The sequence below is a fragment of the Salmo salar genome, chromosome 15 (genome assembly GCF_965601325.2).
Source record: "Salmo salar chromosome 15, fSalSal1, whole genome shotgun sequence".
NCBI lineage: Eukaryota > Metazoa > Chordata > Actinopteri > Salmoniformes > Salmonidae > Salmo > Salmo salar.
The window spans coordinates 79,594,946-79,703,421 of record NC_138305.1 but is presented as its reverse complement, the minus strand read 5'-3'; the positions used below and the strand labels follow the sequence as shown (position 1 = coordinate 79,703,421).

Below are 108,476 nucleotides of genomic sequence, written 5' to 3'. Positions count from 1 at the left end.
AGTGCTCAATTGGGCTGAGATCTGGTGACTGAGACAGCCATGGCATATGGTTTACACTGTTTTCATGCTCATCAAACCATTCAATGACCTCTCGTGCCCTGTGGATGGGAGCATTTTCATCCTATGAGGGCATAGCCATGGTAGCCAAAATAATGGCCTGCCCAGCATTTTTATACATGACCCAAAGCATGATGGGATGTTAATTGCTTAGTTAACTCAGGAACCACGCTTGTGTGGAAGCACCTGTTTTCAATACACTTTGTATCACTTATTTACTCAACTGTTTCCTTTACTTTGGCAGTTACTTTTATTTCGCTGCCATTATAAATTAGACTCATTATACATGAGAGTTAAGTGATACAGAATGCGTGTGGTAATGGTTCGTATACATTTACATTTTACCGTCATTTAGCAGACGCTCTTATCCAGAGCGACTTACAAATTGGTGCATTCACCTATAATATCCAGTGGAACAACCACTTTACAATAGTGCATCTAAATCTTTTAAGGGGGGGGGTTAGAAGGATTACTTTATCCTATCCCAGGTATTCCTTGAAGAGGTGGGGTTTCAGGTGTCTCCGGAAGGTGGTGATTGACTCCGCTGTCCTGGCGTCGTGAGGGAGCTTGTTCCACCATTGGGGTGCCAGAGCAGCGAACAGTTTTGACTGGGCTGAGCGGGAACTGTGCTTCCTCAGAGGTAGGGAGGCGAGCAGGCCAGAGGTGGATGAACGGAGTGCCCTTGTTTGGGTGTAGGGCCTGATCAGAGCCTGAAGGTACGGAGGTGCCGTTCCCCTCACAGCTCCGTAGGCAAGCACCATGGTCTTGTAGCGGATGCGAGCTTCGACTGGAAGCCAGTGGAGAGAGCGGAGGAGCGGGGTGACGTGAGAGAACTTGGGAAGGTTGAACACCAGACGGGCTGCGGCGTTCTGGATGAGTTGTAGGGGTTTAATGGCACAGGCAGGGAGCCCAGCCAACAGCGAGTTGCAGTAATCCAGACGGGAGATGACAAGTGCCTGGATTAGGACCTGCGCCGCTTCCTGTGTGAGGCAGGGTCGTACTCTGCGAATGTTGTAGAGCATGAACCTACAGGATCGGGTCACCGCCTTGATGTTGGTGGAGAACGACAGGGTGTTGTCCAGGGTCACGCCAAGGCTCTTAGCACTCTGGGAGGAGGACACAAGGGAGTTGTCAACCGTGATGGCGAGATCATGGAACGGCCAGTCCTGTAATACTGTAATATTGTCTCCTGGCTGTCAGTCCTTCTGTCCGTCTGTCTGTCTTTGCGACCGCAGATGATGCGCAGCAGTGGAGATTTGAAAACACCGGCGGGTCTGTTACTGAGTTGTTTTGATGGTGCTATCTTGAGTTCCTGAATGAAGTGGGAATTGGGAACATTTTCTACTTGCTATTGCTGGACCATGTTTTAGACTCACTCACGACTAATGCCAGCATGCTGCTGTGGACAGTGCCAATGAAAGTCATCAACGTAACTTGTTGTTCTGATGGTGAAATTTCAACCTCAGGATTATCATGTTAACCAATTTTTTATGTACACAAAACTTGTATAAAATATGTTGAATTTGTACCTTTGAAACAGCGTCAGACCTTCAACGCTATATCCATAATCAGAATAAACAATAGGCTGGACAGCACCTCCTACTGGAGAGTTGATCTATCTATAACTACCACTTTGGTCTCCCTGCCAGGGTTTTAACTAAGCCCTGCTTAGCTTTGATATTTGTCACTGACTATTACCAATGTTCTGATGTGATTATATAGGGATCTCCATTTCACTATTCACTGTTGCTATTTTTTTTAAACAATAGTAACCCTGACTTTACGGGCAGTTAACCATTGGAAATTAATAATTTGATTCAATGCAATTCCCCCCTCCTGCAAATCAAAAATGTGTTTAGCAATCAGCTTTTTAATCTCTGCATATACCGATTATTCTCTACTCTGGAGCAAAAAAAATCTGTGGGATCATGGCACTTGCTTTCTGCTTAAAATTCGATGTTGTAATAGGTCTACCCTGAACCCATTTTATCCATATATAGGCCTATTAAAAAACAGTATAGACATAGCCGAGGGAAGGCCTGAGGAAGATAGTTAAAGTTGGGGGTACTGGGGAGGAGTTGATCAAATATTTTGGTAGCTTAACTACAGACAGTTTAGATCTTCTCTTTTCAGAAGTAGGCCAGTCATCGTTTGCTTTCCAAACTGTTTTCCCCTGTGATTGTATTTTGAAATATTGTAAAAAGTCCAGATTCTGGATCTATCGCCTATGGGGGGACATGTGCGTGGCGATTCCATTGTTTTGGTTGAATTCCACTGATATTCTTACCGCATGTTGTGGTGACAAATATTTTTACATCCTCCAGACTTACCATGATGACCGAAAGTAGGCCCAGGGCATGCAGCGAAGATACATTTTCTGCACTTGAACAACACTACTGTAGGCCTAACTTACATAATTTTCTCATGGAGTAGGTCGATTTTAGATTCTTCAAAGTAGCCACCCTTTGCCTTGATGACAGTTTGCACACTCTTGGCATTCTCTCAACCAGCTTCATGAGGAATGCTTTTCCAACAGTGTTGGAGGAGTTCCCACATATGCTGAGCACTTGTTGGCTGCTTTTCCTTCACTCTGCGGTCCAACTCATCCCAAACCATCTCAAATTGGGTTGAGGTCGAGTGATTGTGGAGGCCAGGTCATCTGATGCAGCACTCCATCACTCTCTTTCTTGGTCAAATAGCCCTTACACAGCCGAGAGGTGTGTTGGGTCATTGTCCTGTTGAAAAACAAATGATAGTACCACTAAGCCAAACCAGATGGGATGGCGTATCGCTACAGAATGCTGTGGTAGCCATGCTGGTTAAGTGTGCCTTGATTTCTAAATAAATCACCAGCATAGCACCCCCAAACCATCACACCTCCTCCTCCTCCATGCTGAGATCATCTGATCACCTACTCTGCATCTCACAAAGACACGGAGGTTGGAACCAAAAATCTCAAATTTGGACTCATCAGACCAAAGGACAGATTTCCACCGGTCTAATGTCCATCGCTTGTGTTTCTTGGCCCAAGCATGTCTCTTGTTCTTATTGGTGTCCTTTAGTAGTGGTTTCTTTGCAGCAATTTGACCATGAAGGCCTGATTCACACAGTCTCCTCGGAACAGTTGATGTTGAGATGTGTCTGTTACTTGAACCTTATTTCTGAGGCTGGTAACTCTAATTAACTTTTTCTCTGCGGCAAAGGTAACTCTGGGTCTTCTTTTCCTGTGGCGGTCCTCATGAGAGACAGTTTCATCATAGCACTTGGTGGTTTTTGGGACTGCACTTGAAGAAACGTTCAAAATTCTTGACTGACCTTCATGTCTTAAAGTAATGATGGAATGTCATTTTTCTTTGCTTATTTGAGCTGCTCAGGACATAGTATGGACTTGGTGTTTTACCAAATAGGGCTATATTCTGTATACCACCCCTACCTTGTCACAACACAACTGATTGGCTCAAACGCATTAAGAAGGAAATAAATTCCACAGGTTAACTTTTAACAAGCCACTTGTTATTTGAAATGCATTGCAGGGGACTACCTCATGAAGCTGGTTGAGAGAATGCCAAGTCTGCAAAGCTGTCATCAAGGCAAAGAGTGGCTACTTTGAAGAATCACAAATGTAATTTGTATTTTGATTTGTTTATCACTCGTTTGATTGCTACATTATTCCATATGTGTTATTTGATAGTTTTCACATCTTCACTATTATTCTACAATGTAGAAAATAGCAAAAATAAAGAAAAACCCTGGAATGAGTAGGTGTGTCCAAACTTTTGACTGGTACTGTATACAATCCTTCATAGATTTGAATGTTGGATATACTGTATCTGGGACATCCTTTCTTCCTGGCTTAAGGCCTTCCCACACTGTACGTCGGATTCGATTATTACATGTCACACTGTGCAATATGACCAATTTCAAATCTTGATATCAACCTGGCCAGGTTGTACGAATTGCTTCAGTTCTGTTGGCACATTCTGCGATTGGCTTGTCTGGCTACGTCAGCTATGTTAACTGCAACGTAGGCTATGTCCACTGGGCATATCAAGCATGGCGTCGAAAGAACCACAACAAGTAGTTGCTTTTATGTTGGCAATGTTTTGTCTCGAGAAACCAGCATGGCGTTATTGCCAGGTGTGTTCCTATTGGTCAGTCACTGAGATTGGCTCACTACACGATAAAGGCTAAACATTTCTGACACTGTCAGAACTTTGTCGGAGCTAACGACCACACGTAGTGTTACTTAAATTGGCAGACCTAGACTCTGTCACATTGAACAAGCCAAGATGTCCGACAATCGTTTACAACCTAAGAATTTGCCGACAAGTACCTCCCGAGTGGCGCAGCGGTCTAAGGCACTGGATCGTAGTGCTTGAGGCGTCACTACAGCCCCAGGTTTGATCTCAGGCTGTGTCACAACCAGCCGTGACTGAGAGACCCATGAGGCAGCGCACAATTGGTCCAGCTGGGATTTCCTTGTTTCATTGTGCTCTAGCGACTCCTTGTGGCGGGCTGGGTGCCTGCAAGCTGACTTCGGTCGGCAGTTGTGCAGTATTTCCTCCGGCACATTGGTGCGGCCGGCTTCCGGGTTAAGCGAGCAGTGTGTCAAGAGGCAGTGCAGCTTGGCAAGGTTGTGTTTTGGAGGACGCATTGCTCTCGACCTTCGCCTCTCCTGAGTCTGTACGGGAGTTGCAGCGATGGGACAAGACTGTATCAATTGGATATTACGAAAAAGGGTAAAAGTACATTTTAAATATATATATATACATATACAGTTGTAGTCGGAAGTTTAGATACACCTTAGCCAAATACATTTAAACTCAGTTTTTCACAATTCCTGACATTTAATCCTAGTAAAATTCCCTGTCTTAGGTCAGTTAGGATCACCACTTTATTTTAAGAATGTGAAAATTCAGAATAATAGTGGAGAGAATGACTTATTTCAGCTTTTATTTCTCTCATTACATTCCCAGTGGGTCAGAAGTTTACATACACTCAATTAGTATTTGCCTTTAAATTGTTTTACTTGGGTCAAACGTTTCGGGTAGCCTTCCCACAATAACTGGGGTGAATTTTGGCCCATTCCTCCTGACAGAGCTGGTGTAACTGAGTCAGGTTTGTCGGTCTCCTTGCTCACACACACTTTTTCAGTTCTGCCCACAAATGTTCTATAGGATTGAGGTCAGAGCTTTGTGATGGCCACTCCAATAATTTGACTTAGTTGTCCTCAAGCCATTTTGCCACAACTTTGGAAGTCTGCTTGGGGTCATTGTCCATTTGGAAGACCCATTTGCGACCAAGCTTTAACTTCCTGACTGATATCTTGAGATGTTGCTTCAATATATCTACATCATTTTCCTGCCTCATGAAGCCATCTATTTTGTGAGGTACACGAGTCCCTCCTGCAGCAAAGCACCCTCACAACATGATGCTGCCACCCCCTTGCTTCACGGTTGGGATGGTGTTCTTCAGCTTGCAAGCCTCCTCCTTTTTCCTCCAAACATAACGGTGGTCATCATGGCCAAACAGTTCTATTTTTGTTTCATCAGACCAGAGGACATTTCTCCAAAAAGTACAATCTTTGTCCCCATGTGCAGTTGCAAACCGTAGTCTGGCTTTTTTTATGGCGGTTTTGGAGCAGTGGCATCTTCCTTGCTGAGCAGCCTTTCAGGTTATGTCGATATAGGACTCGTTTTACTGTGGATATAGATACTTTTGTACCTGTTTCCTCCAGCATCTTCACACGGTACTTAATCGAACCCTCAAGTGCTGATGCTCCAGATACTCAACTAGTCTAAAGAAGGCCAGTTTTATTGCTTCTTTAATCAGGACAGCAGTTTTCAGCTGTGCTAACATAATTGCAAAAGGGTTTTCTAATGATCTATTAGCCTTTTCAAATGATGAACTTGGATTAGCTAACACAACGTGCCATTGGTACACGGGAGTGATGGTTGCTGATAATGGGTCTCTGTACGCCTATGTAAAATGTTTCATAAAAAATCTGTCTATTCCAGCTACAACAGTCATTTACAACATTAACAATGTCTTCGCTGTATTTCTGATCAATTCTATTCTAAATGGACAAAAAATTGCTTTTCTTTCAAAAACAAAGACATTTCTTAGTGACCCCAAACTTTTCAACTGTAGTGTATAATATATATATATATATATAATTATTTGCCGACGACGTGGAAATTTTGTTTGGGACGGCAAAATTGTGGCATAAGACGGCTTAAATCATATTGTCTGTGCAGGTCTTAAGTCAAGGTATGTGTCCTAACTGACACCCTAGTCCATATTAAGTGCACTACTTTTGACCAGGGTCCATAGGACAAAGACCCTAGATTTCTGCTGCCCCAGAACAGTTGGTCATGTCAGTCTCTTTTGATAAGAGTTCTGCCAAGTGGGTTTCAATTATGTTACATTTTGTTTGTTTGCTCTGGTGTTCAACTCATGTTTGTGTTGTTGGTTGGAGGGGGTCAAAGTGACCACACTGGTCAATATTTGTTATACTGTCCCACTCCCACCATGCCTAATGGTTTTGTTGATATGTTCGCATCAACCAATGGCAGCACTACAGCCAAGTGCAGTAGAGAGATAAGAAGTGCAAGAGATAAGAAGTTATTCCGATGTATGAAGTGGGATATAGTCTGACTTCACACTGGCCACAGGGGCAATGATACCTCACCCAATCCCTTTCTGACAAATCACAGGCTTCTAGATTCCAAGGGGAAATCCCAAATATGTGTCAGTGGGTGGTAAGGTCCCATAACCGTTGTAGAGATTGTTGTTATATAAATTGTATAGCCGTGTTCTTGGTTCAATGTCATCTAGCAACAGTCATTGCAGTTTTTCTAATGTATTGTTTTGAAAACGTGATAACCATTCTCATAGATATTGTCTTCCACCTCCTTTGACATTGGTGAGCTCCTTCTAATGTTCTTGAATGTTTGAATGTCATTTGAATGTTCTCACAAGTTTGTCCCTACCAGCTATTCTTACATACCTCATGAGGAGAAACTAGTGTGTACAGCTTTGAGACACAGTAATAGATGCACTGTTCATATTTCACACTATTGAGCCTGGAAAGCAGCATGTTGTGCCTGAGTACTAATCATATAACTCTTTCAACTCCAAATGGCCTATTTAAAATGTTTCAACTGATTTCACAATAAATACATTCCGTTACAACTTCTGTTTTTGTGTTCCCCTGTTGAACTGTGATTGCATATGATACAAGTAGAGTTGAGGAAGTACACACTGTTGTCAATTATTCCCTGTTCACAGGCATTTTTCCAGCTACACTTAAAATGTCCTTAGTGTTTGAGTTTTTGCTTGTAAGCAGGAATCAGGAAGATAGAGTTCTTGTCATACTTGCCAAATGGAGGGTGAGCTTTATATGTGGCTCAGTTGGTAGAGCATGGTATTTTCAACACCAGGGTTGTGGGTTTGATTCCCACAGGGGGCCAGTACAAAAAAATGCATGAAATAAAATGCATGAAATGAAATGTATGCATTCACTACTGTAAGTTGCTCTGGATAAGAGCGTCTGCTAAATGACTGTAATGTAAAGTTGATCTACAGTTTTTTTTATTCGCATCTAGTTGCGCAGGTGACATGATGGTAAAAATGAGGTGAAGACAAATTTCAGTTTCTCTGCACTAAAATCACCAGCCAATAGGAGGACTGGCTCTGGATGTGCATTTTCTTGTTTGCTTATGGCATTTACAGCTTATTGAGTGTGGTCTTAGTGCCAGCATCAGTTTGTGGTGGTACATAGACAGCTACGAAAAATATAGATGAAAGCTTGCTCGGTAAATAGCACGTTTTTTTGGCGCTCCGAGAAGCGCAGTGGTCTAAGATGTTGCATCTGTGACGACCCTCCCACTCTGTCTGCCGAATTCTTTCTCTTTGCTCTTGTTTTCCTTAATAGGATGTCGGTGGGCAGAGCCGGGAGGGTTGCCAGTTGTGTCCCAGGATAAATGCACCTCTTCCCCATTCATTGGGGAGACTCTCTCCATGCAGACACCTTTATAGATTTTTTTGTGGCATTTTGTTTGTTTGCTTTGGCACCTTTCAACACCCCGCATTATCATATTTATGCATGCAAACACTCACTTACACTACTGATTACACACACCATTGTTAATTGTATTTAGTTTACTTTATTTAATAAATATCTTTTTTTATTCCTTGTCTGCACGTTGTCTCCCTTTTGTTACGAACTTTGAGCCAGTTCGTGACACATCTCAGTGTTATTGGCGTCACTACAGACCCTGGTTCGATTCCAGACTGTATCACAATCGGCCATGATTGGGAGTCCCATAGGGTTGTGCACAATTTGCCCAGTGTCGTCCGGGTTAGGAATTGGCCGGGGTAGGCAGTCATTGTAAATAAGAATTTGTTCTTAACTGATTTGCCTAGTTAAATAAATAAAACATGTGTATGGTCTACAGCAACCATGATTCTAACTCAGGTGATAAAAACCTGGAAATCTAATATAGCATAATAAAAGAAATGACCATAAAAATGTCAGTTTAAGCTGGAGATATTGGATGCGTCTCAATCCACCGCATCAGCCTATGTCGCACTTCTGTGGTGAAATGTTACAGCGCAAGAATAGTGTTTGTCTGACCATGAGACATCCTGAAAATTGGTCTTCTCACATAATCGTCTGTACTGTCCGAACGGTTTGGCCTACCCCTCTATAGAAAGATGAGACTCTCACTGGTGTTATCTGTTTTGCTCTACGATCTCCACAAGTGTCAGAAGACTCATCTGAAGACGGTACAGCTGACTATTATCTTCTGTCTGTAGCATCCGAACCGTTTGGGCTACACACTATTATGTTACCCTTAGGGATTAATAAAGTACCTCTATATACAGTGCCTTCGGAAAGTATTCAGACTCCTTCCCTACATTTTGTCAAGTTACAGCCTTATTCTAAAATGGATTAAAACATATATATCCTCAGCAATCTACACACAGTACCCCATACTCACAAAGGAAAAACAGGTTTTTAGAAATGTTTGCAAATGTATTAAAAATTTAAAACAGAAATACCTTATTTACATAAGTATTCAGACCCTTTGCTGTGAGACTCATTGACCTCAGGTGCATCCTGTTTCCATTGATCATCCTACAAATTGATTGGAGTCCACCGGTGGGAAATTCAATTGATTGGACATGATTTGGAAAGGCACACAACTGCCTACATAAGGTCCCACAATGCATGTTAGAACAAAAACCAAACCATGAGGTCGAAGGAATTGTCCATAGAGCTCCGAGACAGGGTTGTGTCAAGGGACAGATCTGGGGAAGGGTACCAAAAAATGTCTGCAGCATTGAAGGTCCCCAAGAACACAGTGGTCTCCATAATTCTTAAATGAAAGAAGTTTGGAACCACCAAGACTCTTCCTAGAGCTGGCCACCCGGCCAAACTGAGCAATCGGGGGAGAAGGGCCTTGGTCAGGGAGGTGACCAAGAACCAGAAGGTCACTCTGACAGAGTTCCTCTGTGGAGATGGGAGAAACTTCCAGAAAGACAACCATCTCTGCAGCACTCCACCAATCAGGCCTTTATGGAAGAGCGGCCAGACGGAAGCCACTCCTCAGTAAGACACTTACCAGCTTGATTGGAGTTTGCCAAAAGGCACCTAAAGACTCTCAGACCATGAGAAGCATGATTCTCTGGTCTGATGAAACCAAGATTGAAATCTTTGAACTGTGTCATGACTGTCCTGTGAGGATCCAAAGAGGTCAGATCAGCTTTGCAATAAATAACTTTAACCAGACCTCCTCTCACCTGCAGATGGGTGAAGGAGGGAACTGGTGGGGTTAACACCTCACACCCTGTTGTAAATCAAGGAGAGAAGATTCAGGTTTCCCTCTCCAAATTCACCAGAGGAATGTGCCTTTGTTTCACAGACTTTTCCCGCCAAAACTCCAACACGTTCCAAAGCGAATACTGGAACAATATTTCTAACATAGGACTTGGGGAATGGTCAGAGGCGATCTAATGAACACTAATGTCATATGGTGTGTAATTTTGTGATGCCATTAAAAATGTTATAAAGGAAATACTGTAACTTGGAAAGTATACCCACTATGTGTGTGAAGTGTCCATCTGATGTTTTTGTTGAGAGGGACATGATTTTAGGAGCCATAAGAGATTTACATAACTTTGTACAAGTGACAAGTGACGCCCGAGTGAGGTCAGAGAGCGTGTCAGCCTGATGGAACCGCCCTCTCGAACAAACTGCATGAATTATGTAAATACATTCATGATTTCTTACTCAAAGAGGGCGGCGGTTCGGGTGCAAAGTATATGATTACTGTATGAGTAATTTATAAAATGTACCAAAGTATTATGTCTCTGTTCCTCTCTGCCCACCCTCTCCATCTCTTTTGTGAGAATCAGCCATGTTGTGTCAGTCCGCTAGGGACTTGTTTTTAATGTATTAAGTGTATGTTTATTCTGTGTTACCATTTAGTTAGCTAGTAAATAAATAATTAAACCAATTTGTGTAGTACTGAATCATAAGTAAGGCCTGGGTTTTTTTCAATTGAAATTGTTGTGTTTCTATTTTTTTCAGTATATATATATATTTTTTACATGTTTTTAGAAATATTGCTAGCAACAAGTTGAAAATAAGAGAATATCTTCTTTCTAATGATGACAACTTTATTGCTCAACTCTTAATATTAAGAAAATTACACTTATTGGAGCCAAATTACACTCACTGGAGTATCTGACATAAGCTTTGAAAAAGCACCCGTGTATAGCCTACAAGCGCGTCAAGTGCCGCTGGTAAGCCTTCTTGACTTGGACATACATTTTTGCCAACACATGGCTAACCTTTCTAGCTAATAGGATATGTTAGAGTTTACACTCCCTCTTCCAATTATGTGGGGAGGTCAAGATAATGACAAACTATCTACCAAAATGATTAATTTTAAAATGTTGATTACTTCTACTTGATAATACATATTATTTCCTAATTTATTATACGGTATCCTGGGTCACCTGTTTGCATGGGAGGGGGTCCATGGGCAAGAAAACTTGAAGACCCCTCATATAGTCCTAGGGTTTCAAGCTTTGGTTGATTTAAAATGGAATCTACAAGTTAATAATAAATGTTGGATCCATGTCTCGATTTAAACCAAAAATGTAAGTTAAAGAATAGGATTAAATCAAACTGTATTTAAAGTGCATTTAAAGTTTGATTTTATTTATTCCTTAACTTAGATTTTTGGTTGTAAAGGAGATGTGAATCCAACATGTCAATTATTAATTTATAGACAAAATGGAATTAAAGCTACACTCAGTGGCACAGATGGAACTATCCGAGCAGAAGAAACTTCTTCAAATGTTGATATGTGGTAGTGTTGATAACCAAACACAATTCAATATCACTTTTGCAATACAGTAAATATCCTTCTAAAGAAATAAAATAATAGGTTTAAGCCAGTGGCTCAGATCTAACTATCCAAGCAGCAGATATTTCTCTTTTAAAATGTTGATATTTGGTTGTGTTGTGAACCAGTCACAATTGAATATTACTTTTGTTAGACAGTAAATAGCCTAATGGTATCTTCAAAACAAATGTAATAGTATTTATTCAACCTTAAAATGAATACCACATTCATGGCCACTTTTTGAGGTTACCTTAACAATAAATGTCTTACCTAATCACAGAATGTGTGCATTATCAGGGTCGCAGGTCTGTGAAAATCCTCACAATTGCTATAATAATCTGCACAGAATCTCAAAATGGCACTGATCACTTGCACCATGTATAGTACTTTAATGTAATCTCAACTGCAATCCAGGTTATTTGTTTGTGCTATTAGATGAAGCACAGTGACCACACCTTAAGTTGCTGTATAAATATACAAAATATCTGACATTGTATTACCATTTGAACTTTGTTGTGCTTTTCAAAATGGTTGAAAGCGCAATGATAACACATTTAGGTGATTACTAATCCAAAAATGAAACATTCATTTTCCATTGAAATTTGGTTGTGATTTTAGATGGTTTAAAGCATAGTGATAACACATTGGGAATTCAACATACCTTTGGCTGTCTTTTCGAGTGGGTGAAAATAGGTTGGAATCTCATTGATCAACGTACAGCATCTACCAAATAAAATATTTCCCAATTATCCACGTTGATATGACGTGGTGTGCCCAACGAGAGAGCGTTACCCATTGTGACTCCCCTGTGGCTGTATTTTCTGTTTAATCAACATTATGAAGATCGTGTTTATCCATCCGATTATGGTTTTCATAGACCAACAGGCATAACAAAAAAAGTTTAGAGTATGTGTTCACTCCAGTTTTACCATGACCAAAAATAACCCCAGAGGTCTACAGTGAAACTTAATTTGACCTGGCAGCCTCCATTTCTAAATGGTATAACTTATACCACTGGACCAAAATAGACTAATGACATCCAGCATGCATAGTTTCTGTCTAGGAATGTAAGGATGCATCTACTTTATGTATAGCCTATACTCACTTAACCTCAGAGATCTCCACCATATCAATATGCAGAACGTTTGCAAAATCTATCAAAAATAAGGGGTCATGAATGATTACTGCTTACATTACAAGTAGGCGCACATTTACTTAAAAAAATACATGTATGATGGACATGTATAAGGAAATCTACAAAACATTTTGTATGAGCCAAATAATTTAAATGTCATTTTTTTGTGTTTGAAATTCATAATGAATTCATGTTGTACAGTATGTGTGTGTCCCCTCTACAGGGAATACAGTTAGAAGGCCTATAGGCTCCAAGGCCAACTGGGAGTGGCTGGAATGGCAGCACACACTAGTTTGACCATACCATACCATGAAATGCTGACCATTTTTTTAGTTACACCTTTAAATCAGAATGTCTCTTTATTTATTGACATTTTTGTAAATGTATTATTTTTCAATTTAAATTCAACTCTGGACATATGTCAAGACTACAATTTCATCATTGTGGCTAAAGGATTAGGATGGAAATTGTATTGGGACAATTATACTGGACAGTTTAGCCACTACAACTGCAGCAGCTTAAAGGCAGATGCATCATAACTGCAGCCAGTTCAGATGCATAATAACTCAAGTTAAATGGAGTAAGTGACCAGTTTAAGGTTTCCGTGTTTAAATAAACCTTTTTGCATTTTGAAGAATGTTGGATATCTGGGACATCCTTTCTTCCAGCCTTAGTCTCTAGGTGATCTTGTACAGTACAGGGGTCTATTCACTAGGAATCAAATGGAAGCAAACAGGCCAAAATGAGGAGACACAAACCTGAACGTTTCCAATAAGACATGCACATTTTTGTTGCAACTTGTTTTTTGTGGCAAAAGGTTTTACTATGGTGTGCACTACTGAATACACCCCAGTACTACATCTAAATTTAGAATAAGGAACTCTGCAGTTTCGTCTGTCTAAAGTTCAAGTTCCCAAAGGTTTAGCTGATGTATGGGACCGGGAAGTATGACATTATGAGGTGACATAGGTAGCCCATAAGAAAAAAGTGGGGGCTATTGCCCAATTGCAGCAGAGGGTGCTTCATCTCAAGAGGGGAAGTTTACACACATACAGTGTGAAAGAGCCACGCAAAACTTGCTGACAGTTTTAGGCTTAGTACCTATAGGCTAGTATAGATCACATTTAGCAAACTCAGCATTGAACAACTGACACTCATATTTCGTCCTTTACCAACTGACAACTCCAGGCTAGTATTGGCATGTTTAATGGGGTTCACTGAGTAATGGAAACTGGTGGAACAGACATTTCTTGTGTAATCTTTCCAGGAGACATCTGTCAGTGGGTTCACAGTGAGTTCATGCTTATGTAACATGGTTCCCGGGTTCCCCTCTCCACTATCATGTTCATCTGGTTTCCTAGAACCCTAGGACTGGGGGGGTTGCCATATAGGACTTGGTGCAGGTTTCAACATATTTCAAGCATGTGGCCATGCTTTTACACTCAGTGCAAATTATACCGTGACATTCAGGGGCCTCCATTTTTTCCATTGGACCGCCTCTGTGTGCATGTGAGGAAAATGTATGGGCCTAACAATAGATGTCATTTAACAGTAAAATGTTTTATTACCTTTTAATTTGTCATGAACACAACCAGTCATGATATTCTTATTGTCAATCAAATCACTTCAAAAAGGCTACCTACACCTGTTCTTGCACTCCAAAATAATTCCAGCATCCAGAAAATGTATTGTGCAGTAGCATCATTTAATGGAAAGAGACATTGTTACAAACCACCAAAAAGTTTAATGACATTCGGCAATTGTCATTGGGTCTACACTCTTGCAGCCTGATTTAAATAACATGTCTCAATGACAAAAAAATGACCTTTTCTGTAGAAAGAAAAAAGTTTGGACATCTGAAAAGGGTTTGTAATACGGGACCAGAGACAGAAGAGGAAGTGAGAAACAGCGAGTGGGATATTTCTGGTTCAATGAAAGTCAATGAAATTAAGTAGACCAGACCCAGTCCGTAATGCATTGGTGACTACGGAAGACACATCCAGTGAAATAGACCAGAACAATCTTTTTAAATGGTAAAAGGCCTGAGTGAATCATCTTTGACAGGACTGTCCACACATGACAAATGCAGCCATGGAGAAAATGTTTTTAAACCGTGCACATAGCTGGGGGTGTTAAATTTGGAATAAGCTTTTATTTTAAGAACTCCAACTAGCAGATAGATAGATATATTTATTTAAATCGCAGACTGGTTAAATTAGATTTATTTGGAGACTCCCCACTAAGTTAGATATTGCATTTAGGGGGACTCATGTCTCATTCAGGCAGTCTGAGGCACCCCTGGGCCCTCCATAATTCACACACTGCTTTTACATTAAGACAGACCCTCTTCCTTGCATGAAGGAATCTTAGATTAGACCGAATGACTGAAGACTTCAGAGATATCCATTGCCAGACATAACTGACCAGGGACAGGCTTTCACCATCTAAAACCCCCAGCGGAAGACTCCTACTATCCCAGAACAGTTGGTCATGTCTGTCTCTTTTGATAAGAGTTCTGCCAAGTAGGTTTCAATTCTGTTATTTTTAGTTTGTTGACTATGGTGTGGACTCGTGTTTTTGACAGAAGGGGGTTGAATATTTTGATTCTGTGCCACCATGCCTAACATGGTTCAATTGAAATCATGTTGGCATCTACCAATGGCAGCAATACAGTAGGCTTACATTTTAGTCATTTAGCAGACACTGTTCCAAAGTGACTTTTAGGAGAAATAAGGGCACGTCGGCAGATTTTTCAGTCAGCTCTTGGATTCGAACCAGCAACCTTTCGGTTACTGGCCGAACGCCATTAAACCCTTAAGCTACCTTCCGCCCATCAGGTGAGGTATACAGTTGAAGTCAGAAGTTTACATACACTTACGTTGGAGTCATTAAAACTCGTTGGAGTCATTAAAACTTGTTTTTCAACCACTCCTCAAATGTATTGTTACCAAACTATAGTTTTGGCAAGTCGGTTAGGACATCTACTTTGCGCATGACAAGTCATTTTTCCAACAATTGTTTACAGACAGAATATTTCACTTTTAACTCACTGTATCACAATTCAAGAGGGTCAGAAGTTTACATACACTAAGTTGACTGTGCATTTAAACAGCTTGGAAAATTCCAGAGAATTATGTCATGGCTTTAGAAGCTTCTGATTGACTCAAATTATGTCAATTAGACTATTGGAGGTGTACCTGTGGCTGTATTTCAAGGCCTACCTTCAAACTCAGTGCCTCTATGCTTGACATCATGGGAAAATCTAAAGAAATCAGCCAAGACCTCAGAACAAAAATTGTAGACCTCCACAAGTCTGGTTCATCCTTGGGAAAAATTTCCCAACGCCTGAAGGTACCACATTCATCTGAACAAACAATAGTACGCAAGTATAAACATTATGGGACCACGCAGCCGTCATACCGCTCAGGAAGGAGACGAGTTCTGTCTCCTAGAGATGAACGTACTTTGGCGCGAAAAGTGCAAATCAATCCCAGAGCAACAGCAAGAGACCTTGAAGATACTGGAGGAAATAGGTACAAAAGTATCTATATCCACAGTAAAACGAGTCCTATATCGACATAACCTGAAAAGGCTGCTCAGCAAGGAAGAAGCCATTGCTCCAAAACCACCATAAAAAAGCCAGACTATGGTTTGTAACTGCACATGGGGACAAAGATCGTATTTTTTGGAGAAATGTCCTCTGGTCTGATGAAATAAAAATAGAGCTGTTTGGCCATGATGACCATCGTTATGTTTTGAGGAAAAAGGGGAGGCTTGCAAGCCGAAGAACACCATCCCCACCGTGAAGCACGGGGGTGGCAGCATCATGTTGTGAGGGTCCTTTGCTGTAGGAGGGACTGGTGCATCTCACAAAACAGATGGCATCATGAGGGAAAGAAAATTATGTGGATATATTGAAGCAACATCTCAAGACATCAGTCAGGAAGTTAAAGCTTGGTCGCAAATGGGTCTTCCAAATGGACAATGACCCCAAGCATACTTCCAAAGTTATGACAAAATGGCTCGAGGACAACAAAGTCAGGGTATTGGAGTGACCATCAAAGCCCTGAGCTTAATCCTATAGAAAATGTGTGGGCAGAACTGAAAAAGCATGTGCGAGAAAGGAGGCCTACAAACCTGACTCATTTATACCAGATCTGTCAGGAGGAATGGGCCACAATTCATCCAACTTATTGTGGGAAGCTTGTGGAAGGCTACCTGAAACAATTGACCCAAGTTAAACAATTTGAGTGTATGTAAACTTCTGACCCACTGGGAATGTGATGAATGAAATTTAAAAAAAATCCTCTACGGTTATTCTGACATTTCACATTATTAAAATAAAAAGTGGTGATCCTAACTGACCTAAGACAGGGAATTTGTATACGATTAAATGTCCGGAATTGTGAAAAATGTAGTTTAAAATTTATTTGGCTAAGGTGTACGTAAACTTCTGACTTCAACTGTACATTTGAACATAAGGTAACGCTTAGACTCCTGGCAAGTGCAGTACATTTTATGTAGGTTATAGGCCAGCAGGCTCAAGAGATAAGAAGTTGTTCCAATGTATGCAGTGGGATATGGTTTGACTTCACTTCGGCAGTGATACATCTGTCTATAAGGATCATCCAATCCCTTTCTGACAAGTCACAGGCTTCTATGTTCCAAGGGGAAATCCCTCATTTGTGCCATCAGGTGGTGAGATCCCATGGACTTTGTACTAACTGTTATCATGCAAAAAGGTAATAGCTGAGTTAACCAGTGGTTCCCAAACTGTGGAGCATGGTGGCTCCCGCTCTGCAACCCTCCCCCCCACAAAAAAATTAAGTCAGTCCAGCTTTAAACTTACTCTTGAAAGTTATAATAGAATGCATGAGGTGCAATTACAACATTGTGTAGTGCATCATCAGTTACTCATGTCAGTCATTGCGTACCTTCGAGAGCCATTTATAACTTGTCAGATCAACTAGCCCAGGTCAGCTAACGGTTTTTAGAAGAATTTGTTTTGGCTGATAGTGACAAAAATGTGAACTCAAATCACATGAATACACAGACATGGTAAAATGTATAGAATTGCAAGACAATTTGCTTTAAAAAACAAAAATGTTATTTGCACCCAAGACAAAATGTGTAGAATTGCAGTAAATAAGCTTTAAAACATGCAACATGTTCTCCACTAACAAGAGTGGTATGAACAGTTTGTCTCAAGAACTGTGCTTGTGCCCATAGAGATAGACATGGGGCGTGCGCACAGGATGTTCCCCAATACTGGAAGGAGTGAAAAGGCTTGGGAACCCCTGGTGTAAACCACCATGTACACATCAGGGAGAAAAAAATAAATCACACATTATGCTGGTGGCAATTGAGCATTGCAACATGGAAAGTATGCTTGTTTTTTAATTAACGTTGCACAACGGTAATAAATATAAACAGAGAAAGACAAAAAATAAAAGCAGTGAGGTTACTGCTTAAATGCTTGTTAAGGCCTCAAGTGACATCTTAGCAGCAGCTCACAGTGTGTATTATTTTCAATTATTGTCTATGGCAGTTTACAAAGGTAATCACAAATCAAGTCTGTCGATGCTTGTGTGTTCTGGTAACCCTGACTCATCAGGAGAAATGTCCTTGTACTGCTCAATAAAAAAAAAAAATAATAAATAAAAAAAAACTTTGGTTGAAAAGAGAGTTAAGTCTTACGAAATGCTCTAGTCTACAGCTCTTAAATTCACAATGCAAAACAGTTTCCAATAATATACCACCATTCTCACCCTCAAGTACATACATGATCAAAAGCATGTGGACACCTGCTCGTCGAACATCTCATTCCAAAATCATGGGCATTAATATGGTGTTGGTCCCCCCTTTGCTGCTATAACAGCCTCCACTCTTCTGGGAAGGCTTTCCACTAGATGTTGGAACATTGCTACAGGGACTTGCTTCCATTCAGCCACATTAGTGAGATTGGGCACTGATGTTGGGCGATTAGGCCTGGCTTGCAGTCGGCGTTCCAATTCATCCCAAAGGTGTTCGATGGGGTCGAGGTCATGGCTCTGTGCAAGCAAGTTCTTCCACACAGATGGAGAAACCATTTCTGTACGGACCTCGCTTTGTGCACAGGGGCATTGTCATGTCGAAACGAAGTTGGATGCACAGAATTGTCTAGAATGTCATTGTATACTGTAGCATTAAGATTTCCCTTCACTGGAACTAAGGGGCCTAACCCAAACCATGAAAAACAGCCCCAGACCATTATTCCTCCTCCACCAAACTTGACAGTTGGCACTATAGATTGGGGCACATAGCGTTGTCCTGGCATCCGCCAAACCCAGATTCGCCCGTTGGACTGCCAGATGGTGAAGTGTGATTTATCACTCCAGAGAACGCGTTTCCACTGCTCCAGTCCAATGGCGGCAAGCTTTACACAACTCCAGCCAACACTTCGCATTACGCAGGGTGATCTTAGGCATGTGGGCGACTGCTCGGCAATGGAAACCCATCTCATGAAGCTTCAACGAACAGTTATTGTGCTGACATTGCTTCCAGAGGCAGTTTGGAAAATGGTAGTGAGTGTTGCAACCGAGGATAGATGATTTCTACACGCTACAGCACTCGCGTTGTGTGAGCTTGTGTGGCCTACCACTTCGCGACAGACGTTGTCGCTCCTAGACGTTTCCATTTCACAACAGCACTTAGTTGACCGGAGCAGCTCTAGCAGGGCAGAAATTTGACAAAATGACTTGTTGGAAAGGTGGCATCCTATCACGATGCCACGTTGAAAGTCGCGGAGCTCATCAGTAAGGCCATTGTACTGCCAATGTTTGTCTAAGAAGAAAGCTTGGCTGTTTGCTCCATTTTATACACCTGTCAGCAACGAATTTGAATGGGTGTCCACATACGTTTAGATAGATACACCAAACACAATTAAAATGGTTTAAAAAGTACAAAACGTTCCCCTGTGTTACAATGCAGTCAGAAAGAATTCAGACCCCTTGATTTTCCCACATTGTTACAGCCTCATTCTAAAATTGATTAAATTGTTGTTTTTCTTCATCAATCTACACACAATACCACATAATGAAAAAACGTGTTATTTTTCGCAAATCTATAAAAAAATGTAAATGTGTTCTGTCCCTTTATTCAGTATATTGTTGAAGCACCTTCAGCAGCGATTACAGCCTCGGGCTTTCTTGGGGATGACGTTACAAGCTTGGCAAACCTGTATTTGGGGAGTTTCTCCCATTCTTCTCTGCAGGTTGGATGGCGTGCGCCGCTGCACAGCAATTTTCAGGTCTCTCCAGAGTTGTTCAATCAGGTTCAAGTCCAGGCTCCGGCTGGGCCACAAGTACATTGAGACTTGTCCCGAAGCCACTTCTGCATTTTCTTGGCTGTGTGCTTAGGGTCGTTGTCCCGTTGGAAGATGAACCTTAACCCCAGTCTAAGGTCCTGAGCGCTCTGGTTTTCATCAAGGATCTCACTGTACTTTGCTTCATTCATCTTTCCCTCGACCCTGACTAGTCTCCCAGTCCCTGCCACTGAAAACCATCCCCACAGCATGAGGCGGTCACCACCATGCTTCACTGTAGGGATGGTGCCAGGTTTCCTCCAGACTTAACTTGGCATTCAGGCCTAACAGTTCAATCTTGGTTTTACCAGACAATAGAATCTTGTTTCTCATGGTCAGAGTCCTTTAGGTGCCTTCTGGCAAACTCCAAGCGGGCTGTCATGTGCCTTTTACTGAGGAGTGTCTTCCGTTTGGCCACTCTACCATAAAGGCCTGATTGGTGGAGTGCTGAAGAGAGGTTTGTCCTTCTGGAAGGTTCTCCAATCTCCAGAGGAACTCTGGACAGAGTGACCGTCGGGTTCTTGGTCACCTCCCTGACCAAGGCCTTCTCCCCCAATTGCTCAGTTTGGCCAGACACCCAGCTCTAGGAAGTGTCTTGGTGGTTCCAAACATCTTCCATTTAAGAATGATGGAGGCCAATTGGGAACCTTCAATACTGCAGACATTTTTTGGTACCCTTCCCCAGATCTGTGCATCGACACAATCCTGTCTCAGAACTCTACGGACAATTCCGTCGACCTCACGGCTTGGTTTTTGCTCTGACATGCACAGTCAACTGTGCAACCTTATATAGACGGGTGTGCCTTTCCAAATCATGTCCAATCAAGTTGTAGAAACATCTCAAGGATGATAAATGGAAACAGGATGCACCGGAGGTCAATTTCAAGTCTCATAAACCTTATGTAAATAAGGTATTTCAGTTATTTTGTTTATAAATTTGCAAATATTTATAAAATCCCGTTTTCGCTTTGTCATTATGGGGTATTGTGTGTAGGTAAAAAAAAGGATAATCAATTTTAGAATAAGCCTGTAACTTAACAAAATGTGGGAAAAGTGAAAGGGTCTGAATACTTTCCAAATACACTGTATTTGTCATCGTATTCATTCACTCAAGTATCTCGATTAAGATCCATCATCCAGATAATAAAATAGTTTTCAAAAAAAGTATATATATATTTTGGAGTATATACTGTATGGTATAATACTGTAGTTAAGTACTTTGTGGTGTTTGTTGAGTGAAAAGTTATCGATAGCAGCACCAGAAAAAAAAAAAAAAAAAAAAAAAAAGTCACTCAGTTGGTGGCTGTCGCCATGGTTACTTTCCGGGTTGTTCCTTGTCGGATTGCTCATCGTTGGGCTGCTCTGCAGGTTGCTCCTCCTGGGGGTTGTCAAGCAGCTCAAACATGTCGTCGATGACTTGCCACAAGCAGTTGTCCAAAGGGAAGTCGTTGTCCACCAGGTTGACAAGGAAGTAGTTGTCGTGGATATACTTGATGATCATACGTGATGGGGACTCGTCTTCGTACAGCTTGGCCCACTGCTCGATCCACAGGGCAAAGGCCTCATCCTATTAAAAGAAGGCGAGAACAATTAACTCAACACATTCCAGAAGGGGGGGAGGGGATTCAGGCATGTCGCTAAAGATGAATCTTCACAGCTCTGGTAACTGATACAGCTTGCTGTACACACAAAATTCTGGTTTTGAAAAGGCTTCACGGGAGGTTGTTGTGTCAAACGCTCAAGCTCAAAAAGATGTGGAGGGTTCAAAACTGTACTTCAAATACCATACTCCACTAAAATCTCTTTAAAATGTTAGAGAACTAAATGACAACCATTCCACGAACTCATCTGAGTCATGGGCACAGTCCACAACCAGAAACGACCCCTAGCACACGCCATCTTGCTGATAGGCGTTTTCACTGAACTGCTTACACCTATCCAGTTGCTGTATATCTACACAAGTGCATAGGGGGTAATGTACATGGAAGGGGCCCAGTAGGTTAATGAGATGACCTTTGACCTTACCTTCCAGTACAAGAAGCTGACTGGATCCACCACGGTGGGCTGGACAATCTCCCTGCCGGGGAAGATGCCCCATGTCACAGCGTTGGGTTGCATGTCATGGGCGTTCGTAGTATTCTGACCCTGTAGATGGATACAAATCAGCCAGTAGATCATTCTAGCAAACTGTTCCAATTCACAAAATATGTGTAGATGTAATGCCTGTAGTTGAGAACTTACGTGAACGTTGACGATGTGGTAGTTGACGCGAGGCTCGTACTTCTTTAGCACTTTGAGGAGAGCGGTGACATTTTCGCTTGAGGTGAAAAATTCCAGATAAGCCTGTTGGATTTGTAAACGTGGCACAGTATAAGGTTCATATCATTTCATGATTGGTATGCATGTGATACAAGAACTGTTACGTTGGAAAAACTCCACTGTCGATCAACCATACCACAAAAGACTGATTTATTCATGCTCTTTCATTTCTAGGAAAGATTGTGAATCAACCTACTCTCAATAACATGATAAGAAAGAAAAACTGGGACAGCCTTAATTTTGCTAAACCAGTAGTAATCCTTGATAATTCTAATGGATATTTCTAAATAGTGTTCCAGTGTACATCCCCCTGCCCACTCCTTTTACTAAGGCCTACATTATTATTTTGGGGAAAATAACTTTACTTTAAGCATGCAAGTACAGTAATAAGCGTGTAGGAGCCTTTTTATAATAAGACATAATTGGTCATCCCCACAACCAAACCACAGACGCTGAACTTTACCTTCTGGAAGACATAGCCACCAGGGGGGCCCCAGCCCACGATGGGGTCTGAGGAGGGCTTGCCGTTGATGCTGGGCTGGGAGTTGATGGTGAGGACTCCCCTGCGGTTCACCTTGTCCAACTCGTTCTTCAGCAGGTTGGTCTCCGGGGCCAGCGGGTCGTCATTCCAGGGCAGACACATCACCTAGGAGACGAGAGGTCAGGAGACGTCACCCGAGCAAAGTGCAAGTCAAGGGTTTAGGTTCTTGTTTTAAGTGGTTGTCATAATGCACATGGTTGTATTTATGAGGCGCCTAATGAAAGAAAGTTAACGTTTCGGTCTGTTTTCACTCCAAAGTGTAGAGGTCCGGGTGTCACCTTGTGTCCGGCAACATTGGGCTGGGCCGTGATGTAACTAGTGAAGACCTCGTAGACGCTCTGCTCGCTGGTCAGCTCCTCGCCCCACATCTTCAGCAGGGCGTCCTTGGATGACTTACTCTTAAGGTAGAACAGGTAGTAATCGTTGAGTTCACCAAAGGCCGGAGAGGACGAGTTTCCCCTGAAATAACACAGAGCCAAGGTGACAAGACCTGGGAATATTGCCTGTTCAATGATTATACAGTACTTGTTACTGTTACACAGTATAGCTTGGCTCAGTCCAGTAGTGTGAAAAGGCCTTGAATGAACAACATAATTTACACCCAGAAAACTAGCCATGGTGAGAAATTCTGGCCACAAACTTTCTGAAGTTTTTCTCCAGTGTTGCTCACCATCGTCCATTGGGGAAGTCATCCCAGTCCTGTGTTCTGTAGATATAGCTCTTGGGTCTGGAGGCCCAGAAAATGGGCCGCACGTCCTCCACTTTGCGTTTGGGGTGAGCGCTCACCGCCCAGGGGAGTGTCCGCCTGGCAATCCAAGTAGACCCCAAACCCTCCATCAGTACTAGGAACAGGCAAGACAGCGCATATTCCAACAACTAGCCAGTTAGAAATCACTTCACATGGTGAAATCTTTGTTAAATGTTCCAGAACTAATGAAAGTGCGGTAATACACACACGATTACAAATGGTACCCACACTGTGTGTGAAAACATGACATCTCAGAAGTCAAACATGCCATTCATTTTAGGGTTGCCCCCTAAATACTGGGTAAGCTAAATCAAGCGGAACCCAAAGTATTTGAAAGATAACCAATCTAGGGCAATTGACAGACCTGGGGTCCTCATTCCACAGGCCCAGCTGCCGAAGTACCTCCATGGTGGCTACCTCGCGGTTCAGCGTGTAGAAGTGGAGGCCCGGCACCTCGCCGCTCTCCAGCAGCACGCGGCACATGCCCACAGCCTGCTCAATGCCGTAGTTGCGGATGGCCGCATCGTTGTCCTTGATGGGCTCGATGACACGCATGATCTCATCGGGCACCTCCAGCTTGGACAGCTTGACCAGCTGCCTCAGAGACTGGTAGCCCTGGAAAACCACAAATCCTACTGGTTCAGGTACTGACAGAAAAACAAAATGTAAAGAACAAATGATGTCTCCATGCAACTGATGTACTCTCACATTGCAAAGACACTTAAGACAATGAAAAAGGACAAATTACACAGGTCACGGTGGGAGTGTTACATTTCTGTATTGACTCGCATCAATGTGGAATTGATTAAAATTCCAAGGGACAATGGTCCAATTATGAGATTTTTTTTGGAATCGCACTGAATGTACTTGGTAATTTGTTACACCTTCGCCATCACATTAGAAAGAATGTTACAAAGTACACCCACACTACCCCTCCCTTTAAACCTTTTGACAAATGTAGCCTTTGATCACACCACACACAAACATGACATGTTTTGTCTTTTAGCAGACACTCTTATCCAGAGCGACTTACAGTAGTTAGTGCATTTATTTACACCCCCCCCAGTTTAGGCCCATATCCAACAGTACCTGGATAGGGAAGATGCCTGGTAGGATGGGGCAGGTGATTCCTATGGCCCTGCAGTCCCTGACAAACTTGAGGAAAGTGTCAGCCCGGAAAAAGAGCTGAGTAATGATGAAGTCGGCCCCAGCGTCCATTTTCTCCTTCAGATGTCTCAGGTCCTCGTCGTAGCTCTCCGCCTCCGGGTGGCCAGTGGGGTAGCCTGCCACAATGAAAGGGTTTTAATGCTCAGTGTGTGTGTGTGTGTGTGTTTATTGAGGTCATTTTTTTTGACCAATTTCAAGAAGCTAGGCATATATGTCACTACCTCACAGGAGAGGCATTATACAAAATATGTTTTTTTTTTGGCAGAATTGCCTTCTGGAACATGTGAACTTTCATGTGCCTTATTAACAAATGTGTATGCCATCTGTAAATAAGATGTTTTTATTACGAGCCTATTTGGTTTAGCCACGGAAAAAATACAGGAACTTTCCCGCTAGCCATGATTGGCTGAGATAATGGATGGGCTGGACATGCCCGAGAGATGAGTTCAGATTGTCTGCCATGTAGCATGCTTCTGTCTATACATGAGTTGCTCAGTATGTGTGGATAATCCTTTCTATCGTGGCATTTTTTGAAAAATATCACGAAGAACTGAAAGTGTTGCATTGCTGCCCTGAAGTTAATAGCGCTAGCGACAAAGATCAGCAGGAAAAAGTTGTGATGGACTACTTTCTGGAGGACATGCCATGCTGGCTCTCAAGGACTCTGATTAAGGTGGGCAAGCGTCCCACCTACTCAACAGCCAGTGTAATCCCGTGGCGCGTTATTCAAATACCTTAGAAATGCAAAACCTTCCATTTTTCAAACATTGACTATTTTACGCCATTTTAAAGACAAGACTCTCGTTAATCTAACCACACTGTCCGATTTCAAAAAGGCTTTACAACGAAAGCAAAACATTAGATTATGTCAGCAGAGTACCCAGCCAGAAATAATCACACACCCATTTTTCAAGCTAGCATATAATGTCACATAAACCCAAACCACAGCTAAATGTAGCACTAACCTTTGATGATCTTCATCAGATGACAACCCTAGGACATTATACAATACATGCATGTTTTGTTCAATCAAGTTCATTTTTATATCAAAAACCAGCTTTTTACATTAGCATGTGACTAGCATTCCCACCGAACACTGCCGGTGAATTTACTAAATTACTCACGATAAACGTTCACAAAAAGCATAACAATTATTTTTAGAATTATAGATACAGAACTCCTCTATGCACTCGATATGTCCGATTTTAAAATAGCTTTTCGGTGAAAGCACATTTTGCAATATTCTCAGTAGATAGCCCGGCATCACAGGGCTAGCTATTTAGACACCCAGCAAGTTTAGCACTCAAAGTCAGATTTACTATAAGAAAAAAGTGTTATTACCTTTGCTGTCTTCGTCAGAATGCACTCCCAGGACTTCTACTTCAATAACAAATGTTGGTTTGGTCCAAAATAATCCATCGTTATATCCAAACAGCAGCATTTTGTTCGTGCGTTCAAGACACTATCCGAAAGGGTAAATAAGGGTGACGAGCATGGCGCAATTCGTGACAAAAAAAATCTAAATATTCAATTACCATACTTCGAAGCATGTTAACCGCTGTTTAAAATCAATTTTTATGCCATTTTTCTCATAAAAAGCGATAATATTCCGACCGGGAATCTGCGTTTAGGTAAACAGACAAAAGAAAAGAAAGCATTCGGTCGACTCGGGCATGCGCCTAAGCCCATAGTACTCTGAGCGGCCACTTGCCTAAAGCGATAAAGTGTTTCAGCCAGAGCCTGCCTCGATATCCTTCAGCTTTTTCCCGGGCTCTGAGAGCCTATGGGAGCCGTAGGAAGTGTCACGTTATTGCAAAGATCCTCAGTCTTCAATAAAAAGAACCAAGATGAAACAACTTCTCAGACAGGCCACTTCCTGCATGGAATCTTCTCAGGTTTTGGCCTGCCATATGAGTTCTGTTATACTCACAGACACCATTCAAACAGTTTTAGAAACTTTAGGGTGTTTTCTATCCAAAGCCAATAATTATATGCATATTCTAGTTACTGGGCAGGAGTAGTAACCAGATTAAATCGGGTACGTTTTTTATCCGGCTGTGTCAATACTGCCCCCTAGCCCTAACAGGTTAAAATGCTGTAAAATAGTCATACGTTTGAAAAATTGAAGTTTTTGTATTTTTGAGGAATTTGTAATTCGCGCCACGCCCATCATTGGATATTGGAGCAGGTGTTCCGCTAGCGGAACGTCTAGATTTAAGAGGTTAACAGTATTGTCACAGAATGCACAGTGGAAGCAGAGGGAGATGATTCCCAAATGCGGAGAGTTGAAAAGATAACAGGAGGCTGCAGATTCATGCATGGTATTATGAGTTGAGATTATGGTTCATTGTTTAGCTAGCTAGACGTCTAAACAACTAATATTCCACTATGCATTTAACTGTACCGTTTACACCTTCAGCATCTTGTGCATGTGAGAAACAGATTTTTTGGGTGTTTGTGTTTACCAGAGACCGTAATGTGATGAAAAATATGACCTGCACCAAAGTCAGATTAGGATTTTTTATTTCACCTTTATTTAACCAGGTAGGCCAGTTGAGAACAAGTACTCATTTACAACTGCAACCTGGCCAAGATAAAGCAAAGCGGCTCAGAGTAACAGGATATAGGCCAAGGACTAGATAATGCATTTTTACTACTAGTTTCCCACTTTTAGTCTTGAAATCTTTGGTTGTTAACTACACTAGCGTATTCACTCTATTTAGCACAAGGTCTCAAGTGAATCCTTAAAGAGATGGGTGGGGCTAACGTTTAAGAGGGTGTGAACGATGCTGAATGGGCGTAGACAAAGAGCTCTCCAGTATGCGTACCAAAACATTCAGATGGCCCATTGCTCAAAAGTGGGGTTACAAGTTCATCAACTTCAAAGCAGAATTACTTTCCCTTTTTTCCCCCTCAACTGCAGTGAATGATATACAATTGTCTAGCTCTCAGTCTCTACTTGTATACAATGTAAAAAAAAAACACCATCTCAAATGTTGCTATTTGGACCGAATCCAGGTGGTGGGTGACATTATACCAACTTGTAGCACTAAAATGGTTTTTGGGGTGATAAGATGCTCACATCGTATCAGTAGGTACAACAGCCTACTTTAAAGTCTTTCACAAATTACCTGACATAAGGATAAAATTACAATATGATGAAGCTTTGTAAAAAATAAATATATTTTGCTTCAAACTTACCGGCAACACAGATGTCAAAGTAGTCATCAAACTCGCAGCGTATGTGTTTGACTAAGTCTGTGGCGTAGTTGAAGCCCGCTTCTTCCTCTTCCCAGTCAGCCCCCATGGGATCTATAAAGAGATCAGGAAAACATGGTGTTTAATGGATATCTGGATATCATAAGGTGAATGCACCAATTTGTAAGTCGCTCTGGATAAGAGCGTCTGCTAAATGACTTAAATGTAAAATGTAAATGTAAAATGGGAATTGTCACAATGAGTCCTAGCTAGTTAGCCAAAGAAAAAGACAATGAGAAAAACCTGGATAAATAAGGTTCACTCCGACTCAGCGATATGTGACCACGAGCATAAATGCAAACCAAAAATATTGAAGAGTGAATGATGCAAGAGGCGCCAAGGCGAGTGACAGGACGTGACCTTGAGCAGCAATGTGAACCACAGATCTTGCTGAGTGAGAGTGATGCAACAGGCTGCAATCATGCATTAAAAAAGAAATCCACTTCTCTCCAAAATATCAGGGTGACCCTCAAAACACACAAACATTCCTGCAAATGGACCAACCTTGCTGTGTAGAAGTTGTCCCTAGGATCAGCTCACCCTCCCCAAATCCTAACCATAACAATTAAAGTGGAACTGACAGCGTTTCAGCAACATGAAATCTTACAAAAATCTGTTCATGTCACGCTTTTTTTGGGGTACTATTCTGAGAAGCGAGCACTTTGATATGGTCATTTTTCACAATGTTTGAGATTGACAGTAAGGCATGTGTGAAAATTCTATAGCAATATAAAGTAGGAAAGCGGCCGTTCGTTTGATAAGGTACTTCAGTAAATAAAACGTCAGTCTTGTTCAGGAGCCAATCAGAGCTACAGTAGGCCTATATGCAAATAAGTATTTTGCCACATGGCCTGCCATCATTCACTTTGAACTGGACTGTTTATCTAACGGCAGTAGCAACAGCGTGACTTTAGATCATTAGAAAGTATTCATAAAAAGCCACAAAATACACCTGAATGGATTAGTTGACTGGTCGATTGACATTTTATTAATGCACACACACATTCAAAAGTTGAGGTCAAAAGTTTGGGGTCACAGAAAAGCAAAAAAAAAAAATAAAACAATTGTCCATTAAAATAACATAACATTTTTTCGAAATACAGTGCAGACATTGTTAATCTTGTAATTGACTAATGCAGATTTATGGAATATCTACCTAGGCATACAGAGGCCCATTATCAGCAACCATCACTCCTGTGTTCCAATGGTACGTTTTGTTAGCTAATCCAACTTCATCATTTTAAAAGGCTAATTGATCATTAGAAAAAATGTTTGCAATCATGTTAGCACAGCTGAAAACGGTTGTTCTGATTAAAGAAACCATAAAACTGGCCTTCTTTAGACTAGTTGAGTATCAGCATTTGTGGATTCGATTAGACTCAAGATGGCCAGAAACAAAAACCTTTCTTCTGAAACTGGTCAGTCTATTCTTGTTCTGAGAAATGAAGACTATTCCATGCGAGAAATTGCCAAGAAACTGAAGATGACGTACAACTCTGTGTACTACTCCCTTCACAGAACAGCGTAAACTGTCTAACCAGAATAGAAAGAGTGGGAGGCCCCGGTGGCCAACTGAGCAAGAGGACAAGTATTTTAGAGTGTCTAGTTTGAGAAACAGACACCTCACAAGTCCTCAACTGGCAGCTTCATTAACCTGATATGGATAGGGGGCAGTATTTTCAGCCGGATAAAAAAACGTACCCGATTTAAACTGGTTACTACTCTTGCCCAGAAACGAGAATATGCATATTATTAGTAGATTTGGATAGAAAACTCTGAAGTTTCTAAAACTGTTTGAATGGTATCTGTGAGTATAACAGAACTCATATGGCAGGCAAAAACCTGAGAAATTCAACCAGGAAGTGTAGGATCTGAGAAATGTAGCTATTCTTTCTAGTCCCTTTCGAAACTACAGTATCTGTGCTGTTACGTTGCACTTTCTAAGGCTTCCATTGGCTGTCTAAAGCCTTCAGAAAGTGGATTGAGCCTTTGTCTCTGGGCAGAGTATAGGAGCTCAGTTACTGAATGGTCTGCCTGAGGACAAAGAGATGGGATATGCGCATTCCGGCGAGCACGCTGTTTTTTCTTTTCCTCCTTGAATGAATACACTATTGTCCGGTTGGAATATTATCACAATTTTACATAAAAAAAAAATAGCATAAATAGATTTTAAACAGCGTTTGACATGCTTCTAAGTATGGTAATGGAACATTTTGACTTTTTGTGTCTCGAAAGGCGCTCACGCGTTACCCTTTGGATAGTGACCTGAACGCACAAACAAAACGGAGGTATTTGGACATAACTATGGATTATTTCAAACAAAAACAACATTTCTTGTGGAAGTAGCATTCCTGGGAGTGCATTCTGACGAAGATCAGCAAAGGTAATACAATATTTCTAATACTAATTCTGAGTTTAGGTTGCCCCGAACTTGGCGGGTGTCTGAATAGCTCGCCGTGATGGCTCAGAATATTGAAAAATGTGCTTTTGCCGAAAAGCTATTTTAAAATCTGACACAGCGATTGCATAAAGGAGTTCTGTATCTATTCTTAAAATAATTGTTATGTATTTTGTCAACGTTTATGATGAGTATTTTTGTAAATTCACCAGAAGTTTTTGGTGGGAATACATTTTCTGAACATCCCGCACCAATGTAAAAAGCTGTTTTTGGATATAAATATGAACAAAACATACATGTATTGTATAACATAATGTCCTAGGAGTGTCATCTGATGACGATCATCAAAGGTTAGTGCTTCATTTAGCTGTGTTTTATTGACATATGCTTGCTTGGAAAATGGCTGTGTGGTTATTTTGGTCTATGTACTCTCCTAACATAATCTAATGTTTTGCTATCGCTGTAATGACTTTTTGAAATCGGACAACGTGGTTGGATTCAGGAGAGGTTTATCTTTCAAATGGTGTAAAATAGTCGTATGTTTGAAAAATTGAAATTATTGGATTTGAGGTTTTTGTATTTCGCGCCACGCGATCCCTTTGGCTGTTGGCTAGGGGTTCCGCTAGCAGAACGCCTAGATGTATGAGGTTAAATAGTACTCGCAAAACACCAGTCTCATGGTCAACAATGAAGAGGCGACTCTGGGATGCTGGCCTTCTAGGCAGAGTTCCTTTGTCCAGTGTCTGTGTTATTTTGCCCATCTTTTTGTTGTTGTTGGCCAGTCTGAGATATGGCTTTTTATTTGCAACTCTGCCTAGAAGGCCAGCATCCCGGAGTCGCCTCTTCATTGTTGACCATGAGACTGGTGTTTTGCGGAGTGCTGCAGAGATGGGAGAACCTTCCAGAAGGACATTATTGTACTGACATGTACAGCCTTTGATACATTTGTAGGTTTTTGTCCAAAACATTGAGTCATTGCAATTGAAACAGTGTATCCCGAAGGGCTGGAGGCAGTAAAACACAGCTGGCCTGGTATACAAACTGATAGCAATATTTGTTGGACTACCAAGAATAGTATTGGTGAATTAGCTAATTAATCATGCATTGAACTGCATCCATCTAGTCTGCCAAAAATGCCTTACTCTACATCATGGAATTTTGAGTAAAATAGAACCACTTTTTTTTTAAACTTCTTAGTTTTGTAGCATAAACTATAAATTTGATATTTGACTGATATGAATGTCTGTTTCAGAGCTGCAAAGTAATTAAAACGCTGTCAGTTCCACTTTAAGAAAAGAAAGTGAAAACTGACCTTAGAACTGGGTCTAGGTACAATGTCACCCTAGTCCATTCCAAAAGGCCCTACCTCCTCTTAGAGCCATGATGTTCTTCAGGCCAAGGCGTTTGGCTTTGCTCAGGTACCCAGTGATCTTCTCTTTGGTCTGGTTGCAGCAGGTCAGGTGCAGGATGCTCTCCAGGCCACAGTAGTTGACCGCTGTGCTGGCGATCATCATGGAGGAGGTCTCCTTGTCCGAACCCGGGTCCCCCGCCGGATGCCAGGTAACGTCTATGAAAAGGGGCCCCCCTGAGCCCATGCGATCAAATCTGAATTGGGATAAATGGGAGAGAAATGTGCATTGATTAGCAGGTGATACATTTCAACAGGTGATAGTTTAACTCACAACTAAGTGATGAGTTACTAGAACAAGCCAACGCCAAAGTTTCTGCTACATACCTAGAGATGAGGTTGACAGCTCCACTTGCAGTGCGAGGGGGGAAGAACTCGAGAGAAAACCAGTGGTCGCCCGACTCCGTCCGGCGGCGCATCTTGTCCCGTAGCCTGTCCGTGCGGTCGGTGTCCAACACCGGCGTCGAGGAGCGAGAGCTTTCCTTGGAACTCTCGCCACCGCTGTTGCTCGCGCCACTTGAGTCGCTTTTGCTGCATGTTCGCCATGTGTCTTCGACTCTCTGCACTTGATTCACCATGCTGCTACAGCCAAAAACAGTGTTTGAAGTCAAACTATCTTACAATGAAGTTCTCACACACACACACACAAACTCAGTCAGTCGCTTGCACACGGGCGAAAACATGTGAAACTGAAAGACACGCTAGTCAGCATGTATTACTGTTAGCTAGCTAGCTAACGTTATCCACTGAACAGAATAAACAAAGCAGCTAACGTTACAAAGAGAATGTTAGCTAGCTAGTTAACGTGAGCAATCATGCACAACATTCGGCAACAAATGCATAACTAACTTACCTGTTTCTCTCAATTCTTCCACAAATTATTCTGCAGGCGTAACGTTAGCTAAATATTCTCACAGGCTCGCCTCTGCTATGTGAGCTGCTACAACGTGTGACTGGTCTTATATTCCTCGTCCTGCTCCAGCGTCTGGGCAGAGGGGGAGATAGCCGATTAAACGAAACTCCATGATTTACAATGGAGTTCAGAAGTACAGGAGTACTGGAGCTCCGGCATCACATAATGAAGTATTTTATTTCAGCGCTCAAACAATAGCCCAATTACATACGAGTCATAACATTGTTATGTGTGATATTCTTTGGGTGCTTAAATAAGTCGTTTTAAAACAAAAATACAATTTTATGTGAGGTCAGAGCTCCAGTCCGCTCACACTACGTATCGCTCAACTACATCATAAATCGTTGAGTTTAGTCGGCTAAAAGGGGGAGACAACGATGACTATGAAAAGATACGCCTCGATCACACCGAAAGTGATTTGACGTTTTGTGACACCAGAAGTACATACATGTCCAATGGAATGCTACGTTTGCCTTGCACCATTGTGTTGCAGTTGCAGTTCATTATGTGTGGTGCACAGTTGGATTTATCGAACGTATGCATCACATTGTGTGCATAGATGGCTTGACAGAAATGGTAGCAGAAGGTGAACGTTGACATTTTGTTGGACACTATCCAGATGATGCATATCATGTAGGTGTGATCGAGCCGTTAGACAGCTCTGCACATGTTAATGTCAACATATTTTAATTACTAGAGTTTGGCTGAGCAATTATCTTCATTTACTGCCGTCACGCCCGGTATGTACTTCCAAAAAGGTATAAATAATGATATACAAGCAACCGAAAAAAAATATTGTCTGGAATTATGTAGTGTTTTTGACCAAGTGCGCATGCGCCAAATCCACCAAATCACTCATTATTGACAGGTAGGCTGATCCAGCAGCAGTATAGTCAAAAACAGCAGTATGAGCATGAAGGTAGGCAGAAACTTCTTCTGAAAACGTGTCAGTTTGTCACTTTCACGAGGTTGGAGTAATGTTTAACTACTTAAGACATTGGACAGTACCAGTGGCGATTTTAGCATGAATCTTGGTGGCGCAAAAAAAAAGTGGGATGCATGCCAGCAAAGCCACTACACAACACTAAACAATACATTAATTCCACTATAACGGTGACAAACGGTGCCCACAAGGTGTTAAGGCCTACATAAAGCTGTCCCAACAGCAGAGTCACAACACCTTACCACTGCTAAACCATTTACTGCCTTTAAAAAAAACAGCTGATATGGCAGACTTGCTCTACTGACAATTGAGCAGTGCAAATTATGGCTTAAAGGGACTACAAGCGGATAAGAGGCATTCCATAATTTCGATTAAGACAACAATGAGCAAACGATGAAGGACGTTGTCAATATAACTATTTGTTCAGCACTTTTGAATTGTACAGCGACAGAATTCAAAACACGGGCCATTCTAACAACGTACTCCCTGTACGAGTCAGAACCGTAGGATAAATAAATGGGTCATATAAACAGATAATGAAATATCTTACAATATTCAATGATTACATGTCTCTAAAACAGATTATAGGCTATTTGTGCACCACCAAGTTAGAACAGTGGGCAAAATTAAGAGGTGAAAATAGACCAAATGATTAGGGTGAGGCACATTGAACGCCGTTTGGCGTTCTGAGAAGATTTGGCATGGGTCCTCAGATCCTCAAAATGCACCATCGAGAGCATCTTGACGGGTTGCATCACTGCCTGGTATGGCAACTGCTCGGCCTCCGAAGGCAAGGCACTACAGAGGGTAGTGCGAACGACCCAGTACATCACTTGGGCCAAGCTTCCTGCCATCCAGGACCTCTATACCAGGCGGTGTCAGAGGAAGGCCCAAAACATTGTCAAAGACTCCAGCTACCCTAGTCATAGACTTTTCTCTCTGCTACCGCATGGCAAGTGGTACCGGAGCGCCAAGTCTAGGTCCAAGAGGCTTCTAAACAGCTTCAACCCCCAAACCATAAGACTCCTACCTAATGAAATGGCTACCTAGACTATTTGCATTGCCCCCACCCCCCTCTTTTACACTGCTGCTACTCTCTGTTGTTATCATCTATGCATAGTCACTTGAATAACTCTACCTACATGTACATATTACCTCAACTAACCGGTGCCCCCGCACATTGACTCTGTACCGGTACCCCCCTGTATATAGTCTCGCTATTGTTATTTTACTGCTGCTCTTTAATTACTTGTTACTTTTATTTCTTATTCTTATTGGTATTTTTTTTTAACTGCATTGTTGGTTAGGGGCTCATAAGTAAGCATTTCACTGTAAGGTCTACACCTGTTGTATTTGGTGCATGTGACTAATAACATTAGATTTGATTTGACTTGATGACAACTGATGATGACTACTAGCTAAGACTTTGAAAGTAAGATGTTGACATGATCAGTCCAATCAAAGCTACTGTAGATATAGATATAATGTGATTTGATGTCTTACTATCTGTGACCAATGACCTTGAGCCTTCTTGGATGGGCACTTCTAAAAAAACTCTATGGCAGAAGCCAAGGGGCTAACATTTGAGCTCTAACCTTAGAATTGGCGATGACGTACTATCCGATGAGTGACAGAAAACTGAGCCAATCAGGCGCAACACTCTGTATTTTCTGCTGGCTAGCCCCACCATCACAGACAGCACTGAGCTAGGCTAAAACCCCTGCATTTTGAAGCTGCCTCACTCAAGAAAGCAAAAAAGAGACCATGTTTGTATGTGGCTTTATTAATTCAATTACATTTTTTCTTATATTTTTAACATTGTTTGCAAACTGATATGGAGCAGTGGAATAGAGATACTAAGTGCAGGGATTTATTTAAAGTACAGAGGAAAGTCCGGGAGGATGGCAGGGAGGGACAGAAGAGAGGAGGCTATTTTTTACAAGATTAAGGGTGGGACACAGCCAGTTGAATAAGTCCTTAAATGTGATAGGAAAATATCCAACAGGAAAGTGTGATTCTTGCCAGGAAACAGAGACTGTTGAGCATGTATTGCTGCAGTGTGGGAAGTATCAGAGGGAAAGAGAGATGCTGAGATCTAGTATGAGGGAGAAGGGGATACAGGAAATTAGTTAAGAGTATATTGAGCAGTACGTTATTAGATATTGTCTCAAATATTTTATCTTTTTTAAGAGCAAAGGGGCTGGAAGGTCGACTTGAGTTTCTCCCTGACTCTGGCCCACACTCCAGTACAGTAGGTGGCGGTAATGCTCATTAACGTTGGATGTAAGTTGCGAATAAACCCCACCGAAGACGTACTTTTTCCGTAAACTACTCCCTCCGGTCTTTGTTCATCACATGACATTGTGGGAAGTGTGGTGCTGAAGAGACAACAGCGAAGATGGCGAGTGTGGGAATTGCTTATGTTGTCAATGCTGCTGCAGGGATGAAGAGACCCGCACACCCGAGGAACTGGTATGAGATAATTTGCATAATGTGTTGAAATGCCTCAATTTGCTCAATATTTTGTGCGAGATTTCCAAGAAAAACTAAGCCTGTGTCCTGACTTCTTCACCATGGCTGGAGAAAGCTAAATCCTCTTCTGTTGTGATGTTCTCATACACTAAACATTTATGCACGCATGACTTAGTCGCTTTGGATAATATATGCCATTTTTCTGTTAAAAATTGCATATATTATTATATAATAGAACTTTAGCTTGGTAGCTATATTGTATGATAGCTAGATAAATGAAGAAATATTGAGTTAGGCTATGTTTGCTATATAGTTGTCGGAATAGCAATAGGCTGAATAACTGTTTTGGGGAAATTTGTACTGAGTCAAACTAAACAACATGACAGCTAGCTAGCTGACAGTGGTTAGAAACAATGCTGATTAGTAGGCACTGGCACTACACTAGCTTGATGCTTGGCAAGCACGACCCATTCCATTTATCAAAAAACATTGCATGATCATGATGTTCATCGTTTAAGAGGCCCTTGTCAAACACCCAATTGGACAGTTTGACAAGGGGGCACTAGTTGTCTGAAGAAGTGTATGTTGAAAGAGAGTTAAAACATCTAGCTGTTAATTCCCCTCAAACTATTCACAGCCTTGCATGATGACTCAGGAAGAAATCTCAGCAACAGCTTGCTCTTTTGTTGGGGGTATTACTTATGTGGCATGTGGTACTATGTGCAGTAAGTGCCAGCTATCTTCTAATGAGGACTGGAAAGCAGTACTGCAATAACCTTATTTGTCAGACATAGTTCTGTGTTGTTGTTTTATTATTCATGCATAGGGCCTAATGTCAATGTCACATTCTTCAACCTTTTCAACATCATTTCCAGACTATTATTGGGGAAACTCAAGATGAGGACGATGAGATCCTTCCAAGGAAAGATTATGAGGTGAGAAAGTCACTTCGAAGCAGATGAACATCAAGATGTTGGCTTGACAGTGGAGTCGGCAAGAGCACAAACAGATCTGGAACCAGGCTAGTTCTGGACCACATATGTTGCCAGAGTACCATTGAAATCTGTCTTGTCAGATAAAGATACTAGAGAATCTATATAATTAAACACACTCTGACTCATCTCCAAATGGTTCTCTCTCTATCTTTTGGCAGAGCCTGGATTATGACAGGTGCATCAATGAACCATATGTTGAAGTTCTGGAGGGAATGAACACTAAGGTATACTAAGAAATTAACCGTTGTATTGTTTAAGTGATAAATACATGTTTTAAGTTAGATACAAAGTCGTTACTTAGTGATTAAAATGATTACTTTTTTTGCAGTTAATTTCCACAAACTGCATATTGCAATTGTGCTGAGTTGGTCTATATTTACATTTATTCTAACATTGGTACTCCTATCACATATTAGAATGCCCAAAAGTATGAAGCTGTGAGGTGGATGCTGGTGTTTGCAATTGGAGTTTCAGTAGGCCTGGTAAGTGCCATCATTTTCTATCCTGCATGTAGAATCAGACATGCTGATTTTTGGTTAGCTTACATACCAGTAAGCAAAAAACAATGACGCTCTGTACATTTTCTGGAAATAAGGTATGACGAAGGTATGGACGATGCCAAGTGCTACTGCCAAATGGCTGCATTCATTAGAAAATGCACATGAAACTCTTGACACTATTTTCCTTTCTTTCAGGTGGGCCTTTTCGTGGACTTCTTACTAAGCTCAAATTAAACTTGGTGGGAAAATGTATCTATTTTTGGAAGATGGAATATTTCACTCAAAAACTTCAATATTTCAAATGAATCAGGTCTTTCTGATATTGAACATGCATGACAGTAGTCATAATTCCCAAATCAACATATTAGTTAGTTGAGAGCAGTGAGGTGTGTGACAGACAGGGTTTTTCCTTAGCCAGTGTTTGCTAGCTGTGGAGGAGTGCAGTGAGAAAGGCTGCCTGACACTGTCGCTTTTCGAGCTGCTGGCCTTCAACATGACCTTCATCTTCATCGCCAGTGTGTTGGTCCTCATCGAGGTAAAGCCGATCTACACAAATACCTAACATGTTCTTTCATGCTATTGTTATGCTATTACAGTCGACTCCTGAAAAATGCAGTGGCTTGGGACTGTTGGGATGGCGTGCACTAAACCAAAGCATGCAGTTATCAGGAGCAATTAAAAAGGGACGACCAAACTATAGTGCACTTCAAAAAAGCTGGCACTTATCTGAAGTGCACTTATCAGTAGTCTGCCTGTACTGACCATACCCTCATTTTCAGAGGTAATGTGCATGCTCATAATCCCTCTGACAATACGCTTATTTTCAAAACTGCTGTTTTTTTTCTAACTGTGGGATAGTTCTTTACATTTTATTTGCTTGTCTAGTGGTAGCATATTAGAATTGTCCCAACTCCCACTGAAAGTCCCTGTCCTGTGTCATTTAGCCTGTAGCTGCAGGCTCGGGAATCCCCGAGATCAAGAGCTACCTGAACGGAGTAAAAATACCCAGAATAGTCCGACTACGTACTTTCCTCTGCAAGGCCATTGGAGTCCTCTTCACCGTAGCCGGAGGTACTACAACAGATGGAACTGGGTCGTATTCACTAGGCACCAAACGGACTGCAACAGACTATCTGAACTTGTCCAATAGAACGGTTATTATTTGTTTTCTGTTGCAAAACATTTTTCTACGGTGTGGACTAATGAATATGACCCTGACTTTCCAGATGCAAACATTATAGGATTAAACTAAAAGGAATCCAGTACCAATTCATCTGTTCCGCCTCTGACTACGTGTTTGATCCTTCAGGTCTGTTTGTGGGGAAGGAGGGTCCAATGATCCACAGCGCAGCCATCGTGGGAGCCGGCCTACCTCAGTTTCAGAGCATCACTTTCAAGAAGATCAACTTTGACTTCCCCTACTTCCGCAGTGACCGGTACAGGGACTCACTCTACTAGTGTAAAGTGCTAATAGTGCAGTAGTTCACCATTATAAGTTAAATGTCTGTGCTTAATCTTTATTACAGGGACAAGCGCGACTTTGTGTCGGGGGGGGCTGCGGCCGGGGTGGCTGCTGCGTTTGGGGCGCCTATAGGGGGCACCCTCTTCAGCCTGGAGGAAGGCTCCTCTTTCTGGAACCAGGCACTCACCTGAAAAGTGGTAGGTCGACGGACACACATACATACGTACACACACAGGCAATTTTTCTGTTAGTTGAAGTCATTGTAAGTCGGTTGCTCTGAGGTACCCCTCTTCCTGTGTCTCCCTCCCCTCAGCTCTTCTGCTCAATGTCGACTACATTAACCCTTAACTTCTTTCGCTATGGGATAAACTACAACAAATGGGCTTCATTCAAGCTACCCGGCCTGCTCAACTTTGGAGAATTCAAGGTACAAGCACTCATTCACATGCCCAGACATTGCTTGTTCATGTTTGAGGTGTGAGAGTATTATGTGGGTATTTTTGTAGATCCGCTATGAAACCAGCAGACAGAACTGGAGTCTATCAAATGACTTGCATAATTTCTTATCCCCCTTTACTGAACACAAACATAAACACAACATGTAAAGTGTTGGTCCCAGGTTTCATGGGCTGAAATAAAAGATCCCAGAAATGTTTCATTTGCACAAAAAGCTTGTTTTGCTAAAGTTGTGTACACATTGGTTTACATTCCTGTTAGTGGGAATTTTCCTTTGCAAAGATAATCAATCCACCTGACAAGTGTGGCATATCAAGAAGCTGATAAAAAAAAGCATCATCATTACATGGGTGCACCTTGTGCTGGGGACAATAAAAGGCCACTAAAAAATGTGCAGTTGTGTCACAACACAATGCCACAGATGTCTCAAGTTTTGAGGGAGCATGCAATTGACATGCTGACTGCAGGAATGTCCACCAGAGCTGTTGACAGAGAATTGCATGTTTATTTCTCTATCATAAGCTGCCTCCAACGTTGTTTTGGGCAGGGGTTCAGCCATGGGTGGGCCTGGGAGAGCATAGGCCAAGTGGGTGGACCTATGCTCTCCCAGGCCAACCCATGGCTGAACCCCTGCCGTCATGTGAAATCCATTGATTAGGGCCGAATGAATTTATTTCAGTTGACTGATTTCTTTATATGAACTGTAACTCAGTAAATTCTTAGAAATTGTTGCGTTATATATTTATATATACAGTGCATTTGTAAAGTATACAGACCCCTTCACTTTTTCCACATTTTGTTACATGACGGCCGTATTCTAAAATGGGTTAAATCGTTTTTTCCTTCAATCTACACACAATACCCCTGCCCCATAATAATTTGTGCCTTTTACTGAGGAGTGGCTTCCGTCTGGCCACTCTACCATTATAGACCTGATTTGTGGAGTGCTGCAGAGATGGTTTTCTTTCTGGAAGGTTCTCCTATCTCCAGAGTAACTCTGGAGCTCTGTCAGAGTGACCATTGGGTTCTTAGTCACCTCTCTGACCAAGGCCCTTCTCCCCTGATTGCTCAGTTTGGCCGGGGCGGCCAGCTCTAGGAAGAGTCTTGGCGGTTCCAAACTTCTTCCATTTAAGAACGATGGAGGCCACTGTGTTCTTGGGGATCTTCAATGCTGCAGAATTGTTTTGGTACCCTTCCCCAAATCTGTGCCTCGACGCAATCCTGTCTCGGAACTCTACGGACAATTCCTTAGTCCTCATGGCTTGGTTTTTGCTCTGACATGCACTGTCAGCTGTGGGACCTTAAACAGGCTTGTGCCTTTCTGAATCATGTCCAATCAATTGAATTTAGCACAGGTGGACTCCATTGAAGTTGCAGAAACATCTCAAGGATGATCAATGGAAACAGGATGCACCTGAGCTCAATTTCAAGTTTCACAGGAAGTAGTCTGAATACTTACATAAATGAGGTGTTTTTATTTTTTTTATACATTTTCAAAAAATTCAAAAAACCTGTTTTTGCTTTGTCATTATGGGGTATTGTGTGTGTATATTGATGGTGAAAAAAAATCTCAATCCATTTTGGAATAAGCCTACCGTAACAGAAAAGGGGTCTGAACACTTTCCAAATATACTGTATATAAGTTGACACCTCATTCAAGGATTTCTTTATTTTTACTATTTTCTACTTTGTAGAATAATAGTGAAGACAAACTATGAAAGGAAGACCCAGAGTTATCTCTGCTGCAGAGGATAAGTTAGAGTTACCAGCCTCAGAAATTGCAGCCCAAATAAATACTTCATAGAGTTCAAGTAACAGACACATCTCAACAACTGTTTAGAGGAGACTGTGTGAATCAGGCCTTCATGGTCCAATTGCTGCAAAGAAACCACTAAAAGTCACCAATAACAAGAAGAGACTTGCTTGGGCCAAGAAACACGAGCATCATGAATCATGGAGGAGGTGTTGTGATGGTGTGGGGGGGTGCTTTGCTGGTGACACTGTTGGTGATTTATTTAGAATTCAAGGCACACTTAACCAGCATGGCTACCACAGCATTCTGCAGCGATACGCCATCCCATCTGGTTTGCACTTAGTTGGACTATCATTTGTTTTTCAACAGGACAATGACCCAAAACACACCTCCAGGCTGTGAAGGGCTATTTGACCAAGGAGAGTGATGGAGTGCTGCATCCGATGACCTGGCCTCCACAATCACCCAACCTAAACCCAATTGAGATGTTTTGGGATGAGTTGGACTGCAGAATGAAGGACAAGCAGCCACCAAGTGCTCAGCATCCTTCAAGACTTGGAAAAGCATTCCAGGTGAAGCTGGTTGAGAATGCCAAGAGTGTGTAAAGCTGTCATCAAGGCAAAGGGTGGCTACTTTTAAAGAATTTCACATTTATTTGTTTAACACTTTTTTTGCTTACTACATGATTCCATATGTGTTATTTCATAGTTTTGATGTCTTCACTGTTATTTTACAATGTAGAAAATAGTACAAATAAAGAAAAACCCTTGAATGAGTAGATGTGTCCAAACCCGTGACTGGTACTGTGTGTGTAATACACACTAGTTGGAAGACTTGGTGGGAAACGTTACAATTCAAAATACTGTATACTATACAGATAACTGTCAAAATAATGAAAACACTATTGTAAATGAGGGATATATATTGAAAGTAGGTGCTTCCACACAGGTGCATCCCATCATTTGCTTAGGTTTCATTTATAAAACTGCTGGGCAGGCTATTATTTTGTCTATTATACTGAACAAAAACACAAATGCAACAATTTCAAAGATTTTAATGAGTTACAGTTCATATAAGGAAATAAGTCAATGGACATGGAGCAATGCATGATCATGCTGAAACATGAGGTGATGGCGGCGGATGAATGGCATGACAATTGGCCTCAGGATCTCTTCACAGTATCTCTATTGTGTTTGTTGTCCGTAGCTTATGCCTGCCCATACCATAACCCCACCGCCACCATGGGGCACTCTGTTCACAATGTTGACATTACAAACCACTCACCCACACAACACCATACACGTTACGTTGTCTGCAGTTGTGAGGCCAGTTGGACGTACTGCCAAATTCTCTAAAATAATGTTGGAGGCGGCTTATGGTAGAGAAATAAATATGAATTTCTCTGGCAACAGCTCTGGTGGACATTCCTGCAGTCAGTATGCCAATTGCACACTCCCTCAAAATTTGAGACATCTGTGGCATTGTGTTGAGTGACAACTGCACATTTTAGAGTTGCCTTTTGTCCCTAGCACAAGGTGCACCTGTGTAATGATCATGCTGTTTAATCAGCTTCTTGATATGCCACACCTGTCAGATGGATGGATTATCTTGGCAAAGAAGAAATGCTCACTAACAGGGATGTAAACACATATTTCAGCTCATGAAACATGGGACCAACACTTTACATTTTGCGTTTATATTTTTGTTCAGGTTATTTTGGCTACCATGGCTATGCCCCCATAGGTGGACAATACCCCTATCCACAGGGCATGAGTGGTTTGATGAGCATGAAAACGATGTGAACCATATGCCATGGCCATCTCAGTCACCAGATCTCAGCCCAGATGAACACTTCTGCAGCGACGCCTGAAACAGCGTTTTCCACCACCATCATTAAAACAACAAATTATGGAATGTCTCGTGGAAGAATGATGTCGCGTCCCTCCAATGGAGTTCCAGACGCTTGTAGAATCTATGACAAGGTGCATTGAAGCTGGTCTGGCTCGTGGTGGCCCAATGCCCTATTAAGACACTATGTTGGTGTTTCCTTTTATTTTTGTAGTTACCATTATGTATATAACGTTTGTTTCCTAATCACACTGGACTTAAAGTGTATCGTCCAATCAACTAATCACTCCAATCTTAATTCCATGTCCACAGACTAACATATCTTTCCCAGTACACTACCATGATATTATTTCTCCCAGGACACTACCATTTTACTATTTTATTTTGCATTACATCCTTATACACCGTGTGCCAAAACATTAGGAACACCTGCTCTTTCCATGACATAGACTGACCAGGGGAAAGCTATGATCCCTTATTGATGTCACTTGTTAAGTCCACTTCAATCAGTGTAGATCAGGGGTCTCCAACCTTTTCTAGCATGAGAGCTACTGTAACACCATGCCCAAACTGGACGCGCAAATTGATTCTGGCCCCCCACACTAAACGCGATCACAACACGCAGGCTGAAATATCAAAACAAACTTTGAATTAATTTTATTAATTAATTTATTAACCAGACTTGTGGAGGTCTACAATTGTTGTTTTGAGGTCTTGGCTGTAAACTGTCGTGATTTGCATTTACCCTTCACTACAACACTGTCAAATTGATTGGATACGGGAGCTTTATGTTTATGACAGTTTGTGATGGAAAGCATGAAAAAAAATGCATGTAGCGTACTTTCAGAATTGCTTGGCGAGCTACTCATAGGTAGGCTGTGCGCTACTGGTAACTCGCAAACTACCTTTTGGAGACCTCTCGTGTAGATGAAGGGGAGGAGACAGGTTAAAGAAGGATGTTTAAGCCTTGAGACAATTGTATTGTGTATGTGTACCATTCAGAGGGTGAATGGGCAAGACAAAATATTTAAGTGCCTTTGAACGGGGTATGGTAGTAGGTGTCAGGTGCACTGGAGTGTGTTAAAATTTGCAACACTACTGGGCTGTTCACACTTAGCAGTTTCCTGTGTGTATCAACAATGGTCCACCACCCAAAAGACATCAAGCCAACTTGACACAACTGTGGGAAGTATTGGAGTCAACATGGGCCAGCATCCCTGTGGAATGCTTTCGACACCTTGTAGAGTCCATGCCCCAAAGAATTGAGGCTTTTCTGAGGGTAAAAGAGGGTGCAACTCAATATTAGGAAGGTGTTCCTTATGTTTGGTACTTTGCTGTGATGTCTGTGATATTTTACATAGTGTATTTTACTGTGATGTCTTGTGAGGGTCTTGAACCTCTATTTGTACCAATTCTATCAAGATTGCCCTAAAAATAAATTATTTACCTAAGTGTATAATCATATTTCCCATTGATTGATTGGGCTTTTTCAGATCTAACAGTACTGTTTGTAGGTCCATCTGAACACAGACATTATGACTTAACAACCACTGCTGGACCTGGCTCCAAAAGCGAGCCAGCGAAGGACAGTAACAAAACATATGATCTATTGGTTATGTTTCCTCGTGGCAGTCTGCACCGGTCTAACTCTTCAATAGTTGTGAAACCTCGCAACCTTTTTTGCGATTTTCTAGTAGTCGTTTTAAGCCTGGCATAGTTTTTCATTGGAGGCAGATGTAACAGTGTTGCTTCCGTCCCTCTCCTCGCCCCTACCTGGGCTCGAACCAGGGACCTCAAAAACTGCATCCCACGAAGCATCGTTTCCTATCGCTCCACAAAAGCAGTAGTCCTTGCCGAGCAAGGGAAACAACTACCTCAAGGTCTCAGAGCGAGTGACGTCACCGTTTTGAAACGCTATTTGCGCGCACCCCTCTAACTAGCTAGCCATTTCACATCGGTTACACTCACCCCCCTTTTGACCTCCTCCTTTTCTGCAGCAACCAGTGATCCAGGTCACAGCACCAATGTAACAGTGTTGCTTCCGTCCCTCTCCTCACCCCAACCTTGGCTCGAACCAGGGACCCTCTGCACACATCGACAACAGTCACCCTCGAAGATCGTTACCTATCATTCCACAAAATCTGTGGCCCTTGCCGAGCAAGGGAAACAACTACTTCAAGGTCTCAGAGCAAGTGACGTCACCGATTGAAACGCTATTAGCGCACACCCCGTTAACTAGCTAGCCATTTCACACCGGTTACACAGACAAATCAATTCATTCCTTTCTCTTTTGAGTAATTGTCTCTTCCATTTTTGTGGCAGAGCTGCGATGTGGGTACAGTGTTTTGTATGTGGGTCTGTGTGTGCATATGATGATAAAGTGGCTTGAGTTCTACACCTCCATGTATGTCTATCCCTCTCCCACAGTGTTCAGATGGGGATAATAAGTACCACCTGTGGACGGTGGTGGACCTGGCCTTCTTTGTCCTGATGGGGGTGGTGGGAGGGCTGCTGGGGGCCATCTTCAACTACATCAACAAGAGGCTGGACAAGTACCGCATGAGACATGTCCACCCCAAGGCCAAGTTTGTCAGGTACTGCTGGGAAACATACCGTAACATACAAAAAGCATGAACACACACCATTTATGCTCTCCTATGTCGTTGTAGTGTTAGTTGCTGCAGTTGTTGAAAATATTTGTTTAATATATGAAACGTATATCTGTAATGTAGTCTTCTACTTTTAGCCTAATTATCAAATAGTTTCAATCAATCAACATTCCCATCTGAAAGGCATTCGTCTGAGTGGAAAGGCATTTGTCTCAAAAAGGTTGTCATATATCTTTCATCTCTTATTCTTCCTCTACTCCCTCTCTAGGGTCCTGGAGAGCCTGCTGGTCACCATGGTGACGACGGTGGTGATATTCGTGGTGTCCATAACGTTGGGCGAATGTCGCGACTTGGCCTCCCCCACAACCAACAACAACAGTACAGCGCCGGTACGTTTGGTAGAGCTGAACTTCATTAAAAAAAAAGAAAGTGAAGCATATAAAAGCATATAAAAAAGCAAGTTATGAACAACCATAAAACAATGTTATAATCATCCTGAAACGAGCACTGAAAGCATATTGGAACACAGCATGATCATAAAACAACCTATAATCAAACAAAAGCCATCTTTAAAAAGTTTGTCTTGTGTGTTTTCTATTGTCTCTCTGACATCTTTCAGCAGACTAGTCGCCTGTGTTGAATGACTTGAAATGTCATTGATCCCAACCCTGCTAACAAGGGGGGCGGTTCAGGAGGGTGCATTGTTTAAAACCAATATAATTGTCTGTCATGTAGAATAGAGAATCCAGTCAGCTCGGCTCATTCCATTTCTATCTGCAACGTCTGTCACGATTGTCGTAAGAACTGGACCAAGGTGCAGCGTACGTAGCGTTTCACATCTTTATTATAAAGTGAAACTTAAGCAAATACAAAACAATAAACGAACAAATGAAACATGAAGCAAGTGAAGTGCTCACAGGCAACTACACAAAACCAAAACAAGATCCCACAAAAGACAGTGGGGAAATGGCTGCCTAAATATGATCCCCAATCAGAGACAACTATAAACGGCTGCCTCTGATTGGGAACCATACCAGGCCAACATAGAAATAAAACAACCTAGATTACCCACCCTAGTCATACCCCGACCTAACCAACATAGAGAATAAAAGGCTCTCTATGGTCAGGGCGTGACAACATCACTGAACATACCCCAGTTTCAACATTTCTCTTAATTGAACATACCCCAGTTTCAACATTTCTCTTAATTGAACATACCCCAGTTTCAACATTTCTCTTAATTGAACATACCCCAGTTTCAACATTTCTCTTAATTGAACATACCCCAGTTTCAACATTTCTCTTAATTGAACATACCCCAGTTTCAACATTTCTCTTAATTAAACATACCCCAGTACCACTGCTGTTGGTTGAGCTGTGTAGCAACTTGCTTAGTGTAAATGAACCAATTCATCTGACAGAACACACTCCCACTCCAGTATTACACAGTCACTGTGTTAATATTTCACTTTTCAATGCTTTGGCTGTGATCTTTGATCTCTCCAGGCCTCTAGTCTAGTGCACACTCAGGTCCTTCAGAAGTGGAATTTTGTATTTTTAATGGCTCCCACACTGTACAGACATTTTGCGGTGCATACATGTAAAAATAGATAGAAACATACTCCCATTCAATGGCTTTTAGCCATGAAGACCTAAGGATGGAAATGTGTCTTAATAACTCACACTTATGAGTTTAGGGGTAAATACCAATTTAAACTGAAGTTAGGATTAACCTTCTGTTAGACTAGAGTCTTTTCTTTTTCACATGTCTCCTGTACGTGCAGCTTGATCTGTAATTATAATGACCGTGTCAGGTCATTTTTGTAATCTGGATATGGTGTTTTTTTTAGGTGTCACTCAACGAAGACGTCATCAACTCCACCATCCGCCAGTTCTTCTGTCCCAACAAGACGTACAACAACATGGCCACTCTGTTCTTCAACTCTCAGGAGGTGGCCATCCACCAACTTTTCCACCAGGACGGTGAGACAGGACCTGACCTAGGATCAGTTTGACATTTTAGATCAGGGTTTCCCAATAGGCGGCCCGCGGGCCAAATTCGTCCCATCGCTGAATGTAATTGGGGACCTCTGTTTTAGGCCATAATGAATGAGATTATGGACAGGCTCCCATCTGATCTGAAGGGCAAAACTTATCCCACTTCTGTACTAAACAGCATGCTCAATGAAGGATCTCCATGTAAAAGTACTTCTTAGTTCCAGGACCAGGCTTAATCTGTGTTTTCTTTGAACAGGGCTGTCTCTATTGGGTGCGTGTGCGTGCGTTACATTGATTATCTAACATTTTCATCATCTAACATTTTAATGTGGCATTAAGACAACCAGTTATGTTGTTTTCATCTGATTGTAAAACAACTCCCTTCAAAAAGTACGCTACCTGTGCATGTTCGTCCACTCCAAAATAATTCCAGTGTCCAAACTGTGCACTGCATGTACACTCTGATGAATGGAAATAGATATCTGTTTATAAAAAAAACAAAGTGGGCCTAATGCCATTGATTAGGCCTCCATTGATTAGGCCGCCATTGATTAGGCCGCATTTGATTAGGCCTACATTAATTGATGCGTCTTGTTGACAAATTGACCTTTTTTGTAGCCTGAAAAGTCAGGACACCTGAAATGGGGCTGAAACTGGGATGGTCACCCTAACACACTCACGGTCAATTTACTAGACTAGGCTACAATGTGAATTACCATGAACTTCAAATAGACCTACCAGTAGCCAGTGATGTAGTAGTAAAAAAAAACACTAGGTGGGTAAACTCTGATTGCGGTGAAAAAAGTAACTCTCCCTATACTTTCAATGCATATTTCAGAAAAAGGTGGTTAACCTGCGTTTACCCACCACCAGACCTACAGTGCCGGTAGCCTACCCTCTCAGCCAAGGCAAATTTTACACACATGAGCACACGCAGAACAGGTAACCTACATTAAATTTAATAGACCTACATGAGATTAATCAAAACATGTGTACACCCTATCATGAGTTGTCCATAATTCATGAGTTGAATGCTTGGAATCTTCACATATGTGACGTAAAACACTACCTTTCCTGACAGTAATGACTGTAACAATTGAAATAGAACATTGAACTTAAACCCTGTGTGAATCCTGGATCTTGGAGTGTGTGTGTGTGTGTGTGTGTGTGTGTGTGTGTGTGTGTGCGTGCGCGTGCACGGGAGCTTAGCGGTTAGAGCATTGTGCCTGTAACCGAAAGGTCACTAGTTTGAATCCCCGAGCCGACAAGGTGAAAAATATGTCAATGTGTCCACGAGCAAGGCACTTAACCCTAATTGCTCCAGGGTCGCTGTTGATAATGGCTGACCCTGGCCATGACCCCACTGCCCTAGGGTGTCTCGGGGAGAGTTGGGATATGCATAAAACACATTTCCATGTCACAAATGTATATGATACACACTTGTACATGTGTGAAAAAGGACAAATATAAGCATCCACCTAATTATTTTAAATATTTTCTATGCGCACGTGTGTAACCCTACCCTCCCCCCTCTCAGAAACTGAGCATGCTGACACGGGCAGGGGAACAGCGGCGGCGCTGCCAGTCCATGAAGTCGTATCCGTCCAGCGAGCTGCGCAAAGTGTGTGACAACCAAGCAGTGGCTGTGGTGCCTGCTGCGGAGGAGGGCCAGGACATGCTGCAGCAGATGCTGGAGAGGAGGTGAGACCCACATACACTCATACACACCCGTACACACACACACACACACCTTAATTCTCACAATTGGTCTTTTGACCAATCACATCAGATCTTTTTCAGAGCTGATGTAATTGGAACAAAATACCAATTAGTGAAAAAAAGATCAGAATTGGTCTGCCTGTGTAAACGCAGCCTTTGGAAACATATGGAGGCCTATTACAACCATCGATGGTGACCAGATTATCGGCAGCTGATCTCTCGTGATAAATTTACCGCCACAGCTAATCTCAATTGCAACCATTTTTGGTCACCTCATTACCACTCCTTATTTTATTTGTTTCCAGTTTATGCGGTCCATTAAAGTCGCAGTTGCTTTTGGGGCGACCAGGCCAAATTCACGTAGAAATGTGAGTTATAGATTGAAAGCAAGTCTGAGAAGCAGTTTATCTGTTCTATGTGCTCTATTTATATTCATACTTTGAAATATATATATATATATATATATATATATTCATACTTTGAAATATATATATATATATATATAACACACATACATATATACATACACATATAAACACATATATACACACACATACATATATATATATATACACACATATATATACATACACATATATACACACATACATATATATATATACATACACATATACACATACATATATATATATATATATATATATACATACACATATACACATACATATATATATATATACATACATACATACATACATACATACATACATACATACATACATACATACATACATACACACACACATATATATATATATACACACACACACACACATATACACACATACATACACACACACACACACACACACACACATATATACATATATACACACATACATATACACACACACACACACACACACACACACACACACACACACACACACACACACACACACACACACACACACACACACACACACACACACACATATACACACATACACACACACACACACATATATACACACATACATATATACACACACACACACACACACACACACACACACACACACACAAACACACACACACACACTTGAAGTCGGAAGTTTACATACACCTTAGCCAAATACATTTAAACTCAGTTTTTCACAATTCCTGACATTTAATCCTAGTAAAAATTCCCTGACTTAGGTCAGTTAGGATCACCACTTTGTTTTAAGAATGTGAAATGTCAGAATAATAGTAGAGGGAGATTCATTTCAGCTTTTATTTCTTTCATCAAATTCCCAGTGGGTCAGAAGTTTACATACACTCAATTAGTATTTGGTAGCATTGCCTTCAAATTGTTTAACTTGGGTCAAACATTTCAGGTAGCCTTCCACAAGCTTCCCACAATAAGTTGGATGAATTTTGGCCCATTCCTCCTGACAGAGCTGGTGTAACTGAGTCAGGTTTGAAGGCCTCCTTGCTCACACACGCTTTTTCAATTCTGCCCATACATTTTCTATTGGTTCAACGAGTTCTATTGTTTCAATTGAGGTCAGGGCGTTGTGATGGCCACTCCAATACCTTGACTTTGTTGTCCTTAAGCCATTTTGCCACAACTTTGGAAGTATGCTTGGGGTCATTGTCCATTTGGAAGACCCATTTGCGACCAAGCTTTAACTTCCTGACTGATGTCTTGAGATGTTCCTTCAATATATCCACGTAATTTTCCTTTTTCATGATGCCATCTATTTTGTGATGTGCACCAGCCCCTCCTGCAGCAAAGCACCCCCACAAGATGATGCTGCCGCCCCCGTGCTTCACGGTTGGAATGGTGTTCTTTGACTTGCAAGCCTCCCCCTTTTTCCTCCAAACATAACGATGGTCTTTATGGCCATTATGGCCGTTTTTGTTTCATCAGAGGACATTTCTCCAAAAAGTACGATTTTTGTTCCCATGTGCAGTTGCAAACCGTAGTCTGGCTTTTTTATGGCGGTTTTGGAGCAGTAGCTTCTTCCTTGCTGAGCGGCCATTCAGGTTATGTCGATATAGGACTCGTTTTACTGTGGATAAATATACCTTTGTACCTGTTTCCTCCAGCATCTTCACAAGGTCCTTTGCTGTTGTTCTGGGATTGATTTGCATTTTTCGCACCAAAGTACGTTCATCTCTAGGAGACAGAACGTGTCTCCTTCCTGAGCGGTATGACGGCTGCATGGTCCCATGGTGTTTATACTTGCGTACTATTGTTTGTACAGATGAACGTGGTACCTTCAGGCATTTGGAAATTGCTCCCAAGGATGAACCAGACTTGTGGAGGTCTACAATTTTTGTTCTGAGGTCTTGGCTGATTTCTTTAGATTTTCCATTGATGTCAAGCAAAGAGGCACTGAGTTTGAAGGTAGGCCTTGAAATACATCCACAGGTACACCTCCAATTGACTCAAATTATGTCAATTAGCCTTTCAGAAGCTTCTAAAGCCAGACATAATTTTCTGGAATTTTCCAAGCTGTTTAAAGGCACAGTCAACTTAGTGTATGTAAACTTCTGACCCACTGGAATTGTGATACAGTGAATTATAAGTGAAATAATCTGTCTGTAAACAATTGTTGGGATAATTACTTGTGTCATGCACAAAGTAGATGTCCTAACCAACTTGCAAAAACTACAGTTTGTTAACAAGAAATGTGTGGAGTGGTTGAAAAACGAGTTCTAATGACTCCAACCTAAGTGTATGTAAACTTCCAACTTCAACTGATATACACTGCTCAAAAAAATAAAGGGAACACTTAAACAAAACAATGTAACTCCAAGTCAATCACACTTCTGTGAAATCAAACTGTCCACTTAGGAAGCAACACTGATTGACAATACATTTCACATGCTGTTGTGCAAATGGAATAGACAACAGGTGGAAATTATAGGCAATTAGCAAGACACCCCCAATAAAGGAGTGGTTCGGCAGGTGGTGACCACAGACCACTTCTCAGTTTTTATGCTTCCTGGCTGATGTTTTGGTCACTTTTGAATGCTGGCGGTGCTTTCACTCTAGTGGTAGCATGAGGTGGAGTCTACAACCCACACAAGTGGCTCAGGTAGTGCAGCTCATCCAGGATGGCACATCAATGCGAGCTGTGGCAAGAAGGTTTGCTGTGTCTGTCAGCATAGTGTCCAGAGCATGGAGGCGTACCAGGAGACAGGCCAGTACATCAGGAGACACGGAGGAGGCTGTAGGAGGGCAACAACCCAGCAGCAGGACCGCTACCTCCGCCTTTGTGCAAGGAGGAGCAGGAGAAGCACTGCCAGAGCCCTGCAAAATGACCTCCAGCAGCCCACAAATGTGCATGTGTCTGCTCAAACGATCAGACTCCATGAGGGTGGTATGAGGGCCCGACGTCCACAGGTGGGGGTTGTGCTTACAGCCCAAGACCGTGCAAGACATTTGGCATTTGCCAGAGAACACCAAGATTGGCAAATTCGCCACTGGCGCCCTGTGCTCTTCACAGATGAAGTAGGTTCACACTGAGCACCTGTGACAGACGTGACAGAGTCTGGAGACGCCGTGGAGAACGTTCTGCAGCCTGCAACATCCTCCAGCATGACCGGTTTGGCGGTGGGTCAGTCATGGTGTGGGGTGGCATTTCTTTGGGGGGGCCGCACAGCCCTCCATGTGCTCGCCAGAGGTAGCCTGACTGCCATTAGGTACCGAGATGAGATCCTCAGACCGCTTGTGAGACCATTTGCTGGTGCGGTTGGCCCTGGGTTACTCCTAATGCAAGACAATGCTAGACCTCATGTGGCTGGAGTGTGTCAGCAGTTCCTGCAAGAGGAAGGCATTGATGCTATGGACTGGCCCGCCCGTTCCCCAGACCTGAATCCAATTGAGCACATCTGGGACATTATGCCTCGCTCCCTCCATCAATGCCACGTTGCACCACAGACTGTCCAGGAGTTGGCGGATGCTTTAGTCCAGGTCTGGGAGCAGATCCCTCAGGAGACCATCCGCCACCTCATCAGGAGCATGCCCAGGCGTTGTAGGGAGGTCATACAGGCACGTGGAGGCCACACACACTACTGAGCCTCATTTTGACTTGTTTTAAGGACATTACATCAAAGTTGGATCAGCCTGTAGTGTGGTTTTACACTTTAATTTTGAGTGTGACTCCAAATCCAGACCTCCATGGGTTGATAAATTGGATTTCCATTGATTATTTTTGTGTGATTTTGTTGTCAGCACATTCAACTATGTAAAGAAAAAAGTATTTAATAAGATTATTTCATTCATTCAGATCTAGGATGTGTTATTTTAGTGTTTTAGTATTTCTTTGAGCAGTATATATATATTGTGGCAAACCTCTTCAAAGTTAGGACCGTTTGTCACAAATTTTGTGATCTGTAGTTCTGATTGGGGTGGCCATTTTAGTGATCGGGCAGAGCCCGTTTATTAGTTCTGCCCTCACATATCTGCCATTTATCACTCGACCCCCTTCTTTGCCACACATCTCCCCCCTAGATCCGACCCCCCAGTGTCGGGCTACCGCAGCAAAATATGCGTGCATGCGGGATAACCCATCCACATTTCCCATTTCCTTTCCTGCTCTGTGTTTCAAGTCAAAGTGAAACGGTTGGAGACTCAAAAACCACCGCATCACCCGAGCGTTCTTCTCTTTAGCCCTATGCATCCAGGTGAGTGGTGCATGGTCACTGATGAGGGTGAAGTGGCGCCCCAGCAGGTAGTATTTCAGGCTTTCCAGAGCCCACTTTACTGCCAGCGCCTCTTTCTCAACAACTGAGTAGTTGGTTTCCCGTGGTTCCAGCTTCCTGCTTAAAAACAGGATGGGGTGTTCCACCCCTTCTACCTCTTGGGACAGCACTGCTCCCAAGCCGACCTCTGAAGCATCCGTCTGAACCACAAACTCTCTCTCAAAGTCTGGTACCACCAGCACTGGATTACAGCAGAGGGCCTCCTGTAATGTCCTAAATGCTTTGGTGGCCCTTTCATCCCACTTGACCATGTTTGGCCCTCTGGCTCTAGTCATGTCGGTGAGTGGGGCGGCCACTGTGGCATAACTTGGGATGAACTTCTGGTAGTACCCGGTCAGCCCTAGGAAGGCTCGAACCTGCTTCTTATTTACTGGTTTCGGCCATTCTCTAATTGCCTCCACCTTCTTACGTTGGGGTTTGATTAATCCTCTTCCCACTGTGTATCCCAGATACTCCGTTTCCTCTAACCCCACATAACACTTGGCAGGGTTCGCCGTGAGCCCTGCCTTTCTAAGGGCGTCTAACACCGCCTGTACCCGGGGTAAGTGGGATTCCCAATCTGGGCTGTAGATCCCCACGTCATCTAAATAAGCTGCGGCGTATGTTTGGTGCGGTTTTAGGACCTTGTCCATGAGCCGTTGAAAGGTGGCTGGGGCCCCGTGTAGGCCGAATGGCATGACGGTGTATTGAAACAAACCGTCAGGGGTTGCAAAGGCTGTCTTTTCTTTGGCCCTGGGGGTCAGAGGAATTTGCCAGTACCTTTTTGTCAGGTCCAGGGTCGTAATGTACCGAGCTTTACCAATTTTCTCCAGTAGTTCGTCTACTCTGGGCATGGGGTAGGCATCAAACTTGGAGATTTCATTTACCTTCCGAAAATCGTTACAGAACCGCAAAGACCAATCGGGCTTGGAGACCATCACAATTGGGCTAGACCACTCACTATGTGACTCTTCGATCACTCCAGCTGTCAACATTTTCTCCGTCTCTGCTCTAATCGCTGCCTGTCGAGCCTCGGGTACCCGATATGGCCTCATGCTCACTTCCTGCTTGGTCAGGGTTGTTGGCTTCTCAAATATGCCGTTCTTTTGACCTAACTTCGCAAAGTTAGGAAAGTATCTACCCAATCAGCGGTTTGGTTAATCCAGTGCCCACACTCTCCACCACGTGTGGCAAACCTCTTCAAAGTTAGGAGCGTTTGTCACAAATTAAGTGGGACACTGTCACCAAAGTCAGCCCAGAATGAAAGTTCTTTCGAACATGACAGTACCTGTGTGTTTGTTTCGCTGTAATGGTCCACCCAGGCCACAAGTAAGGTCAAGGATAGCAGGGTTCGGTACACAAATCTGGTTCTCAGTAGGTCCAGGTCTAAACGCCAACAGGTAAGTCCAAAACAGTCCAGCTCGTACACGGTAAATCCAGCCAATGTAGATTGTCTCTTTCTCTATGGTTCATAGATCCTTCCCGCACTCTCTCTCTCTTCCTGGTTTTTCTTGATCTTTTATCTGTGGGTCGGCTCCACCTTCTGAGGGTTCCCCTTGCTTCTGGGAATTGTAGTTTTGGCAGTCGGCCATTTTGTGATCTGTAGTTCTGATTGGGGTGGCCATTTTAGTGATCGGGCAGAGCCCGTTTATTAGTTCTGCCCTCACATATCTGCCATTTATCACTCGACACCCTTCTTTGCCACAATATATATATATATATATATATATATATATATATACACTCTACCATTCAAAAGTTTGTTTGTTGCACATTTGTTTGTTGCACATTGTTTTGAGCATTAAAATAACATCAAATTGATCAGAAATACAGTGTCAACATTGTTAATGTTGTAAATGACTATTGTAGCTGGAAATGGTCGATTTTAATGGAATATCTACATAGGCGTACAGAGTCCCATTATCAGCAACCATCACTCCTGTGTTCCATTGGTACGTTGTGCTAGCTAATCCAGGTTTATCATTTTAAAAGGCTAATTGATCATTAGAAAAACCTTTTGCAATTATGTTAGCATAGCTGAAAACTGTTGTCGTGATTAATGAATCAATAAAACTGGCCTTCTTTAGACTAGTTGAGTGTCTGGAGCATCAGCATTTGTGGGTTTGATTACGGGCTCAAAATGGCCAGAAACAAATAACTTTCTTCTGAAACTCGTCAGTCTATTCTTGTTCTGAGAAATGAAGGCTATTCCATGTGAGAAATTGCCAATAAACTGAAGATCTTGTACTACGCTGTGTACTACTCCCTTCACAGAACAGTGCAAACTGGCTCTAACCAGAATAGAAAGAGGACTGGGAGGCCCCGGTGCACAACTGAGCAAGAGGACAACTACATTAGATTGTCTACTTTGAGAAACAGATGCCTCACTAGTCCTCAACAGGCAGCTTCATTAAATAGTAGCCGCAAAACACCAGTCTCAACATCAACAGTGAAGAGGTGACTCCGGGATGCTGGCCTTCTAGGCAGAGTTCCTCTGTCCAGTGTCTGTGTTCTTTTGCCCATCTTAATATTTTCTTTTTATTGACCAGTCTGAGATATGGCTTTTTCTTTGCAACTCTGTCGAGAAGGCCAGCATCCCAGAGTCGCTTCCAAATAAGAATTTGTTCTTAATTGACTTGCCTTGTATAAATACATTTTAAAAAACAATTCACTGTTGACGTTGAGACAGGTGTTTTTGTTATTGAAATATTTAATTTAAATACTGTAGAATTTCGTTCATTCCAATGGATGACTGCTTCTTCTGGGGAGTGCCAATATGGCCCACTGGTGGCTTCAAAGCCTCTCATTGGTCAATACATTGTATCAGCGTTCCAGGGTTTATAAATATCATTGGTTAACACAGTGGTATGTGCGAAATTCAGCATGTTTGTTGCAATCTACCCATGGCTTCTAGGTCTTAATATGGGTCAGGGTTCCCCAACTGGCAGCGATTGGTTATGTTTGGCCCTCAAAGTTTTCTGAGCAAAAACAAAAAACATGTTTTATTTTTTGGTCTTTTTTCATTGTTGGACATAGTTGAGGATAACCAGGAAATCAGCTCCAAGTGATTTTTAATTTTGTAAATCTGTTCCCAAGTATTCCCACGCATAATAGAGAGACGTTATCATGTACAAATGGTAGGTTTGAAATGATTGTTTTAGTCCAAAATACACTGAGAACATTTTCCAAATATTGAGTTGCACCCCCTTTTGTTCTCAGAAAACCTTAAAATTGTCGGGCATTTACTCTACAAGGTGTCGAAAGCGTTCCGCAGGGATGCTGGCCTATGTTGACCCCAATGCTTCCCACACTTGTCAAGTTGGCTGGATGTCCTTTGGGTGGTGAACCATTCTTGATACACATGGGAAACTGTTGAGCATGAAAAACCCAGCAGCGTTGCAGTTCTTTACACAAACCGGTGCGCTTGGCACCTACTACCATACCCCATTCAAAGGCACTTAAATCTTTTGTCTCGCCCATTCACCCTCTGAATTGCACACATACACAATCCTTGTCTCAATTGTCTCAAGACTTAAAAATCTTTCTGTAGCCTGTCTCCTCCCCTTCATCTACACTGATTTGAAGTGGATTTAACAAGTGACATCAATAAGGGATCATAGCTTTCACCTGGTTTCACATGGTCAGTCTATGTCATGGAAAGAGTAGTTATTCTTAATATTTTGTATACTCAGTGTATATCTGTTTAGTCTTCTTGAGATCAATTTGCAGTCTACAAATTATTGGTGATTATGTTTTGGCCCCCGACCATCCGCTCAAGAAAAAATGGACCTGCGGTTGAATCTAGTTGATGATCCCTGATGTAGGGCTTCAAATCAAATCAAATGTTATTGGTCACATACAGATTTAGCAGATGTTATTGCGGGTGTAGTGAAATGCTTGTGTTCCTAGCTCCAACAGTACAGTAGTATCTAACAATTCACAACAATACACACATCTAAAAGTAAAAGAATGGAATTAAGAAATATATAAATATTAGGACAAGCAATGTCGGGGTGGCATTGACTAAAATACAGGAGAATACAGTATATACATATGAAATGAGTAAAGCAGTATGTAAATATTATTAAAGTGACTAGTGTTCCATGTCTATGTACATAGGGCAGCAGCCTCTAAAGTGCAGGGTTGAGTAACCGGGTGGTAGCCGGCTGGTGATGGCTATTTAACAGTCTGATGGCCTTGAGATGGAAGCTGTTTTTCAGTCTCTCGGTCCCAGCTTTGATGCACCTGTTACTAACCTCGCCTTCTGGATGATAGCGGGGTGAACAGGCCGTGGCTCGGGTGGTTGATGTCCTTGATCTTTTTGGCCTTCCTGTGACATTGGGTGCTGTAGGTGACCTGGAGGGCAGGTATTTTGCCCCCGGTGATGCGTTGGGCAGACCTCACCACCCTCTGGAGAGCCCTGCGGATGCGGGCGGTGCAGTTGCCTTACCAGGCGGTGATACAGCCCGACAGAATGCTCTCAATTGTGCATCTGTGAAAGTTTGTGAGGGTCTTAATGTATACATCTGTACATCTTCCTTGTTTCCTGTGAGTAGTGGAGAGATGCCCATACTTTTCTAAGAAGAGTGCAGAGTTACCTACATAGCAGACACACAATGCTTGACTACTAGGTGATGTGTCCAAACAGATACTATGGTATGTTCTAACCACTGAAGTCATAACCATATCTTAGCACTGATGTCTTTACCCCATTACTGCAGTCATAAACCAGGTAATGACCCATCCTCTATTTAATTAGCAAGCATGTTTAGAAGGAGAAGCATGTGTAACGGAGAGTATACAATTATTACTATGAATTGTGAATTGGGGCACTAGTCTGTTATGGGACAGAATTTGTATTTTAAGGAGACCTGACTCATTAGTTATTTTAACAATACATTTATAAGACAACAATGAAAATACTAGGAATAATATAGATTCATCTGAAGGTATAAATTATTTTGAGAGGTCACTTTTACCAAAATAAGAAGACCACACAATTCCTTTATACAATCAACATTTGAAGACACTAATAAAAATATTAACAAAACATAATGAAAATTATAATGGAAATAGGTAGTATAGGGAATAGAATGAAATATTTTATTTATTTTATTTTTATTTCACCTTTATTTAACCAGGTAGGCAAGTTGAGAACAAGTCCTCATTTACAATTGCGACCTGGCCAAGATAAAGCAAAGCAGTTCGACAACATACAAAAACACAGAGTTACACATGGAGTAAAACAACATACAATCAATGATACAGTAGACAAAAATAAGACTATATACAATGTGAGCAAATGATGTGAGATAAGGGAGGTAAAGGCAAAAAGGCCATGGTGGCAAAGTAAATAAAGTATAGCAAGTAAAACACTGGAATGGTAGATTTATAATTTGAAGAAAGTTCAAAGTTAAAATATAAATAATATGGTGCAAAGGATCAAAATAATAAATAAAATAAATATGAAAAGGTTAAGTGTATTGCTTAGTGTATGGGCGCTTCAGTTCCAATTCCTGTACATAATAATGACCATTTCCTTAAGTCGCCCCTCCTCCCGGTACTATTCCCTAAAAAAAGGGTATTCAAACTTTTCTTGCCCAGGGACCCCTGCCCAGGCAAACCGGCGACCCAGGGACCCCCATCATATGATGGCTTTAAACAAATATATGTTTTTACAGATGTCTTATCAGGTGAATGATAATTGCAAGGAGAAGTAATCAACATTTTAAAATTAATAATTTTGGTAGATAGTCTGTCATTATCTAAACTCTAACATGGCCTATTTGCTAGAAAAGTAACTCCAAACACATTTTCACTAAGAGCATCTGTTTAGCTGGTTAAACAAAGGTTAGCCATGCGTTGGCCAAAAAGCTTACCAGTAGCCAGCGGCACCTGCAACGACTGGTGCTTTTTCAAAACCTATGTCGGATACTCCAGTGAGTGTAATTTGCTCAATATTAGAAGTTCAGACGTGAAGTTCATTAGAAAGAATATATTATTCTATTTTCTACTGTAGGTATGTATTTCAATGTGTTTATTTTGTTACTAGCGATATTCATGAAAACATTGAAATAAAATATATTTATTATTTTTTTTATAAATCAGATCAATGAATCTCCTTTATCTTGCAGTACAGCTGTATCACCATGAAGAAAGTAAGAATAGTCAAAATCACTAATAGTTTGACATACAAATACCCAATACCAATATTGTACACCATGGAATACTTTCAGCTGCAATAACTTCTCCTGCTTTATATCTCTGAAAGCTGAAGTTCAAGTCAATAAGGCTATCTCTTTTCCAGTCTTCTGAACATGTTCTTTGACCACTTTATTGAAAACAGCATTTAAAAAAAAAATATATATATATATATATACACTGCTCAAAAAAATAAAGGGAACACTTAAACAACACATCCTAGATCTGAATGAAAGAAATAATCTTATTAAATACTTTATTCTTTACATAGTTGAATGTGCTGACAACAAAATCACACAAAAATAATCAATGGAAATCCAATTTATCAACCCATGGAGGTCTGGATTTGACGTCACACTCAAAATTAAAGTGAAAAACCACACTACAGGCTGATCCAACTTTGATGTAATGTCCTTAAAACAAGTCAAAATGAGGCTCAGTAGTGTGTGTGGCCTCCACGTGCCTGTATGACCTCCCTACAACGCCTGGGCATGCTCCTGATGAGGTGGCGGATGGTCTCCTGTGGGATCTCCTCCCAGACCTGGACTAAAGCATCCGCCAACTCCTGGACAGTCTGTGGTGCAACGTGGCATTGGTGGAGGGAGCGAGGCATAATGTCCCAGATGTGCTCAATTGGATTCAGGTCTGGGGAACGGGCGGGCCAGTCCATAGCATCAATGCCTTCCTCTTGCAGGAACTGCTGACACACTCCAGCCACATGAGGTCTAGCATTGTCTTGCATTAGGAGGAACCCAGGGCCAACCACACCAGCATATGGTCTCACAAGGGGTCTGAGGATCTCATCTCGGTACCTAAGGGCAGTCAGGCTACCTCTGGCGAGCACATGGAGGGCCGTGCAGCCCCCCAAAGAAATGCCACCCCACACCATGACTGACCCACCGCCAAACCGGTCATGCTGGAGGATGTTGCAGGCAGCAGAACGTTCTCCACGGCGTCTCCAGATTCTGTCACGTCTGTCACGTGCTCAGTGTGAACCTGCTTTCATCTGTGAAGAGCACAGGGCGCCAGTAGCGAATTTGCCAATCTTGGTGTTCTCTGGCAAATGCCAAACGTCCTGCACGGTGTTGGGCTGTAAGCACAACCCCCACCTGTGGACGTCGGGCCCTCATACCACCCTCATGGAGTCTGTTTCTGACCGTTTGAGCAGACACATGCACATTTGTGGCCTGCTGGAGGTCATTTTGCAGGGCTCTGGCAGTGCTCCTCCTGCTCCTCCTTGCACAAAGGCGGAGGTAGCGGTCCTGCTGCTGGGTTGTTGCCCTCCTACGGCCTCCTCCACGTCTCCTGATGTACTGGCCTGTCTCCTGGTAGCGCCTCCATGCTCTGGACACTACGCTGACAGATAGAGCAAACCTTCTGGCCACAGCTCGCATTGATGTGCCATCCTGGATGAGCTGCACTACCTGAGCCACTTGTGTGGGTTGTAGACTCCGTCTCATGCTACCACTAGAGTGAAAGCACCGCCAGCATTCAAAAGTGACCAAAACATCAGCCAGGAAGCATAGGAACTGAGAAGTGGTCTGTGGTCTCCACCTGCAGAACCACTCCTTTATTGGGGGTGTCTTGCTTATTGCCTATAATTTCCACCTGTTGTCTATTCCATTTGCACAACAGCATGTGAAATTTATTGTCAATCAGTGTTGCTTCCTAAGTGGACAGTTTGATTTCACAGAAGTGTGATTGACTTGGAGTTACATTGTGTTGTTTAAGTGTTCCCTTTATTTTTTTGAGCAGTGTATATTCCTGATCCAGCTTAATGGTAATGTGTTTGTAACCTCAAATACAGTGGATAAATCAGTAGTAGTAGTCGTACTTGTTGACAGTGTTTTCGATCATACACATTATCATGTTCAGCTATGATCTGCCAAGATGGAAGTTGGATTGAGGGCAAAAACGAACCCTCAGTATTTTCCCCTGCAGATACATAACTACCTGTCCCTCACCTTGATGATCCTATAATCAACCATGTGGGACCTTACTGAAATCTCAGGGGCAAACAGGAAAGGTCCTGTGAAGGTTAGAGAGGCATTGACCTCATTAAAATCGAGTCGGGAGAGGGATTTTGCCATATAAAGTTTATATTTGAAAACTATTTCTTACACGTTGACATTCATCTGGACAACTAGGGACACTTATCTGAAACAGAGAAGATATCATTCAGCTAGTGTCAATACATTTAACCAATTAGACCAATTCCAAGAACAAAGAAAACCAGTGGAGCTCCATTCTACACTTAAACATTTACATTCATGGTGTTTCACCTCCATTGTGTAATTTTCCTTAATTTTCCATCCATCAAATTTGATTTGATAACAGTTTCTCTGGCTTAGGGGCAATTCTCTGAATGTCCCTAAGGTCATTATAGGATGCCAATTTTGGTGCAGACGAGAGGGAGAGAGGCCTGTTCATCTATGGCTATCTTACACTCATCCTTCTCATCATCCACAGCTGCCCTTCTAGCTAAACCATCTGCATATGCATTGCCCTTGCTGTGGTCATCTTGATGTGCTCTGTGAAGGCCCTGTACCAACCTCATTTCAAATTGGGGATAATCCACTAGTGAGAGTTCCCCTATAGGCCCAAATACTAAGGTAATCTAGATGTAACTATTTAAAACCTTACTGAAGGGAGGGTGAGGTGTTTTTCCCAACATGAAATATGGACTGCAGAGGATTTGGGTTCAGAGAGATTCATCAGGACATCGTGGGGCACATGGATAATCACGTATCCATTGCTCCTAAAAGGATCTTCGCTCTGTGTCAAGCCCTATAGAGAGGCCGCTTCAACTGCTTGCTTGATTTTCACCATGATTGAACTGATTCTGTTACAGAAAGGTTTTCTGGTGAGTGTTTTGCATTGATCTGTTTCAGGTCTTGTGGAAACTCCATTAGGCGAGCGCCTGTAATTGCTATCTGAAGTGGGGAAAACAGCATACTGATGTCAGGGCAACCTGGAGGGCTAAATGCGCAGCAGTAGCTCAATGCACCATAATAAAACTACATTCAAAAGTTTGTTTTATTAAATTATGAATTTTAAATGTAAGTCAAAATGTCACAAGGATGATTTTATTTTAGACAGCTTTTTAAGTGATTTTAAAATAGGCCTATATTGTTATTATTATTTTTTTTTTTATTAAATGAACACTCACTCAAGTAATCGAATTGGATATTCAATTAACCATGCCCATCCCTAGTTAGCACAACTGGATGCAATATCAGGATTGACATTTTATTTAACCCTTGCATTATGTTCGATAAGGCTATACACGGTCTGAATACTTTCCGAATGCACTGTATATATGTGTGTGTGTGTGTGTGTGTGTGTGTGTGTGTGTGTGTGTGTGTGTGTGTGTGTGTGTGTGTGTGTGTGCATTGTAAACTCAGCAAAAAAATAAACGTCCTCTCACTGTCAACTGCGTTTATTTTCAGCAAACTTAACATGTGTAAATATTTGTATGAACATAACAAGATTCCACAACTGAGACATAAACTGAACAAGTTCCACAGACTAACAGAAATGGAATAATGTGTCCCTGAACAAAGGAGGGGGGTCAAAATCAAAAGTAACAGTCAATATCTGGTGTGGCCACCAGCTGCATTAAGCACTGCAGTGCATCTTCTCCTCATGGACTGCACCAGATTTGCCAGTTCTTGCTGTGAGATGTTACCCAACTCTTCCACCAAGGCACCTGCAAGTTCCCGAACATTTCTGGAGGGAATGGCCCTAGCCCTCACCCTCCGATCCAACAGGTCCCAGACGTGCTCATTGGGATTGAGATCTGGGCTCTTCGCTGGCCATGGCAGAACACTGACATTCCTGTCTTGCAGGAAATCACGCACAGAACGAGCAGTATGGCTGATGGCATTGTCATGCTGGAGGGTCATGTCAGGATGAGCCTGCAGGAAGGGTACCACATGAGGGAGGAGGATATCTTCCCTGTAACGCACAGCGTTGAGATTGCCTGCAATGACAACAAGCTCAGTCAGATGATGCTGTGACACACCGCCCCGGACCATGACGGACCCTTCACCTCCAAATTGATCCCGCTCCAGAGTACAGCCCTCGGTGTAACACTCATTCCTTCGATGATAAACGCGAATCCGACTATCACCCCTGGTGAGACAAAACCGCGACTCGTCAGTGAAGAGCACTTTTTGCCAGTCCTGTCTGGTCCAGCAACGATGGGTTTGTGCCCATAGGCGACGTTGTTGCCGGTGATGTCTGGTGAGGACCTGCCTTACAACAGGCCTACAAGCCCTCTCTCAGTCTATTACGGACAGTCTGAGCACTGATGGAGGGATTGTGTATTCATGGTGTAACTCGGTCAGTTGTTGTTGCCATCCTGTACCTGTCCCACAGGTGTGATGTTTGGATGTTCCGATCCTGTGCAGGTGTTACACATGGTCTGCCACTGCGAGGACGATCAGCTGTCCGTCCTGTTTCCTTGTAGCGCTGTCTTAGGCATCTCACAGTACGGACATTGCAATTTATTGCCCTGGCTACATCTGCAGTCCTCATGCCTCCTTGCAGCATGCCTAAGGCATGTTCACGCAGATGAGCAGGGACCCTGGGCATCTTTCTTTTGGTGTTTTTCAGAGTCAGTAGAAAGGCCTCTAGTGTCCTAAGTTTTCTTAACCGTGACCTTAATTGCCTACCATCTGTAAGCTGTTAGTGTCTTAACGACTGTTCCACAGGTGCATGTTCATTAATTATTTATGGTTCATTGAACAAGCATGGGAAACCGTGTTTAAACCCTTTACAATGAAGATCTGTGAAGTTATTTGGATTTTTACGAATTATCTTTGAAAGACATGGTCCTAAAAAAGGGACGTTTCTTTTTTTGCTGAGTTTATATGTACGGTGTGTATGTACAGTGCATTCAGGAAAGTATTGAGACCCCTTGACTTTTTCCACATTTCACTTTACAGCCTTATTCTAAAATAGTTTTTATCCTCTTAATATACACACAATACCCCATAATGACAAAGCAAAAACAGGTTTTTAGAAACTGAAATAAAACATTTACATAAATATTCAGACTCTTTACTCAGTACTTTGTTGAAGCACCTTTGGCAGTGACTACAGCCTCAAGTCTTCTTGGGTATGACACTACAAGCTTGGCACACTTGTATTTGGGGAGTTTCTCCCATTCCTCTCTGCAGATCCTCTCAAGCGCTGTCAGGTTGGATGGCGATCGTTGCTGCACAGCTATTTTCAGGTCTCTCCAGAGATGCTCAATCGGGTTTAAGTCCAGGCTCTGGCTGGGCCACTCAAGGACATTCAGTGACTTGTCCTGAAGCCACTCCTGTATTGTCTTGGCTGTGTGTTTGGGGTCGTTGTCCTGTGGGAAGGTGAACCTTCGCCCCAGTCTGAGGTCCTGAGTGCTCTGGAGCAGGTTTTCATCAAGGATCTCTCTGTACTTTGCTCTATCCATCTTTCCCTCGATCCTGACCAGTCTCCCAGTCTCTGCTGCTGAAAACATCCCCACAGCATAATGCTGCGACCACCATGCTTCACCGTAAGGATGGTGCCAGGTTTCCTCCACATATGACGCTTGGCATTCGGAGGTCAATCTTGGTTTCATCAGACCAGAAAATCTTCTTTCTCATGGTCTGAGAGTCCTTTATTTGCCTTTTGGCAAACTCCAAGCGGGCTGTCGTGTGCCTTTTTACTGAGGAATGGCTTCTGTCTGGCCACTCTACCATAAAGGTCTGATAGGTGGAGTGCTGCAGAGATGGTTGTCCTTCTGGAAGGTTCTCCCATCTCCACAGAGGAACTCTTGAGCTCTGTCAGAGCAAAAACGTCTAAAAACCTGTTGTCTCTTTGTCATTATGGGGTATTGTGTGTAGGGATTAAAATATATTTTTTATTTAATCCATTTTTAAACAAGGCTGGAACGTAACAAAATGTGGAAAAATGGAAGGGGTTCCAATACTTTCAGAATTAATGTGTATATACAGTACCTTTTGACTAGTACTGTATGTATTGAATGTATACATCCAAATGGGTGACTATAGTGTTCACCTGCATGTGCTAAATTATAATCAACTTGCTGAACAAAAGCAGGCTCCACAGGTCAATACAAATAATGTGATTGACCAAAGTAAACCCTCATAAATACTGGTCTACCAAGCACTATGTTAATATGTCCAATCATGAGTCTATATTTAATTGTCAAAACGCATCACTTCGCTCTTGATTACTTGGGGTGGCCTACTTGTACATTTTATCCATGCGTATTGAAAAGTTTTCAATCAATAAAATAAATGATTGTCAGATCTGGCCTACTCTCTAGCTATATCAAATGTATCAAATCAAATGTATTTATATAGCCCTTCTTACATCAGCTGATATTTCAAAGTGCTGTACAGAAACCCAGCCTAAAACCCCAAACAGCAAGCAATGTAGGTGTAGAAGCACGGTGGCTAGGAAAAACTCCATAGAAAGGCCAAAACCTAGAGAGGAACCTGGATATGAGGGGTGGCCAGTCCTCTTCTGGCTGTGCCGGGTGGAGATTATAACAGAACATGGCCAAGATGTTCAAACGTTCATAAATGACCAGCATGGTCAAATAATAGTAATCACAGTGAACAGGTCAGGGTTCCATAGCTGCAGGCAGAACAGTTGAAACTGGAGCAGCAGCACAGCCAGGTAGACTGGGGACAACAAGGAGTCATCATGCCAGGTAGTCATGAGGCATGGTCCTAGCGCTCAGGTCCTCCGAGAGAGAGAAAGAAAGAGAGAAAGAGAGAATTAGAGAGAGCATACTTAAATTCACACAGGACACCGGATTAGACAGGAGAAATACTCCCGATATAACAGACTGACCCTAGCCCCCCGACACAAACTACTGCAGCATAAATACTGGAGGCTGAGAGAGGAGGGATCAGGAGACACTGTGGCCCTATCCGATGATACCCCTGGACAGGGCCAAACAGGCAGGATATAACCCCACCCACTTTGCCAAAGCACAGCCCCCACAACACTAGAGGGATATCTTCAACCACCAACTTAGCATCATGAGACAAGGCCGAGTATAGCCCACAAAGATCTCCACCACAGCACAACCCAAGGGGGGGCGCCAACCCAGACAGGAAGACCACGTCAGTGACTCAATCCACTCAAGTGACGCACCCCCCATAGGGACGGCATGGAAGAGCACCAGTAAGCCAGTGACTCAGCCCCTGTAATAGGGTTAGAAGCAGAGAATCCCAGTGTAGAGAGGGGAACCGGCCAGGCAGAGACAGCAAGGGTGGTTCGTTGCTCCAGTGCCTTTCCGTTCACCTTCAACCTCCTTGGCCCGGCTACACTCAATCATAGGACCTACTGAAGGGATGAGTCTTCAATAAAGACTTAAAGGAGACCGAGTCTGAGTCTCTCACATGGGTAGGCAGACCATTCCATAAAAATGGAGCTCTATAGGAGAAAGCCTGCCTCCAGCTGTTTGCTTAGAAATTCTAGGGACAATTAGGAGGCCTGCGTCTTGTGACCGTAGCGTACGTGTAGGTATGTACAGCAGGACCAAATCGGAAAGATAGGTAGGAGCAAGCCCATGTAATGCTTTGTAGGTTAGCAGTAAAACCTTGATATCAGCCCTTGCCTTAACAAGAAGCCAGTGTAGGGAGGCTAGCACTGGAGTAATATGATCAAATTTTTTGGTTCTAGTCAGGATTCTAGCAGCCGTATTTAGCACTAACTGAAGTTTATTTAGTGCTTTATCCGGGTAGCCGGAAAGTAGAGCATTGCAGTAGTCTAACCTAGAAGTAACAAAAGCATGGATTAATTTTTCTGCATCATTTTTGGACAGAAAATTTCAGATTTTTGCAATGTTACGTAAATGGAAAAGAGCTGTCCTTGAAACAGTCTTGATATGTTCGTCAAAAGAGAGATCAGGGTCCAGAGTAACGCCGAGGTCCTTCACAGTTTTATTTGATACGACTGTACAACCATCAAGATTAATTGTCAGATTCAACAGAAGATCTCTTTGTTTCTTGGGACCTAGAACAAGCATCTCTGTTTTGTCCGAGTTTAAAAGTAGAAAGTTTGCAGCCATCCACTTCCTTATGTCTGAAACACAGGCTTCCAGCGAGGGCAATTTTGGGGCTTCACCATGTTTCATTGAAAAGATCAGCTGTGTGTCATCTGCATAGCAGTGAAAGTTAACATTATGTTTTTGAATGACATCCCCAAGAGGTAAAATATATAGTGAAAACAATAGTGGTCCTAAAACGGAACCTTGAGGTACACCGAAATGTGCAGTTGATTTGTCAGAGGACAAACCATTCACAGAGACAAACTGATATCTTTCCGACAGATAAGATCTAAACCAGGCCAGAACTTGTCCGTGTAGACCAATTTGGGTTTCCAATCTCTCCAAAAGAATGTGGTGATCGATGATATCAAAAGCAGCACTAAGGTCTAGGAGCACGAGGACAGATGCAAAGCCTCAGTCTGACGCCATTAAAAGGTCATTTACCACCTTCACAAGTGCAGCCTCAGTGCTATGATGGGGTCTAAAACCAGACTGAAGCATTTCGTATACATTGTTTGTCTTCAGGAAGGCAGTGAGTTGCTGTGCAACAGCTTTTTCTAACATTTTTGAGAGGAATGGGAGATTTGATATAGGCTGATTTTAGTTTTTTATATTTTCTGGGTCAAGGTTTTGGCTTTTTCAAGAGAGGCTTTATTACTGCCATTTTTAGTGAGTTTGGTACACATCCGGTGGATAGAGAGCCGTTTATTATGTTCAACTTGGGAGGGCCAAGCACAGGAAGTAGCTCTTTCAATAGTTGGAATAGGGTCCAGTATGCAGCTTGAAGGTTTAGCGGCCATGATTATTTTCATCATTGTGTCAAGAGATATAGTACTAAAACACTTGAGTGTCTCCCTTGATCCTAGGTCCTGGCAGAGTTGTGCAGACTCAGGACAACTGAGCTTTGGAGGAATACGCAGATTTAAAGAGGAATCCGTAATTTGCTTTCTAATGATCATGATCTTTTCCTCAAAGAAGTTTGTGAATTTATTACTGCTGAAGTGAAAGCCAGCCTCTCTTGGGGAATGCTGCTTTTTAGTTAGCTTTGCAACAGTATCAAAAATAAATGTCGTATTGTTCTTATTTTCATCAATTAAGTTTGAAAAATAGGATGATTGAGCAGCAGTGAGGGCTCATTGATACTGCACGGTACTGTCATAGCTTGATAATTGTTAGCAAGCCAGCCATCGAGGTTAGCTAGCCAGCTATTTCCGTCCCCCGCGACGCCATTTTTCCTAACCCAGCCAACTATTACCGACGAGCAGCATTGTAGAAACTAAATACATTACAAGGAACGTCTTGATTAGTGTTATGTTAGCTAGCTAGCTACAAAGTTGCTTTGTATCATGACAAGGTGTAGTACTGAAACTATCGAGGTTACCTAGCCAGCTACACGTTCATAGTCAACAACGCAGCTACTGCTAGCTAGCCTACTCCACCAGCCAGCAGTACTGTATCATTTTAGTCAATAAGATTTTTGCAACGTAAGCTTAACTTCCTGAACATTCGAGACGTGTAGTCCACTTGTCATTCCAATCTCCTTTGCATTAGCGTAGCCTCTTCTGTAGCTTGTCTACTATGTGTCTGTCTATCCCTGTTCTCTCTCCTCTGCACAGGCCATACAAACGCTCCACACCGCGTGGCCGCTGCCACTCTAACCTGGTGGTCCCAGCGCGCACGACCCACGTGGAGTTCCAGGTCTCCGGCAGCCTCTGGAACTGCCGGTCTGCGGCCAACAAGGCTGAGTTCATCTCAGCCTATGCTACCCTCCAGTCCCTAGACTTCCTGGCGCTGACGGAAACATGGATTACCACAGATAACACTGCTACTCCTACTGCTCTCTCCTCGTCTGACTACGTGTTCTCGCATACCCCTAGAGCATCGAGCCAGCGGGGTGGTGGCACTGGAATCCTCATCTCTCCCAAGTGGACATTCTCTCTTTCTCCCCTGACCCATCTGTCTATCTCCTCATTTGAATTCCATGCTGTCACAGTTACCAGCCCTTTCAAGCTTAACATCCTTATCATTTATCGCCCTCCAGGTTCCCTTGGAGAGTTCATCAATGAGCTTGACGCCTTGATAAGTTCCTTTCCTGAGGATGGCTCACCTCTCACAGTTCTGGGTGACTTTAACCTCCCCACGTCTACCTTCGACTCATTCCTCTCTGCCTCCTTCTTTCCACTCCTCTCCTCTTTCGACCTCACCCTCTCACCTTCCCCCCTACTCACAAGGCAGGCAATACACTTGACCTCAACTTTACTAGATGCTGTTCTTCCACTAATCTCATTGCAACTCCCCTCCAAGTCTCCGACCACTACCTTGTATCCTTTTCCCTCTCGCTCTCATCCAACACTTCTCACTCTGCCCCTACTCGGATGGTATTGCGCCGTCCCAACCTTCGCTCTCTCTCTCCCGCTACTCTCTCCTCTTCCATCCTATCATCTCTTCCCTCTGCTCAAACCTTCTCCAACCTATCTCCTGATTCTGCCTCCTCAACCCTCCTCTCCTCCCTCTCTGCATCCTTTGATTTCCTCTGTCCCCTATCCTCCAGGCCGGCTTGGTCCTCCCCTCCTGCTCCGTGGCTCGACGACTCACTGCGAGCTCACAGAACAGGGCTCCGGGCAGCCGAGCGGAAATGGAGGAAAACTCGCCTCCCTGCGGACCTGGCATCCTTTCACTCCCTCCTCTCTACATTTTCCTCTTCTGTGTCTGCTGCTAAAGCCACTTTCTACCACTCTAAACTCCAAGCATCTGCCTCTAACCCTAGGAAGCTCTTTGCTACCTTCTCCTCCCTCCTGAATCCTCCTCCCCCTCCCCCCCCCCCTCCTCCCTCTCTGCGGATGACTTCGTCAACCATTTTGAAAAGAAGGTTGACGACATCCGATCCTTGTTTGCTAAGTCAAACGACACTGCTGGTCCTGCTCACACTGCCCTACCCTGTGCTTTGACCTCTTTCTCCCCTCTCTCTCCAGATGAAATCTCGCGTCTTGTGACGGCCGGCCGCCCAACAACCTGCCCACTTGACCCTATCCCCTCCTCTCTTCTCCAGACCATTTCCGGAGACCTTCTCCCCTACCTCACCTCGCTCATCAACTCATCCTTGACCGCTGGCTACGTCCCTTCCATCTTCAAGAGAGCGAGAGTTGCACCCCTTCTGAAAAAACCTACACTCGATCCCTCCGATGTCAACAACTACAGACCAGTATCCCTTCTTTCCTTTCTCTCCAAAACTCTTGAACGTGCCGTCCTTGGCCAGCTCTCTTGCTATCTCTCTCAGAATGACCTTCTTGATCCTAATCAGTCAGGTTTCAAGACTGGGCATTCAACTGAGACTGCTCTTCTCTGTGTCACGGAGGCTCTCCGCACTGCTAAAGCTAACTCTCTCTCCTCTGCTCTCATCCTTCTAGACCTATCTGCTGCCTTTGATACCGTGAACCATCAGATCCTCCTCTCCACCCTCTCCGAGCTGGGCATCTCCGGCGCCGCCCACGCTTGGATTGCGTCCTACCTGACAGGTCGCTCCTACCAGGTGGCGTGGCGAGAATCTGTCTCCGCACCACGTGCTCTCACCACTGGTGTCCCCCAGGGCTCTGTTCTTGGCCCACTCCTATTCTCGCTATACACCAAGTCACTTGGCTCTGTCATATCCTCACATGGTCTCTCATATCATTGCTATGCAGATGACACACAATTAATCTTCTCCTTTCCCCCTTCTGACAACCAGGTGGCGAATCGCATCTCTGCATGTCTGGCAGACATATCAGTGTGGATGACGGATCACCACCTCAAGCTGAACCTCGGCAAGACGGAGCTGCTCTTCCTCCCGGGGAAGGACTGCCCGTTCCATGATCTCGCCATCACGGTTGACAACTCCCTTGTGTCCTCCTCCCAGAGTGCTAAGAGCCTTGGCGTGACCCTGGACAACACCCTGTCGTTCTCCACCAACATCAAGGCGGTGACCCGATCCTGTAGGTTCATGCTCTACAACATTCGCAGAGTACGACCCTGCCTCACACAGGAAGCGGCGCAGGTCCTAATCCAGGCACTTGTCATCTCCCGTCTGGATTATTGCAACTCGCTGTTGGCTGGGCTCCCTGCCTGTGCCATTAAACCCCTACAACTCATCCAGAACGCCGCAGCCCGTCTGGTGTTCAACCTTCCCAAGTTCTCTCACGTCACCCCGCTCCTCCGCTCTCTTCACTGGCTTCCAGTCGAAGCTCGCATCCGCTACAAGACCATGGTGCTTGCCTACGGAGCTGTGAGGGGAACGGCACCTCCGTACCTTCAGGCTCTGATCAGGCCCTACACCCAAACAAGGGCACTCCGTTCATCCACCTCTGGCCTGCTCGCCTCCCTACCTCTGAGGAAGCACAGTTCCCGCTCAGCCCAGTCAAAACTGTTCGCTGCTCTGGCACCCCAATGGTGGAACAAGCTCCCTCACGACGCCAGGACAGTGGAGTCAATCACCACCTTCCGGAGACACCTGAAACCCCACCTCTTCAAGGAATACCTGGGATAGGATAAAGTAATCCTTCTAACCCCCCCTTAAAGATTTAGATGCACTATTGTAAAGTGGTTGTTCCACTGGATATTATAAGGTGAATGCACCAATTTGTAAGTCGCTCTGGATAAGAGCGTCTGCTAAATGACTTAAATGTAAATGTAAATGTACTGTCTTTCCAAGGTAGTCGGAAGACTTCTAGTTTGGTGTGGCGCCATTTCCGTTCCAATTTTCTGGAAGCTTGCTTCAGAGCTTGGGATTTTCTGTATACCAGGGAGCTAGTTTCTTATGACAAATGTTTTTAGGGGTGCAACTGCCTCTAGGGTATTGCGCAAGGTTAAATTGAGTTCCTCAGTTAGGTGGTTAACTGATTTTTGTCCTCTGACATCCTTGGGTAGGCAGAGGGAGTCTGGAAGGGCATCAAGGAATCTTTGGGTTGTCTGAGAATTTATAGCACGACTTTTGATGCTCCTTTGTTGGGGTCTGAGCAGATTATTTGTTGCGATTGCAAACGTAATAAAATGGTGGTCTTATAGTCCAGGATTATGAGGAAAAACATTAAGATCCCCAACATTTATTCCGTGGGACAAAACTAGGTCCAGAGTATGACTGTGGCAGTGAGTAGGTCCGGAGACATGTTGGACAAAACCCACTGAGTCGATGATGGCTCCGAAAGCCTTTTGGAGTGGGTCTGTGGGCTTTTCCATGTGAATATTAAAGTCACCAAAAATTAGAATATTATCTGCTATGAATACAAGGTCCGATTGATGCTATGAAGACAAATTCACAAAAATTCTATGGATGCTAAAAGATGTCTTAGTTTTCTCTGGAAATGTTATTAAACATTCATTTAACCTTCAAGCATACAGTACCTTCAGAAAATGTTCACACCCATTGACTTTCTCCACATTTTGTTGTGTTATAGCCTGAATTTAAAATTGATTACATTTAGATTCTGTGTCACTGGCCTATACACAATACTGCATAATGTAAAATTGGAAATTGACAAATTAATAAAAAATTAAAAGCTGAAATGTCTTGAGTCAATAAGTATTCAACCCCTTTCTTATGGCAAGCCAAAATAAGTTCAGGTTGTAAAAACCTGCTTAACAAGTCACATAATAAGTTGCATATACTCACTCTGTCCAATAATAGTGTTTAACATGACTTTTTTATGACCACCTAATCTCTGTACCCCACAAATGCAATTATCTGTAATGTCCCTCAATCAAGCAGTGAATTTATTAAATACACTTTGGATTGTGTATTAATACACCCAATCACTACAAAGATAAAGGCGTAATACTCAGTTACCGGAGAGGAGGGAAACCGCTCAGGGATTTCACCATGAGGCAAATGGTGACTTTTAAACAGTTACAGAGTTGAATGGCTGTGATAAGAGAGAATTGAGGATGGATCCACTAACCTAAATGACAGTGAAAAGGAAGCCTGTAAAGAATAAAAATATTCATGTCAAATACATATGGTTATGTTTGGGGCAAATCCAACACAACACATGAGTACCACTCTTCATGTTTTCAAGCATGATGGTGGCTGCATCCTGTTGTGGGTATGCTTGTCTTTGGCAAGGACTAGGGAGTTGTTTAGGATAAAGAATAAACGGAATAGAGCTAAGCACAGGCAAAATCCTTGAGGAAAACCTGGTTCAGTCTGCTTTCCAACAGACACTGGGAGACATTCACCTTTTAGCAGGACAATAACCTGAAACACAAGGCCAAATATACCCTGGAGTTGCTTACCAAGACGACATTGAATGGTCCAGAGTGGCCTAGTTACAGTTTTGACTTAAATCAGCTAGAAAATCTACGGCAAGACTTGAAAATGGCTGTCTAGCAATGATCAACAACCAATTTGACAGAGCTTGAATATTTTTTTCAGAATAATGTGCAAATGTTGCACAATCCAGGTGTGCAAAGCTCTTACAGACTTACCCAGAAAGACGCACAGCTGTAATCGCTGCCAAAGGTGATTCTAACATGTATTTCATGTTCAATAAATTTGCAGGGGAATTTTGTGTAGATGGATGGGTGAGAGTAAAAAACAATTTAATCTATTTTTAATTCAGGTTGTAACACAACAAAATGTGCAGTAAGTCAAGAGGTATGAATACTTTCTGAAGGCACTGTATTTACCTCTGACTTAAATGTTCAAACATAGAAAAATGCTACAAGAACAGCAAATTCAAAACTTTTCCCTCCTTGAAACCTTATTAGGCCATAGGCAGAAAGCAATCTAAATCATGGGAGGGTAAAGCCTGCAGGACCTTATTATAAAAATACAAAATAGATTGGTTCTTCTGTATAGCATGGATACACACCCAAAACAAGGATGGTGTTTTTATTGGAAACTTGCAGCAAGAGTATATACACTGAGTGTGCAAAAAATTAGGAATACCTGCTCTTTCCATGACAGACGTGATCAGGTGAATCCATGTGAATGCTATGATCCCCATGTGAAAGCGATGATCCTTTTATATTTGTAGTCAACTTTGTTTTGAAGTTATCGGCAGTCACAAAGAGATGGATAAACCATGTGATTCCATGTTTAGTGGAGATCTTCTGTGTATAAAGTGATGCGGGAGAGGGGGGGGGAAGCAAGGCCAGCTCGATCACATGACTAACCAGCTCGATTCAGTCTTATGTCCCAAAATTTGAAATTGTGTTATTTACATTGAATAAAAGTACTCAGAGCTAGCAAATGGTATATCATACACTACAGTTGAGGAACAATGGGAAAGTAATTCTGCTTTGTACGTTTCTAAACTTGGAACCCCACTTTTGAGAAAATGGACCTTGAATGTTTGGGTACACCTACTGGAGAGCTATTCTTTGTCTACACCAGTAGTTCCCAAACTTTTTATAGTCCCGTACCCCTTCAAACATTCAACCTCCCAACTGTGTACCCCCTCTAGCACCAGGGTCAACGCACTCTCAAATGTTTTTTTGCCATCATTGTAAGCCTGCCACACACACACTATATGATAAATTTATTAAACATAAGAATGAGTGTGAGTTTTTGTCACAACCCGGCTCGTGGGAAGTGACAAAGAGTTCTTATAGGACCACGGCACAAATAATAATCAATAATTTTGCTCTTTATTTAGCCATCTTACATATAAATCCTTATTTGTTCATAAAGAATTGTGAATAACTCACCACAGGTTAATGAGAAGGGGTGTGCTTGAAAGGATGCACATACAGTGGCTTGCGAAAGTATACATTTTTCCTATTTTGTTGCCTTACAACCTTGAATTAAAATAGATTCTAACCACTGGGATTTTTGCCCATTCTTCAAGGCAAAACTGCTCCAGCTCCTTCAAGTTGGATGGGTTCCTGCTGGAAAGTGAACCCCCATCCCAGTCTGAAATCTCTGGAAGACTGAAACAGGTTTCCCTCAAGAATTTCCCTGTATTTAGCGCCATCCATCATTCCTTCAATTCGGACCAGTTTCCCTGACCAGTCCCTGCTAATGAAAAACATCCCCACAGCATGATGCTGCCACCACCATGCTTCACTGTGGGGATGGTCTTCTCGGGGTGATGAGAGGTGTTGGGTTTGTGCCAGACATAGCTTTTTCCTTGATGTCCATAAAGCAACATTTTAGTCTCATCTGACCAGAGTACCTTCTTCCATATGTTTGGGGAGTCTCCCACATGTCTTTTGGTGAACACCAAACGTGTTTGCTCATTTTTGTTAAGCAATGGCTTTTTTCTGGCCACTCTTCCGTAAAGCCCAGCTCTTTGGAGTGTACGGCTTAAAGTGGTCCTATGGACAGATACTTCAATCTCCGCTGTGGAGCTTTACAGGTCCTTCAGGGTTATCTTTGGTCTCTTTGTTGCCTCTCTGATTAATGCCCTCCTTGCCTGGTCCGTGAGTTTTGGTGGGCGGCCCTCTCTTGGCAGGTTTGTTGTGGTGCCATATTCTTTCCATTTTTTAATAATGGATTTAATGGTGCTCTGTGGGATGTTCAAAGTTTCAGATCTTTTTTTATAACCCAACCCTGATCTGTACTTCTTCACAACTTTGTCCCTGACCTGTTTGGAGAGCTCCTTGGTCTTCATAGTGCTGCTTGCTTGGTGGTGCCCCTTGCTTAGTGGTGTTGCAGACTCTGGGGCCTTTCAGAACAGGTGTATATATACTGAGATCATGTGACAGATCATGTGACACTTAGATTGCACACAGGTGGACTTTATTTAATTAATTATGTGACTTCTGAAGGTAATTGGTTGCACCAGATCTTATTTAGTTTTCAGTTTTGAATAAAAAAAAAAAATTAAGTTTCATTTCACTTCACCAATTTTGACTATTTTGTGTATGTCCATTACATGAAATCCAAATAAAAATCTATTGAAATTACAGGTTGTAATGCAACAAAATAGGAAAAAACGCCAAGGGGGTGCATACTTTTGCAAGGCACTGTAACTCTGCAATGTTGGGTTGTATTGGAGAGAGTCTCAGTCTTAAATAATTTTCTACACAGTCTGTGCCTGTATTTAGTTTTCATGCTAGTGAGGGCCGAGGATCCACTCTCACATAGGTACGTGGTTGCAAAGGGCATCAGTGTCTTAACAGCTCGATTTGCCAAGGCAGGATACTCTGAGCGCACCCCTATCCAGAAATCTGGCAGTGGCTTCTGATTAAATTAAATTTTCTCAGAACCACTTGTTGCAATTTCGATGAGGCTCTCTTGTTCAGATATTGGTAAGTGGACTGGAGGCAGGGCATGAAAGGGATAACGAATCCCGTTGTTTGTGTCGTCCGTTTCGGGAAAGTACCTGGATAATTGAGCTAACTCAGGCGCTTCGCTAAATCACATTTGACATTGTCCGTAAGCTTGAGTTCATTTGCATACAATAATGGAAAGACCTGTGTGTTGTCCTTGTTAATGCATTAACATTAACATTTAAGTCATTTAGCAGACGCTCTTATCCAGAGCGACTTACAAATTGGTGCATTCACCTTATAATATCCAGTGGAACAACCACTTTACAATAGTGCATCTAAATCTTTTAAGGGGGGGGTTAGAAGGATTACTTTATCCTATCCCAGGTATTCCTTGAAGAGGTGGGGTTTCAGGTGTCTCCGGAAGGTGGTGATTGACTCCGCTGTCCTGGCGTCGTGAGGGAGCTTGTTCCACCATTGGGGTGCCAGAGCAGCGAACAGTTTTGACTGGGCTGAGCGGGAACTGTGCTTCCTCAGAGGTAGGGAGGCGAGCAGGCCAGATGTGGATGAACGGAGTGCCCTTGTTTGGGTGTAGGGCCTGATCAGAGCCTGAAGGTACGGAGGTGCCGTTCCCCTCACAGCTCCGTAGGCAAGCACCATGGTCTTGTAGCGGATGCGAGCTTCGACTGGAAGCCAGTGGAGAGAGCGGAGGAGCGGGGTGACGTGAGAGAACTTGGGAAGGTTGAACACCAGACGGGCTGCGGCGTTCTGGATGAGTTGTAGGGGTTTAATGGCACAGGCAGGGAGCCCAGCCAACAGCGAGTTGCAATAATCCAGACGGGAGATGACAAGTGCCTGGATTAGGACCTGCGCCGCTTCCTGTGTGAGGCAGGGTCGTACTCTGCGAATGTTGTAGAGCATGAACCTACAGGATCGGGTCACCGCCTTGATGTTGGTGGAGAACGACAGGGTGTTGTCCAGGGTCACGCCAAGGCTCTTAGCACTCTGGGAGGAGGACACAAGGGAGTTGTCAACCGTGATGGCGAGATCATGGAACGGGCAGTCCTTCCCCGGGAGGAAGAGCAGCTCCGTCTTGCCGAGGTTCAGCTTGAGGTGGTGATCCGTCATCCACACTGATATGTCTGCCAGACATGCAGAGATGCGATTCGCCACCTGGTTGTCAGAAGGGGGAAAGGAGAAGATTAATTGTGTGTCATCTGCATAGCAATGATATGAGAGACCATGTGAGGATATGACAGAGCCAAGTGACTTGGTGTATAGCGAGAATAGGAGTGGGCCAAGAACAGAGCCCTGGGGGACACCAGTGGTGAGAGCACGTGGTGCGGAGACAGATTCTCGCCACGCCACCTGGTAGGAGCGACCTGTCAGGTAGGACGCAATCCAAGCGTGGGCGGCGCCGGAGATGCCCAGCTCGGAGAGGGTGGAGAGGAGGATCTGATGGTTCACGGTATCAAAGGCAGCAGATAGGTCTAGAAGGATGAGAGCAGAGGAGAGAGAGTTAGCTTTAGCAGTGCGGAGAGCCTCCGTGACACAGAGAAGAGCAGTCTCAGTTGAATGCCCAGTCTTGAAACCTGACTGATTAGGATCAAGAAGGTCATTCTGAGAGAGATAGCAAGAGAGCTGGCCAAGGACGGCACGTTCAAGAGTTTTGGAGAGAAAGGAAAGAAGGGATACTGGTCTGTAGTTGTTGACATCGGAGGGATCGAGTGTAGGTTTTTTCAGAAGGGGTGCAACTCTCGCTCTCTTGAAGACGGAAGGGACGTAGCCAGCGGTCAAGGATGAGTTGATGAGCGAGGTGAGGTAGGGGAGAAGGTCTCCGGAAATGGTCTGGAGAAGAGAGGAGGGGATAGGGTCAAGTGGGCAGGTTGTTGGGCGGCCGGCCGTCACAAGACGCGAGATTTCATCTGGAGAGAGAGGGGAGAAAGAGGTCAAAGCACAGGGTAGGGCAGTGTGAGCAGGACCAGCAGTGTCGTTTGACTTAGCAAACGAGGATCGGATGTCGTCAACCTTCTTTTCAAAATGGTTGACGAAGTCATCCGCAGAGAGGGAGGAGGGGGGGGGGGAGGGGGAGGAGGATTCAGGAGGGAGGAGAAGGTAGCAAAGAGCTTCCTAGGGTTAGAGGCAGATGCTTGGAGTTTAGAGTGGTAGAAAGTGGCTTTAGCAGCAGAGACAGAAGAGGAGAATGTAGAGAGGAGGGAGTGAAAGGATGCCAGGTCCGCAGGGAGGCGAGTTTTCCTCCATTTCCGCTCGGCTGCCCGGAGCCCTGTTCTGTGAGCTCGCAGTGAGTCGTCGAGCTCCAGTGAGTCGAAGAGCTCCAACTTCTTAATCATAGCCTCAATTTTATCCCGCACATTGAATATAGTTGCGGAGAGTCCCTGTCATAGATTCAAATCATTCAGGCGAGAAAAAACATCACCCAGATAGGCCAGTCATGTGAGAAACTCGTCATCATGCAAGCAGTCAGACAAGTGAAAATGATGGTCAGTAAAGAAAACTTTAAGCTTGTCCCTCAATTAAAAAAGGGTCAATACTTTGACCCTTGATAACCAGCGCACGTCTGTATGGTGAAAAAGCGTTACATGGTCGCTGCCCATTATCATTGCATAATGCAGAAAATACACGAGAGTTCAGGGGCCTTGCTTTAATGAAGTTAACCATTTTCACTATGTCTCCCTGTCATGGCTTTTGCGCCATCAGTACAGATACCAACGCATCTTGACCACCAAAGTCCATTTGATGTCACAAAGCTGTCCAGTACTTTCAAAATATCCTCTCCTGTTGTCCTGGTTTCCAGTGGTTTGCAGAAGAGGATGTCTTCCTTAATTGACCCCCCACCCCCATAAACGTAACGACATGTATCGGGGCTGTGCCAGGCCCGCCACATCTGTTGACTCATCCAGCTGTATAATGCATAAAATTCACAGGCTTGTATACAAAGCAGTAGTTGTTTCAAAACATCTCCTGCCATGTCACTAATGCGTCGTGAAACAGTGTTGTTTGATGAAGGCATTTTTTGGGCCTTTTCCCCCAACATTGTCCCAGCCATATCCACGGCAGCAGGAAGAATTAAGTCCTCCACAATAGTATGGGGCTTGCCTGTCCTAGCCACTCGGTATAAAATGGCTCGGATGAAACCTTCACTCTTGCGAAGACATTTAGAAACAAAACATGCCACGCGAGTTTTTTGATCGAGTATTAAGACGACTTTCGAGTAGTAAGACATGTATAAAAGCAACATACCATTAATAAGAAGGGGCTAGAAGCGTCTTATATACCGAGTTTTTAAAATTATAATGCCCTTTTAGTGTAAGAGCTGTTTGAAAAGACCATCTGAAATTTCTTCCTGTTTTGGTCAGATGGAGTTTTTGCCTGCCTGTCGTCACTAGGCGGTAAATTAGTTAATAGACCAATAAAGGGGTTGCAGTTGCATCACAAATCACCTAGCAACCACACCAGATGCCGTGTTGGAAGACCAGAGTCAGTCTGGTGGAAGTCCTCCAATCGTCCATATGGCTGGCTGCGTTTTTCTACCACCAGAAACATGGGGAAGATTGCCCATTATTAAGGACCCAGAAAACAGATGGAGTTGGAGAAGTAAGTAAATATATTTTGAAAATGATAAACAATGTATTATTAGCTAAACCTGTCAGAGAAGGAGACTAGGTTACTCTGGATAGGGCATGTACCTTTTGTGGGAGGACATTTTGAAAAGATTCTTCTAGCAAAAAAAATGACAAATCAGAGAGCACTGAATATTACGTTGCTATATCTCTGAGTATAATGATCCCTGTTTCTTTGGGATGTTTTCTGTCCTCAGATACGGAGAGCTGTGAAACCCTGTCTGCAGATGAAGAGAAAGGTCCCAATGAAAGTCCCAAAAGAATAAGGGTACATCTTTAGCAAATGTTTTAAACAAAAATCCAATTTAAAAAAGACACACACAATGTATAAACCTATTACAACTGGAGTAGGCCAACCCTGCTGGGTGTGCAGGCTTCTGTTCCAGCCCAGCAGTAACACACCTGATTCCATTTATCAAACCTAATTAGTTGATAATCAAGTGTGTTATAGCTGGGTTGGAATAGAAGTTAACTCACCAGGTAGATCAGGGATCAGTGGAGCGAGGTTGGCTACCTCTGGTATTGACTAGAGCTGTGTTCGAATACCCATACTAACATACTGTATACTACATACTTAATGAGTATATACTACATACTATAAGTTCATTTTAGTATACTGTAAACAAACAGTATGCTTTCAGTTGAGCGTACTAGCTCTTCGCCTGTCTACCGGAAGTTTATGCTGTTGCTGTGCAACCTCTTGCTAGCTAGTTAGCATAAATTATTAGTTAGACATTTTACGACTTCAGGTGTGTTCTTAAATACAATGTGGAGTGCCAGAGGGAGCCCGTAAAGTTAAAGCGTTGTCCGTTTGTAAATTCAGAGCGTTTCGCTCTCGGAGCGCACACTGGACGCTCTGGCCAAGGAGTAGGGTTGATTTGAGTGTTCTGATCTTACAACGGCAGTCAAGCACCCAAGCTAACGTTGGCTATGAGACCACTCTGACCATTTTACTCACCCTAGCAGAGCTGGTTAGGCAGTTTGTTATCCAGAGCGTTGGTGAATAACTGTGCTGCTGGCAAAACTTTTATGCCTTTTTGCCGACGTTTACTGACACCGGCCATATTCAACGGGTGTTGAGCGCTCGTAAATTCATTATTCTGCGCTCTGGTACACTTAGACGAGAAGATAGCCAGAGAGAATTTACGAAAGCACCCCACTGAGCACCCCATTTTCTTCAAATCTGAAAATGATGTGAAGCCACACCCATTTCCTAAATAATTGCATTATGGGCCCTAAAGTACAGAAATATTGTCCTCTGAGTGTATACTTCATATTTTGGCGAATTTAGTACGACATCCGGGAACTTTTGGCATACTAACTACAATCGATACTATGACCAATAAGCATACCATATACTCAATTCATGTCACAAATAGTACAGTTAGTATGAGTATTCGAACACAGCTTTTGTTTACCTTATGCTTTCGTAATAATAGCCTACTTGTTACTAAGATGTCTAATCTTTGAGTTAGGTTACTTGTACACTTTGAAATGATATGTAATAAAGTGCTGATTCTTTGAAGTTAATTGTATTGTTAACTATTATTCAAGATGAACTAGTCAATGTTGATTAATCACAGATCACAATCCTGCAATAAAGGGTGGAAGGAATCTGTCTCAAATGTGTTTGTGTTGTATTCTCAAATGAACATGACCTTTTTGTTCAGTTGCAAGCTCTCCAATTAGTTTTGTCACTCTCAGGATGTCAGTCATACCCATATTGCAGCTGATAATGGCACGCAACTCCGGTCCTTGGGTCCCCTCAGCAGCACACATTTGTTATAGCCCCAGACAACATACCTAATTCAACTCATTGGAGGGCCTGATGATTAGTTGAATCAGGTGTGCTTATCCAGGGCTACAATATAAATGTGTACTGTTGGGGGTACTTGAAGACCAGAGTCGGGAACCACTGGCCTACGGTATGACGGCATTAGCCTTATGATTGCATTTGCAATGCATCCCATGACATTGTACATCTGAAGCAGAAAATAGCTTACCTCACACATTGTTTACATAAAACATATAGCTCAACAACGTATTCAATTAAAAAGCGATACCAATAGACAATGTATATTAGGCTCATCATTATACTAGATTTTGTACGCTGATATACAATTGTTGGCCTCCCGAGTGGCACAGTGGTCTAAGGCACTGCATTGCAGTGCTAGCTGTGCCACTAGAGATTCTGGGTTAGAGTCCAGGCTCTGTCGCAGCCGGCAGGCCCATGGGGCGGCGCACAATTGGCTCAGCGTCGTCCGAGTTAGGGAGGGTTTGGTCGGCAGGGATATCCTTGTCCCATCGTGCACTAGCGACTCCTGTGGCAGGCTGGGCGCAGTGCACGCTGACACGGTCGCCAGGTGTACGGTGTTTCCTCCGACACATTGGTGCGGCTGGCTTCCGGGTTAAGCGGGCATTGTGTCAAGAAGCAGTGCGGCTTGGTTGGGTTGTTTCTCGGAGGACGCATGGCTCTCAACCTTCGTCTCTCCCGAGTCCGTACCGGAGTTGCAGTGATGAGACAAGACTGTAACTACTACCAATTGGCTACCACAAAATTGGGGGTGAAAAATACAACAATAAAAAATTAAATTGTTTAGTGCAAATCCAATCCCTGTGAAATGTCAAAGCAGGAGATTGGATCCTTAGCATAAAAACAGACACAACTACTTCTACAAAGTTCAATGTCAGATACTTTTCTCCTAGAAGGTCTGACTGGCACTTGGAGGTATCAGACCTCAGGATAAGACCCAGATGCAGACAGTTCAAATCACAGAAATGTATAAACAAAACGGGGAAGGCAAAATGACAGGCAGAGGTCAGTAATCCAGTGCAAAGTCCATAAGGTACAGAACAGCAGGCAGGCAGAGGTCCGTAATCCAGTGCAGAGTCCGTAAGGTACTGAACGGCAGTCAGGGTCAGGGCAGGCAGAATGGTCAAAAGTAGAAAACAGGGACTAACGCGAACAGGAGTACGGAAAAACGCGCTGGTAGGCTTGACAAGAGAAACTGGCAACAGATAAACAGAAAACACAGGTATAAATGCACAGGTGATAATGGGGGAAATGGGCGACACCTGGAGGGGGTGGAGACCAGCACAAGACAGGTGAAACAGATCAGGGTGTGACAGGATGTGCCACTGTGATAATGAAGATGGTTTGCCTAAGACTACCACAACAATTACATTGTCTATGCTAAATCTGTTTAAATTGTAAAAGAAAGAAAAATAGTTAGGCTGTAAGAAATACATTTTATTTAATAAGGCAAGGCAAAGCAGAGATGACACACAATACAACAAAATAGCCTATTATTAAAGTATGTTTACAATGTCATAAAACAATAGTATTTTACATGTTCCAAATTACAATTCATTTATTCATACATGTGTACTGTGAAACTGTGTTTCTGTTTAATCAGCAGTTATTGCTGCACCCTTCATTCTGTTTAAGGGGGAAGGTGCTCTCTCCTCATGGCACAACAGAATCATTCAGATTGACCAAGGCACAGCATATGAAAACCATTTTGTCTAACTGAGGGATGTCTCCTTTCATATCTGGAAAAGGGCGAAATAGTAGAAGTAGAAACTGATGCTGCTGCAGCATTGCTCATCGTTACAGTGGGATAGCTGATTAACCTACAGCATCAGGGTTCTTGATTGGTTGTGTTTAATTCATACAGGTGATTTAGTGTCATATAGAGATTAAATCTATTGTTGGGCTGGAAGAACCAATAGTAAACACAGCAGGTTGTCCTATCCCATTGAGGCCTTTGTTCTAGACTGTAATGGCCATACATTGTCCCACTTTATGATTAGAGTTCTCAACAAATGGGGCAGCAGGTAGCCTAGTGGTTAGAGTGTTGGACCAGTAACTGAAAGGTTGCTGGATCGAATCCCCGAGCTGACAAGGTAAAAATCCTAAGGCAGTTAACCCACTGTTCCCCGGTAGGCCGTCATTGTAGCCAGGAGGAGGACATTATTTTCCAAAATTCCAGTGGCACTGGATTCTGCTAATGTCTCCAGTCATATAAAGTGTTGTAGAATTGCATGAAATGTGTTGATCAAAGGCCACATTTTCCCTGTGCAAAGGAAAGAAAAGAAACATCTTTGATATAGCCTATATGCCTATTTCCTTATTTATTTTAACCTTTTTTTATTTAACCTATGCCACTACACCCTCAGCCATGTACAAGGATTAGATTGAGTTATATTTATATCTGAATAAATTATGACTATCCAATCGTCACATTAGGAATAGTAGGCTTACATTAGATGCATGCAATGATTTATTATAAAGGTACATTTTTATGGTGGAAAAAATTGCTTCCCCATAACTTGAAAATCATGCGCAGCCTATGAGAGAGACACATGCTAATAGCTAGACTACACGCTATTAGGTAGCTAATGTTGGCTAACTTAGTCTTGTTGTCTTCACCTGGTTAGCATAGCATCTAAACTAAACTATAAATCGATCAGACTAACCAGTGATGAAATGGTCGGAACAGATCCTGTACTGACAGTTGTCTGGGTTCAGGTCTTGACTGACAATAAGGTTTCTTTGTTTTTCAGACAGTTCTTGAGTCTTATCGCCATGGTGTTTCATGATTGCGGGTAATCTGTTAAAAAAAAATAAAAAAATCCTGTTGTCTTTCCTGCCTTGTTATAGCAGCCAAATACTGAACAGAAATGTACCATGGTGATGAATCAACTAATTTTAGGCAGCTTGGGGTAGCCACTCAGCTGTTGTTGTTGGAAGAATTGACGTGGTGATCTTCCAATATGGCTTCCAGGAGGCGTCATATGCAACCTGGCAACCCTCTATAAGAAAGAGTTCCAAATAACAGCTAGTTTTCAGTTGTCCCTTCCTCACTCAGACTAATCCCAGACAGTCCTACTGTAGCTAATTCCTTGATTGAGAAATTGCTTTCTGCTGTGAAGCAAATATTAGATTTTTTTTGTCAATTTTAATTGAAAACAATCAGAGTACTGTACTTAATTGTTACCCAGAAATGATTTGTTATTGAGATAAAAACAACTGCATTGGACTTTTACTTTATTTCGCACTTAATAGCCATTTACAACGAGCTTATCGTGGAATACAAGAAATGGGGGGTCCACAGTGGAGAGGGTCAAATTTCTCGGTGTCCTCATCACTGAGGAATTGGCACCAGCACAGTCGTGAAGAAGGCATGGCAGTGCCTCTTCGCCTTCAGTAGGCTGAAACGATTTGGCATGGCCCCTCAGATCCTTAGGTACTTTTACAGCTGCACCATCCTGACTGGTTGTATAACCGTCTGTTATGGCAACTGCACCACTCTCGACTGGAAGAGAGTGGTGTAGATGGCCCAACGCATCTCTGTTGGTGAGCTCCCAGCCATCCAGGACGTACATTCCATGCGGTGTCTGAAAAAGGCCCAAAACATTGCCTAAGACTCCAGCCACCTCAGACATGGACTGTTCTTCATGCTCCCTTCCGGCAGGTGGTACCAGTGCATCAAGGCTCAGACCAACAGACTCCTAAACAACTTATCTCCTGGCCATAAGACTGTTAAATGGATAACAACTACTGCTCTCCCACAAACTATCCACACTGACTCTATGCCCATCCACAGGTTTCTACCCACTCAGACGCACACACCTTAGGGCTGTTGCAGTGATCGTATTACCGCCACACTGTCAGTCATGAGTCATTACCGCAGTAAAATTCAAAAAAAGCATACCCAGGGTGCATGAAAGGAGATTACCGTGCGTACATATAGCCCTAGGCGATGCTGTTGGTTCATTGATTGTGCAGGGCGGCTTACAGGTAGTCCTTAATAGGGATTTTTCTATATTTTCATAATTAATTGGGTGGTACATTAACTTTAGCTATACAGAATATCTCATCACCATGCATTTCCATCTCCTTTCCTTTATTCCTTTCTTGAGCGTGCAGAGGGGCTGTCAACAGTTTAGTGAAATATGTTTTGTTGAGATAAACATGTTACTATCGATGTTCCCAAACAGATTTCACTTGGTTTCCCAAATTAAGCGCTGGGTAGCTGCAGGAACAGAGTTGGAGAGTCCATGGCATAGATAGTTTGGGTAGAATATCACCTGTCGGGCAGCGAGAGCATACTCCTCAAATAGTGGTTGACGTGTGGAGTGAAATAAGTGTTGTTATATTTATTTCTCAGCTGCTCATATGAAGCACAGGTCTGCTATAAAACTGAAGTAGCCTACCAGGCATTATTGAAAAACGGACTGGTGGGAAAACACGTGGCCTCCATTCGCTATTTGAGTACACACAGCTTACATGTATTTTTCCCCCTCCCCCTGTCCATTTGATAATTTGATCATCTAAATCGAAACTTATTTTACATATTAGTAAAGACAGGATTAAATTGAGAATAGTCTGATGGGTGTAAATATGATAACTTGGTGAGAGAGAGTGTGCAGCCTGAGGCAAGGAGCAGAGCGCAAGCTCTTTTTGCGACTTTCTCAAATCATCAATATCCTGTAGTCGCATCACGCAGCCCATTTATGTTTGGATTTCTAAAACATTCTAAGGTTTGTATCATTCACAACTAAGGTTGCCAAATAACTCTAAATCTAGCGTGTAGGACCTGTTTCAAATGATCACTTTTAGCTCAACATAGCCACTTCATATGCACACTCGCTCCAGAATGGGAGAAATATCCTTTCTATTTTATTCAGCTTCAATTCAGCTTTGTTCAAGTAAAATCATAACGTATAAAATAATGGCACGAGACTTATAAGCATATCTTGTCAGCGAAATGAACAAGCCTATATCCTATGGCATGGACCATAGCCAGATACCATACAGTAGCGCAACTCATATTTTGTTCTTTGGGAAAATACATTTTCTTCATACTAAAATAAACTATGGATTTATTGTGATGGTGTATATGAAATTGATTTATTATACTTTTTTAAATGTAGATGTTCCAAAGGTGCATCAGTGGCTTGTACGTAGCTTGTATGCTTGAAGGCCTGGAGATGCTAAATGTTTTTTGTTTTTTTCATGCTTTTGCATGACAATAACCGGCTGGCAAAATGACTGCCACAACTCTGACACACCTTCACTGTCACTCTTACTCACATGCACACACACATACTCACATGCGCACACTCACATACTGTACACCCTCAGTCACACAGTCGTTATTGACGCCACACACTTACGCTTCTGCTAAAATGATTGTTGATTAATCAACACCCACACATACACACACTCACCACCACGCACACACCCACTCACCCACCACTTATGCTGCTGCCATACTGTTTACTGTTATTATTATTATTATTGATCCTGCTACCAGTCACTTTCTCCTAATGCTGCCATACTGTACATAGCTATCTCAAACACTCCAGTATCCCTGCACATTGTAAATGTGGTACTGGCCCTGACCCTGTATAAAGTCTATATTGTTTTAGTTTTTGTCTTCTTCCTATTTCTTCTGTTTTATTTTTGTTATACTATTTTGATATTGAATACTGCACTTTTGGGAAGGGCTTGAAAGTTAAGCATTTCACTGTACTTGTGCATGTGACAAATTAAACTTGAAACTACTATAGTAATTTTGTAGATGGGAATTTTTTTTTTTTTTTTAATGAAGTTGAACATGTGCTCTTTATGACACAATGTTAAAATGAGGTGAAATCAAGTTCGATTGATTTTTTTTACCAACTTCCAATTCTGAAAAGACTCCAAATTGGTGGAACAAACCTTATATGATTACTTTATGTCTTGGTCAATATGTAAACATATGGCTTCTAAGTCTTGATGTAGGTCTTAATGTATACATCGGTACATCTTCTTCGTTTCCCGTGAGAAGTGTGAAGATGCCCATACCTTCCCGTTCCCAAGAAGAGTGCAGAGTTACCTACATAGCAGACACACAATGCTTGACTACTAGGTGATGTGTCCAAACAGATACTATGGTATGTTCTATCCACTGAAGTCATAACCATATCTTAGCACTGATGTCTTTACCCCATTACTGCAGTCATAAACCAGGTAATGACCCACCCTCTATTTAATTAACAAGCATGTTTAGAAGGAGAAGCAGGTAAAACATAGATAGTTCCCATTAACTGTGATGAGTCAGTCAGGTGTTTTTTATTTGGAGAAAATGTTGTGCTGACGTGTGTTTCTGTGTGTATCTTTCCAGACATGTGCCCTACCCTAACCTGTTTCCAGACCAGTCCCCTAGCGAGGAGTGTACCATGGAAAAGTGCTTCTGACCTCTGACCTTCCACGGCATCATCTTGCGGTCCCAAGTTGGTCAACCTGCTCATCCGTGGCGTCTGCTACACAGAGAACCAGTCGGTTAGTGTTCCAACCCACTCCTCATGAGGGTCGTATTAGTTAGTGATGGGGGGAAAACATTTATACAATAGATTATGGCAAGATTATCTTAATCTTATCGTGATTTTAATCTTCTTTTTATATGGTGAGCCAACATGTTTTCAGCACTTTTATTTCCATGACTGCTCAAAACTTGTTTACTCATGGCCCTTTTGTTCCTTTGCAGCAGACATGTAGTGAGCAGTATGTTTGAACATCGAATCACAATAAAATCAGAGTATCGATTCGCAATATATAAAATAGTGTGACATAAAGAATCGCAATACATATAGTATCCCACCAAAGTATTGTGATAATATCATATTGTGAGGACCCTGGCAATTCCCAGCCCTAGTGTTCATTAGGCACCAAATGGAAGAAACCGTGGAGGAACTACCTTCACTCTCATTTTTGTTCTCCATTGCAAAACGTTTTGCTACGTTTTGCTACTTTGTGCTATGCACTAATGAATATAACCTAGGAGTTAGTCAGTGTGTCTAGGGGAGAGAGGAAGTGAAGGAGTGTCTGTGTTTGTGCACTGTTCTCTTTGACTGTATGTCTGTGCGTCCACATAGAGGGCCACGCAGCCCAGACTGTCATACGCTGAGATGACTGAGGACTACCGCTGTTTCCCAGAAATCCACAACTTGGACCTGGCCCTCTTCAACCCCCGCATGATAGTGGTACGACCCGGTCCATCACACATCTATAGCTACTACTGCACCCACATGATAGTGGTACGACCCAGTCCATCACACAGGAGCTGTGTTGTTAGACTTCAATGCAGCTTCTTATATTATCGATCATAATATGTTGCTGAAAAAGATATGTTATCTGCCATATCGTGGATTGATAGCTACCTATCTAATAGAACACAGAGGGTTTTCTTTAATGGAAGCCTCCCTAATGTAAACCAGGTAGAGTGTGGTTGTTCTTCAAGGCAGCTGTCTTAGCCCTCTACTGTTCTCCTTTTTTACTAATGACCTACTACTAGCATTGAATAAAGCCTGTGTGTCTATGTACGCCGATGACCCAACATTATACACGTCAGCTACTATGGCAAGTAAATCACCTAACAAAGAGCTGCAGTCATTTTTAGAATGGGTGGCTAGTAATAAGCTAGTCCTAAATATATAAAAAACTAAAAGCATTGTATTTGGGACAAATCATTTGTTAAACCCTGAACCTCATCTAAATCTAGTTGTGAATAATGTGATCACACAGTCTTCCAGAACAGCTGGTGCTCTCATGCATGTTTCAGTGTTGCTTGCCTCGAAGCGAGCATAGAAGTAATTTAGCTCATCTGGTAGGTTCTTGTCACTGAGCAGCTCGTGGCTGTGCTTCCCTTTGTAGTCTGTAATAGTTTGCAAGCCTTGCCACATCCGACAAGCGTCGGAGCCGGTGTAGTAGGGTTCAATCTTAGTCCTGCTTTGCCTGTTTGATGTTTGTCGGAGGGCATAGCGGGATTTCTTATAAACTTCCGGGTTAGAGTCCCACTACTTGAAAGCGACAGCTCTACCCTTTAGCTCAGTGCGGATGTTGCCTGTAATCCATGGCTTCTGGTTGGGGAATATATGTATATATATGGGGGGATGACGTCATCGATGCACATATTGATGAAGCCAGTGTCTGATGTGGTGTAATCAATGCCATCAGAAGAATCCCGGAACATATTCCAGTCTGTGCTAGCAAAACAGTCCTGTAGTTTAGCATCTGCTTCATCTGACCACTTTCTTATTGACCAAGTCACTGGTACTTCCTGCTTTAGTTTTTGCTTGTAAGCAGGAATCAGGGGGATAGAATTATGGTCAGATTTGCCAAATGGAGGGCAAGGGAGAGCTTTGTACGCGTCTCTGTGTGTGAAGTAAAGGTAGTCTAGATTTTTTTCCCCCTCTGGTTGCACATTTAACTTGCTGATAGAAATTAGGTAAAACTGATTTGAGTTTCCCTGCATTAAAGTCCCCGGCCACTAGGAGCGCCGCCTCTGGATGAGCGTTTTCCTGTTTGCTTATGGCCGTATACAGCTCATTGAGTGCGGTCTTATTGCCAGCATAGATTATGATTTTTTTCAACGCCGATACCGATTATTGGATGACCAAAAAAGCCGATACCGATTAATCTGACGATTTTTTTGATTTTTTTTGTAATAAGGACAATTACAACAATACTGAATGAACACTTATTTTAACTTAATATAATACATCAATAAAATCAATTTAGCCTCAAATAAATAATAAACTTGTTCAATTTGGTTTAAATAATGCAAAAACAAAGTCTTGGAGAAGAAAGTAAAAGTGCAATATGTGCCATGTAAGAAAGCTAACATTTAAGTTCCTTGCTCTGAACATGAGAACATATGAAAGCTGGTGGTTCCTTTTAACATGAGTCTTCAATATTCCCAGGTAAGAAGTTTTAGGTTGTAGTTATTATAAGAATTGTAGGACTATTTCTCTCTATTCGATTTGTATTTCATATACCTTTGACTATTGGATGTTCTTATAGGCACTTTAGTATTGCCAGTGTAACAGTATAGCTTCCGTCCCTCTCCTCGCTCCTACCTGGGCTCGAACCAGGAACACATCGACAACAGCCACCCTCGAAGCAGCGTTACCCATGCAGAGCTAGGGGAACAACTACTCCAAGTCTCAAAGCGAGTGACGTTTGAAACGCTATTAGCGCGTACCCCGCTAACTAGCTAGCCATTTCACATCGGTTACACCAGCCTAATCTCGGGAGTTGATAGGCTTGAAGCATTGCAAAGAGCTGCTGGCAAAACGCACGAAAGTGCTGTTTGAATTAATGCTTACGAGCCTGCTGGTGTCTACCACCGCTCAGTCAGACTGCTCTATCAAATATCAAATCATAGACTTAATTATAGTATAATAAACACACAGAAATAAAAGCCTTTGGTCAATAATATGGTCGAATCCGGAAACTATCATCTCGAAAACAAAACGTTTATTCTTTCAGTGAAATACGGAACCGTTTCGTATTTTATCTAACGGGTGGCATCCCTAAGTCTAAATATTCCTGTTACATTGCACAACCTTCAATGTTATGTCATAATTATGTAAAATTCTGGCAAATTAGTTCGCAACGAGCCAGGCGGCCCAAACTGTTGCATATACCCTGACTCTGCGTGCAATGAACGCAGGAGAAGTGACACAATTTCACCTGGTTAATATTGCCTGCTAACCTGGATTTCTTTTAGCTAAAATGTATTGATTTTAAGAAAGACATTGATGTTTATGGTTAGGTACACGTTGGAGCAACGACAGTCCTTTTTCGCGAATGTGCACCGCATCGATTATATGCAACGCAGGACAGGCTAGATAAGAGCGTCTGCTAAATGACTAAAATGTAAAATGTAAATGTAATATCATCAACCATGTGTAGTTAACTAGTGATTATGATTGATTGATTGATTGTTTTTTATAAGATAAGTTTAATGCTAGCTAGCAACTTACCTTGGAGCATTGGACTAGTTAACCGTAAGGTTGCAAGATTGAATCCCCGAGCTGACAAGGTAAAAATCTGTCGTTCTGCCCCTGAACAAGGCAGTTAACCCACCGTTCCTAGGTCGTCATTGAAAATAAGAATGTGTTCTTAACGGACTTGCCTAGTCAAATAAAGGTGTTTTAAATCGGCTAATCGTTGTCCAAAAATACAGATTACCGATTGTTATGAAAACTTGAAATCGGCCCTAATTAATTGGCCATTCCGATTAATCGGTCGACCTCTACCCACAACATGAGGCTGCTACCCCCGTGCTTCACGGTTGGGATGGTGTTCTTCGGCTTGCAAGCCTTCCCCTTTTTCCTCCAAACATAACGATGGTCATTATGGCCAAACAGTTCTTTTTTTGTTTCATCAGACCATAGGACATTTCCCCAAAAAGTATGATCTTTGTCCCCATGTGCAGTTGCAAACCATAGTCTGGCTTTTTTAATGGCGGTTTTGGAGCAGTGTCTTCTTCCTTGCTGAGTGGCCTTTCAGGTTATGTCAATATAGGACTCGTTTTACTGTGGATATAGATACTTTTGTACCTGTTTCCTCCAGCATCTTCACAAGGTCCTTTGCTGTTGTTCTGGGATTGATTTGCGCTTTTCGCACCAAAGTATGTTCATCTCTAGGAGACAAAATGCGTCTCCTTCCTGAGCGGTATGATGGCTGCATGGTCCCATGCTGTTTATACTTGCGTACTATTGTTTGTACAGATGAACGTGGATCCTTCAGGCGTTTGGAAATTGCTCCCAAGGATGAACCAGAATTTTGTTTCTGAGGTCTTGGCTGATTTCTTTTGATTTCCCCATGATGTCAAGCAAAGAGGTACTGAGTTTGAAGGTAGGCCTTGAAATACATCCACAGGTACACTTTCAAATGATGTCAATTAGCCTATCAGAAGCTTCTAAAGCCATGACATCATTTTCTGGAATTCTCCAAGCTGTTTAAAGGCACAGTCAACTTAGTGTATGTAAACTTCTGACCCACTGGAATTGTGACACAGTGAGTTAAAAGTGAAATAATCTGTCTGTAAACAATTGTTGGAAAAATTACTTGTGTCATGCACAAAGTCGATGTCCTAACCGACTTGCCAAAACTATAGTTTGTTAACAAGACATCTTTGGAGTGGTTGAAAAACAAGTTTTAATGACTCCAACCTAAGTGTATGTAAACTTCCGACTTCAACTGCAGAGCCATAACTCTCTTCCACGTAACTCAAGCTAGCAGTAAAATCCAGTTTTATAAAAACCTGATAAAACACATCACGGCACAGCGTGGACTGTGAAGAGACAGACACCCACACACTCTTCTTAGTAATGTATTATTGTAATGTAGTAATGTAGCGATGTAAATTTGTATTATGCACAATGTTTTGTTTGATATGTTTTATCTCTGTTTGGACCTCAGTAAGAGTATTTGTTGCCTTGGCAACAGCTTATGGGGATCCTAATAAAATACAAAATACTACATCTACAGCTAACACTGCACTTACAACCCCACATTATAGTGGTACGACCCAGTCAATCATTATAGATGTGTGACATCTCTTTATCGAGTCAATACAATGGACAATGCGAAAAAGGGACAATTATTTTTCATCTTTCCCTTTCAGGACGTCACACCGTACATGAACCCGTGCCCCTACACAGTGTCCCCAAACACGCATGTGTCCCAAGTTTTTAACCTGTTCAGGACCATGGGCCTCCAACACCTGCCTGTGGTCAATGCCGTGGGAGAGGTGAGTGTTACTGCAAAGGGTTAATAAGACCCATTCCTCAACTTCCTGTTTCTACTTCCTGTTTACTCTCTGTGGACAGGGTTGTATTCATCAGTGAACACCGTAGCCAAATGGCTTGCAATGGAAAAGAGAAAGGCGTGTTTCTTGTTGGACAAGTTCAAGTAGTCCCCCCTTTGTTTCCTTCTGTTTGGTGCCTAATGAATACAACCCAGATTTATAATAACAACCATTCACATTGCAACATGCCTTTGTTGGTCCATCATAAAGACAGACACACCATAGACTCATTTCAAGTACTTGACACAGTATGTATTAAATGTCCATATTGTTCAAATTTAAACCGGCATGAATTATCAACATTCTCTCTGACATAAACGCAGCTTCAAGTGAGTGACTCGACTTATTTTATCCGTCAAAACGAGCTCTAGAATTTTCATTTGCATAAATGCTTTAAGCAGAGAAATCGCTTTCTTAACTACTGTAGCTAATTAGTTATTTTTGAGAGTCTGTCTAGAGTAGAGGAAGCAATTTGCTCCATGATGTCGCTGTCTGTACCTTCTCTTTCAGATTGTGGGAATAATCACACGACACAATTTAACCCATGAGTTCCTTTTGGTGAAACTCAGACAGCACTACATCACCTTTTGAGCTCCAGAGATCAGTCTTTAAAGCCGACAAGAGCCGCCTGCATCTTGCTGTCCTTGGGACACAATCCCGCCTTTAACTGGACCTGTACCATGCTTCTCCATGTCTTATCCATTACACACACCCAACCGCACGGCATCCATTCTCTGTATGAGATAATAGGCACACACCCCTTGTAATGAAAGCTGGTGACTTTTGTCTGCTGAGGAGCCTTCCATCACCCAAAGACATCCTCTGTGTCCCAACAAATTTCCATGCTTTACCAACCAACCAACGATTTAGCATCATTATCACTGTAGCACTTTTGTTTAGATTTGACTGTATTTTTTTATTTTATGCTTACTGTATATTTAAATGTACTATTCTATATATTTGCACTAAAACCATTTTGCTGTTCTGCCAGGGCTTCGATCAAAGTAGGCTTATCAAGAGATCAAGATTAGGGACCATTTCTAATCAAGGGATATGTTAATGCAAAAATGCATAATTGCACATGTAAAGCTTAACAACAGACAGTTGTTCTCACAAATATTCAGGCAACAAGGTTATGAGAGTGGAATGGAATCGACAAAAGTTTATTCATTTTATTTTTGTTATTTTGACTAAATATGCTGGGCCAAGGAAGGCTCAGCATATTTTCTAGACAGCAAAGGGTGGACGTTTGTTTGTCAGTATTAATCCTTAAGAGTCTATTGGCACAGCCGTGTGTCAATCTAAGTAACATAACAAAAATATCCCCATCAAAATCTGTCAGGTTAAGCTAGAGATAGTGTTTTTGCATGGTCTGCGTCTCAGTCCACCACATCCGCCTATGTCAGGCGTTCCGCATCTGCGGTTGAAGGTGCACGAGCTACAGCTGTGTTTGTCAGACCATGAGACATCCTGAAAATCGGTATTGTCACGAAAACGTCTATAGCGTCCGAATGGTTTGGCCTTCAAACTCTCACAAACACCATGGTGTTCTCCGTTTTGCTCTACGACCCAACCACAAGTGTCACGGGAATCGTCTGAAGGTCACTCATACAAATAAATGGATGTATGGAAGTAGTTTTGTGCCAACAAAAAATGGTGGTACTTTAAAGGTAGAATCCGCAATATGACATCATCACATGACTCAAGGGATGGTGTAAATTGGGATAAGCCAGTAATGGCTGTCTTGTTAAGTTGATGTGTGTAAGTAGGAAGTTGCTCCACTGTGTATGGCAGTGATACTCATTGCAAGGCCAGCGGGCTGCATGCCCTTAATTTGCGGCTCGCTGCTCCAAGGGAAAGCTAAAACTCCGGGCAAAATACTGTGTGTGGTCACAGCATTTCAAAATAAATCACCACATGTGCATACCTGACAGACAGTTTGTTCATTTACCAAACTCAGAGCAGTCACCACATCCAACCCAGACATACTGTAACATTTTAACTATGATGCATTTGTGTGTGTGTTGGAAGAGTTGGAGTTGGAGTTTGTGTCCAGATTCAAGGATATCATGCAGTACAAGGAGTTTTTCAACTTCATTAAGAACCCCTTTCATGTGCCAGTGTCATCTCTGACCCCAGTCATCACAGGCCTCTGTCCTGACCGTGATGGAATAGAGAGTGAGATAGTGGAGCTGCAGTCAAATGACACATTGCAAGGTGGACTAAGATCAGGTGTTACCCATTTCTGGGTCAGACACAGAGTATCCACTTCTGAAGCAGTGTGTGCAAAAGGTGACATCCGTTTTTGTCAGCACTTATTCATGTGAAGCAACATTTTCAACAATGAACATTGTGAAACAAAAACATAGAAACTGACTGACCAATGCAGACCTGGATTGCCTCACAAGGATAGCAACAACAGACTACACATTTAGAATTAATTCAGTCAAGGAGCAGGAGGGACATTTTTGCTAATCCAACTACTGAGGTAAACCTTAATATGGGTCTTATACATGTGATGTAGCCTATTTGATGTGTGTATGTATATATTTGTGATGTGCTGTACATCAAATCAATTGCTATGCTCTGAATTTGCTCTCAATTGCTAATTTATAATATTGGAAGAAGAAGTACAACAAATTAAAGATCTGTGCGGCCCTCTGAATGATTGTCTCAACCCAAAGTGGCCCCCTTACAAAAAATAGTGAGTAACACGTGTGTATGGTGATGTCATATTGCAGAGTCTACCTTTAACATGTGATTAAACATGATGATGAGGCGAGTGTAGCTTTTCTATGCCTTCTAAATAGTGTGGATAGATGTAAAGATAATCAATTATGACAAACCACGATGGCACATATTTATACACTAAGTATTCTTTGTTTTATTTGTGTGATATTTTTTGCTAAATGTCTTATTTAAGAAATGAACATTTTATGATTTGCTTCATGCACTATGATTGGATCACATGAAATGGCCTTCATTACATTTGGTCTATAACAAGATGGCACAATGTTACTTTGGGAAAAAATACATTATTATTCTTTTTGTCATCGCCATAGCTTGGGTTTCAAAATGTAAGGGTAATTTTCCCAAAACCTGGGAATTTTGGGTAAGTTACTGGAATTTTGCAACCCTAGCCGTAACACACTTGTTATTTTAAATCAATGTTTTTATCAGAGGAGGTTTGTGTGAGGAGCTATAGGAGGATGGGCTCATTGTAATGGCTGGAATATAATTCATGGAACGGAGTCGAAGGTGGTTTCCATATGTTTAATGTGTTGGATACCATTCAGATTTTTTCCATTAGTCTTTACAATGAGCCCGTTCTCCTATAGCTCCTCCCACCAGCCACCTCTGGTTTTGTGTATCATGCTACTTTATATCCACACTAAATGTTGTCTCTGCATATGACATGCCATCAGATGAGGTTGTATGACAAATGGTAAACGCGCTACGGTTAGCTAGCGTTGGGACCAGAGGGATCGTTTCTTTGCCAAATAACATTATGGACACACCTGTGTTTAGTACGTCTGCTGTGGAGGTTTAGGCATTGCTCTGAGCTTGTTGAGAAGTTTGTGAAAGCTTGACAAATGTAGGAAAGCAAGCCCATGGCAAACACCATAGGTCCCTTGAAAAGAGAAAGCAGAGACCTCGGTCTTGTGCCTTGACATTACTCTTCAAAATAAAGGTCTCTTTGTTTTGTAAATCATTCAAATGTATCCATCTTATTTTTTTATTTTTTTTATCATTGTAGAAAATATGTTTTAGAAGATATAATACAAAAGTGTTGTGTTATTTTCAATTAAAGCATATTATAAATAGAGATATGTCATAGTGCACTACGTCACCTTTCCAATGCTTGAGTTGTCCCTGTTGCCTGGTACTAAAATGACATGCATGCTCAGGCTGGCTGTGTAAGGTGTTCTGATGTGCCGGATACGGAGGGATTGCACGAGGTCCTGGTCCCAGTTTTCCACATTTGACTGGCTCTGGGAACCTAGCCCACACTTATAAGCTACCAATTACGAATCAGGCAAATCTTCCACCACAGTGGAAAAATCCTCCCGGGGTTGTTATTCCATGGACCATCGCACCTGTTCTTATCACTGGGATCACAGTCACTGAAAAGTACAGGAGTTAGTTGCGGTGCCACTTTACGGTTTACAAGTGATCCTGACACCGTTAAGGAGAAGTCTCCAGGCACATCATTTGTGTTTGATTAGTTCCTGCACGGCTCAGCTGCTCCTCCTGAAATTGTAGCACCTTCTCTCAATGGGTCATTGCCATCTGTGGTGATCCTTCACTGTAGCAGACTACCGGAGTCTAATTCATAAAGAGTAACCCAACTTGACATGAGTGAGACTGGAGTGACAGGGCTTCGCTTTAGCGTAACCAACACTGGCGTCCCATTCACGCTGCCTGTCAGAATACATCCCCACCAGACACTACACACTGTAGCATTTTTTATTAGCTTTGAAGGAATCACATCTTTTATCTCAGGGTGAGATGGTTTCCCTAGAAGTCCACCATCCCGGAGTCACCTCTTCACTGTTTGTCATGTTCGCTGGAATAAATGTCGGACCAAGGCGCAGCGATTGTTGAGTTCCACATTATTTATTAGAAAGTGAAACTAAGCAAAGACAAAAACAAATAAACAATAAACTAACAACGAACCGTGACTACAGCGATGCTACGTGCACTAACTCAAAACAAACAATATCCCATAACCCACAGGTGGAAAAAATGCTACTTAAGTATGATCCTCAATTAGAGACAACGATAACCAGCTGCCTCTAATTGGGAATCATACAAATCACCAACATAGAAAAATGAACCTAGAACCCCACAGAAAATATAAACTAGAACAACCCCCCAGTCACGCCCTGACCTACTCTACCATAGAAAATAAAAGCTTTCTATGGTCAGGACGTGACACTGTTGACGTTGAGACTGGCGTCTGTTTCTCAAACTAGACACTATAATGTACTTATCCTCTTGCTCAGTTGTGCACCGGGGCCTCCCACTCCTCTTTCTAGTCTGGTTAGAGCTAGTTTACGCTGTTCTGTGAAGGGAGTAGTACACAGCGTTGTACGAAATCATCAGTTTATTGGCAATTTCTCGCATGGAATAGCCATCATTTCTCAGAACAAGAATAGGCTGACGAGTTTCAGAAGAAAGTGCTTTGTTTCTGGCCATTTTGAGCCTGTAATCGAACCCACAAATGCTGATGCTCCAGATACTCAACTAGTCTAAAGAAAGCCAGTTTTATTGCTTCTTTAATCAGAACAACAGTTTTCAGCTCTGCTAACATAATTGGAAAAAGGTATTCTAATGATCAATTAGACTTTAAAATTATAAACTTGGATTAGCTAACACAACGTGCCATTGAACACAGGAGTGATGGTTGCTGATAATGGGCCTCTGTACGCCTATGTAGATATTCCATAAGAAATTAGCCTTTTCCAACTACAATAGTCATTTAAGTGACCCCAAACTTTTGAACGGTAGTTGAGCGAATCGCTCAACTTTTGAATGATAAGTTATTCTACAGACATACAGCACCAGTCAAAGGTTTGGACACACCTACTCATTCAAGGGTTTTTCTTTATTTGTTCTATTTTCTACATTGTAGAATAATGGTGAAGACATCAACACTATGAAATAACACATATGGAATCATGTAGTAACCAAAAAAGTGTTAAACAAATCAAAATATATGTGAGATTCTTCAAAGTAGCCACTCTTTGCCTTGGTGACAGCTTTGCACACTCTTGGCATTCTCTCAACCAGCTTCATGAGGTAGTCACCTGTAATGCATTTCAATTAACAGGTGTGCCTTGTTAAAAGTTAATTTGTGGAATTTATTTTCTTAATGCGTTTGAACCAATCAGTTGTGTTGTGACAACGTAGGGGTGGTATACAGAAGATAGCCCTATTTGGTAAAAGACCAAATCCATATTATGGCTAGAACAGCTCAAATAAGCAAAGAGAAACCACAGTCCATCATTACTTTAAGACATGGAACATTTCAAGAACTTTGAAAGTTTCTTCAAGTGCAGTCACAAAAACCATCAAGCGCTATGATGAAACTGGCTCTCATGAGGATCGCCACAGGAAAAGAAGACCTAGCGTTACCTCTGCTGCCGAGGATAAGTTCAATAGAGTTAACTGCACCTCAGATTGCAGCCCAAATAAATGCTTCACAGAGTTCAAGTAACAGACACATCTCAACATCAACTGTTCAGAGGATACTACGTGAATCAGGACTTCATGGTTGAATTGCTGCAAAGAAAAGACTACTAAAGGACACCAATAAGAAGAAGAGCCTTGCTTGGGCCAAGAAACACGAGCAATGGACATTAGACTGGTGGAAATCTGTCCTTTGGTCTGATGAGTCCAAATGTAAGATTTTTGGTTCCAACCGCCATGACTTTGAGACGCAGAGTAGGTGATCGGATGACCTCCACATGTGTGGTTCCCACCGTGAAGCATGGAGGAGAAGGTGTGATGGTTTGGGGTGCTTTGCTGGTGACACTGAGTGATTTATTTAGAATTCAAGGCACACTTAACCCGCATGGCTACCACAGCATTCTACAGCGATATGCCATCCCATCTGTTTTGGGCTTAGTGGGACTATCATTTGTTTTTCAACAGGACAATGACCCAAAACACACCTCCAGGCTGTGTAAGGGCTATTTGACCAAGGAGGAGAGTGATGGAGTGCTGCATCAGATGACCTGGCCTCCACAATCACCCGACTTCAACCCAATTGAGATTGCCAAGAGTTTGCAAAGCGGTCATCAAGGCTAAATATAAAATAGGTTGATCACTTTTTTGGTTACTACATGATTCCATATGTGTTATTGCATAGTTTTGCTGTCTTCACTATTGTTCTACAATGTAGAAAATAGTACAAATAAAGAAAAGCCCTTGAATGAGTAGGTGTGTCCAAACCTTTGACTGGTACTGTAGATGGTAGATGATTGTTGATACTAAAATCTTGAGTCCACAAATGTTTTCTATTCTACTTGCTAAAACAATAGCATGTGTCATAATAGTATCACAAGTCATCACAAGAGTGGTTCACGACTTAAAAAGAGTTGCCATGACTTCAAATGTTAAGTTGTCTCAACATGTATCTTATAATGCAACTAAGTTGACATAACTTAAGGAGGTAACTCATCTGTTGAAGTTAAAACAAGTACACATGTTTTTCTGTGTACTGTAAATACATCAACTAACTGTACTACAGTTGCTACCTCTTTAAGGACGGCAGCCTAGGCCGCTCGAGTTCCCGATGCGGTCCATCCTGGCTCCAAAGCACCCGGTGAAAGCTTTACTCCTGGTGGCCATGACCAGGTCCTGCAGCCGGCTCCTCTTACTCTGTGTCCCGCTGTATCTCCCTTCTGCAGCTGACTCCCGGACGTCTGAGAGCAGAAGCCTCTGTGGGGCCTCTGGGGCCACGTCTCACCCTGGGCTAGCCTGACTGTGTTCGTGCTCTGGGTTGGTGCCCTCGTAGTCCACCGCAGCCAAGGTCTCCTCGAATCGCTCCAGTAGATTCTGTAGAACAGGGAATTGACATGGACGTCACAATATTTCACGACTTGATTTAGTTGTAGTATCCTGGGCACTGTTTTTGTCATCTATCACAGACAAACAAGTTCCTGAAGCCATTGACATGAAGGCGATTCAACATGTATTTACCTTCAAATACAAGAAACCTTAATTCCAAAAGAACTCTAGATATTTTACTCAAAAGATGGTTTTGAAGAGCGCATATTAGGTCAGACATTTTGTCTTTGACTAGCTGTTGTTAGATCACAGAAGTTTCCAGGCCCTTTGTCAAACAACCATCCATCAATCCAATTCAACACAACTTTATTATCAATTCTACCAGGGACAAAGAATCAGTGTGCCCTACCTAAATCAACTGACTGGACTAGTAGTTACCTATCTTCAATTGGGCCAAATTGCTAGCAGGGTAGGGTCTGCCCAACACATGGACTGCCATCAATGTCTCCTGACACAGCAGGACCAGAAGTCCCCATGAGGTGGCCTTCCTCGCCATGCCTGATTCCGTTTAGGCTCTGGTTTGTTAGTGCTAAGGCAGGTTGTTAGCCAAGCACTCTCTTATTGTCATGTTCGTCGTAAAAGGTGGACCAAAATGCAGCGGGTATATGAATACTCATCTTCTTTATTTCGAAGGAAACCAAACAAACCACTTAAACAAAAACAACGACGAAAACCAGTCCTGTAAGGCTCACAGCTATACACGGAACAACTACCCACAAAACCTATGGAAAAAAAACACCCCTACTAAATAGGACCTTCAATTAGAGGCAACAAGGAACAGCTGCCTCCAATTGAAGGTCAACCCAATAAACTAAACATAGAAATAGAAGACCTAGAAAGAACATAGAAGTATACTAACATAGAACATAGACCATTAACCAAAAACCCCGAAACACATAAAACAAACACCCCCTGCCACGCCCTGACCAAACTACAATAACAAATTGCTGGTCAGGACTGGTCAGGACGTGACATTACCCCCCCCCCCCCCCCCCCCCCCCAAAGGTGTAGACCCCGTATGCACCTTAAAAAATAATAATAATAATTAACCCAAAATAAAGGGAGGGAAGGGAGGGTGGCCACCATCACCGACGGTTCTTGTGCAACACCCCCCCTTCCCAATCCTCCCCCCTTCGGAGGTGGCTCAGGAGCGGGACGCAGACCCCGCTCCACCACTGGCTCACCCCACTTTGGTGGCGCCTCTAGAGCAAGGTCCCTCGCTGCCGACCCCGGACTGGGGACCCTCGCAGCGGACGACTCTGGCGGCGCCAGACTGGCGGGCCGACTCTGTTGGTTCCGGCTTTGGAGGCACCAGACTGGTGACACGCACCTCAAGGCTAGTGCGAGGAGCAGGAACAGGGTAAACTGGACCCTGGAGATGCACTGGAGGTCTGGAGCATACGGCCTGCACAACCCTTCTTGGCTGAGTGCTCACCATAGCTTGGCCATACTGAGGAGCTTTCACCAATTGCACCGGCCTTTGAACGCTTCTGGGCAATACAGTGCGCATTTCCGCATAGCTCGGTGCTTTCTCGATCTGTCGCTCCCCGTAATAAGCACGAGGAGTTGGTTCAGGCCTATTGCCTGACTTGCTCCAACTCCCCGTGTGCCCGAAAAATTTTTGTTGTTGGGGGGGCTGCCTCTCAGGCTTCCTTGCCAGCCGTGTTCCCACATAACATTCCCGGTTTTCTCCAGCCTTCTTCCATGGTCCCTCTCCAGCCAATATTTCCTCCCATGTCCACGACTCTACATAGCTCCTCTGCTGCTCCTTCCTCCGCTGCTTGGTCCTCGTTTGGTGGGTAGTTCTGTCAGGTTCGTTGTAAGAATTGGACCAAAACGCAGTGGGGATATGAATACTCATCTTCTTTTATTAGATGAAAACCAAAACATTTACATTTACATTTACGTCATTTAGCAGACGCTCTTATCCAGAGCGACTTACAAATTGGTGCATTCACCTTATGATATCCAGTGGAACAACCACTTTACAATAGTACATCTATATATTTTTGGGGGGGGGGGGATTACTTTTTTTAGAAGGATTACTTTAGCCTATCCCAGGTATTCCTTAAAGAGGTGGGGTTTCAGGTGTCTCCGGAAGGTGGTGATTGACTAAAACAAACAAAACACTATTACCAAAAACAACAACGAAAAACAGTCCTGTAAGGCTCACAGCTATACACGGAACAAATACCCACAAAACCCATGGAAAAAAACACCCCTACTAAATAGGACCTTCAATTAGAGGCAACGAGGAACAGCTGCCTCCAATTGAAGGTCAACCCAATAAACTAAACATAGAAATAGAAGACCTAGAAAGAACATAGAAATATACTAACATAGAACATTAACCAAAAACCCCGAAACACATAAAACAAACACCCCCTGTCACGCCCTGAACAAACTACAATAACAAATAACCCCCTTTACTGGTCAGGACGTGAGACTTATATAGGCACTTAGACATAAACACACACACACACACACCCACAGAGGAGACAATCTGGTGTTAGTGGCTCATCATTTTGTGCATTGTCTGAAGTGCATTCTGACACCTCTGTCTGATAAGGCTGCTGGTAAAATGTAATTTTAAGTGGTGGCTGGCTGGTGACTGATGTGTGTGTGTTCGTGTGTGTGAGAGGATACTCATGGTAGGGCCCGGTCACACAAACAGTGTGTGACCTCAGGATCAGTCTTAGGGGCCTGCGCTCAGACATGGCCGTGTGTTGCCGGGAATCCATCCGCTACACAAATACTTGGCATTGCTCTCGCTACAAACCCAAACTATACCATAGTAGGTTAAAAGCATGCTCTGATAGTCTATATATAGTGGGGGGTTATTCATGAAACATTTCTCCAGGTTAGAATATGTTTTAGGGAATGTTGATTGCGTCATACTGGCTTACTTGGCAAACATAACATACATAAAGACATGACAAGACATAATGACAAGGCAAAAATACACAATTAATAAGTGTTCGGTATAGTCTTAGGAAACCTGTAGGTGCCTCATTGAACATTCAATAACCTTAAGCTCTGTCTAAATGGTGTGTAATCCACACCTTTATCTGAACAAACACTTACATCGGGCTAGTTTAGAATGGTTAAAGCATCCTTAAAAGAAGTAGAATATCTTCAGTTGAGTGTGTGGATCCACTTTATAGTGTTTTCTCTTGGAGGAGTTTCCTAATTATCTTAAAAGAGAGAGAGACCTATGAGAGGCAACGTATGACTTAATTCATCTTGAGTGGTGGTATTTACGAGTCGCCAATAATAAATAGTCTACTTGTGTTGTGGCAATAGTTACCAGGCCCTCCTATCAGTATTATGGTAAAGCATGTGAATTGTCTGCTAAGGGGACTGTTGTTGGGCATTCACTGATATATGGATGAGAATCTTGGGTGCTAAATATCAGACTACATATCTCATGTCCTATCCATGTCTGGCCAGAGTCATGGGTTTGTCAACGTTGTGAAATCATGGAACTATTGAACCAACGTATCTCTCCATGGTGCTGAAATAACAACAGCAGTGCCGAAGACGGTGTTGAAGCAAACCTCGAATTTGAGGTTTATTCCTTGTGATTTTACTTAGAACCAAGTTGTCACTTCTGCTCCCCCCCCCCCCCCCCCCCCGGCCCTTGAGGGCGCCAGGCTGCCCTGCATCACGCACTCCCATCATCCATTACGCACACCTGCCTTCCCTCGTCACGCGCATCAGCGATATTGGACTCACCTGGACTCACTCACCACCTGTTATTACCTCCCCTATATTTGTCAGTTCCCCAGTTCTGTTCCCTGCTTCTGCATTGATTGTCTTTTGTTTGTGTTACCTGTTTGCTGACGCTGTTCTTGTCTCGTTCCATGTCCGTTATTTATTAAATGTTTTACTCCCGGCACCTGCTTCGTCTCTCCAGCGTCAACTCATGTGACACAAGTCGTTTTTATTTGCGTCTCCCGTAACGTATTGTTCTGTGTGTTTTTATTGTTCTGTGAGGGTCACCCTGCTAGGTCTCTTGTGAGTTAGTGGGCTATGGTCAGGTCATCCCAAATGATAATCACCTGACTCAGTTTGGCTTATGATAGGCCTATGAATAGGAACCCAAGGTGTTTAGGCAAACTTCACATCCTATTATTTTCCTCATTGATTATTCAGCCTGAACCTATGACTTAGGCATTCTGTCATTTTGAATAACGCATTTTTCCTAATGGATGGTATAGAAAGTAATCAGACAAAACATTTCCTGAGCAATTGTAAACATTTATTGTACACCAATGACACCATATAAAGAAACATCTTGCCTTGGTTCAAATAAATATATTGGCAATAAACAAAATGTAATAAATTGAAAATAAATAGGTAGCCTACAGACTATAAATAAGAATACCCCTTGGTAAGTATTGACTTTGCTGTTCCAGGTAATGTGTAAGACTTCATCTTCTCTTTGGATCTGAAAATAGAGAAACAAGAAATTAGCCAACACAATTTTCTCTCAACATAACTCTCACAATGGATATTAGTCAACTTAACCACGCGGTTTTGGAGTCTACTACTTGGACCCTATTTGATTAAGAGATTTTGTCTGATGCACAGTAGTCTGATATTAACCTTAACTTTACCCACTGTATTTGCCAACCGTGTTGCATCCAAGAGAGCTCATTGAGCCAATTCGGTCTAGCCTTCGCCCGAAGCAGCCCGAGTATCTCTTCGATGTTGAGTCGTTTCGGACAGTTTTCAGGTCCCGAGCCGAGAGGAACTCTCTTATTGCGGATTTGTCGAGTTGGTTTTGTTGTTGCTCACTCTCATCCTCTGCAACCATTGCGATGGCTTCGAGAGTCATGTCGTCCAACTTTTCTGTGGCGACCCGCTCGACCTCGCTCCGCTCAGGAATGGACTCTTCAAGTCGATGGAGAAGTACCTAAAATGCCAAAAGCAAGTTTCAACAAACGGTTTCAATGGTATCTATCCTTGGGCTTTAACGTATAGGAAATATAAATTACATGATCTATCCGCAACAATATCTCTCAAAGGCGTAAAAATGAGCCTATAGGCCTATAGCCTAAAAGGGACTCACCTTTAAGACATTCATGTCATCATTGGTCAGTAACCCATTGTAGACAGGATATGCGCTGAGCAGCGGCAGATTTAAGAACAGGATAAGGCCAAAAAGAGGAATGTTGGAGAGCTGCATTATTCTCTTTCTTCTTCAGTGAAGGTGAAGTGGTGTGTGAAGCTTATTTATTTTCTTCGCAGTTGTCGTTGTTTCTACACACCTACCGCATGGTCTTTTATATCTAGTCTGACACGCACAGTTATGCGAGGAATTGGAGTTGCATGCCAACACCTGATTGTGATAACAGTAGCTGTCGGAAGCAACTCCTTTTAAAGCGTTGTCTTCCTAGATAATGGGGCATACCCATGACATAGTCCTAGTCAGTTCAATCCTTTCTTTAGAAACACACGTTCATAAATTGGCGAACATATTGTAAGAGATTGTTGACTTGGAGTAGGCCTACAGGAAGTCATAGGCTTAACACTGGCTTTGCCAACAGTGTGACGCTGTCTAGCATTGAGGACAGACCTCGCGCCTTGTTTATTGTTACTAAATGTGGCGATATTCATGATTAAGTCAATGTGAAGTTCTTAGTAAACCGCAATGATTAAATGACTATATGTCATAAGCCTATATGGGTTTTAGGTAAACCAAATGCATAAAAGTGAGTTTAATGAGATATACCCAGGGGTGGACTGGGACAAAAATTCAGCCCTGGCATTTCAGTCACATCTGCCCGTATCTGCCCGTATCACTGCATGCGCCCACACAGGCAGTAACATAGGCAACTATAGTTCAACTTTTACTGTACCAGTGACCGGTGAAACATAGTCATCCTTTTTTAACCAGCTCATGTTTTAAGACAAATACAACATGTAAAAACACCACTACAGCTCACCACTATAACTGTGTCTCTGTTGCCTCCCTGTTGTGCTGTCTCTCTCTGCATCTTCTCTGCTGTA

The 108,476-nt window shown here is 42.6% G+C and overlaps 2 protein-coding genes and 1 pseudogene across 4 annotated transcripts; 1 reads left to right on the top strand and 2 right to left on the bottom strand.

Moving 5' to 3' along the window:
- Positions 1 to 17,968: 17,968 nt before the first annotated feature.
- On the bottom strand, positions 17,969 to 33,000 carry mthfr (methylenetetrahydrofolate reductase (NAD(P)H)). 2 transcript variants are annotated; one of them, XM_014145989.3, is made up of 12 exons: positions 32,647 to 33,000; positions 32,121 to 32,372; positions 31,752 to 31,990; positions 27,931 to 28,041; positions 24,652 to 24,845; positions 23,927 to 24,177; positions 23,485 to 23,619; positions 23,093 to 23,273; positions 22,737 to 22,919; positions 22,196 to 22,297; positions 21,980 to 22,099; positions 17,969 to 21,521 (listed from the first exon to the last, which is right to left on the bottom strand). In XM_014145989.3, the coding sequence occupies exons 2-12, from the start codon at positions 32,369 to 32,371 to the stop codon at positions 21,270 to 21,272; spliced, it is 2,019 nt and encodes a 672-aa protein (XP_014001464.2). In that variant the 5' UTR covers position 32,372; positions 32,647 to 33,000; the 3' UTR covers positions 17,969 to 21,269. The 2 variants fall into 2 exon arrangements, with proteins under 2 accessions (XP_014001464.2, XP_014001463.2); XM_014145988.3 differs by having other exon boundaries at positions 32,121 to 32,375; positions 32,647 to 32,998.
- A 2,257-nt stretch (positions 33,001 to 35,257) lies between these two features.
- LOC106572288 (H(+)/Cl(-) exchange transporter 6-like) lies at positions 35,258 to 98,712 on the top strand (annotated as a pseudogene). The gene is made up of 19 exons (XR_014380541.1): positions 35,258 to 35,262; positions 36,034 to 36,121; positions 36,997 to 37,056; positions 37,275 to 37,340; positions 37,533 to 37,598; positions 37,812 to 37,865; positions 38,045 to 38,151; positions 38,561 to 38,687; positions 38,926 to 39,052; positions 39,143 to 39,275; positions 39,392 to 39,505; positions 45,563 to 45,729; positions 46,013 to 46,133; positions 47,595 to 47,727; positions 49,280 to 49,443; positions 89,412 to 89,569; positions 90,163 to 90,270; positions 94,704 to 94,829; positions 95,397 to 98,712. The product of XR_014380541.1 is annotated as a H(+)/Cl(-) exchange transporter 6-like (transcript).
- Positions 98,713 to 106,700: 7,988 nt separating this feature from the next.
- Positions 106,701 to 107,813, bottom strand: LOC106572129 (brain natriuretic peptide). Its single transcript, XM_014145991.3, has 3 exons — positions 107,536 to 107,813; positions 107,085 to 107,379; positions 106,701 to 106,911 (listed from the first exon to the last, which is right to left on the bottom strand). The coding sequence occupies exons 1-3, from the start codon at positions 107,650 to 107,652 to the stop codon at positions 106,895 to 106,897; spliced, it is 429 nt and encodes a 142-aa protein (XP_014001466.1). The 5' UTR covers positions 107,653 to 107,813; the 3' UTR covers positions 106,701 to 106,894.
- Between the last annotated feature and the right edge of the window lie 663 nt (positions 107,814 to 108,476).

Bases quoted from the DNA above. Each gene is read 5' to 3' on its own strand.
- mthfr (XM_014145989.3), bottom strand. From the start codon at position 32,371: ATGGTGAATCAAGTGCAGAGAGTCGAAGACACATGGCGAACATGCAGC. The intron at 22,100-22,195 runs GTAAGTTCTCAA...ATCCATCTACAG, and splicing joins ACCACATCGTCAACGTTCAC to GGTCAGAATACTACGAACGC. The intron at 21,522-21,979 runs GTAAGGTCAAAG...TTCTTTTAATAG, and splicing joins TCAGCTTCTTGTACTGGAAG to GATGAGGCCTTTGCCCTGTG.
- LOC106572129 (XM_014145991.3), bottom strand. From the start codon at position 107,652: ATGCAGCTCTCCAACATTCCTCTTTTTGGCCTTATCCTGTTCTTAAAT. The intron at 107,380-107,535 runs GTGAGTCCCTTT...TTGGCATTTTAG, and splicing joins ATGACATGAATGTCTTAAAG to GTACTTCTCCATCGACTTGA.